This window comes from Drosophila rhopaloa, unplaced genomic scaffold (genome assembly GCF_018152115.1).
Source record: "Drosophila rhopaloa isolate 14029-0021.01 unplaced genomic scaffold, ASM1815211v1 contig_2, whole genome shotgun sequence".
Taxonomy (NCBI): domain Eukaryota; kingdom Metazoa; phylum Arthropoda; class Insecta; order Diptera; family Drosophilidae; genus Drosophila; species Drosophila rhopaloa.
This window is the reverse complement of record NW_025335083.1, coordinates 10,975,968-11,095,759: the sequence shown is the minus strand read 5'-3', so window position 1 is coordinate 11,095,759 and position 119,792 is coordinate 10,975,968. Positions and strand designations below refer to the sequence as shown.

General features: G+C 38.2%; 13 protein-coding genes and 1 long non-coding RNA gene across 15 annotated transcripts; 6 read left to right on the top strand and 8 right to left on the bottom strand.

The window, feature by feature from the left end:
• The first annotated feature begins 621 nt into the window (after positions 1-621).
• On the top strand, positions 622-2,907 carry LOC108040462 (glutathione S-transferase C-terminal domain-containing protein homolog). Its single transcript, XM_017117944.2, has 4 exons — positions 622-840; positions 900-1,069; positions 1,321-1,786; positions 1,899-2,907. The coding sequence occupies exons 1-4, from the start codon at positions 697-699 to the stop codon at positions 2,874-2,876; spliced, it is 1,758 nt and encodes a 585-aa protein (XP_016973433.2). The 5' UTR covers positions 622-696; the 3' UTR covers positions 2,877-2,907.
• Positions 2,908-3,103: 196 nt separating this feature from the next.
• LOC108040463 (NEDD8) lies at positions 3,104-3,843 on the bottom strand. Its single transcript, XM_017117945.2, has 3 exons — positions 3,687-3,843; positions 3,394-3,524; positions 3,104-3,333 (listed from the first exon to the last, which is right to left on the bottom strand). Exons 1-3 carry the CDS (start codon positions 3,702-3,704, stop codon positions 3,228-3,230), a joined length of 255 nt encoding a protein of 84 aa, XP_016973434.1. The 5' UTR covers positions 3,705-3,843; the 3' UTR covers positions 3,104-3,227.
• A 471-nt stretch (positions 3,844-4,314) lies between these two features.
• LOC108040464 (homocysteine S-methyltransferase) lies at positions 4,315-7,298 on the bottom strand. Its single transcript, XM_017117946.2, has 4 exons — positions 7,138-7,298; positions 5,949-6,124; positions 5,703-5,882; positions 4,315-5,115 (listed from the first exon to the last, which is right to left on the bottom strand). Exons 2-4 carry the CDS (start codon positions 6,103-6,105, stop codon positions 4,457-4,459), a joined length of 996 nt encoding a protein of 331 aa, XP_016973435.2. The 5' UTR covers positions 6,106-6,124; positions 7,138-7,298; the 3' UTR covers positions 4,315-4,456.
• A 1,089-nt stretch (positions 7,299-8,387) lies between these two features.
• On the bottom strand, positions 8,388-10,388 carry LOC108040459 (selenocysteine methyltransferase). Its single transcript, XM_044460117.1, has 2 exons — positions 9,581-10,388; positions 8,388-9,344 (listed from the first exon to the last, which is right to left on the bottom strand). The coding sequence occupies exons 1-2, from the start codon at positions 10,187-10,189 to the stop codon at positions 8,964-8,966; spliced, it is 990 nt and encodes a 329-aa protein (XP_044316052.1). The 5' UTR covers positions 10,190-10,388; the 3' UTR covers positions 8,388-8,963.
• Positions 10,389-11,035: 647 nt separating this feature from the next.
• Positions 11,036-22,608, bottom strand: LOC108037314 (AP2-associated protein kinase 1). Of its 2 annotated transcripts, none has more exons than XM_044459633.1 (8): positions 22,129-22,608; positions 19,152-19,285; positions 18,955-19,088; positions 18,325-18,877; positions 17,682-18,253; positions 16,792-17,087; positions 16,436-16,678; positions 11,036-13,973 (listed from the first exon to the last, which is right to left on the bottom strand). In XM_044459633.1, exons 1-8 carry the CDS (start codon positions 22,289-22,291, stop codon positions 11,602-11,604), a joined length of 4,467 nt encoding a protein of 1,488 aa, XP_044315568.1. In that variant the 5' UTR covers positions 22,292-22,608; the 3' UTR covers positions 11,036-11,601. The 2 variants fall into 2 exon arrangements, with proteins under 2 accessions (XP_044315568.1, XP_044315569.1); XM_044459634.1 differs by lacking the exon at positions 11,036-13,973 and adding an exon at positions 15,813-16,342.
• A 294-nt stretch (positions 22,609-22,902) lies between these two features.
• On the top strand, positions 22,903-25,854 carry LOC108041921 (transport and Golgi organization protein 6). The gene is made up of 3 exons (XM_017119984.2): positions 22,903-23,012; positions 23,071-25,272; positions 25,332-25,854. Exons 1-3 carry the CDS (start codon positions 22,952-22,954, stop codon positions 25,832-25,834), a joined length of 2,766 nt encoding a protein of 921 aa, XP_016975473.2. The 5' UTR covers positions 22,903-22,951; the 3' UTR covers positions 25,835-25,854.
• Positions 25,850-28,203, bottom strand: LOC108041922 (L-2-hydroxyglutarate dehydrogenase, mitochondrial). Its single transcript, XM_017119985.2, has 3 exons — positions 27,823-28,203; positions 26,483-27,340; positions 25,850-26,415 (listed from the first exon to the last, which is right to left on the bottom strand). Exons 1-3 carry the CDS (start codon positions 27,945-27,947, stop codon positions 26,028-26,030), a joined length of 1,371 nt encoding a protein of 456 aa, XP_016975474.1. The 5' UTR covers positions 27,948-28,203; the 3' UTR covers positions 25,850-26,027.
• Positions 28,204-28,529: 326 nt separating this feature from the next.
• On the top strand, positions 28,530-31,368 carry LOC108041919. Its single transcript, XM_017119982.2, has 3 exons — positions 28,530-28,660; positions 28,716-31,012; positions 31,178-31,368. Exons 1-2 carry the CDS (start codon positions 28,590-28,592, stop codon positions 30,931-30,933), a joined length of 2,289 nt encoding a protein of 762 aa, XP_016975471.2. The 5' UTR covers positions 28,530-28,589; the 3' UTR covers positions 30,934-31,012; positions 31,178-31,368.
• A 67-nt stretch (positions 31,369-31,435) lies between these two features.
• LOC108041920 (EF-hand domain-containing protein D2 homolog) lies at positions 31,436-42,742 on the bottom strand. Its single transcript, XM_017119983.2, has 2 exons — positions 42,162-42,742; positions 31,436-32,734 (listed from the first exon to the last, which is right to left on the bottom strand). The coding sequence occupies exons 1-2, from the start codon at positions 42,398-42,400 to the stop codon at positions 32,320-32,322; spliced, it is 654 nt and encodes a 217-aa protein (XP_016975472.1). The 5' UTR covers positions 42,401-42,742; the 3' UTR covers positions 31,436-32,319.
• Positions 42,743-44,461: 1,719 nt separating this feature from the next.
• Positions 44,462-45,994, bottom strand: LOC108041918 (fibrinogen-like protein 1). Its single transcript, XM_017119979.2, has 2 exons — positions 44,805-45,994; positions 44,462-44,742 (listed from the first exon to the last, which is right to left on the bottom strand). The coding sequence occupies exons 1-2, from the start codon at positions 45,977-45,979 to the stop codon at positions 44,601-44,603; spliced, it is 1,317 nt and encodes a 438-aa protein (XP_016975468.2). The 5' UTR covers positions 45,980-45,994; the 3' UTR covers positions 44,462-44,600.
• A 5,553-nt stretch (positions 45,995-51,547) lies between these two features.
• Positions 51,548-52,250, top strand: LOC108044292 (protein Turandot E-like). The gene is made up of 2 exons (XM_017123255.2): positions 51,548-51,634; positions 51,700-52,250. Exons 1-2 carry the CDS (start codon positions 51,612-51,614, stop codon positions 52,154-52,156), a joined length of 480 nt encoding a protein of 159 aa, XP_016978744.1. The 5' UTR covers positions 51,548-51,611; the 3' UTR covers positions 52,157-52,250.
• A 3,927-nt stretch (positions 52,251-56,177) lies between these two features.
• LOC108049994 lies at positions 56,178-62,772 on the top strand. The gene is made up of 6 exons (XM_044460075.1): positions 56,178-56,239; positions 56,299-56,742; positions 59,415-59,430; positions 62,177-62,332; positions 62,395-62,562; positions 62,617-62,772. Exons 1-6 carry the CDS (start codon positions 56,217-56,219, stop codon positions 62,770-62,772), a joined length of 963 nt encoding a protein of 320 aa, XP_044316010.1. The 5' UTR covers positions 56,178-56,216.
• A 10,219-nt stretch (positions 62,773-72,991) lies between these two features.
• Positions 72,992-74,384, bottom strand: LOC108038684 (venom allergen 5.01). The gene is made up of 3 exons (XM_017115514.2): positions 74,255-74,384; positions 73,807-74,198; positions 72,992-73,752 (listed from the first exon to the last, which is right to left on the bottom strand). The coding sequence occupies exons 1-3, from the start codon at positions 74,366-74,368 to the stop codon at positions 73,134-73,136; spliced, it is 1,125 nt and encodes a 374-aa protein (XP_016971003.2). The 5' UTR covers positions 74,369-74,384; the 3' UTR covers positions 72,992-73,133.
• A 34,474-nt stretch (positions 74,385-108,858) lies between these two features.
• LOC108038344 lies at positions 108,859-109,520 on the top strand. The gene is made up of 2 exons (XR_001768930.1): positions 108,859-108,908; positions 109,259-109,520. It is a non-coding gene; the product is annotated as an uncharacterized LOC108038344 (long non-coding RNA).
• The last annotated feature ends 10,272 nt before the right edge of the window (positions 109,521-119,792 follow it).

Below are 119,792 nucleotides of genomic sequence, written 5' to 3'. Positions count from 1 at the left end.
CATTTGCAAAGGAAGTGTATGGCAAGAATTATGTTGCCCTTTTTGCTGAGCCAGAAGAACGGCGGCAACAAGAACTTCTTTATTTTTAGCCACCAGCCATGAAGACAAGGCAAAAGGGGGGAGTTGGGTAGAACAAGAGTGGAAATGGCAGAAACCAAAAAAAGGGGACGGTCAAAAAGGCGGACCAGAACGAGTCTTTGGTACCTCGAAAAGGATTGCAGAAACCACGATAGGGATTTTAAAATATGTATATAAAGTTTATATTATAAACACTTTGGTTCTTATTTTGGAACAAAATTTGTTTTAAAATTGCTTCCCCTTGTATACAAGCATTGATAAAACATTAACGTTTACGATACTTAATTTTAAGCCATTTGAGTTTAATAAAGGACATTTTTTGATTGTTCCCTATTATTCTGAAATTGTTGATTTGATTTTTTAAAATTCATATATTTTTGAGCATTCTTTACATTTTCTAGAGCATGCAGTTGTTAATCAACATTTTAAATTCAAATAGCGCGCACATCTGCACATGTGCTGCTTAACAATCGATAACATAAATGACTATCGCACTGTATCGCAGACAGGTGAATGCCAAACCCCCTTCTTTCTTTTGTTTGGCCCCCAGCTGGTTATTATTTCCTCGCTCGTTTATTTTATTTTTGGTTTTTGTTTAGTTCCCAATTTGTTAATGAAATGGATCAGTTGTACCTGGAGATCGAAATAAGTACTCAAAAGGAGACCACCATCTACACAAGTGTATCATCGTTTTTGGCCTTGTTTACTTATCAATTCCTAGACGATCCAAAAAATGTGCGGGTGAACTTCGTTTCTACCAAGGTTTGATTTATACAATAAATAGAAGAATGCTTATTAACCCATACCAATTTACCACCAAGATTGAGGGCGGTAAAATAGCTTTAAGGAGCTCCCAGCTGCGAAAGGAGCTCACGGATCAGCACATAACGTGCAGGGAGGCCGCATCCCTGCCCGCTATTCGGGATTTGAAACTTCCCATCTACGAAAAGGATGGAAATACCTATATAGCAGGATCTTGTGCTGTTTGCAGGTTAGTTAATATGTTACAAATTGTTTAATCCAAAAATTATGATTTTATTTACAGACAATTTTACTCACAGAAAGCTTTCAAGATTTGAATCTAATGTCCTGTTAACTTGATCAACTATTTGTTTATATATTTTATAGGTAGTTCCATTACCTGTCTTCTAATTATAAACATGTATAGTTTAATTAGTTTACAAGCAGTAATTTAAAAAAAAAATTTCAAATCGAGAATACATCATTAATCTTTGATTTCAGAGAGCTAATTGCCAGGCAACCGAATGAGGAACTAAAGAAACTGTTGGGCTTCAAGGGCAGCTGCCTCCTGGCTCCATCAGAAGCTTCGATTTGGACTAGGTTCTGTGAGGTGGATGTGGTTGACGTTGTGAGTAATATTCACAACGGTCAAATTCTTGACTCGGTGCCCCCAGAAGTAGTAAGATTCGAGCAACATATGAATGAACCGGTGAGAATGCACAACATCTACAAGCAGGCCAGAGAACAGGCCAATCAGACAGAGAATGGCGGCAAAGTCAAGAGAAAAGAGCGAGTACAGATTAAGTGTACTACGCCCAAGGAGGATCTGCTTATAGAGCACCGATTCGCCGAGGGAATTAGCTTCACCATTGCCGATCTCATCTTGTATCCCCTGTTAAGGATCGTCTTCCAACATTGCGGGCAGATGCTGCCCCATTTTCCACTCACCAGTACTTGGTTTAGTGAGGTTAGTAAATAAACCAATAAAGTACGTTTTCTACAAACGTTAAAATTTCCTATATTTACCTTTAAATACCCGACTACCTGCACCGTGATACCAAAAAAGTTACCCATTTCAGATTGATGCCTTCGATGGCAAGTGTGCGAGGATACTGAAGGAGCTATATGTGCCACAGGCAGTGAGGACCCCGCCCGGCGACCTTGGAATTCCCGACTGCGAGGCAACTAGTCTTTACAAGGCTGATCCCAAGCGATACAAACCGCGAAATCGCATCTACACTAGTCAGTTAGAGGTGGATGCGGCCCTGGGAAAACTGGCCTCGTTACAGCTGCAATTCAACTCGGACTCGGAGCACACTTACGGACAGCAGCTCATCGACTGGGAACAAATTGAGCCCACACATGCAGAGAGTTCAGCACTGCCAAAGGAGCGACTCGAACGCAAGCGACAGCAGCTGGAGAACATGGCCAATGCGGTTGTGTCCTTGGCTCAACCTGGCGATCGCATAGTAGACTTCTGCAGCGGCACAGGCCACTTGGCCATCCTCCTGGCCCTCAAACTGCCAAAGTGCACCATTATTGTGATGGAAAACAAAGCTTTTTCCCTGCTCCAAGCTCAAAAGAGGACTGTCGAATTGGGCTTAAACAACTGTGTCTTCTACCAATGCAATATCGATTACTTTGTGGGAGGATTCGAAATCGGTGCCTCTCTGCACGCCTGTGGAACTGCAACGGATATTGTTTTACAGCAGTGTCGCAGAGCAAAGGCACACTTTGTTTGCTGTCCCTGCTGCTATGGATCCCTGCAACCTATGCCGCACATTTCGTATCCGCTGAGTAAAGCATTTCAAGGGGTATTGGAAACAAAGGACTACCTGTACATTGCCCATTCGGCGGATCAGGCGCACGAGATGGGCACCACCAACTGCAAGCCGGAGACCACGCTTCAGGGACTCCACTGCATGGCCGTGGTAGACACCGACCGCCAGCTGCAGGCGGAGGAGGCGGGCTACCAAGTGATCCTCACGCGCCTGAAGCCCGAGCAGTGCACGCCAAAGAATCACCTGCTAGTCGGACGTTTTGTTAAACAGAACTGAACATACAAACTGCCACTGATACAAAATAAATGCATTTTTATATACTTTACGAAACATGAATCATCATTGCCGTGCGTAATCTTTAAATCTGTCTGCATTTCGTTTTAAATTTTGAATATTATTTCAAAAGTGATTCATTGAAGCCTTTCGTTTTACTTTTGTTTAATTTAAATCGCTTATCCGAATCTGATTTGTTCACTTTTGCCTTACTTTTCTCTAAGCGAATATAGCTTTAATAGTTTTATGTATTATACTTTAATCCGATGCTTCTCAAGCTTAATATATTTGAATGCATTTTAAATGAGTGTTCTCCAATTTAAAACAGTCTGTTTAAATAAGTTCCGGCATTAGTTATAGACAATTTATCAGGATGGAATCACCTCCTCGCAGAGCCAGGACCAAATGGAGTACAGACCCACCTTGCACCTTGTAGTCGGCCGCGGTTTTGTCATCGTTCCTAAAGAGGATTACATTTGAAATTAGTTGAAATTCAAGGTTAAGTCCCTGAAAAACTCACATTTGCTTGCCGGAGAAAATAAGACGCTGTTGTTGCGGCGGAATGCCCTCCTTTTCCTCTACGCGCTCCTTGATACGATCCACCTTGTCCGTAGGCTCAATGTCGATTTCTATTTCCTTGCCGGTCAGGGTCTTTTGGAAATATAATACATATTAACATTAATATTATTTTGGGGCCATAAAATATACACTTTAATATTCCTCGCTTTTGTTGTTGTTTAAAGTGACGCTTGGCCCGGGCGCCGCAATTCGTCATCATGCTACTTGTTGCGAATATAACCTGACGCCACTCACCTTTACTTTGATCAACATTGTGTGTCTGTTAAAGTAGCCTGTTCGGTTAAATTACTAAATTATCTATAACTTTTTGCTAATTTTCACAGCTGGCTGTTTTTTTTTGGCTGTCACTCGTTCGGCGTTGATTCGATTTCAGGCAAACTAGAGCTGTCAATGCATCGATAACACTATCGATAATACCCAAAGGCCCTGTTAAATGAAGCCTCTATCGATGTTTAAACTGTCTCCTTCGTTGTGACTGGCAACTTGCAGCGATATCGATTGTTCGCTTTATTGCTGGCGCTAGAAATCGATATTTTTCGAATTAAATAACGTATTTATTCATCGATCATAAACATAAAAACCGTATCCAACTTTCAAGTTTAAATACTAAGCTAAAAACAAACTGCAAAAGAAAATAACAAGAGTTTGCAAAATATTTAACATTTAAAAGTTGTTAAAATATCAAGAACAAAATACCAACTCTTAACTAAAAAAAACTAGCAAACTAGGTAATCTTTTTCACATTTAATGTTTTAACTTTACAGATAGTTTTCAATTTGTTAAAGTTACTTTCAGACTGCTTCAATCATAAATTACCACATGAAAGTAACTTTAACAAGTTGGAAGTAAGTAATAAGCTAAGAAGAGCGATATTTTTTTAAACATGTCTTTATTTAATTAAGTTTTAAGTCTTAATAACTAATTACGCATATTTACAAGACAAATTCGAAATGAATTTTGTTCAGTTTGAAGTTACTGAGATACCCAGTTCTTTTTGCTAACACTTAGGAGAGCTTCTTCAGTTTGTTCCAGTTGCGAATGGCTTCTCCAATGTGGCGGATATCCCGCGCATAGGTTCGACAGCACCCGCCGATGACCTTGGCCCCCAGTTGCGCCCACTCTGGGACGTAATTGGCGAGGGGAACACAGTGCTCCCTTCCCTGCCAGCCGTTGACCACGTCGTAGACTTCACCACTGTTTGGGTACACGACCAGGGGAATCTGCTCATCCACTTCGCGCTCTCCATTCAAACTCTTGAACAGCGGAGTCACGAATTTGGGATGCACACAGTTAACACCGATGGCCAGACATTTATCCTGGGCATTTCGCTCCGCCAACAAGTCCCAAATGGCATTCGCCGCATCCGCAAAGGTCTCGCCATGCGCCAATGTGTTCTCGTCCTTGCACTGGAAGGCCACCCAGAACTTAACGTCCGGATAATCATCGCACAGCATCTCCACCAGAGCCTCCGCCTCCATTTGGCAGGGAATCGTCTCGATGGCCAGTGCATCCACGCCGGCCTCCAAGCAGGCTTCAATCCGCACGCGATGCCAATCCGTAATCTCCTTGGCGGGCACATAGTCGGCATAGCTGCCGGTGTATTCGGATCCATCGTGCAGATGGGCGCCATACGGTCCAATAGACGCGATGACCAATGGGTAACCTGGAAATAAAATATAATTTTAGTCTTACATTTTTCTCAATTACATAAAAAATTATTTGAAGAAAAAAAAAATGTAAATAATAATAATAATATTCATGCGATCTGTATTCATTTGCTGAAGAGTTAAAGTTAAAAAAATTCATTAATATTTTATTTGTATATAACATAATCGAACCAGAACTTGTTGATATCTAAATATATTATAAGAAGTATTACCACTATACAAAAAAAGGTATAGTAACTTTAAATAAATTAAAATAAACTAAGGCATTTGAACAACATGATGGAGAATATATTTTAAAAATGACTTCTTTGGGTTTTTGAAAAATAAGCAAAATAGAGTGCTAGCCATACACCAATAAAAGATCAAAAACGGAAATAAAGAAAAAATATTGTTTAAAATAGTAAAAAAAACAATAGCAAGTAAAATAAAAATATTATTCCTACATTAATTAAAATATTTTTGGCAAATGAACCACCAAAGTCTTAACAACCTTACTGCTACCATTATGCTACTAAAATATCAATTAATCCAGCACGTGCCAAAAGATAATGGATATGGTAGATCCAGCAGGATCTGCACTTACCTTCCGGAACCGCCAGCTGGGCCTGATAGCACTCGGTGAGATAGCGCTCCTTGGCAATGTGTGCCAAACGGACCGTGTTCCTTATCAGCTCGATGCTCTGCTCCTCGTCCAGCTCCAGATACTCCATGTAACCCTCGACACTGGACTGATAGGTGTTGGTCAGGATAATATCGGCTCCATCTGTTGTTGTCAGGGGGAAAATTCAGTTAGTCTGCTGCTAATTGCTCCTAGCAACCAGGTGCTCACTCTGCAGAAAATCCAGATGGGTGCTGATAATGGCCGCCGGATTGGTGGCATTGAACCGGGCACTCCACAGCGGATCCCCATCCACGGAGTTGCCCACATGGACGGTCATCTGGGTGCCGAAGCCGCCATCCTTCACCAGCACGCGCGTCAGTCCCATGATTACAATTACAAGGTTACTGAAAGGGGAGCGACCAAACCAAATTATTTATTAGTTACATTTTCCTACGTCAGCGGAATAGGAGATAATTAAAATGCACATATTTGTTATATGAGCGCCGACATCTGGCAGATTGCCCATTAAATGCGGATTGATCGGCAGCAGCAACAATGTTGCATCGAGTGCTGGCTTTGGCACAGTTGTTTACTGCGAGTAATTGGTTCATCCAAACTTATCGCCCACTTTCTAGTTCAACGAACTTGGCACAACGGAAACCAAGTGCACTGACAACTCAAGAAGTTCTTTCTAGAAAGTAGGACTAAATACGATAAGCCAAGTTCGAAATACTCTAGTTTATGTATTAGTCATATTTGGATACACATTTTTTATCAGATAAGCTTTTAATATATTTTTGCATTATAATTTTAAAGAAATAAAAAAAAAGTATTAAAATAGTACAAAATATACATTTTGAAAGTAAGAATATTAGTCAATTTGTATAAATTGCATTCGATTTTCAATATTTAAACATAAAAATGTAGGTTTTCTCTTGAAAGAACTGCACAGATAAAAAATTTCAAGTTAGAAGAAAATATTTTAAACTCAAGTTTATATTAATATTTTTAAATTGTTTACATCATTACATCTGAAATACACTTTTTATATATTTTTAAATTAAGAATATCAATCAATTTGAACAAAAGCAATATATTTTCAAAGACAACTGATATGATTTTGATTTAAATTATTTTTTCTCTGACACAACTAAATTTAACCATTTAAACTTAAGTTTATATAGTTTTCATATAGTTTTCATCTATTTAAGTAAAGTAATAACAACATATTTAAGGTATTGAAAATTACATAAATTGTAATTTTTATTTACATCGATTCTTTTATTGTTTTATGGGTTTTAAAATATTAAAGGATTCTGATCATAAAATTAGGACTCTTTCACGAATTTAAACACTCTTTGTTAGGGAATCTGGCACGTAGACAGCCAACAAACACACGACATTTTCCCGCACTCACCTTGGAAGCTTATTTATAGATCTTGTAAATCGCTAAACTCAATAACAATTTTATTAGACGTTGGCTGGTTATCAAGCTTTTTGTTTTTTTTTGTAGATCTCTCAGACTTTTAGATATGATCTGTCGCACTGGGTGCTCGTCGAACGTTTAAGTGTTTTACAACGCGTCGAGGGGCTTTTATACCTTCTGGCTAGCCACTCAGCTGTGCGGCTTATCAGGGCGAAATTAATAAATAAAATTTATAACAAAACAAAACGGCAAACACAAACACGAGAGTGCCCCCACCAAGTGTTACTTTGTGGGTGATAAGGCGGGTACACAGCTGCCAGACGCTGGCCAGCCAGATTGGATTGTCCGGGTTGTCAGCGCCTCCTCCACAAGGCTGATGAAATCGTCAGATCGTTGGATCGTCGGAGTGCGTGGTCCAGGTCTCCGAACGATGGTACTCGGCATACATATGCTGCTCGGCAGCTGGGCTACATCGGCGTCGATAACCCCTAGAAGCCCACTTGGACCACCACTCGCAGATGTACTTGGTTGTTGACTCTGTCTTCCTCAGAGGGTAACACCGAGTGCTTCCAATAGCAGAAGATTATAAATAAATTAAATAATTGAATAAACAAAAACAGTTAAGGATCACTTTAGGTAAGCAAACAAAAACACATTTGGCCGATTTCTCAATGCCATGTTAAGTCTTTTACGTTGGTTTAAATTTCTGTTTCGGAAAAAGTTTTCATTGTTATTTTACTGAAAACTCTTAACTAATGGCAATGTTCTAGTTAAAATGTTTAACCTTATCTTCTTTTTAAGGTTTGGCACTCCGAAATCGCATTGAAAAAGCGTATTGTGCTACCAAACTATTTGAGTTTATGTACATATGTAAGCTTTCTCAGCCAGATTGCAAACTAGAATCTTAACATGAAATTGAGAAATCGGTCAAGGAAATATTAGGAAAACTCAGCAGTTTTAAATTACGGTATGGTACAAAATATATTGTTTACCTGAATTAAAACGACATTCTACAGTTTTTAAGATAAGGGGTATACAAAGTAGGTTATGTATCTGAGGAAACCGATTAAATTACTGCTTTTGAAAATATATTAAGCTATGTTTTAAGAATATCTAAAAACAACTGACCAAACTTATGTTATTTTATCAAACAAATATGTTTTATAATTATTAAATTGTTCGACCGATTTTCAATTGTTGTTGTACTAGCAAAATCAATAAATAAATTGGGGACGAGAAAGTGACATTATTGAAAATGTTGTAATTTATTTCTTACTTACAAAAATACATAAATTCTTTCAAATATTTAAGACTTATTTATTAAACATTTAGAGCTTATGTGCAAAAGGTTATTATATATATCATTTTTAACAAGATTTATTGATTCAAATTCTATGTCGGCGATAAAATATAAAGATTAAGTACAAAATCAATTTTATTTCAAAAAGGAAAATGCACTTTGCTATGTAAAAGTTGAATCAGAGATTTTGCAGATTTGGATTTCGACTTAAATTGAGCTAGGTTTGCGAAAACGGTCGCTGGGTGACGGTCACCGCCAGACCCAGTTCCCAGTTCCCTGTCCCCTGCACCCAGCCCACTTGTTTACCTTTGGTCCGCCCGTTTAATCTGTTTTTGTCTCCCAGCCGTCCACGCTTTTTTCCACTCTCTGCTGATTAGGCAGCCCATCTGATCTGGGTACGTTTAGTACACAAATATTTGTATGTATTTAGCAAACTAAATAGGTCTAGGTCTAGTCCAACAAAACCGCTTTCGCATTAACGACAAGGCAGCTATCAGTGCTCGGAGTGCTCAACCGATTACGGCTTTATGTTGAGGCTATCGATGTACTTGCGGATCGCCAACACATCCGTCGGATAGACCCGGCAACAGCCGCCAATGATGCGCGCTCCCAGTTCGATCCACTCGGGCACAAATCTGACCACTTCCTCGCCGCTCCCGGTCCACTCTTCTTGATCCGCATCATAGATCTCTCCACGGTTGCTGTAGACCACCAGGGGTATACGATCCGATCCTGCGGCCTTGGTGAGTGATAACAGCAACTGGGTCACAAATAGTGGGTTCACACAATTGACCCCAATCCCAAAGAGCCTGCTCTCCGCCTTGCGGCTCTGCACCAACCGCCACACGGAGAGTGCCGCCTCCGCAAAGGATTCACCACTCGCCAGGTGCTTTTCATCCTGAAATTACAAAATATACTATTTTATTGGATCTTGTTTTACGGAGAATAGTAAGTATCCATTAAAAACTAACTCTAAATTTGTTACTAAATTTATATATTTGTTTCAATAAAATATATAAATTTAAAAACTAAATTTAATAACAATTGAAATTGTTATTCTTTTATTTTTATATTTCTTGTTTCCAAATAAAATATTTTATATCTCTGATTTTGTTTTGGAATACAATTACTAACCTTGCACTGAAAGGATACCCAAAATTTGGTATTTGCGCAGTTGTCCAGTACGAATTCGGTGACTGCCTCCGCTTCCAACTGGCAGGGCAATGTTTCCAGGGCCAGTCCATCGACTCCGGCTGCCAAACATATATTGATTCTGGTCCTGTGCCACGCCTTCAGCTGCTCCTTGGTCATCTTGTCTGCGTAGCTGCCGGAATACTCGGATCCGTCGTGGAGATATGCGCCATAGGGACCAATTGAGCCCAAAATCAGTGGCAGAGGCGAGTCCGGTCCTGATCCGGTTTCAGCTAGGTACTGTTCCTTGGCCTCCTTGGCCAGCTGGACACTCTTTTGGATCAGTTCTATACCGCGATCTTCGGTAACACCCAGGTACTTGACGAAACCCTCCACACTGGACTGATACGTGTTGGTTAAAATGATATCCGCTCCATTGCGCAGAAAGTCCAGATGAGTTTGAATTACAGCCTCCGGATTGGTGGCATCAAATCGAGATCCCCACAATGGATCTCCATCCACTTTTTCGGTGACATTCCTAGCCAATTGCGATGAGAATCCTCCGCACTTGACCAGAATTCCCTCGGTGCTCCGGTTGTGGTTCTCCTCCATGGCTTCTCTGGTCTACGTGATTCGCTCTACTGCAAAATTTTCCCAACGATACGACTTTGTTGTGTATCTGACAGATACGTGAGATTATGAGTTTTGTCGACTTGGAATTTTATTATTTTTGTCGGACTTTTTTGCTTGGGTTGGCAACTTTTTCCGCTTATCTTGTATGAGTTTTCACAATACAAAACTCACTTACACTTCCACACAGCTCAGCTGTTCCTTGTTTACACAAGCTAGCTGTCTACAGTGAACACTCGATGGAAATAATTTTTTTAGAAATATTTTAAAGATTTTGGAAGAAAATCTCAGCTTTATACAATACCTCTGGACCATGGAACTGCAGAATTTGCAATAAGGAATTCAAATATACATTTACAATTGAATTGAAACTAAACTTTATCACAAAATCCAATTGAAATACCAATGAAAAAAATTTTAAAACAAAGTTCTTCTAAACAAATAGTAAAACAATGAGAATGTTTAGGTAACAATTGATTTATGTTGAGTTCATACTGTATGTGTGTAAAAATTCAATGACATTATTGTCACAAAATTACTAAAATAGCAACAACCGGTTGGCGAGGAGAAATGGAGGAATGTATAAGGTACTTAACCGCAAAAGTATATGTATTTTTGAATAAGCAACAGATGTCTTCTCGTTATCTTTCGACAAGAAACAATCCTACAGCTGACACACTGCCCGCTAACAGTCGTGGCTATAAAACTGTACATTAATAATTTAAAAAATATATATAGATTTTTCAAAAAATGTTTAAAAAAAATGTAATTAACTTTAATATCTAAACCTTCTTGTTGTATCCCAAGAATACCAATGAAAACACTGGATTAAAATATAAATACAATAGGCATATTTTATATAATCAAGATAATACATATGCAAAACAAATGGTGTACTAACATAGACTTGTATGTTAATCGATACAAATAGAATAATTAATCCTTAAATACCTTGGTGTTAGTGAATGCAATTGGTTTAAGTAATAAATTGTTTCGGGGTTAATATTGGGTATATAATCACATATTTTTGTATAAATAAATAATTCGGGGAATATTTCAAGCTGAAAAATGCCACAACATAAATGTAACTTTGGTAGGCTTACGCATTGTATAAATTCTAAAACATTTTTCGCTTCTAAATCTAGTTTACAGTTTTGCACTAAATAACAGTTATAGGTATTGTTCTTGTTGTGTGTATAATATGTGTAGTAGTGTAATATTAACCACTTTTAAACATTGCTACACGCGAATAAATACTAGGCTCAAAAAATACAGATTTTTGATATTGGAACGACACAAAAGTCGGAACGGAGAAAAGCATAAACGAAATGCCAAAATAATTTGAAACACTCAGTCTCAGGTCTCCATGATAGTTTTTTTTCCCTACTTTTCATTTACGAGAACAGATTGTTGCGCCTTTTGAGGGAGCCGAACTTCTTCTCCGCCTCGATTAACATTTTTTCGTTTCTAACCACTTCGAAAGGAATGGTTCTGGACAGACGATCCATTTCCTGGTCCGAGGGAAAGTCCTCAAAGCTCATGTTGCTGAAGCCGGTTTTGGCCGAATTCTGAATGGTGTTCGATTGGAAATTGCGACTGCCACCTGCTCCTCGATTCTCATCCTGATCCGGTTCGTCGTCGTCATCGTCGTGGGATTGGTACTGCAATCGCTGGTGCTTCTGCTTGCTGCCAGAACTGAGGGAAGTGGTGGATCCCAGGGCGGCAGCGGTTACTTTTTTGTACGAGTGTCCCTTCACCTTTTGGGTGAGCTTACCGGGCAGAACCCTCACAGCCAGATGGGACTTCTCCTTCTTGACCTTCCCAGGGGCTGGTATACTGATTCCGTCTGCCACCACATCGGCATCACGCAGCACCACGGGCTCCTCCTCGTCGTCCGGTGTGAAGTCGGAGCAGCGATCTTGGGAGATTTGCACATAAGCATTATCGGCAATGGGCAGCAATGGTCGAAGATGGGTGGCGGCAGCTGGAATTGGAGCTGGAACTGTTACGGAAACGGGGGCAGGAACTGGAACAGGTGCCGGAGTTGGAATTACTGCTGCTGGTGAGGATTGTGGCTGGTTAATGGAGCAGGAGCTGGTGCTAATGCTGGAGTAAGACGGCACATTCACATAGACACTGCTGGTGCCACTCGACTTGACCATCTGGTTATTATTATTATTATAGTTCATCGGTGGCTCCGGCGTTTTGTTGATAATAATCGAGTGATTTATGGTCACCAGTTGTGGGGCAGACACATTGACAGAAACGGACACGGGAACGGAGGCAGGAAGAGAGACAGACACGGAGGCGGGCACTTTGATCACATTGTTATTGTTGTTGTTGTGGCTGGGAAAGTGGTGGATCTGGTGGTGCTGCGGGTTCTGTTCGATGGTTCGAATTACCTGGGGAAACGGCTCCAAGCCGAACAGATCGCATTGATTATTTTCCACCTGTTCCGGCTGCTGTGAGTTCCCCTGGAAGGGATTGAAAATTGGTTCATTGAACTCATCTAGCTGCGGGGAATTTCCCGTTTGATTTGTAGGCGTCAGCTGGGCTGGAAAGTTGGCAAAGTTAGTTGCGGGATCTCCAGCTCCTGCAGCCTTAACTGGTGTAGAAGTCCACATTTCGGGTTCCGAGGGTTTCGGCTTAGCCTTGGGTTTACTCTTCCTTTTGGGAGGGATTCCCACGGGTAACTTAAATGGAGCCAGGGCAAACACATCTTCCTCTGACTCGAGGGTCTCTGTATTAGTTGGTAGTGGTGCCGCCAGTGGAGATTCAGTACTGCTCTTGCTTTCTCCAGAACCATAGTCCAATTCATCATCCAGCAGCAGCGGACGATCGCCAAACTTGTGCAGAAGATCGCTGGAGGTGGGACTTAGCTCCTCGGATGGGACACTTGGATCTCCATTACTGGCCACGAGACTCCTGTCCTTCTTCCTCATCCGCACTTTAACCACCACCCTACTCCGCACATCATCTTCATGGGTGGTCACGCTTTCACATTCAGCATGATAAGCAGAACTGCTGCAGGTCTTCACCGACTCGCTAATTCCATCCATTTCCGTTGGCAAAGGACGACGTAGCTTGGCCTGCGTCTGGCGTGGATTCTCGTCGAACAGGTCATCGTCCTCTGCTCGCAGATCACTGGCAGATCCTATGGAATCCCCGTCCGATTCTGCCGCCTTGGCAGCTTCTTCAGCCTGGGCAGCCACTGCGGCAGCCATGAGATTCAGCTGTTGGGCCGCCTGATGGGCAGCTGTTGTGGGTTTCTTAGTCTTGTCGCGAAGTTTTTTCACAATTGGAAGATGTGCTGTCTTATCCACCTTGTGATATGCCACCTGTTGGATCTTATGAATGGTTTCCGGCAAATTGCTGGTCACCAGCTGCATCTGCTTGAAGATGCCGCCACCTCCTTCATCACTATCTTGTTGAAAGAACTCGGAACCTTCGGAATCGGAGTCATCGGAAGTGGGCTGATCCTTGCTGCGCAGCTTCTCGTACTTGTTCCGGTCGTCTAGTGGGAGCTTAACATAGCCAGAGACACCTTCCCCAGATCCGCCAACACCTCCTGGAATGCCACCTTCTGAATCGGTTTTCAGTTTGCTGATAAGCGAGGTCTTCTCCTCGCTGGAAACCTCCAAAGTAGGAGAGAGGAGCCACTTGGATGAGTTGGATGAGGTGGCGGTGTTGGCTCCTCCTGTTACCAAGCCGATGGGCGTGGACACGCTACCTCCTGATCCACCAGAGGAAACGCCGATGAATTTCGCTGTGGACGAGAGCGAAGGACTTTTATGCAGTAAGGTAATGAGATTACGGGTTTACGGGTTAGCGGCAGTTTGTTCTACAACTAATTATGAATGGAATGTGTGAGAGCATGTGGATGATCCCCTGGAATATAATGAGTTACTGAGTGATTTATGTATGCTTTATGCTCAACGTGACGTATACGTAATAATTTCGTTAGTTCAATGACGAAGGCGACGATAAAAGCTGGAATACATTATAATGTTGATCCAAAAGTTAGTTCGTGGAATTATGTGTAGATTTTAAGGAATGCACAGTTCAATTGAAATTTGTATATATTTTTTTTTATTAAATGTTGATCTGAGCATTTTAAATTAAAATGTTTTAAATTTTTGGTACTCAACGTTTTGGGCTTTCATTTAGACCACAGATAAAAAATTAAGAAAAAAACTAGAAAAAAATACGGTAATTTTAGAAATATTATTATACCGATAGATTTTAATAAATTTAAAGATTAACTTTATTTAATTGGGGCTGTGCATGCCTGGAAATCCAATTATTTATTAAATATATTACCCACACATTTAGTTAGTTTGATTTACATTTTGTGAATTTTCAGTTTGGTTTTGAAACATAATATAGAGTTTATTGCAGTTTTGCTTCAGTTTTTGTTTAAATCTCATACAATTCTTGTGGCTGAACTTAAGCTAACGCCCTTTCTTAACTGGTTTGTATAAATATATAGTGCTTTATGTATATATAGATATAATCTGTATTTGTTGTCATCTGATAATTTGCTTGTATGTGTCTTGGTTACCTGACTTTTGTTGCTTTCATTGCGCTTTATCTGTTGCTCATCTTGGGTACTCTAAATACTAAATTTTAGCTCTTTGGTTTAACGCCTCAAGGTGTCCACTCCCATCGATTTAACTTATGTACAGTATTAACAAGAGCAGTAGTTATAGCTAATTGAACATTTCAATTGGTGTGTCTGTGTGTGAGAGAGAACAATTTGGACAATTTGGAAAACATTCTTAGACTATGTATCTCGGACTTTACGTGTATTGTCTTGCTTTGATTGGACTCTCGTGGTGTCTATTAACAATTGATTGGGTTACTTTTGTTTGTTCGACTGCTGCCACATCCGCAGAGATCGCAGCTTGATACGAACTTTATCGAAAGCGTAAAATATAAAACAATTAGAAGATAAGAACCTTAATCGAGTTTGCTGTCATTTTAAGCGGTAATGGAATCTACAGATCCATAATAATCTCATTAGCATAAATCTTTAGAATTGCACGTTTTTAACACATGAATAGTAAGTAATAACTTTGATATGCAAATTATTGCCAAAAATGTATACGCTAGTTAGAATTTAATTGCTTCACACTCTACGCCAACAACATGAATAAATAGTTCTAGGTTTTCTCTTAGTTAGCTAAATTTACAATTACACACAGAGTAGATACATTTGCAAATAAACCAATGAATTGTACAATAAAAATAATTGAAATTTTGTTCTTTTGATTGGTTAGTTATCGAACCACAACCGCTAATTTATTACTGTTAGGGACTAAATTTACATAAAAGCTAGATGTTTTTATAATTTTATTTTTGTTTTTTTTTTATTTGTTTCTAGCGTAGTACCAGCACCAAGAAGAATTATTTTGTTAGAAGCGCTTAGACTGGAGTTTGTTAAAGGGAAAGGGGAGAGGGTGGTGCGAACGGGTAATATGTATAATTAATTTCCATTAAAGATAAAAAACATAAAAAATTTGTATAAAACACACAAAAACCTTTTAAAAATATAGACTATGGAAAAAATATTCTCAAATTTGACTTTATATAATAATTGTTTAAAAAAAGTTGATTGACAATGTCTAACATTTTAAATATTTATAATTTGTATATAATATTATTTTTGAAAGTAAGCTCATAAAGCTTCCATTGAATAGTGTTTTATTAAATAATTTTTTATCTTTTTGTTGGTTTAATAGGTTGCTTATAATTCTGACTTGTAAAATTGTCGAAATTTAACTCGGTGAAAAAAAATATAAGAAAGAAAGACAGTTTCTTTGGATTATTTTTGGGTTGATTAGTGGGTGCTTTGGGGTATTTACAAATTGATTGATTGCACTTAAGAAGGCTACGTCGCGGGATCTTCCACCCAGTTATGTATATGGCACGCTTAATCTTTCGATTGAGCAGGGGCTAGTATACGGATAATCTATAGCTGGAACTGATCGGATTTTTCGGCGTCTGCCGATGCTGTCTGGAAGCGGCTCCTTAGATGGAGGAGATCGCCTTGCCGGCTTTCTGCTGAGTTGAGCTGAGCGTTACTAGGAAGTTTTTAGACTACGTCTACGTCTACGTTCAAATCACTTTCACTTTCTGCATCGAGATTGAGAGCGAACAAAAGCAACAATCGGAAAACTAAACGTATTCTGGCATTGCAAACGGTTAAGGTAGAATTTCATGCTTTACCTCCGGTTTTGCGCAGCGAGCTCGCCTTCTCGCGCAGTCCGGGTGGCAAACTGAATGGCGCCGATCCGAATGGATCCTCCGAAACGTGCGGAGGATGCGGTGACACAGCGGCGGTAATCGGAGGATGAGGCACTGCACCTGGACCCACAGGAGGAGCAGCTGAAATGGGTGCCACAGCCGCCGAGGGATTCTGCTCCGTGGGCGTTAGCGTGGAAGTTGTGGAAGCCGATTTGGCTGTGATACCTGCAAAAGTAATCATGAATTAAAAAAACTGGACTAGAAAAAAATAAATCCTACTTTCCCAAAAGCTTTAAAATTATTACTTTTTAAATTAAATAGCCCATTTCTCAACTTACTTCCTTGACTGCCTCTTTGGCGAATCTTGTCGAACTCTGCCTCGAAGATGTGATCCTCGGTCATCTGGCTGAAAGGCTGCTCCTCTTCAAACGGGTTCCAGGCCTCCACTCGCTTCTCCACCGCCGTTTGTGCCGGTTTCATTAATTCACTTATGGATACGGCAGAATTGGCCGTTGCAGATGCATATATCCCAGGATTTGAGGCAGCACTGGCCAAAGTCTGAGGTCCATCTCCCATTGCAGACAAGTTATTGTTAAATGGGGCCAGAAACTGACTTGTCTCATTGGCAAAAGTTCTGGAGCGCAAGAAAATAAAAGGATGAGTAGATGATCAGTGAATGAAGGGAAAATTAAAATTAAAAGGGAAAAGAGCATGCAAAGCAAGGAAAGTAAAGTCGGGAAAGGTTACAGATCTTAAGGCTACAAAGTTTCTATTGACTCCGCGGCTCATCGGCCTCATCCTGGTCACTTGTAGCTCTTAATGATGTGGAACACACAGAAAGAGAAAAGCAGAGAGTGAGTGAAAGAGCAAGAAAAGAACAAAACACATAACACATACAGGTCGTGCCGGATTATGCCATTAAAATAAGTCTAAAATCAAGAATATTTCTTTAGTTAATTAAGCTTTAAATTGTTCAATAAAATTGTGAGTCCTAAAAGCCATATTGTATTGTGCTATTTAAAGATTTAATAAAACTGTTTAGACCTTAATCAGTTATTGTAAAATGTCTTGATTTAAATTAACCTTTTTTTAAAAAAAAATCATTCACTTTTTATAGAAACGTACTATTTCAATTCAAGAATATGCAAAAACATTTAAGAACTTAAATTACTCAAAAAAAATGTGTATTCTTGATTTTAGGTGATATTTTTTCCTTTATTTCACTTACTTATTGAAGGCCGAGGTGTCGCTAACATTTCGTCTATGACCACCACCACCGCTGGGCTTCGGAGGCGTCAGCATATTCTTTGTTGGCGTGCCACCAGCAACTGTCAAATCCTGTGGCAGCTCCTCCTTATTGGGCTCTTCTGCTGCTGGTATGAATTCAGCTGGAATTACGGCCGAGTCTGGCTCATTGAAGGGATCTGGATAGCCACTTGTCTCGAAGAGATTACTAGCAGCGGGAGCTGCTGGAGTAACGGCCAGAGAAGAGGGGGGAACTGCTGGTGGCATAGTTGGGAAGTTGGCCTGGAACTGCTCCACCACAGGTTGAGGTTGAGGCTGCGGAGAGGTAATATTCTGCCTTGGAGAGGGGCTGGGGGGCAAACCAAGACCCAAGGGATTTCCTCCATGTACCGAAGAGGAGCCTTTGGGCCGCGACCGAGGAGCTACGCTGGTCCCCGCCTCCACAACCGACACATTTTGGGCTTTAGCTGCTTTTGAAGCAGCAGCACTGATCCTCTTAGCCTCCGATTCAAAAGGGGGCACCAACAGAAGGTCGAAGTTTGGAATGGGAGTTTTCTGTATTAAAATAAAATATATATATTAACCGTTTTTAAGTATTAATTGGCCCTGCATTTAGCCACACTTACATGAAGATTCTGAACAGGATTATCCTTGCCGGCCAACCGAAAGGCCACCTCACAGACCTGCCAAATGTTCGGCCTCCGCTCCAGATCCGTATCCAACATATATTTTATCAGTTGGTGCATGCCCTTCGAATACTTCGAGGTGTCTGGAATGGAGAACTGCCCGTTCTGGATGGCAAGTGTGCTCTCCCCAAAAGGCAACGAAAAGAAACACAGCTTATAAAGCATACAACCAAGTGCCCAGATGTCTGCCTTGGTGGTGATGCTCTTTCCTCCATACAGATCGATCATCTCAGGGGCCCGGTAAGATAATGTGGTGTACTTTTGGATCTCCTCCTGCACCGCGGTGACTCCGTGCTGCTGAGGATTCAGCGTCTTGGCCGTCGACGATCCAAAGTCGCAGAGAACAAAGTTGCCAGAGTCCGTCTGCAGGATGTTCTCCACCTTCAGGTCGCGGTGAATAATCGGGGTCTGACAGTAGTGCAATCGGGAGACCGCCTCGGCAATATCACAGAAGATGTTGAGCACCTCGGGCTCCGTGAAGCCAACGTGTAATCTGTGAGAGAATATTATTACATTATATTTGACTTTCAGGACTATTTTAACTTTTTTTTATTGATTTATTTTGTTTACCTTGCATTCATCATGGCCAGCATGTGATGCTTGCAGTAGGGCATCAGGAGGAGCACTTCGCACACCCCGTTCCCGGTAGGCGTGATGCTCGAGTCCACGTAACCAATGATGTTCTTGTGCCCACTCAGGTTGCTCTGGGGGAGTGAAAGTGATTGTTCTATTAGATTAGGTTTGTTTGTCCTGATTTATTTACTCACCGCAATCTGTATTTCGCGCTTGGCTACATTCAGATCGTGCTCATTGTTGACGTACATTCGCTTCAGGGCGTACTTGGTCGCCGAGGAACTGCCTCCACCGTTTCCCCTGGCCAAAAAAACCATGGCGAAGCCACCTGCGTGAGTGTCGGGGGAATGGGTGAAGAGAAAAACAGAGCATTAGTGGGGGTAAGTTGACGGACTAGACATCCATAACAGCTGTCAGCTGTAAAGCAGCAAAGCTCAAATGAATGAGGGGAATAAAATGGAGGAGAACACAAACCGATGAATACCCTGTAGTTACTATTAATACCAGTAAAAAATTAAAAATTTCTTAAATTTTGTTTAGCTGGGAATTAAGACTAAAAATTAAACCTTTATAAAATGCTGTAAATCTGATCTTAATCGAAGGGACACAGTTTGGTGTTTGAAAGACCATTTTCCATTCGAAATTTTAAAATATTTTTCTGTATATAAGTTTGCGATAAATACGTGATCTGAATCCAATTCATTCTTTTACATAATCCACATTCTCATGCGGAGTGTAAACATGCACTTAGAGGAACTCAAACTACAGGGTATCTTAATTCGAGCGATAGCAGTTACTGTCTGGCCATGGAACGTTTTACAAATGTTTTGCCTAACAGGCGATTTGCATGAGGTTTATTTCATTTTATTGCAAATAGAATTCAAGTAGAACAGCCCACATTCAGACCCTCTCCACCTGTCGCTTTGCGCCACTTCAAAATGTACGATAAAAAGGCAACGCAATATAAAATAAACTATTGAAGGTCACGTACAGAAATAACAACAATAACATGCGACAATAACAATACTCAACGGGGGAAGATCAAGGGGGTGGGAGAAAGAGATAGGGAGCATGGGCACTGAGAAAAAGTATCAACTAAATTGTGGATTAACAACATATTTTTCCTAATTCATTTGTAAATTTACAGAAAAATATTTATAACATAAAAAAATTATTTTTCTAATACATCATTTGAACTAAAATGTACAACAATATGCCATAAATAAGATAAATTATTGGCTGTGTACAAACTAGAGAGAAATGTATAGCAGACAAACGAATGCAACCATTTTTGCTCGAGTTTGTGAAATTATGGCGTCAAATGTTAATCAATGCTGAAGGTTGCCAGCCAACAGCAACAAATCAACTTTGGCAAAAAGTAAACGACGACATCTAGTAATAATAGTATGAAAATTACAATGCACAATTGTAGCGAAGCGAGAAAACTTGAGAAGGCAATTTGAAACGCAATCGAGGGTAGAAAAAGTGGAGCCAAGTGCAATGTGGGCACTAAGGGGTTAAGGTGGGGTGCAGGGGAAAGCTCCATTCGTTAACCGTTTGACGCTTAGTCATTTGCAATAGTTGTTGTTACTGTCGCTGTCTTGTTGGGTGCTCAAAAGTTAAGCCAAAGAAAGCAGGTAAATTTAAGGTGATTAAGCTCTGTTTAACTGTAGAAATACCCAGCAATTTAAGCAGTAGGTATTCATTTGGTTGGAATTTAAAACAAGCGTAATCACTAACAACATTTTAATTAATTTAAAGTCCACAGCCACAAAAGAGCTTTTAATAAAAGAACCTCACATAAATAATTTAACGATATTATTAAAACCAAGTTTCAACTACCTTTTTAATATATTAAATATATTAAATTAAAAAGATTTTATCCAGATAGTTTTTTAACTAAGAAATTTGGATTATAAAATCAAATTAAATATATTTTTTCCTCGTCAGACATTTTTTATTGCCTTTTGAAAAATTTAGATTTATTATTACTTGAATTTACATTTATTGTTTTTCCGAGGAAAAGGTACATACTTTTCACATTCAAGGCCCCCTAAAATTATTAAGAAGACTTCAAGAAAATGAGGAACAGTTCGGTACGCTCTTTGCCCAGCGCAACTCCAGGGTATACCTGACAACAGCTGACTGTCTGACAGCGGCGCCAGCGCAGCGCAAAATAACATTACGAATCGAGTCCGCTTGCCAAAAGTACGAGTATAAAAAGTAAAAAAAAAAAAGGAAGGTAGCAAATGGAATGGAAGGCATTGTGTGAGCAATCGTGTGATGATCAAATGTTAGATGGCGGGTGTTTGTGCCAAGCCAAGGAGGAGGCACTTGCACTGCAGGATATTGCGCACTCCACATTTCAAGGACAAGGACAAAGCCCGGCCAATTTCCTCCTTAGGGGCGAACTTTGCCATTTAGCTCGGCGAAAGGTGGAAAACGGAAAACTGGGAGACAGTCGGCAGATGAAGGCGGTTGAGTGTTGGTCTTGCCGCTTCATTGGCTAAATTAACATAATTGATTCAATTGATTTGTGGCCATGTGTAGTAGCTACGGGAATTCTATGGGTATTCAATGGAAAAACCAACCAGAACTGTGACTCTGTTTGTACAGTCGGGATTCTTTAACTCAAACCAACATGTGTACCATACATAATTCTAAGTTGTAGGCGTTTTGGTTTAGTTAAAAACGTTTTAGAGTGTTTGTCTCATTTAAATATATTGTGTTACTTTTGTAATGATAATTGAAACCCTTTTTTGATTTTGTTAAGGGAATCCTACAGATAAGAGAACATTTAATCTTAATTAGCTTTAAGTTATGAACTCAAAAAATTACTGAGATTTGCAAATAATACATATATTTTGAAAGTTCTTGTTTTTTGCAGATATTGGGGGTGTATGAGTTAGGTAATTTCCACCGTAAGTGTAATCAGAAATGCGACAAGTGGCGCCCCAATTAAGGGGATACGCAGCTGATTTTAATGATCTTCAGCGGTTTGTGTACGCCCCCATTTGTAAATAACCGGGTTTTTTATCTAATCTGGCAAGGGGAGAAACGAAAGAGGGCATGTAGGCAACTGCCCACCTGTAAATCAGCCCGGTGATAAGCATAATCGCCGAGCAACGTGTTGGGAGATAGGGGAAATAGATAGGAGTCTAAATGGTATACCTTCTGCCAGGACATCCTCCACGGTGACCGTGACGCGTCCCACTGTAAAGACCTTGCCCACAAAGCTGTTCTTTTCGTTCGAGGATGACGAGCTGCTGCTGTTGGGCGGGTTCTCCAGTCGCGAGTTCTCATTGCGCTCGAACTTGGACAGGATTTTCTTCATTTTCCCCGGATTTTCACCAGAAAATGTTTACTGCCCAGCAGCACTACACACACACACACTCGCGGGCACACGCACACACAACCAATTACACGGTCTTAATTGCCTGCGCGTAGGTGTTTTTGGCAATTTTTTTGCGGGGGCGACTGGCGGTGATTGGGGCGTCGGTGCCGCTGGCCAATTAATCCACGTTCGAGTCGAATCGATTAGCTGATTTAAGCTATTTTGCGCACTTTGTATTTTTGCATCCACACACACACTGCAGGGGAAAAAGAAAGTTGTTCGATTTTCCTGCTGCTCTTGTTAAGTTGTTCGTAGGGCCAGTGTGACCAGAGTGGTGAGCTGCAGTCAGATGCGCAATCCGCCGCCAGTCCAGCCAACTATCGATTGGCAAAAAATAGCTAAAATTCTGGGATAAATAGCTATAAGTTATATCATATTAAAAAGAAGGATTAAAAATGGAAGATTAGGTTTAGATTTAATCTTCATTATTCAATTTGCTAAATTGCAAATGATATCTGTATTTCATTCGAAAAACTTTGTTTTGAAACCAACACCTTATCAGCATTCTGTTTATGTTATCGATGGCAATTGCATCGCTGTAAACACTCATCTCTAGAAATAGTCGCGAATTTAGAAAAACTTAAATTTTCTGCGATAACAATGATAAATACGGCTAAATACTTTGCGCTTTTAGAGAATTTGAAGTTCAATAAGGCCCTAGGTAATTGGTTTGACATGTTTTAATATATGCAATTATTTTTATAATGCTATCATTGCAGCAAATAAGGTAAATAACTCTGAGATCCCTGATGCCTTGGTGAACAACTTGCTTATTCTAGAAAAATATGCTAAACTGGAGTTGGATAAGCAATTACATGAATTATGTTTGGAATATCAATTAACAGCCGATCAAGAATCTAGTATAGATCCGGGGACAGATCCCACCGTATCTTATATACTCAGACTGCAACATGTGCTTCATTCGATCACGAGGAATATTAATTTTCATAGCGACGCAAAGGAGGATCTTATATCGGTGGCGCACCTTAAACTTTGCATTCAGGCTATCCAGGAGTTGTCATACTATTCACTTCGATGTCAGCTTCATGAGGATTTCTACAAGTCGCCAATATTTCTTGAGGCACAAGGCAAAGTAAAGGCAAATCCTTCTCTGCTACTGCTTAACGTTCAGTTCTTTGTAAATCTACTGCCCATCCGTCAGTTTCACATAGCCAACTCCATGGAGCTGGTGCAAAGGGATCTCTTGGCCGCCATTATGAGTCTACGAGTTCAGGAAGAATCTGAGCATCTGGATAAGGCCATTTCATACCTCTGGGAACAGGAATCCAAAGCGGATTTCTTCCGCCACATTTTGCTCTTGAAAGCCACTCCTCTTTGCACACCTTTGGCAAAATTGTTGCATCATCAACTTCTGGGAAAGCTAAATTCACCCCAAGGATTTGGCAGCTTTGTAGATGCGCTGCAACAAACTCCCAACGTGAATCCTACAAGAAATGCCGAAATAGTAGCTAGCATTGTAGCTCGAAAAGGATTTTCTCAACTGGCCCAACAGAAGATGATTCTCCAGGTATTGGAGTTTTGTAAGTTTAACCTCCAAGATGCAGACAAAATATGTGCCGGCGTCCTTACCCTTAGAAGGCTCCACGATTTAAGTGTTACAAACCAGAAAAAGATAGAGGAGATATTATCGAAACACTGGGAAACCCTTATTGACCCAGAAGATGTTATCAATGGCCTTATATTAATGGATCACCAGGAGCTCTGCAATAACATACTCTTGTGGCAGCAACTTTTCTGCTCCTCCAGCGTGGCTTGCTTACCCAGTAACTTATTAATACCTTACCTTCCCCTGCTACTTCAACTATACGACAGCTTACCTTTGGAACTACCAGCAACATCACAACTTTCTGGAATCATCTTACGTTGTCTGGACAACAGGGACAGGGAAAAGGAATTGCCTGAAATACTTAAAAGACTGTTTAAGTGGAAGGTTAAAGAAAAACCTGCTTGGAAGTGCCTTCACCCGCGCATTCTCATTCTGCCTCCAACGAACTCCAATCAAATTCAGGTTAAAGTAGCCCACAAGGAACACGAAGTGGATCATGATATGGGCAGGATATTGCCTGGACTGCTCGTATCCAGCTCTCATCATTCCCTCACCTGCAATGTTTTCCTGGCACTTTTGGGTTTTATGGGCAACCAGTTAAAGGAGAAGACTTCAGCCAGTGTAGATTTAATTTCATCGGAAACGGAACTCAAGGACTTTCTGCACTCCAAGTATCAACTTAAGCTAGATTTGCTTATTGCACTTAACCAAATGGTGGCCCACCAACCATTAAGAGCTCAGTTAGCTATGCAAACCAAGTCGTTTTTGCTTATATTACAAGATTTGTTACTGCAACGATCTGGAGAACAGGAGACTACGGACCATATTCTACTCCTCGTCCTAAACCTTTTACAAGAACTTTTTGAAGGCAGTGAGGATCTTCGACTCTCAGATGGCAGTAAAGAACTGAAGGATCAACTGCGTCAGTTGGGATGCCAGTCCTCCAACCCTCTCATCCAGCAATCTGTACAATCCCTGCTTACTTTAATCAACGGGGCATGGCGCCCAAGCGAAGCTGTAAAAATCCAACCCTTCCAAAAAGCTCGCTCACTGATAGAAGACAAGCAATCTCACCTGCAGGTTTATGGCATTCAGATGATGATGGATTTGCTGAAAAAAAGAGATCCCGCAACCATGTCGCAGGGTCATCTTATAATAGCTTTGGCTCTGACCACTCTCAAGGATAAGGAGTCCTACACCTTCCTTAATTGTGTTCGGCTCTTTGTGTCGTTGGTTCACGTTATGGAGTCTGAAGTACTGGACAGACTGAGTGACGAATACCTTTCAGAGACGGCTGAGCTTGACTATCGATTGGTTGTGGGTGAAACTATCCTAAAAGTCGCTCAGGAGTTAGGTGAGTAACTTCGGCACATTTAATGTTTGAACTCAGACTTTCATTCTAATACTTCTTAGGTCCTCTTTCCTATCGATATAAGGGCTTACTCCTTAATTGCTTTATGCATGGATCCCGCTCCCCTGTTCACGAATTTCGTATGTCAGCGTTTGCCAATCTCGCCCAGCTTTGTCGCCTCTTGGCCTATCAGGTGCAGAACTTTTTTCAGGAGCTACTGCAACTGGTTAACAGCGAATTAACCACAGGATGCTATGTGCCCGCTAAGCGGGCAGCAGTCTTGGTTTTAGCTGAACTATTAAATGGCATGGAGAATCTGCTGGACTACCAAGACATGCTTCTCCCCATTTATCGGCTCTTGAGGGCCATCGAAGCGGAGGAGTCCTGCGACCCTCAAATGCGTCAGCATGCAGCAAATGGCCTGAAAATATTGAACGAAAAGTGCCGACAACTGATTAAATCAAGCTTGGAGGAGAATTCTTTACAAAAACAAATCAAGGTACTGGGCATCAAAGACGAGGTTTCTCCTCAAAGAAAAAACCGACACATCCTCGAACTTAATTAATAATTAGTCTATAAATCAAAAAACTTCTTACATTTTTAATTTTAATACGAAATATATATAAAATTTACTAAACAAAATGCAAGATAGGCAGAGCAGCACGTGACTGACACTCCATAAAAGCATAACTTTGGACATAATGTGATTTGCAGACGAGTTTGGACTATTGCTTGGATTTTTGTTAAGATATTCGGTATCACTTGCCGATAGAGAACTCAGTCTCGATCTTGTCGGCGATCATCTTGGCGATAGCCAAACTGCTGGTCGCACCTGGCGATGGTGCATTCCTGCAGTGGAGAACCCGCTTGGCCAGCGCTCCTGATCCCTCTCCTCGATCAAAGACAAAGTCGTCCACTAGGTTGCCCTGCAGATCCATAGCCTGGGCACGCACTCCCGCGGGTCCGCGCTGGATGTCGTACTCCGTAATGTCCGGGATATACTTTTGCAACGCCTTGATCTGCAGGTTGATGAACCACGACTTGGACATCTCGCTTAGCCCGAAGCCGATGTATTTACTGGCCATCTTAACAAAGCCCGGATAGCGCAGAGCGTCGAATAGTTCGAAAATATTAATGTCACCCCAGCTGGAAAGAGGAGAAAATGGAAAAGGGTCATTGGAATCTTATCGAAAATTTCGAGAACAAGACTTACGTGTAACCCTCTCGTTTAAGCGCCAGTACGGCATTTGGCCCCAGCCAGATGGATCCGTCCATGCGCGGTGTAAAATGAACTCCCAGGAAGGGGAAGCGTGGGTCTGGCACTGGATAAATGTTACCCTTGACCATATGCTGTTTCTCCTTGGTCAGCAGCAAGTATTCCCCGCGGAACGGCACAATCCGGGGATCTCTTGGGCATCCTGTCTTCTCAGCCAGCAGATCGGATTGCAATCCACCGCAGGTCAGGACGTTCTTAGTGCGAACCGTCTGTCCGGGCTTAGCTCCATGTATGGTCACCGGGTAATCGGTGCCCTCCTTGGTTTCGCTGAACTTGCTGACATTGAAATCCAGGAAGATATCACCACCGGACCGTTTGAAATCCTGGCCATAATGCTCCGTAACCAATCCCCAGTCAACTATTCCGGTGTGAGGACTGTGGAGGGCCTTTAGTCCCTGGCAATAAGGTTCGATATCCTGAATCTCACTACCTTCGATCATTTTTAGGTCCGGAACGTTGTTGGCAATGCCACGCTTCTCCAGGTCCTCCAGCAACTTCACCTCTTTCTCATCTGTGGCCACAATCAGTTTGCCGGTCTTCTTGTATGGGATCTTATGCTCATCCAAATAAGCGTAAGCCAAATGCATGCCCTCCACACAAAGGCGTGCTTTTAGGGTTCCAGGCTTATAATAAATGCCAGCATGGATGACTCCGGAGTTGTGTCCACTCTGGTGCTTTGCCAGCTTTGACTCCTTCTCCAACACAGCCACTTTCAGGGAAGGATGACGCAGGAGAATTTCTCGGGCAGAGGCAGCGCCCACAATACCACCACCAACCACAACCAGATCATAATCTCTAAGGGGAAGAAATGTAGAAACTTGAAAATTACCACACCATAACCGATTGTGTTCCGGATTTTAATTTCTCAGAGATAATATACATATACATATGTATTTACATTTTTAAACTCTTGACAACTCTTCATTCTATTAAGTTATATATTTTTTGAGATAAAACAGTTCGTTGTCTTGTATGATGTTGAATTTAGGATTATAATATATTTTTAAGTTCTTAAAATTTAATTTCTAAATAGTATTAGTGATATAATCTTTGAATAAATTTACAAGTCCTCATCTTGTACTGGAAATATATGCAAGCAGTGAAAATATCTGAATCTGTGGTCAGTAAAAAGTATCTGAATCTGCGAACAGTGAAGATTATCTGAGCGTGCAAACACCAAAAAGTATCTAAATCTGCAAACAGCTTAAAGTATCTGAAGACCGGAACACACCCGAAATTGAGAGAATCTTATCGAATCGAAATCTAAAGAGACTTACCCGCGGGTCGTCGAGCTGTTTCGTTTTTGGGTCGCCACCTGGGCGGCAGATTCGTGGGGCGTGGCTACGCCCACATTGAGTAGTCCCCGCCGAACTCCCTGTACCAGCAGTCGCACCTGAGCCATTTCTCTTGCTTTCTCCTTTCACCACCCTCACACACGAGTACAATTTGGATTATTCGTAGGCCGAAAGAAAGACCTTGCTTGACCTTGCCGTTTCCTCCGCCAAATTGTGCGTACAGACCGCCTCCGAGCGAATCGACAGACTGAAGCCCGTGGAAGTTTTCCGTGTGGCGAGAGAAAATAAATATGTTCACGGGACGAGCATCTAGGGGGTTTTCGGGGCCGGGGGACCGCCATAAACGCGCTAATTGATAAGTGTGACGGATTATTGGTGAAGGGGGCGGTAGGGGAGGCCGGTGGATGTCAGCTGTTTATTTGTTGATAAGATTCAATGTGGCCAGCTGACTATTTTGCAAATTTGTCGTTAGTCAACACTCAAACTAGTTAAAAATAGCCAATAGTACTATCTCAAATAAGTCATGAATATAAATCCTTTGGAATTAGAATAACATAAAGAAGGTTAGTCGAAAACACACTGCAACCAAAAATATATATTTACATTATTTTATATATTATCAACAAATAATATGTAACACTTTCCAGCACTGCACATCCCAGAAGCAATACAAAAACAGCTGATTGGCAATCATTTTGTCAACAACAGAATTTAACAAATAATTTACCTGGACAATTAAATCACAAGAGATGCCGGCTCACTGCGCTGTGGTAAATTGCAGCCATAAATATGTGCACGCCGGCAGCATATCCTTCCACAGGTGAGTGAACAGTAGTTTTCTAACTGTATTTTAGCCAGCTCATTTTCTCTCAAAGATTCCCCTTTAAACGAAAAGATCTCCTCCAGAAGTGGAAGGACTTCACCCAGAGGAGTGGTCAGTGGATGCCATCCAAATGGAGTGCGTTGTGCAGTCGTCACTTTGTCGATGAGGACTTCAATTGCAGTAACAACAGGAAAACACTTAAAAAGAGTGCTGTGCCCTCGGTTAGAGTTCAAGAAGAGGACTCCCTTAATGTCCATATGGAAAGGGTGTCCCCTAGTGCTAGGCTAACCCACAAACAAACCCTCGCCAGTGCCGCTGAGCCACCGGCAACAGGTGTTAAAGCTACATGTCGCTTTTGTGGCTCCTCCTCAAACAATTGTTCCTCGTTCGACAAGAGTTTTGAGCTTTTTGGGATGATCCAGAAGTGCTTTCCCACGCTCCAGATCCTGCAGGACGACACCTTGCCCAAGGATATATGCAAGGAGTGCTGCCTTCTGCTGGAGCGCTTTTCCCAATTCATTGATGTGGTGATGATGGCCCAAAGTGAATTGCAGAGGAACTATCGCCGCCAGTTAAAGATCAAACAGGAACCTCTTGTCCGTGTCAAACAGGAGGCTTGCGAGAATCTGGACAACCTGTTTCCCGACGAAATGGACATGGGCTTGGAGCAGGACGAGGGTTGCGATCAGGAGGAAACGGAGCAAAAGTTTCAGTTCTGCGATTTTCCCATGCTTAATTCCCAAGACATTATCAACAATTGTGATATCATGGAGATCATTAATCTGGATGATCCCTTCATAAACATTCCGGACGATACGGATGTTGGGCAGTCGGAGAGAACCCAACCCGGAAGGACGGCTAATGAAATGCTGCAAAATGAACTCTTGACCGAGGAGCACAATTATGCCAAAGAGGAATGGCAACTGCCGCCGCTTCAGTACAAAACTGAGAAGGTGGAGGGAGCGGAGACTGCTTCAGATATAGCTCCTCCACCTGCTGATCCTCCACTGCTTCACGAGCGTATACCTCCTCTAACCGCTCCCGAACCCCGATCCTGCAAACCCATTGTGACCAACGTGAGCCAGATACCAAATCCTTTGCTCTGCGAACTGCTGCCACCGCCTGCTCCTCCCACTTCGGTCAAACCGAACATTGTGGTACTAAACGATAGTGTGGTCGAATCCTCAGCGGCCTTTCGGCTGCACAACTGCACCTTGTGCACTGCTAAATTTATAACAATAGATAGTTTAAATCAACATTATACCCACAGCCACAGTAATATTACTCCTATGGTAAGTCTTCCTCCAATGAATATTAGCTTGCCCAGCTTGCCAATGAATCCTCCCATGAAAATGGAAGGCTGTAGGGGATTTGTGGCAACTGAACAATTGGATTACTGGCAGCCAGGATGGCAAAATAGTCCTATTTCCACGCAGCCCAGGAAAAAGATTGATATACTGGACATGCAGAGCAGTTTCATGCATCATAAGGATCTCATCTGCACAACTACTCAACTGACAGCACCTGTTCCTGATCCTCAGCTTGATGTAGCGACGGCTAACTACGCTAAACTGGCTGCTAGATATCGCAAATTGCAATTGAAATGCCAAAAGATGAAAATTCCTAGGAAAAAGCATAGAAAATACTACAGTTGTCGGATGTGCAGGAAGAAATTTTCCAGTTTAAGAAAGTTATACCACCATCGTCGAACAGAAGCACACTTCGTCAAGTTAATACCTAATTTTTCCGCTCGTTGTTGTGGTTGCTTGAAATTATTTCGATCCCGCTTGGGACTTCGGCAGCATATGCGTTACATTTGTCAATCCTTGCCACTGAGAAATCATCGTCGAATTCAGAGCTTCAAGTGCCGCCACTGTCAGGCCATCGCCTTTGCCCACTGGCGCCTGTATCGCCGTCATGAGAACAATTGCAGACCCAGAAAGTCCAAAATGAAGGTCCAGATGTCATCGAATTTAAAAAAGAAAGTAGCGCCCGCTCAGATTTTTGTATGCAATATTTGTAAAAAGTCATTTGGATCGCTGAATGGACTCCGCCAGCATAATATCACCCACTCGACGGAGAGGCAACACAAGTGCGGCATCTGCGAGCGGGTATTCAAGCGACGCAACGGACTATCCCAACACATTAAGGGCTACCACCTGCAGCTCAAGCCGCACGAGTGTCCTGTTTGCCAGCATCGCTATGCCCTGAAATGTGATATGCTGAGATGCAGACATTCCCTTCGAAAAGGGCCGACCGCCGGAGAGTAGGGGGAAGACTAGGACAAATGGGCAAAGAAAAGGCATCCCTAGTAGCAAAAATGTTTGCTCAACTGCTGTGGTCTTTAAAGTAAGTTAATATATCTCGAATTCTAAAAGATGTATTTGGTTTAATACTTTTGTCAATACAAATGTTAACAATTCTTTTTATTTATTTTTTATTTATGTGTGATAAAACCCCTCTCAAAATTCTAATCCTCAGATGCTCTATTAACAAATTAACTTTTTTTCTTAGCTCTGGATCTTCATGTCAGCACAAGCATAAGGTCTCCATGGGGTACTTACTTGGAGGTCTCCCACTATAGCCCCAAAGGTGATAACGAGTTCACAGCGGGAAGAACACCGGGGCTTACCAAGGGCACTGATGATTAAGTTAATCCGTGTATTAACACATCGGAATAGCGCTTGACTAATCAGGAACAAGGTTTCACTACGCTAAAGGTTTACGATTTTATAAAATGATAAACGAAAATAAATATGAAAGCCTTCAAAATAATTTTGTATTATATACATTTATTTATTTAAATTGCAGTATAAGTTTGTGTTAAACGCTCTCTAAAAGTACGTGTATTTTCTTGTGCATTCGTATTTAATGCATTAGTATTGCTTTAGTTGCTAACATTAAATATGAAATACTGTAATCGAAACTTAATTGCATATTCCACATATGTATACCAACTTGATACAACTGAAACTAAGATTGACTGCCAACGTAGGATTTGTATATACAAAGTAGGTTGAATTTCACAAATTGATTTGCTTAACGTAACTATCGATTTCCGTTTTTATTAATAAACTTAAATCGAAGAAAATAAAAATGGCACTACAAGTACAAAATCAAAAAAGTAAAAAAACATAAATTTTGGGCAACCGTCAAGGGTAAACATAGTTCAACAAGGATATTTTGCGCAACACCAAACAATAAAATAGATCTTAAGGTAAAACATTTTTCACTTAACTAAAGGTTAACTATAAATACGCTTTTGGTATGATCGTTATCTATGTACGCATGTATGCTTATGTGAGGGCTAGAGTGGCTCGATTCGTTTGGATTATAAAAAATATATATAAGGAATTTAACGTTATTTTTGGATAATTGTAAAGTAAAGTTATGGTAGTTTCGTATCCGAAATACAATGATGAAAACAATTATTACTTCATTTTTTCCAAAGATAACATTTAACTCCCATGCTGTTTTAGCCAGCAAATCGAGTGTATATATGGGACGATTAGTATGGATATTATTACTGTATGTGATGCTTGAAAAATGCCTTCTGCTTGTACGAAGCGTATCCTCTTCTCCCGGGATTAGTTCCACATTCGATTAACCTACGCCAGATAATTACGCGCTAGACTACGGGGGAGTAAATGGATCCTCTACTGGAAGACCGCCGCACGCTGCTGGAACTGCTGGCGCCGCTGGGCCCGCTCATCCTCCTCGCGCCGGCGATCCTCCTGCTCCGCCCGGATCTCGTCGTGGAACTTGTTCGTCCGCAGCTGCTGCTCGATTTTCGCCTCGAAGAAGTTCTTCGCTCCACTCACGCCCACCTGCTCGACATCGATCTCGGTGAGGCGTGCCAGCTGATTCAGTCCGGAATCCGAGTCCAGTTCCCCGGCCTGAGCCTTCCTGAAGATCAGCAGGAACTCCCGGAACGAGATCTTGCCATCGTTATCCTCGTCCACCTCGGCAATCATCTGCTTGAGACCCAGATGGGTCTGCGGTGCACCCAGCTTTTCCATCATGAACTTGAGCTCCTGCAGATCCAAGAAACCATCACGAGCCGTATCGTACCTGGAAAAAGCAATAGATAAAACATGGTAATCAATTAGTCAGCACTCAGAGAATCGAGAAAGTAGAAGGCTAGGGTGAGAGAATAATTAGAAATTTAACTGGTCATTGACCAACCGCGAGACACGAGACTGCCGGAGACCGCCAATGTCGGGGATTAGCAATCGATAATGCAAACGTGGGTGCACTGGCGTCAGAGGTCGCGTGGCCCGATGTTTGCGAAAATTGTGGGAGGTTGGGGTTTTTCAGAGGGCTCTGCCGTTGGCAAGCAACCCAATTTCATGCAAAAATTGCGAGCAACACCTGCGGATGAAACAATAGCACCTAGGAGGCGAACCATAAATTATATGAAATCATATGTAATCTGCAAGCCAAATCAGGTGTCTTTAGTTGTTTGGTAAAGGTGCTCGGATAATATAGAGATATTAACATAGGTAAGTTATAAAAGAAATATTTTATTTCATATGCTAATTCTTTTGTTTAATATAACAAAGTTATTATACATTTTTATTACAGTGATTATTTTTTATTTGTTTTTATTTTTCATCAAAATCAACAAAGATATTATGAAGACATTATAAATCCGGAAGCATAAATGCAATACCATATTTTTATGAATTTTTGTAAGCCATATTTTGTTTGTTTGGGAAACCATAATCATTGTTATGATGTATATCGTTTTATTAAGATTTATTTTAAGTGTGATTATATTAAGTTGATCTAGACATCTGCATAAAGTGATGTGGATACATAAACTGGCAGCCTGATATGCTCCCATCTACCCTTTAAGTCATATTTTAGGAGAATTTCCCTCACGATTCCCGTTTATTTATCGCAAGTTCGACGACCGAAATCAGCGAGTCAAAAGTTCAAACTTCCGTCAATGTGCGGGCAGGAAATCGCGATGGAAATGTAAATAAAACCCATTTACTATCTAATTGTGTAATATATTAAAAGAGAAAACGCAAGAAGCGCGCTGTCGTCTGAATAAATCGCGTGTTGCTGCGGGCGGCAGATGAGCAAACCATGTTGCGGAAACTAGTTGCACAGGCTCCAAATCAGCGACCTTGCGAGTTAGGCGAAGGATGCTGATGATCATCATGAAAACTAGTTAAACTAGTTGGGGCTCTAGCTAAAAATACGCAGCAAAGGAAGCAGCAACCTCACAGCCACTCATATGACAATAAATACCCATTACCCGCCAACGGATACACACAGAGATGAACGTACACCTTGTCGTTACCCAATAGTCGCAACTTTCAGTTTCGATTTCTCGCTCGCCTAGAAGCCGCCTCGTAATGACGAAATAGTATCTATTAGATTACACCGTGCAATTGAAGTTTCGCTTTCGTTTCATAAATAATTGAATCCATATCGACAAATTGCGTGTTTTTTTTGTGGGGGAAAAAAAAGAGAGTGAAAGTAATTAGCCGAGATGGAATGAAAATGGTATCATCTCAGGCGTGTCTGGCAATGATGGCTTGGTGTCACCACCACTGCGCGTTTCGGCCAACATCCAAGATGGGCAATTAACGGTGGCCAGTGTTACGCTATCGCCTCTTTAATTAACTCCAATTGCACTATTTTCTTCAGCTTCGAGTTGCGTCAATGTGACAATTGGTGGCACTTTTGCTTTGCTTTTCGCCTCCCGGTCTCTTGTTGTTTTCTATCGAATTAATCAAGGTGTTGTTGTCTGGCTTTCGTTTCAATTGCCGGTGGCTCACTATAGACGCCAAACGCCAACTACTTCAGCTGTTAATCAAGCCACCGCTTGTGTTTATTAAATCATATCATATGAATTTAGCACCAGCAGGGGGTATTAACGTGGGTGGGGCGCATTTGTATCCTTCCTTACAGATAAAAAAAATTAAAGTGGTATACCTACAATTTTAGTATTAGGATTAGATTAGATCAAATTACAAATAAATTTTTATTTATTTAAAAATGTTTTTTTGACTACTAACGATTTCAAGTATTTTTTATAATCTTTAATAATACCGATTGATTTAATCTTTTTTATAACTAGGACTACTCCAAAAAATTTTAGTTTATTTCTAAAATATAATTTGGATTAAAACATATTTCATCTGTAAAAAAGAAATACCTTAATATAAATTAAAAAATATTTTCCCTGTGTACATATGCAAAACACCTGCTGTGGCGGTGTGGCAACACCTCACCCCAACCTCCCACAGCCTCCCCCTCACGGATTTAGCCTAATTTTTATTGATTGTTTTTATGTATCGAACAACTTCACACTCCGAGGTTTTTGGGGGTGTCGTACATCTTTCTGCCCCATTGCATGTTGGTCGATGTTTTTGTTGTTGTGGCAGGGCCATATGCTATATGCTATATATGCATGCGATTTTCATTTTCTTTATCGTTTTTTCGTGTACAGTTCAACAAATAACGGGGTCAGCTGGCCATTGTTATTGGTGTTGCCGTTTATGCCTGCCGCAATTTGCATCGTAAATTTATCTATGCATGTGCCTTGTTTAGTACTTTGTAAACAGCTGCGGTTAAAATAATAGCACTGGCTAATCAGAACACATCCCCTCGACATCGTTTTGTCGGTTTAAATGGAATTATTTACTTTCCAATTACATGGTCAAACATTTCAAAACGGCTGAGCATGTGGTTTACAAAATGTTAATGTAAAATTATTAAAATAATCTAATGATATGATTAGCTTTCTATTTCATGTTATTAATTATCAGGAAATATTTTAGGATTTAAATATTTTGTAAATATTTTTAAATATTTTTACCCAGAAATTTAAGGGCTCCTCTATTTTTTTGATTTGATATTAGTAGTGCTAATATTTTACCTTTTGCCGTTACTACTGCTTCTGGTCTGAGACTTGCATGGTGCAATTACTATATTGAACACAGTTTTCCTTTATTAACAGCCTAATGCATCGCAATTGCAGCTTCTATTGTGAATGGAGTTTTTGTGCCCCCGATGTTCAAGCGGGTTAATGCCAAAGGCAGGCCGATTTCGATTCAAACTCTAACGCTTTTGCAGTTAGAAACGCGTCAAGTTCTTGAACTTTATGGTAACGGTTAAGCGACTGCTGCAAACGCTTAAAATGCACCGCATGTCTTCATAGGGCGGGTTTCATCATTAAAGCGATGCGGTGTACTACAGAGTACCCACACTGGGGGCCTTGTCTCTCATCTATTGTAGCCGAATCGAAACGAAAAATGTTCAAAAGCGATGTCTTGCATACACAATCGCTTGTTTATTTCGACCGATGTCGGCTGGTTCGTCTGGATCGTCTCACTCACCTGACTTTTTTCTGTTTCGAAACCAAACATGCACCTGTGCACATTGCCTGCGCAAACAGCGGTATGTAAAATTGTAAATCAATAAATAAAAGACATGACTGGTAGAATGAGGAGCTTGTATTTAACGGCCGCCATAAAGGTCTGCGGTATTTAGCCAGGGGTTAATTGGATGAGTAATCGGGTCCGCATGTTTGAATAAGCACCTATGCAGTTCTAAGCAACCATGAATCTTTATTAAAATCAAATCGACAGAATTTGTCTATCTTTTTTGGACTTAAGGCTTTTTTGTATTTTTGTTTACTGTTTTACTGTTTTTAAAAAATAATTTAATTTCAATCCTATTCAGTTATTTAACCAGCTGACTTTTTGAATTACAAAAATAAACCCTAATTTTATTATTATGCCTTTAAGCTAAAATGATAATCTGTTAATAGTTCCCAATTTAAAATTCAACTTTTTTCAACAACTCGAAAAACAACAGAGAATTAAACTAAATAATGACTGTACATTTTTTTATTATTATTATTAAGTATATAAAAGAGCATTAAAAAAGTTAATCAAAGTTATTGAACTTTTACATGTTTACAAAGGTTGTATTCTTCATTTATGTTTCTTTTCATACAGACTTTGATGATGACTTCTACTTCTAATGGGGGTCTTTCCCATCCTTTCCCAATTGCACATGAAATGTGTATGAGAATCCCAAAATAAACTCATATTTTGACATTTCGAAATTGGAGCAACCAGAGGCAATGTGAAGCGGGCAAAGAAGCATTGCGTGGGTCGCATCTTTGATTATTTTTAGTTGCTGCAGGAAACGAGAAGCAGCAACTTCGAGTTCTTCTTATCGCCATAGAAGTACGCCAATCAAATAAACTGGACAATGAGTAAATGCAGTGACTAATTGCAGCAAGTTGGGGACACAATGACTGGATGAGTGATGATGATGCGTCGCTTGCTCGCACATAATTTGATATTTCCTCAATTGAGTGGACATCACTCGACACTAAATCAGTAGCCACTACATTTGCGCATATGTAAACACAATTGTGATCAATTTAATAGCAACACCATGCCATAATCAGGCTAGAGATAGTTGGAGAGTTAGTCAGTCAGTCATATAATATTTAATGCAATAAAATTCATGTTTGAGTAATAGATTGTGAGTAAGTTTTTCAGTTTGTTAAAAAATTAATATGATTTAAGTCATGGAGTTTGCTTTAAAATTGATATCATTTGTGATTGCCATTTGGTTTCCAGGCTTATGAAACGGAGATTAAAATATAACGCTTGAAAGCTTGATATTTAAACTATCAAACGGCTTAAAATGGTTCAAAGCAACGTTTAAGCTGAAATTTTAAAGAATTATAGTGCACCGTAAAACTTTACCACTAGAAATAATAATCTACAGGGGGTAATATCGCTCTGTTCTTTGAAGCTTTTCTTATTTTCTTCATATTTTTTCACTTTGAAAAACGTATATGCTAATATTTTGCCCCATCATGTGCCTGTCATCCCGCAACCGCAGAGCGCGCAAAATGTAATCACAATGCGCACAATGAAGCGTCGATGGAAAGGAAGCGGGGGTCCACTGTCAGCCCGTCGTTGGCTTTCCTTTGTCAGCTAGTTTACTGTATGTCATTTTATTTTACTTTAGCATGTTTTTTTTGTGGACATGCCAGACTGCCCGTCGCCTGCTGAATGCAATTCCACATCTGCGCCTCGCCGGTTGCGAATTTTGGCCAAATGCAAAAAGGTCGTGCACATGTGCGCGGAAATAATTACAAGCGGAGGCTGGAGCCGGAAATGAGCGGGGTGTACGATAGATAATGCATCGCTATCGATTGCCCAAAAACCCGCTTTCCAACGGTAGAGATTACCGAACCCCACAAAAGTTGCATGCAAACAACATTTCGGTAAACAACAAAATTAGTGTCAATGAACCTAGACAAAGTGCGGCGAATGCAAATGCATTTGTGCGCAGAGAAAGCACTTTAAGAACTCACATGCAATTGTCCTGAAAAGCAACCCTCGGAATATATAATATAATTCGCATAAGTGCAGAGGGGGCTGTAAAGGGGTTATGCCCGAGTGATAATGGGTGGTGGCAATGGCAACTTAATTAAAAGTTCTCCTCACCACGGTAGCCGCAATAAAAGCCCACACAGAAACGGATTCCTCCCCCATTGTAAAGTGCGTACAAGTACGTTGCTTTTTGTCCATGAACTCGAATTGTAAACTGTAACCAGAGCGACGACAGCCAACGATACGAGTAGCATTGGCATCGATAGCACCCTTAACGGAAAAGGGGGAACAACAAGCTCTACGCCCACAGTGGTCACTCCCTATTTGGAAGCTCTTTTTCGCCGGGCTCTTTCTATTTGCCATCTTATTGAACCTCTGAATTCAGCCAATTAAGCAAGGTAAGTGGGTGTATTAAATAATTACACGATTTCTATTGAATTACATATATATTCAATAAACTTTTAGCGTTGTTTCAAAATTAATTGATATTTTTATATAATGCGGTTTATCACTTGAAAAAGTGGAAATGTTTCTAAAATGTATTGTACATTGTATATGTATAAAGTCAGAATATTAAGTAAATAATATCCATTTGAGCTCTAAGTGCAAGATTTATACTGAGTATTTGCTAAAGAAAATGAAATGTATCGAAGAAATATTAATTGAGTAATCACTGTGTATAATAAAAAGCTTGATGCAGAATTGAATCAAATGTTGGTGGTTGGTTTCCTCCAAGTTTGAAAAGGGATTTATTCTTATCAACTCCTCAAACAGACGATTTACGCAGACGACAGACCTCCCCCATTATGATTTACTATATTTCGACAGACTTAAGGCGCCATAAAGTGCATAATCGATATAATTCTGCAGTTTATCGCCTCCCGGAAGTTAATGGGGCTATATATCTCTGAAATTCAGCAGACATCCGTGCGGAAAATGGCGTAGTATTACAAGGAGAAAAACATTCAGGAAACTAAACCAAAGCCCAAGACGCTATAAAAGCGCAATATATGTACATTGCGTGAGGAGTAATAAGGTTAGGCGTGGAACGTAATTGTATAAAAATACGCTTTAATTGCACTAGGGCTTGGCCAGTAAAATGCTGGACTTATCGTTTTGGGAAGTTCGAGACGAAACTGCCTTGCTCTGAAATCATGACGTCTTGGGACGAGTTTGTTTACATTTGCATTTTTTGATTATCGGAAAACATGTTCGCAGAAACTCGCTCGCTTTGCTGAATCAGTTGCGAATTGTTTATACAAATTGCTTTGTAAAACAAATTCAATGCGTGACTCAGGCGGCGTTTTGCTTTCGATTCTCGATTGTATCGCATGTTTAAATTAACCGTTCAGGTTTGAGCGCTTTAAATTTGCCAGTTTAGCACATCAATTTAAGTCGCCGGACGACCCAACGTGACTGGAAATGCCAAAAGCCACAAGGCGCTATTTTAGCCGGTTTTTTGTTTTGTTATTATTATTTAAAAGTTCCAACCGCAAGCCAGCCGAACGAAGAAGATGGAGCCATCTGACATTTGTTCGGGTAGAAAAAAGAGCACAAAAGTCTAGGAAGGTAATTTAATAAACTACGTGAGTAAATCGCAGAGTGAATCCTCATAAAAATTGTTTATGTCTTATGACCTAGTCATGTTCGCTAAGACAATATGTACATATGTAAACATATTTTTTTTGATTAGAAGAACTTTTATCTGGTGTACTGAAATGTCGCATAAGCATTCACAAAACTTTAAAGAATTGCTTTTATAAAATTTCAAATACATGTATTTTATTTGATATTAAGTTCAACGGAAGTTCTAATCTCAAATAAATTTATATTTAACAAAATATTCAAATTTCAATGATAAATATGTCGCATTAACATTTTCAAGTCAACTCTAAGGAATTGATTTACAAAGTTACAAGTACATATTTATTATGTTATCAACATTCAAAGGAAGCATCTTATTTCACATGAATATTTAATGATTTTAATTAAACATTTTCCAAAAAATGAAATTTTCATCTAATAATTTGGAATATATATATTCCTTTTTATTTGGTAGCTTGTCATGACCAATTTAGGTATTTCCTATACTTACACATAATAAAAAAGATTGTATAATTCTTTCTGTCCATATCCAATCTTATTACCCATATATATGTGCAAACAACATTAGCTAATCGCAGACCAAAAGTCTCTTGTCTGTCTGCCATTTGTGGCTTATGAAGCCAGTATTTCCCAGACTGCCTGGAGTTGTGTTTTTCTCTGTCTGCTTCTGTCTTTTTGCTGCTGGTGCATTACATTACAATTGCAGAACACGTTCGCATTGCCATAATGCAGGCTGTTTTCTTTTTGACAACTTGCCAATGCCCCAGGCTCTGACCCAGATCCATAGGAACAGATTTTAGGGGAGGAATAACACAAAAGCTAATAAGAGGCCGAAAAACCCGGTCTCAATAGAAGTAATTGTCCAATTGGCTGGCCAATGCTAATGATAAACAAAATCAGTATCCATTCAATGCCTTCTAATTGGCATTCTCATTCTTAACTAATTGTCAGGTGACTCAGCCTCACCTCGGGTGAGTAAAGAGTTGAATCAGTAAGCAGAAGTGACAGGTGCTTGGCGAATTTCAGTTAATCAGCATGAAAAAGAGATAATTCGGATGAGCCTTAGATAACTTATCAGCCCACACGACCCTACGTGCCAAGTACTTGAATTTAAATAACAATTCTAGAGATTTAATCTATCAAAAAAGCCATTGCGCAACACTGCTGCGGTTGATTTGATTGAGTGAAACCCGAGCCGGGCTATCACTAAAACGATCCACCACAAGACTAGGAAACTGGGCAAGCGAAACCTCGGAAAACATTTCGTTTGCAAGGTGTCAGTCGACGGCTGACGTTGTCGGATGGTAATGCAAAACCGCACACAAGTACGGCATAAATACACCATAACCTCTACCGCTTATTCTATATTAAATATTATTGAAGAAAATTGCATATCAATCCAATTTTATACGGTTTCTGTCCAATGAACTCGAAATAACGCTGTGGTTAGGATTGAATTTAGTGTTCGAACAAAAGAAATTTCCCTCTTTAGTTCAAAGACTTTGTAATGTATTATTACAATTATTTTGTATAACGCTTTATGGATAGAATATTAAAAAAAAGGTTAAGAAACTTAAATTGGTTAGTTAAAGTTACATCCATTAGTAAAATTGAATTTGCGTGCAGGGAATTCCACTTAGGGGAGCTCGCCTGTAGTGTAATAATTGAATCCGTCTCAAAGTGTTGGGGCAGAAAACCACTTTTGACTCATGATCCGCGCGGCGGGAGCACGACTTGGGAATAAGCCAGTGAGTGTGACAATATTTCTGCCCAAGTACTTGTGAGTCATGCCCCATTGCACATGGGACCAGCGTGGAGGGGGAGAGGGGGAGGCACCAAGGAGGGGCTGCAGTAAATGCAATTTAAATGCCCATTAGGCGCATGAGTTTTATGTTGCCAACTAATGAAATGCGATTACGGTGAGATGCCTGGGAAAGTGGCAGTCGCAGGTGAAAGGAGTGCGAAGGTTGCTACTGTGGACCTTCTACACAACCAACACTTTTACAACAGTTTTCAAATTTACAAGTTCTGCAGTAAGTACTATTATTTAATATATAAATCTAAAAAAATACCCAGCACTTTTAATATAATTACAAAAAAACAAAAACTTTTAGAAAGTTCTTCAATTCTATTTCCTAAATTGCATTAGAAAAGTAATTAGTATTTGGTTGAGCTTATATTTTAAAATTCAGAATTAATGATAAAAAGAATGTTGTCCAACAAAAAATAAAAGAATTATTTTTTTTAATAGATTTTTAAGTAATAAATTGAATAAAATATTTTGTAACTAAATAAAAAATGTTATTTATAAAAACAAATATTATATTCACTTTTATTAAGGCTAATATAGTAATAATACATATTCCCTTTATTATTTTATAAAAATAATATATATTCCCTTTATTATTTTAGCAAATTTTAAGTTCATATTAAATTGAAATATGAAAAAGTTGTTAAAGGGGACCTAAGTTTACATACAAATTAAATTTGCAAATCGAAGGACAGTGACTTACGTGTTGAAGGTCTTTTGGTAGTCCTTGATCTGCTTCCTGGAGAACTCGTGGAACTCGGTGTAGACGTTGACCACCTTGAAGGTGCGTGGAATCTCAATGCCAGCCTCCTGGGAGTCCATGATCTCCTGCCGCCGGTTGAGGATGTGCGTCAGCTCGGAACTGTCCGTGTTGGTGGTGCTACTGGGGCTGTCCACGCTGTCCTTGTTGGAGGCAGAAGAGGCGTTCGAGGAAACTGACATTTTGTCGGCCTTTATTGACTTGCTTTGATGCGCTGGAATTTCACTTGTTTTCCTTCTCTTTCTACTTTTTGGCACTCCCACGCAAAAAGGACAGCAAAAGAGACGTCGGGATACACACACGAATGCAGCGAAACGACGGATGCGCCAGAAAAACACACACACACACTATAAGGTTTGAGGGGGGCGTGGCCTTAAGTCCTTTTCAGCTTTGAAAAAAAGAGTGGCAAAGTGCGCTTTAAAAGCCGGGTTTATACTGCAGATTGCTTTATCTTATTGGACACTGGTTTTCCGCTTAAATTGCGCGCAGACTTCCGAACCCTCCGAATGTTGAAAAACGAATAGTGAGGCCGTAACCGGAACGTTCGAATATACATGCAAGCGCGGTATGCGCGTCGAATTAGAGTCGGTGACTTACCGGCGATTTAGGAACGGTGGAATTTGAGTCATTAGGGCGGTTTTTATTTTTTGATTGTCGCACTATGTATTTAAAAAATCGAGTAATTGCTCTGCCCCTTCTAATGAGGCATCGTGGGTGTTGACACTATCCCTGTGAGAGTTGTATTAATTATTAAAAAAGGTAGCGTCGAAAATGCCCTTGTTTCCATTGGGTTGGTGTCATGGATAGGCATTGTGTATCATGTCTTGGTAACGAGGTGGTTCTGGTTCCGGAGTGAACTGTTACTCGATTTTCTCGAAAACTGTCTGCTTAATTTTTATGAATCTTTCTGACAAGAATCTTTAATTAACGCTTAATAGCCTGGTTTAATTAGTAAAATATTAAAAAAGATATAAAAGTGCCGCCCACTCCATTACTTGAACCAATTCGTCAGCCATGGCATGAACCAACTTATACCAATCGACGTTAACTTTTAAAATTCCTACGCTCCTCACAGCTCTGCCAAGACAAGAAATATTTTAAAAAATAGCTAAGCAATCGAACTAACTTTGAGGAAAGTTTTAATCAATTCCTATCCTCAGTCACTTAGAATTAAAATTCGTTGCACACGTCAGCATTTCCAAGACACTTACCATAGAGAATTATCGATAGTTATTCGATATTTAAACAATTGGCGCCTAACAGCTTGAAAATAGTTTCTAAACAAGAGAGAACGCTATAGTCGGGTGCCCCGAATATCAGATACCCGTTACTCAGGTAAAGGGAGTGCGAGGGAGATGGAGATAGAAACTTTGATCACGCATAACTTTTTAACGAATGGTCCGATTTGAAAAATTTCTTCTACATTTCGATAGGTATTAATAAACACAATAAAACTGCATTTTTACTTTTCCGAAATATTTAAATTTTTAAAATCGTATATAAGCGATTGTGGGCGTTAAAGGGGGCGTGGCACCTTTTTGAAACAAACTTGCGCTGCGTAGGAACTCCTAGAATCTGCATGCAAAATGCCAATCTTCTAGCTTTTATAATTTCCGAGATCTCAGCGTTCATACGGACAGACAGACAGACAGACGGACAGACAGACGGACAGACGGACAGACGGACAGACGGACATGGCTATATCGACTCGGCTAGTGACCCTGATCAAGAATATATATACTTTATAGGGTCGGAAACGCTTCCTTCTAGCTGTTACATACTTTTGCACGAATACAATATACCCTTTTACTCTACGAGTAACGGGTATAAATATAACCTTCCTAATATTTATCCCAGTACCACCCTTCCCTTGCTGATTATTTTAGTGTACGTATTATCAAATATCGAACCAATTTTCATAAACATTCTATAATATTTATATATACCACAGGATGGCAGGCGATTTGGAAAAAACACCATCAAGTTTGTGAAACATTTTAACGACAAGGACAGTGGCCTGATCCAGCCGGAAGCTATCCTAACTCCTGTTCAAGACCTCTTTAAGATGCCGGTGGTGTCCTCCAGTGACGAGGACAGCACCTTGCTGGTAATTGATGGCGACTATACCATGTCGCAACCGGTCTTATCATATCATATGCATATTAACAATTAACCCTGCTTTCCCTTTAACTAGCAGCAACTTGATAAATAAATATTAAATAGGCGGTAACCGAAGAATTGGATCAAGTGGTTTGATGAATTTCTGTAATATCATTTATTCTTTTGCTGATTTAGAAAGGGTTTATTTATAATTTGTATGTTCTTTTGTCCTGGCTTCATCTTGTAAAAAGTCTCTGCTTCAGTATAATGAAAATTTTTAACTCAAATGTTTTTAGGCCGTATCATCATTTCGATATAGGTAAGAGAGATTGTGTAGTCGTATTCTTTCCAAGTACCCCAAAAAATTCCGTATTTTCCTTGGGCTTCTTTCTTACCGTTTTTATAATATTTCCCATTGAGTGAACTGCAAAATTAAATGTTTATATTAAACAAATTCTACAAATAATTTTTAATTTATGTATATACCTGTGAGCACATGACTTATACCACCAACCACCATTATTCAACCTAGCGCAGTTTTCACGGTGAGAGTCATTATCCCGATCATGTGTGCTGAACTTTGATTTCTCATGGTATTTTAGGGAGTCTCCAGCTGTACCAGAATAATTCCCTATCGTTGTCAGTTCATATCCCTCCATCTCACTCCCAACTTTGAAATTATCGTACTTTGCGTAGCGGCTGGTTCCATTTATATCCCGAAGGTGGATGTAAAGTTCATATGGTTGTGCCTCCGTCATTTGATGCAACTTTTCGAGCCCGATAAAGAACTCTCGTTTAACGTCTCCAAATCCGTTTTTGTAATCAACCCAGTTTCGATTGAAATCCTTTGATCCGTCCATACGCCTCTGAATTATCATCCAACCACTAGAACTGCAGGGAACTTCAAAGGCATTTATTCCGCCCATTTTTATGTTGTAAATGCCAGTTGGACCTTCTCTTGGACAATCCATTCGGCTGCCTTTTAAAAGCAGTTCAGTTTTCTCAGTTAGCTTTTCCGAAAGGGACTTTACTTGGTTCGTTAGCTCATCGATTTGTTTCATATTGTCGGCACTTTGGTCATTGATTTGAGTAATTTTAATGTTTATATTTTCATCTTTTTCCTTTATTTGTTGTTCCTTTAGTTGTATACGTTTTTCTTTGTTTTTAATCTGTTCACTTTTGTCTTTTAGTTGATCTTCGTTTATGTGAATTAGATTATTTTTATTTTCGATTTGTATTTTAGCGATTGCAAGCTCTCTCTGCAAGTTCGAAATTGTTTCTTCTTTATTCCTGAGCAGATCTAATTGGTTTTTAATCTTATCATCTTTGTCTTTAAGTAGTTTACTTGTCTCCTCAATTCGTTCATCTTTAAAATTAATAATCCTGTCTAGACCTTCGGCATTTGATAACTGGATGTGCAAGTCCTTGTTAGAGAGTACCAACGTATTTATTTTTTCTTTTAGTTCATCGCTGGTATTGGCTGCTTGTTTTAACTCAACTAAATGGTCGAGAAAAGGCTTGAAAGTTAAATAACAATATGAATTGCACTGATCTTCGCTGTCTTGATTTTCAGTTTCTTGTTGAAAATCCCTAGCAACTGAAAAAGTTGACTCCTCCAAAAGGCAATATGACAAAAACAGAATTAAAACACTCGACTTCATTCTGCACAAGTTAAATGTTTCACAATCTACTCAAGACTAAACTGAAAATTAGAAATGTTTGCAATTTATAAATGATTGCGCAAGTGGCTTATCGTTTGGGGAAATACTGTGTATTTGTTTATAGTGAGCCAAAATCTCCAAAGTAGGCACTGTCATTTCCGGAGGTCAGAATGGTCACTGGAACGTGGTTTGCCCAAAATTGAAATAATTTAAATTTGCCTTATGACAACATGCAATTGGTCGTCAAGGTATTTGTAGCTTATCTCTTGTTTTGGTTGTACAGAAGTCAGAGGTAATTCCGGGAAAGTCATATAGTGATAATTTAAAATAAAATATTTATATGCTTATATTATAGCAATTTAATGGATTCAACGGTCATTGCTTATAAAAATGCAATCGTAAAAAGCGTTAGAGCAATCTTTTGAAAGCTTTTTTTTTGAGTTTTTATTAAAATAATAATAGATTTTTATGAACCTTATTTAAACATTAACTCCTTTTCAAACAATTCTTTGCTCGCTAAATTACTTGTGTGTCAAAAATTACTTACAAATCTAATTTTATGACGCCTACGTAGACGACGGGCAGTATGCCACGCAGAAATTTCGGCAAGACAATCCCTGGCTGCTGATCGCGAAGTTATAAATCTGAACCGAGGCACTTGGCCCCCTTTAAAAGGCGCTCGACGGTGTGGAATAGGTGAACTGGAGGGATGCCGCGTAGTGAAGCAATTCTGAAAAAGGTTCCCGGGACGCACGGATTCTACGCTCCCGGAACGGACTCACCGAGTTTGAACCTTCTTGGTGTCGGTTGCTGGTACCCGTGGCTGACAGGTTACAATGAGGCTTGGACTCCAGCTTTTCTCCAACGCCGTGTATAAAAACGAAGCCGGTGCCCTACGTAATAGGGTCCCCGGTGGACCTAAAAATAATTTGGGCATTCAGCCCCGATCTCCGCTTGAATTTATTCGAGCACTTTTAGTTTTATTCCAAGTTATAAGAACCGCGAAAATATAAAAATATGGTAATCCCTACTCGGTACGACAATTTCTACTCGGCTTCCACGTTTTTTGCAGCTTCGACGGATGTAAGTTGGGAAGGCTGATGGCTAGGCTCTGGGCAAAAAGAGGACGGAAACGATCTTAAACAATACAATTAAATATAATACATGTGTTTTAGGTATTTGGGGCTACTTACCACTTCGGTGTAAACGACCTGCTTCACGGATCCGTCATCTATGTTTTTCTATGAATTTAAACTAATTCTTTGTTCGTTCAGTTATATGGCGGCTATAGGATATAGTCGGCCGATCCTTATGATTGGTCGGATTGATTGGCCTTTTATTTACTAAAAACAATACAATTTATATTTAAAAATTTATATTAAACATTTTTTTTATTTGTTATTTTTTTATTATGACTAAATTTTTAATTGTGGAATTTAATGTGAAATTAAATTGAGACGCATCTGAAAAGTGGACATTGTGTGTCCCATACATATTGTGACGACCCAGCGTCACAAATAATCGCGCACTTTCAAAACGCACGCGCAAAACGATAAACTGGCCACACTAACTCCACCGATACTTCGATAATCGACTACCATCGATATATTTGTGAACTGATAACGAGTTATCGATATCGGGATTCTCGACATCGATCGCTCTGGGCACACTCAACGAGGCCTATATAAGCAGAGGCAAGACCCCAGATGAGGGATTTGCGTTCCGTCGATCATCGAGGAAACATCAGCAACAAGGAGAAATATCTGGGGAGAAATATATGGGTGGTGGATCCGTAAGAACTCGGGTTTTAAATCGGTTCTGCGACCTGGTGAGGATCACTGGCGTCCCGGTTTGGTTTCCTAAAAATCAGTCCAGACCCAGTCGTGATCACTGAGGCGGCCCGGTTTACGTAATACTGGCCCACCTCAGTGAGTTCCCCCAGACGTCACGTTTCCGGCTCCCGACCCGGAAACGAAACGGATGTAGAACGGCAGTTCGAACCTAACGATGCCCGGCAGACCGAAACTAACGATGCCCTACATTCCCGAATCTCAATAGAAATCCAAGTAGATCTCTCCCAACGACCCAGAACACTCTGGGCCATAATTGGAGAAAGGGAGGTAAATCGATCTATAGAGAAAAAATATAAATATCTGTCACAAACCCTAGCCACGGCGAGCTATACCGTCTCCCAAAACAGGATCGTTACAATATATAGCCATTTTGCTCAATCTGCCGCATTCCCCATAAGCTAATAAAAGCACAGTGAGAGCGACAAGTGCAGCCGCAAATATTCGGTGTTATTGTTGTTTTATTATATAAAATTAATTTATTATATATTATAATGCTACCCGGTGCTTTCGCCCGTAACTTTCACCATGAGGTTGCTCCCAAGTCCGCAGGATCGCCGGTGGCCAGCCATCTGCGAAGGCAACACCGTTAGGCGGCCGCATCCGCACTCGTGGTTGTACTTCTCAAAGAAACACCCCAGTCGGTGCTCATAAAGAGCCACAGACGAGCTGCACTTTTCGAGGCTGCATTGGAAAGAGCTCATCTTAGTCCGCTTGGTCGGCGTCTCCTCCTCGAATAGATTCACCCTAGCTGGATGTTTGCCTTCTGCTTCGTGCCGTCTGACACGACACTATAGGCTTCATCGGTGGTCAGGAAGTTCAGGTCTTCTTCCGGGTCGCCAGCTCGGTCCCCTCCCAGGATGGAGTCCACAAGTGCCTCCGGCTCGCTCCCTTTAAACCTGCAGATCTTCGTTGCAACCAGATCATAAGCCTGTTGCTACAGCGAAAATACGGCGGCGACTTCCTTGCTGGAAGAGTTCCTCTCCACTTTCACTTCCTTTTCAAATTGGTTGTACAATTTTTTTAGAGCTGCCTGGCCAGCCCTGGCAGCCACTTTCTCCAATCTTGGCTTATTTCTCAAATGCGAAAATGGGATTCAACTAGTTCTTTAAATATTTGGAGGAGGCGATAGCAACGTTGATGCAGGGTGGACATTTTGCTGGCCAGTGGCAGTCAAAAAGCTTGCAGCCACTGAAATGCATTCAATGCGTCGCTTACAGTGGTCCTTATTGCAATATATTTGGCCTACCAAATTGTCCTTTAAAGTGTTAACACTTCAAATTGCAAATTGCAAAAATCAATGTTAATATGCCAATTAGGCCCATAGTGCAGGAAAAATGTTAGCTGCAATGTGCGATGTATTGTATTCTCGAGCCAGAGCGAGATGACAATAGCATCTAATCTTCATAACTGTAAAGCATGGTTCAGGTCTGCCACCACCGTATAGCCACTGTGGACTTGAAGCAAGGCGTTGATGGGGCAATCGTCCACTATAATAGCAATTAAATGCTTTTCCAACTCCACTGATGCGATGGCCTCCCGCACCTGCTCAAACACCGCCATGATCTGCATGGCCGTAAATGTATTTTTCTATTATATAGAGCATACATAAATATATTTAAATACATATGCATGAGTTTTAGGTATTTGAGGCTACTTACCACTTCGGTGTAAACGACCTGCTTAAAATATTTATAAGACTAGGAACCCACCTCAGTCAGGTGTATGACGTCTACCATCAAGTAGAAACACCTGCCGTGATCCTTTAACCGTTTTAGGCCGTCCAGGTTTCTTAAGATCCCGGCCAGCGCGGATCATCCACCTGTGGGAGGTGCTTGTCCACCTGCGCGCGCAGGTGCGGCATGGCAAAGAATTTAAGCCTGAAAAGGTCCATAATATAAAAAACACAAGTATGATAACTTAAGAACGTTGAACAACGGCGCCAAAACTGTATGACCACCTGGGAGAAAAAGCAAAAAGTCCCGTAACGCCATGCGAAAGTGGCCAGAAAGCGCCTATATTTGCGTTAAACCCAAAGGTGGTCACACTGCCTGGACCTGAAATCTGTGTGTCGCGAAATTCTCCGTTCCGCCGCATTTTCCGCGAAAAAAAGTGATGTCGAGGGGAGCCGGGGGTGGGGGGCAGGTCGCCGTGATCAGTTTTCCGTGGAAAGTGATCGAATACACCTGTTTTCCCGTCGCGTGTGTTAACCATGTGCAAAATACAGTGCTGCCAGACCGTCAAACTGAACTTTACCGGTTTTGCCCCAATTTCTCGATTTTCCTAACTCGGCCCCCAGCGTGAGAACCCCCGAAAGTTGCGCCCTGCTCCCCCACATCCGCCACGACCCTGGGACACCCTCAGCGCAGGAAACGCTCCCAAGTCTCACGACCGAAATCATACCCTCAAGACGTCCAGCGTTGCCTTACTCAAGACCCTCCCCGTACCCAATTAATAGTTGGCTCCACCTAGAGCAAATTTATAAACAGTTCGCTCCACCTAGAGGTAGATTGACATTTCGTTGTCTCCGTCTAGGTGGAGCCACATAAATTGTCATTTTACTACTAGGTGGTGCCACCTGACCTTCGATTTACCGCCAGGGGGAGAAATCGCAAATAGAGGGCGGAATTGAAACTGAAATGGCACTACTGATTATTTGTATTTATAGCTATGCTCTTGTTTTCTTGTACAGAAGTCAGAGGTAATTCTGGGAAAATCATATACTGATAATTTAAACGCTTATATTATAACAATTAATGGGTTCGATGGTCATTGCTTATAAAAGTGCAATCGTAAAAAGCTGTTGAATAATCTTTTGAAAGCTATTTTTTTGGGCTTAGTCATACGACTAGGTCTATAATTTCAGTTAGGGATGTAACAAGATAATGCCAAACGTACTCGACTTTTTCTAACTAGTACATACCATTTTGCCTGCCTTTCGGTATTGAACAAATTGTTTTTATTGTGATCTTGTTGCTTAACTTATTGCTAATAAATAGCTTTGAGCTATTTGATTCCTGCTGACAAATGGGTTTCATCTTAAAATATCTCTTCATTCCTTCGACCCATATTTTTTTTTTAATAAAATAAACTATCGAAATTAAAGAATACTAAAGGTCTTGTAAATAAACATTGGTCGTTTTCAGTCCTTAATGCAAGTTTGCATTAAGACAAAATATTAGTAGCAATGACCTTTTAAATAAATTCAGTTATCAGTAACTGAACCCAGAATCACCTTTGACTTCCCTATAATCAAAAGATGATATAGAAGCTGCATGAGCAAGCTATAATTACAAAGGCGATAATGGGGTACTTTTGAAATGCAATCGAACCTTGTAAGCCAATAAAGAAAAGAGGACAGGACCCATAGTAATGCCGAATTCACAGCTTGGGCTCGTGAAATGCTCGCAGTGTACGGTAATCCCTCAGCCGACCAAAATGACCCTTTATTCGATTAATTTGTTTTTTTTTTAAGTTGTAAAAACTCTAACTAAACGGAAAAACTTTAAATAAAAACTTAAATTTGTTTGTTATACACATATATGTACGTCTTAAAGACTTAAATTCCGAGAAAATAAGCATTGATAATGGTTGACTTGACTATAAAATAAAGGCAGTTTATAGTATGTAAAATTATCAGTAACTGATTTCCCAGAATCACCTTTGACTTCCCTATAAGCAAAAGAAATGATAGAAGCTGCTTGAGCAAGCTATAAATACAAAGGCGATGTTGGGGTACTTTTCAGTTGCAATCGAACCTCGTAAGGCAATAAAGAAAAGATATGAGTTCCATAATTCAAGTGGGGTAAGCTTTCCCAAAAGAAAATATACCAGCCCTGACATTTACGAATTATGTATATATATTTTCAGATGCTTTCTGATTGTTCTTGGATGCATTTTGGGGACAGGACTCGCCCAGAGTGATGCCGAATTCACAGCTAAGGCCCGTGAAATGCTCGCAGTGTACGGTAATCCCGCAGTCGACCAAAATACTCAGTACCGAAATCTTCCCCAATTGGTTGAATTCTATGAGAAGTACTACGACCGCATTCATCTTACTGATCAGGAACGGCAGCGTGCCAACGAGCTGCTGACGCGGTATAGGACGGAAAAAGCCAATCAAGTCTATGTGGATGGTGTGCCGGCACAGGGAGGATTCCGCAGAACCGTGTTAACGGAAATAGCTGTGGGCCTGGCTGTATCGGCCGCCGGAGAAGTCTTAAAGAGAGCGTCGTCTTCCGGAAGCACCATCCAAATAAGTCGAGAAATGGGAATCCTTGGGATTATTTTCTTAATCGCCATTTACAAACTTAGGTCAAAGTTCTAATAGACGTTACAGTTTATAATGTTTTATTTTCTAATTTTTGCAAATTGAAGGTAATGGACCATTTCATAATAAACTGACAAAAAGATTTAGCACATTTCTTTTCGTAAACTCTGTTGAAAGCAATTTTTTGGGGTTTTTGGTCGCAGGATCTAGAGTCTAGACAAAAGATAATGCAAAGCACACTCGACAATAAAGTGCAAAATGTGTTGGGCAAATCCGCATTTCCCCCAAAGGTAAGTGCCTCAATGGGTATGTACATTTATTATAACAATAATAGATTCTTATGAACCTTATTTAAACATTATCTCCTTTTCAAACAATTCTTTGCAGGCCAGGAAAAACTGCTACACGGGCCTGGACTGCAGCAGCTAGAAGGCAGTTTTAAAGTCGGGAAATTTGGCCTCGGAGAAATGCTAAAAATGTATAAAAAATATGATAATCCCGTCTACTCGGCTTCCACGTTTTTTGCAGCTTTGCAGATGGCTAAGCTCTGGGCGAAAAGAGGACGGAAACGATCCTGGTTCTTAAACAATTCAGCGCACTGCAGCAATACAATTTATATTTAACAATTTATATTAAAAATTTTTTTTATTTAGTATTTTTTTATTATGACTAAATTTTTAATTGTGGAATTTAATGTGAAATTAAATTGAGACGCATCTGAAAAATGGACATTGTGTGTCCCATACATATATAACCATTTCGCTCAATCTGCCGCATTCCCCATAAGCTAATAAAGCACAGTGAGAGCGACAAGTGCAGCCGCAAATATTCGGTGTTATTGTTGTTTTATTATATAAAATAAATTTATTATATATTATAATGCTACCCGGTGCTTTCGCCCGTAACTTTCACCATGAGGTTGCTCCCAAGTCCGCAGGATCGCCGGTGGCCAGCCATCTGCGAAGGCAACACCGTTAGGCGGCCGCATCCGCACTCGTGGTTGTACTTCTCAAAGAAACACCCCAGTCGGTGCTCATAAAGAGCCACAGACGAGCTGCACTTTTCGAGGCAAAGGCTGCATTAGAAAGAGCTCATCTTAGTCCGCTTGGTCGGCGTCTCCTCCTCGAATAGATTCACCCTAGCTGGATGTTTGCCTTCTGCTTCGTGCCGTCTGACACGACACTATAGGCTTCATCGGTGGGCAGGAAGTTCAGGTCTTCTTCCGGGTCGCCAGCTCGGTCCCCTCCCAGGATGGAGTCCACAAGTGCCTCCGGCTCGCTCCCTTTAAACCTGCAGATCTTCGTTGCAACCAGGTCATAAGCCTGTTGCTACAGCGAAAATACGGCGGCGACTTCCTTGCTGGAAGAGTTCCTCTCCACTTTCACTTCCTTTTCAAATTGGTTGTACAATTTTTTTTAGAGCTGCCTGGCCAGCCCTGGCAGCCACTTTCTCCAATCTTGGCTTATTTCTCAAATGCGAAAATGGGATTCAACTAGTTCTTTAAATATTTGGAGGAGGCGATAGCAACGTTGCTGCAGGGTGGACATTTTGCTGGCCAGTGGCAGTCAAAAAGCTTGCAGCCACTGAAATGCATTCAATGCGTCGCTTACAGTGGTCCTTATTGCAATATATTTGGCCTACCAAATTGTCCTTTAAAGTGTTAACACTTCAAATTGCAAATTGCAAAAATCAATGTTAATATGCCAATTAGGCCCATTGTGCAGGAAAAATGCTAGCTGCAATGTGCGATGTATTGTATTCTCGAGCCAGAGCGAGATGACAATAGCATCTAATCTTCATAACTGTAAAGCATAAAAACACATTCATACATACATACATATAGATTTTTAAGTACTACATATTATTACTACATATACATATGTATATATTAATTACCCCGTGGAGTCGAAATCCAAATCCTCCAGCAGGCAGAGAAGGCAGATGATCTCTTCATGAGCTTGTGCGCCTCTAGCTCGCTGAGATTTGGCTCCAGCGTAAATGCCTTGACCATTAATTCGAACGGCCTCTTTGGCGGTGGTCTCCAGGACTCCGTTGTTCGCCTCCCTCAGGTCGAACGGCGTCGAGCATATAGCAAACCGGCGGCTCCCAACGTCCCGGAGCACGCGGATCTCGCCGCGCACGCTCCTTTTGGCACTGCCAGGAAAGTGGCTCGTCCCGCGCCAGGCCAGCTCCAGCTTCTGGTGAGAATTGTGCTCCCGGAAAACTATATTGGGCAGGAGCTGCAGCACGTGTTTCATGTCCGCGGCGACGATATTGGTCTGCCACCACCGTATAGCCACTGTGGACTTGAAGCAAGGGGTTGTTGGCCTTCCAGGTTTTTAAAGATCCCGCTTGGCCGGCGCGGATTATCCACCTATGGAAGGTGCTTGTCCACCTGGGCGCACAGGTGCGACATGGCAAAGAATTTAAGCATAAAAAGGTCCATTATATAAAAAACACAAGTATGTATGGTAACTTAAGAACTTTGAGCAACGGCGCCAAAACTGTATGACCACCTTGGAAAAAAAGGTAAATGTCCCGTAACGCCATGCGAAAGTGGCCAGAAAGCGCCTATATTTGCGTTAAACCCAAAGGTGGTCACACTGCCTGGACCTGAAATCTGTGTGTCGCGAAATTCTCCGTTCCGCCGCATTTTCTGCGAGAAAAAAGTGATGTCCAGTGGGGCCAGGGGTGGGGGCAGGTCGCAGCGATCAGTTTTCCGTGGAAAGTGATCGAATACACCTGTTTTCCCGTCGCGTGTGTTACCCATGTGCAAAATACAGTGTTGCCAGACCGTCAAACTGAACTTTACCGGTTTGCCCCAATTTCTCGATTTTCCTAACTCGGCCCCCAGCGTGAGAACCCCCGAAAGTTGCGCCCTGCTCCCCCACATCCGCCACGACCCTGGGACACCCTCAGCGCAGGAAACGCTCCCAAGTCTCACGACCGAAATCATACCCTCAAGACGTCCAGCGTTGCCTTACTCAAGACCCTCCCCGTACCCAATTAATAGTTGGCTCCACCTAGAGCAAATTTATAAACAGTTCTATCCACCTAGAGGTAGATTGACATTTCGTTGTCTCCGTCTAGGTGGAGCCACATAAATTGTCATTTTACTACTAGGTGGTGCCACCTGACCTTCGATTTACCGCCAGGGGGAGAAATCTCAAATAGAGGGCGGAATTAAAGCTGAAATGGCACTACTGATTATTTGTATTTATAGCTATGCTCTTGTTTTGCTTGTACATAAGTAAGAGGTAATTCTGGGAAAATCATATACTGATAATTTAAACGCTTATATTATAACAATTAATGGGTTCGATGGTCATTGCTTATAAAAGTGCAATCGTAAATATGGTATTTACATTTTTTTTTGCCCTTTTTTAAAATTTTTTTTCTGAATGCACAACATTTGAAGACATTTCTGACTAAAACTTCCGAAGTTATGGCAGTTGCACATAATTTATGTACCTAAATCCGCAGGTAATAACGTCGATTTTTTTTTTTTGCTGATTATTTTTAGTTTTATAATAACAAATTTATCAAACTTTTTAAGTGTTACCAAAAATCGAAAAATTTAATAAAAAAAACTCAACGTAGTTACCTCTAGAAACATATTAACTAATAAACAATTTTTTTTTTTATTTTTTCTGATGATCCAGTAACGAGTTATGCTGTTCACCGCAAAACCTTTTTTCTTGGAGGCGCCTACGGTGTTTTGCTGCGAACGGCTCATTTATTTTTTTTTTATGAAAAATTATAAAAACGTAATTTAAATGTTGTACTTTAATATGCTTATAAAATAATTGATCTGACATTAACCGTATCGCGTGAAAAAATTCATGAAAATAGGCCTTTTTTTGGCCGAATGAACCACATATAAGTCTCAAAGACTTAAATTCCGTGAAAATAAGAATTGATAATGGTTGACTTGACTATAAAATAAAGGCAGTTTATAGTATGTAAAATTATCAGTAACTGATTTCCCAGAATCACCTTTGACTTCCCTATAAGCAAAAAAAAAGATAGAAGCTGCTTGAGCAAGCTTTAAATACAAAGGCGATGTTGGGGTACTTTTCAGTTGCAATCGAACCTTGTAAGGCAATAAAGAAAAGAGATGAGTTCCATAATCCAAGTGGGGTAAGCTTTCCCAAAGGAAAATATGCCAGCCCCGACACTTACGATTTATATATTTCCAGATGCTTTCTGATTGTTCTTGGATGCATTTTGGGGACAGGACTCGCCCAGAGTGATGCCGAATTCACGGCTAAGGCCCGTGAAATGCTCGCAGTGTACGGGAATCCCGCAGTCGACAAAAATACTCAGTACCGAAATATTCCCCAATTGGTTGAATTCTATGAGAAGTACTACGACCGCATTCATCTTACTGATCAGGAACGGCAGCGTGCTAACGAACTGCTGACGCGGTATAGGACGGAGAAAGCCAATCAAGTCTATGTGGATGGTGTGCCGCAACAGGGAGGATTCTTCAAATCCGTGTTCAAGGAGTTGGTTGTGGGCCTGGCTGTAGAGGCCTCCATTGAAGGCATAAAACGAGCGACTTCTTCCGGATGCACCATCCAAATAAGTCGAGAAATGGGAATCTGTGGGATTATTTTCCTAATCGCCATTTACAAACTTAGGTCAAAGTTCTAATAGACGTTACAGTTTATTATGTTTTATTTTCTAATTTTTGCAAATTAAAAGTAGTGGCCCTTTTCATAATAAACTCACAAAAAGATTTAGTAATTTTCTGGTATTTGGGTTGTTGATCTGAGTACGAAGTGTTAGCCAGTTATCGACTGGTTGTCGATCTGAGTACCATGATAAAAAATGTAATCTTTTGAAGTGTCCCTTCAAGTTGCCACAATGAACTTTAAATAACCAAACATTTATAAAAATTAAAATATATATTTATATATATAATATCCCTTAAGGACCCTTTCCTGTTTATGTTTTTTCGATTTTTTTAACGTTTCCCAACAGACACAGCTCATTAACAGTAAGACCGTAGCACTCTCAGTTTTTTCTCTGGAGAAGTTCTTTTTCGATCTAAGTCCTAGGCTATATGGTTAACGAATTTCACGAACGGCGCTCATGAACGCACTTGAGAGGAAAAAGAGTTGAAGTTTTGCGGTTTCTCAGATCCAGAAAACGAAAGGATCTACTGTTCTCCCTCGTAAACGATCATAACAATACAAATCAGTTTTTCAGCAACCTTATCGGGCGAGTGTACAATAGGTAGTTTAATGATCATTTGTGATACATTTGTGATAATCAAATTCTTGAGTTTGGTGACTAATATTTTAGTTTTTGCTGGTGAAGCGAGCACCTGTGGGAGGTGCTTGTCCACCCGTAACGAAATGCGAAAGTGGCCAGAAAGCGCCTATATTTGCGTTAAACGCAAAGGTGGTCACACTGCGTGGACCGGAATCTGTGTGTCGCGAAATTCTCCGTCCCGCCGCATTTTCCACGAGAAAAAAGTGTTGTCGAGGGGAGCCCGGGGTGGGGGGCAGGTCGCCGCGCTCAGTTTTCCGTGGAAAGTGATCGAATACACCTGTTTTCCCGCCGCGTGTCTGACTACAACAAAACATGTGGACGAAACATTTGCTTAATGTTGCTGGTGAAGCGAGCAACTTTGCAGGGAATGCCATGCAACATGTATACAAAATTAGATAGCAACAAAATATGTGGCAGAAACATTTATTCGATGTTGCGGTGAAGCGAACAACTTTGCAGGGGAAACTACCTTTAACATTTCACCTCCATCCCCTGCAACTTGTTCATTGATGCAACATGTTGTCATCTATTTTCACTCAAACCTGAAGGGGGCAACATGGCAGCAAAGATGCAGCAACATATTGCTGTGTTGGCATGTTGTTAACCGGCGTTTAAAGCGCATGTGAAAACAAACCGAGTCCATCGGGTTTTCGAATTCAACTCCAATTGGACGGAACAGTCGTCCTGTGCTTTGTCTGTCGTCAGGTTAATTTTATATCATGGTTGAGGATTTCGTTTGAATAGGCTCTAAAGGACTGACTGATGACGTGTCAGAAAGGAGCAGAAATGTTAATTAGCCGCATTTGTTTGCTCCTCTTTCTCGCTCCTTAATTAGTTATTCATTTTGAATTTCACTCTACGAACCAAATTTAAACTTGATCTGGCAATTACATTTTGGGAAGAATAAGATTGGGCAAGATATGTTACATCAATGCAGAAGACATAATTATTCTTTATTTAGATATCCTTGAATTTATAACTATACAACAAATTGTATAAATTATTTATTATGAAAAAGAAGTATTTTATTTTCTAAGTATTTCCTAAATGCATACATTGATTTTAATTTGTATATAACATCCTCATATAAACTTATTCTTTTTATTGCAAGTTTTTGAAATTCTGAATATTGTGTCGGAAAAAAAATGTATTAGTTAATTTATGTCATATAATTTGTCATTCATTATGAATGATTGAAACAGGGTTGTTGTAAAAGTGTAATTTTGAATTTAATTTCAATATTTCTTTTCCACAAATCTTTATATTTTACAATTCGGTATATTTATTTATTTTTTGGACCAACCAAATCTTTGTAAAACATTCTTGTCTTTGTTACAAAACTAATGTCAACTAAGTTTTCATCTCAAATCTGCATCCCTGGAGCCATCACTTTCGCTTCTTGTGTCACGTTCGACTCGGATCCTGTCCCATCTTAACGTGGCCTTCAATGTTGGAAATTATCATTTCAGCCTTCTCCCGCACCTCAACTTATATACTTTCTTCGCAGCTTCGGTTGGCGCCATTTATCTGGCGGGTCTGGATGGAAATAAGAAAAAAAACTCAGAAAACCAGAGAGAAAAAATGGGTTATGCCTTCGTTCAAGAAAAGTAAAATTAGCATAAAGTTCTTTCTTTCTTCTTCACTTTTGTGTACTTTTTTATTTGCTGTTGCCGCTTCTGCTGGGTTAACTTTTTGCAACGTTGTTTTTCTGTCTTTTTGCATTTTGTTTGTAATATCTTGGGTGTCGTTCTGCCCGTGGTTGTTGGTGTTTCTGGCCAATCAACTGGATGGCAACCGCTTAGGGCTTTAGTCGTTTTTGTTAAGTTTTTGGGACGCATTGTCTAATTTTGCATTAGAATATGTAAATATTTATGAGAAAGGTGGCAGTGAAAGTGGTATTAAAAGGGTAATTTATAAGAAAATTTTAGCTTTAATGAATAAATTTGTTTATGGCTTGACCTTTGAGTTTTGTTACTAATTACATCAATTTACAGCAGGCTAAAGTAGGAGCTAAAGCAACTCTTTCGGAAAAAAGCCCCTCCATAATAAAAGTTCTGGTTTTTAATATCGAATAAAGACGGTAAAGATATCTGTAACTTTAATGCTTTTTTAAGGGGTTTCCTTTTCATGTTAACAACTATCAGTATTATTATTACTATTTTTAAAAATATATAGTAAAAGCGGGCTGAGATTTTTTTGTTTGCCTGTTTAGAATGTTAAAAATATGATTAATATTTAAATTTCAAAAAGATAATATGTATATTTTGTCATTAAAATTAGTTTATTTTTTTTATTATAATTATTATATTTTGTAGTTTAATTCTTTAAAAAATATATTTTTTTATAATTCAACATAGCTTTAATTTATTTAGTAATTATAATCCATAGCCCGAAAGCTTCAAGCTGACAATACCACCAATTACCCACACAAGGATATATAACAAAGTTGGGCTTGCAAAATGTAAATTCAATGGGAATTGTTAATGGCAAACATACTGGCACACAATTAAAATTATTGCATGTAATTTATTAATGCCGTGCTCTGCACAATTCGTTTCAAGAAGCACGTAAAATGCATTTAGCGCCCTTATAAGGCTTTAAAATTCAAGAAGTGAGGAAATGATAAAGGCAATGATTGACTTTAATTAATCTCAAATCGCCAAAAACACGTTTTTGCTGGCTAAACTTGTGCCTTATTGTGTTATTAATTCAAACGTAGCATACATGTCCAATTTTTAATTCTTTGATATGTTAAAATGAGCAGGAACAAAGAAAATATTAAATACACGACTCAAATAGAATAATGGATCTAAAATAATAAATTAAAGATAATCAAAGTTAACTTTTTACATTTATTTAACAAAACATTGATGTAACATTTTTATAGATGGTTACAATATAATTGTCTTTATTTCTGGTAAAAATATTTCAAAAAATGATTCTAGCATTAATCACAGCCATGCTATCAATTAAGTGGTAGTATTATTACGTGTTTGTTTACATTCAAGGAATGTATTTTGAAATGCACGGGCTGGTCATCAATCAGCCCTAATTGAAACAAGGCACTTTGATATGCCACTCACGTTCAGTATCAATTAATGCCACGATGAACCTATCAATTTTTAATTGCCCACACACAACAGATTGGCAAACAAACATTTCGATGAAATGGTAAATGAATTAATTATTAATTGCTAATTTTTGTTGTCCCTTATTTTGACTGTTATACAATTCTTGAGCTCCACTCCAAGCTCATGTCGAAATGGATTCTTTGCCAACTTCCTTTTGGACAAGGGGCAGTTGAAGGACTCAGGGCAATTGCCAAGTTAAATTCTAAACAAATTTAATTGAAAAACTTTTCCGTTCCTTCCACTGGCAACGGTCAGATTTTTGCCCAGGACAAGAGGTTCACTGGGATCCTGGAGCACTACGAAAAGGATACAAGTCCATATGCAATTGTTGGTCCTTGCAGTTGCAATTGCAGTTTCTGTTATTATTATTATTCCTCTTTTTGCATTTTGGCTTGCTTGTCGCGATTCACTTGAGACCCGTTTAGCATTTAGCTCTGGCTTCTCGAGCTGTTGGCTCTCCTGGCGACTTTTTTCTTATTTAATTATTTGCTTGCTGTTTTGGCCAAAAGTCACCAACGGGCTGCGAAAAGTTTCTGGGTTGTTGCCGAAATTGAAATTATAACTTTTTACTATTTTCTGTTGCTTTGTGGCTCACACTGGACTGCAGTTGGAGTTTTGGTTTTAGTTTCTCTGGAGTAGGAAGTGCTTTGGGGCACACCATTGGGTCCAGCTTTTAAAATGGTAGTTTAAGCATGTACTCTTGAAATTGCGCTTGAAATTAAATGTCAAGCGGATAAAACATTTTAATTTACTGTATGTACTGCCAAGATTTGAAGAAAACCAAAATCAAATATCAATATAAAATTTAAATCAAGATTTATTAAATATATCAGCACGAAATTTACAAACTTCCTAACTTTACAAACACCAAAGTTATGGCATTTTCGATCAATCAGTTATATGGCAGCTATAAGATATAGTCGGCCGATCCTTATGAAATTTGGTAAGTCGGATTGATTGGCCAAATATAAAACCCATAGAAAATTCCAACTTCCTAACTTTACAAACACCAAAGTTATGGTATTTCCGATCAATCAGTTATATGGCAGCTATAGGATATAGTCGGCCGATCCCGGCCGTTCCGACATATATACTGCGTGCAAAGGAAAGAAGGGTGTGTGCAAAGTTTCAATTCGATAGCTTTAAAACTGAGAGACTAGTTTGCGTAGAAACAGACAGACGGACAGACAGACGGACAGACGGACATGGCTATATCAACTCAGGAGGTGATCCTGATCAAGAATATATATACTTTATAGGGTCGGGGATGTCTCCTTCACTGCGTTGCACACTTTTGACCAAAATTATAATACACTCTGCAAGGGTATAATTAATGCCATGTTAAAAAACCAAAAAAGTAACCGACAAAGATCATAGTGAAATGAATTGAAGCATATAACAAGCACGGTCATTTAGTTTTGGTAAATAAATTTCAATATTTTTAAGCTAATTTTAATTACTATTGATTTCTATCGCCAACATTTTATTGTTTATGGTACAAAGATTTTATTACTCATTGACATCGAAACTGTGCATCGTTCTTGTCGAAAATGGGTTCACGGATTCGTTTTGTTGAACTTTTAATTCTGATATATTCCATTAAACAAGTAAGAGCAACTGTTAAATAATCGAAAAATACTTACAACTAACTCAAGCGACGTTCTAGATTGCATCAAAAGTTGAGTTTACCAACGTGAAGTGCATTCCGTTGGACCCTGAGTTCGCCACCTTTGACTATTGCTTTCTCAAATCAGTTAATCGTACATATAAATACCTTTCCCTAAGAGTGAAGTTGCTACAAAGGCCCGTTACCAAGATTAAGGTTTGTTTATAGGTAAAACCAAATTAATTATACTTATTTCCACTAAACTGTTGTCGTTTTAGGTTAACGTATCATTTCTGAGGCGATATAGTGGCTACAAACCCTTCATGTATAACGTTACGGTTGATGCCTGCAGATTTATTGAAAACCCCAAAGCTAATCCAATTGCTTATTATATTTATAACTTTTTCGCACACCACTCCAATATGAATCATTCCTGTCCCATTGATGTGAGTAGGAATTCTTACACCTTTAAACCGGATACAGTTCTGATTTGCTTGCAGGAAGATGTTGTTGTGGAAAAACTTCCTACCACTGCCATCAATAAGCAGGTAACTGATGTCTTGCCAGTTCCTCGAGGTGACTACCTTTTTCAGTCAAACTGGCTTGCCTACGATATTAACCGTGCTACTGTGAGCGTTTATGTAACAATATCTTAAATGGTTCAAATATATGTACATATTTATTGAAATATATATATTTTTGTTTAAAAATTTAAAATTTATGTTTTAGGTTCGTTTTCCATTTCTAATTGACAAACGGTTAACACAAAAATTTCAACGAGAAATGAAGCAAAATACCATATAGTTTTAATTAGAGTTTTTAGTTTTTATAGTTTTTATTTTGAGCTGGTATTCAGTATTCTTGTATTCTGAATATCTCCAATAAATAAACTATGAGTTATTAACTAATTTATTAAACCAATTTAAAAGTTATTTGAATACCTATACAAACCCAACTAAATATATCTGACGTAGATAAATATTATTTTATAATAATGATTCTGTTGAAACATCGGTAAAAAATGAAGATATAAATAAAATATAGTTTGTAGTTTGAACTCAATTTGACATTAAATTATTTACATACGACTGAACTTAAACGTCGTATTATTTAACGTTGGGATATTATTATTTTTAAATACTCTAACAGAGGTATAGTAATTTCAGTCAACAGTTTTTAAAGCTTACATATTATTAGAATTATGGTTTAATAAAAATCGCACATCTATATCATATTGCTGCCATGCAAACGATCGGCAAATGTATATTAAAACCTTGGAAAATGTGTTTTTCTTTAAAGAAACTTATAAGCCTGTTGTCATTTTGAAAAACAAAGTTACTGTGTTATTCAATCATTAAGAAATGGAAAGGAGTGTAAACAATTTTCAAGCTTCTTTCCTTCTTGATATATATAATTTAAATTTAAGTTTTAATGCTGCCTTTCAGTAGTACATAGCTTCCATTCCGCCTTTCTATATGTGAATAATTTTTTAAAATCTGTACTGCTACAATCAATGCAAGTTAAATAATTTTCTTACCCTTCAGGTTTATTCGCCTTTTCCTTTAGTAACTTTTCCACACAGTTATTTTCAATCAAAAGACACTTGCAGTCAGACAGATAGTTCGGATATGGAAGTGGAGATGAATCGTGGCTATTCAGCTATGAAATGCCCTTAAGTTGCCTCGGCTGTCTAAGTGTGCAGCAGTGCTTAAGATATATCTGCATTACCCGTATGAATGTATGTATTTCTCGGTCTTAAGCTGCTATAGATTTATATGAGAACTCAAGGATCGACTGGCATGAGATGCTGCTTCCTCTTACAACTTGCACACCCAAATGTCCCTGTGTGCGTGTGTATCTGTGTGAGCATGACATTCGGCTGCAAGTGGCTTCTTCTGTGGAGAAACGAGCCAACTTGCATACGCATTGCACACAAGCTGCCGACGACCAAGTTATGTCCTTGCTGAAGTACATTCGCATTGAAAATCACAGAGGATCCTGGACGTAAGCAGAATTCATGAAATTACTTTCTTACTATATTTTAAATAGGTCTATTTATAAAAATTATTTTGATTAATATTAACAATTGTGTAAAAATAAGTTGTTTAAAATCCATTAACAATTGTCTTGCCTAAAAAACGTGATTTTAATAATTGGGTTTTTTGCTTAAAAATATCTTATATTTTTAATAATAAGGTCTTAAATTTTTTTTGTGTTAATAAATAAGATAGAAATCTTTTCAATTTCAAGTCAAAATATTTATTAACAAAAAACCTTTTTTATATGATTATTAGTTAATTGATTATATGGCTAACATTAACTTAATAAGCGACGAATCCGTTATAAGTGAAGTTGACTGGTAATTCATATTCACTTATAAACGTATGTGCGCATTTTGTTGCTCTGACAGAGAGTATTTTATAGTTAGTAGTTGACTACGCCTATAAATTATATATATTCTTACTTACGTTCATCAGCCAATTCACATGGCTGCCATAGAAAAGATTGCAAAATTAATGGGATAGTTATAGATAGATATAATACAAATTGAGAAATATAGAGGTATTTTAGAATCATATATTATTGTTGCTACAAGGGTATTTCAAATTCGGCTGCCGAAGTTGGGACCTTTCATGTTTGGATTTATTTTAATTTCCCCTTGTGAGTGTTGACTTGAATTTCTGCCATCCTGCTGTCAGCAAACACACAGACAGAAGGACGAAGGACCTGCTGATATGTAGTGTGTTTCATGGGTCTCAGTTTCCAAAGAGTGTGGAAAATGCACATCGGTTTCGGTTTCTGTCTGCATCTGCCTCGTTTTTCCTCTTCCTTTCATTTTCGCATCCTTTGGTTTTTTATTGGACCTGTGCCCCACTTTGTCTTCGACTTGCAACTTTTTTGTTTTTCCTGAAGATTCGTCTTTTGCTCGATGCAGCAGCTCCTGGTGTCCTTTTTACATTTTGTCGCATTGAGCGGAAGTGTGCGTCACTTCAGAACTACTTTTACTTTTGTGTATACGCAATACTGTAGGCTGCAGCTGAGTTTTTCTTTAAGCTGGCATTCTTCTCATTTGGTAGAACCTTGAGAACATGTTTTGTCTATCATCAATATATTTTACTAAGCATGTCCTTGCCACTCGGATGTTTATGGTTTCTATTCACATGTATGAATTGCATTCCAGAGGAATTCACATTTTTTTTCACAGATGACGACAAGTTCATAAACATTTTGTTGTTCAAAGTCAATTTTGCATAAGTTTCTGAAATGGAAAATGTAAGAAAACCTTACAAAAGATAATGGTATGGTATGTCGAAAGTTTTTCTTTTCCTTTTTCTAGCTTAAAAAGGCTTAGAACTTTTAATTATGATACTTTTCTTGATTATTTTCATGAAAAAAAGGAAATATACACCGAAGCACTCTAGTTTCAAAAGCCCTCTACTCCAAATATTAATTAATTGGGTAAAAGATAAATATAAATAAGAAACAGTAATATTTTATAAATTCATTGGAAATATTTTTGTTACAAAAGTATAAATGAATTGAATTAATTGGATATGCGTTTACTTATATATCAAGAAAATGTCAAAGGGCAAACTTGTCGTTAAGTAAAAGGAAGGTAGAAGACAATTCAGGTGTGTCCCTGGCGCGACATTACTAACACGTGACTGCAAAATTTTAATTGCCCATTTCTAATTGGACCAGGCAGTTCTCAAACGTCTAATGGCTTGGGCTTGCCTCAGTCATGATGCCCATAATAATAGCACAAATGATGATGCCCCCATAACAATAAAGTTGTCGAGACAGAAATATTTATATTCTACAAAGTACAAAAAAGTTGACTGAAATCCAAAGGGAAGTCATAAAAAGTTTAACACCGCGCAAACGCCATGTTGCCTATTCTTTATTTTCGAAATTTTCTTTTATGCATGAAGCTTTTCTCTCTTTTTGCTTGTTGGTTCTTTGTGAAGTCCATAATAAAGTTGTAAAAGCCAACTATTTATTGCACGAAATGTTTATCAAAGTGAAGTGAATATTTTGTTTGTGATTTGGTTTAATGGCTGGTTTCCATGATTATTTATCTTTTTATTCATTTTGTTTTGGCTTTTTTAAAAAGTTGTGATTAATATTAATTTTACTTAACAGAGGTAGATACCACAAGAAATGGCCTTTCCATCTTTTTTCTAAAGTGGATAGCCACGGATCTGGGCTATAAATCGAACTAATAGTGCAAAAGTTTCTATCTTTTTGCTTTGGTTAGTAATTTTATACCTGAACGTAAGTAGAACATTGTGGAGGTGAAAGTGAGTTTTAACATAAACCACTCTTAATGGGCCAAAAGCACAAAATGCAACTGGTAAGTGAAAGAAGTGACCACTCGTAAAAATCGCGTGACGAATGCCTCTGGTTTTAGGTCCCCTGGCATAGATTTTAATGCCGGAAAAGTCAAATGACCCACCACGATAGTCAACATACTACAGGCGACCGACAAAACACTTTACTTAACCCGTTCCAAAGTTGCCACCAGACACGGATTTAATCTGCCAAGGTTTAAGTGCTCAATAAAAAAAGGTGGTGGTTTAACAGGGAAAAAAGACAAATTTAGTGTTCGTTAGTGGGCTGTTATCTTGTAGGCTTTTTATCTTGTAATACATATTTGTTTAAAGTGCTTTTATAAGGAGGTGTAAATATTAAATTCTATTAAGAAAATTATGTTGATTCAGGAAAAGAAGAAACACTTCTCCACACACTTTAAATTTGAATTTATAATTCTAACAATTGGTATTGGCCGTTAAAAATATATATCTAAATTTGTATACTTATTGATTTATTTATGTAGAAAAAAATTGTTGCACTAAAATATTATATTTGCGACCTTCTGACCTCAAACCAACTGGTCAACGAATGTTTTGTACTTTTGATTTCCCCTTGCCCTCTTCCTTGACCTTTATGGCATAGATTGTTAACTAGTTAACAATGGTGACCCATGTGGAACCCCAAAACACCAAACAAAACCGAAACTATGTTGGCCTCTTTGCCAGCCTCATGGTTTTTAATTAAATTACTTGCTCCCTTTTTGGTTGTGCCACTTTGGGCCTGGCCTAGCTTGGACTTTGTGGTAAAATTTACTATGTAATTTCCGCACAGGAGACACGGCGAAGATGTGCTGCAGCGCACTTGAATTTTAATAGAAACTGCTGCAGCAGCCGGGATATTTTTGGATTGAAAGGGGCGACAGGCGAAGACGCCAAATTATGTGTGTTGCCATTATGTCATAACTCACGGCTGCGCCTGCAGGTATGCAACGCTGTGCAGTTTTCCGCCTTGAAAAAATAATAAGCCAAAAGATTGGGCAAATAAAAGAGCTTGGTATATATTAACACCCAATACCCAATACCAAGCATGAATAAAAAAAGCCAAAATATTAAATAAATAATTAAAATTCACTTTAATATACAATATAATGTAATATATATACAATATAATATATATACAATATGAATACATCAGCATTTAAATTTACAGGGCTTGCAATAAATATTTATCTTAGCAATCGCAACTAAGCACCTTCAATTTTAAATTCTGTACCATCAGTTATTTAATTTTAAAAGCAAAATACATTAAAAAACATTATAATTTACAGGAATTTCAATAAATATTTATCTTAGCAAGCACAATGGAACCAAGCACTTCCTATTTTAAATTATTTACCAGCATTAATTTAATATGAAATGGAAAACATACAAATTATTGACATTTAACATCATTTCACAACCACATTGATATGCCCTGGGGTTAAAGGAAGGATATTATTTCAACAAGTTACAAATTTTCGGAGTACGTGCCAACTTCGGTTCGGTCCAGGCCACATTGTTATGTTTGTCGCGTAGATCTGATCAATGACCTGCGAGCCAATCCACCCACCCCATCATCGTCCTCTAAAGTCACGGAGCTGTGTGTCCCATTAGATTTCAATAGGTTCTGGCTTTGGGGGCTTTTTCTGCGTTCTCGTTTTGCGAGCTCTGCCGGAAATTGTGACAAATTGATTGAACTAAATGGTAAAAATATCAGGCATCAAATTGCCTGTGACAATCAGAGAGCTTGGCCATCGAAACGGACTGAAAATCGGGTGGGTTAGGTGGGTTCGTGGATGGCTGATTCCAGTGCAAACAATTTGCTGGCAGAAACAGAAACTCACGCACTTCGAGCTAGACATGTTTTATATGTCAGTCTCAAGTGTCTTCGCCAGACGACAACAAAAACATCCAGACCAGGCTACAATACCTCATTCATTCCGCCTTCTTGTTTTTGTGCTAGATGGCATATTAAAGCAGGCATTCAAATGAGAGCCAAAGAAACTCATAAAGAATATAAATGTTTAAGGTTCAAGGATGCAGAACGAAATTCAATTTAATTCAATTCATCGAGCATTAGGTAACATGCTTTTACTTATATTCAAAGTCAACAAAGAGAAAATTGAATTTTCGGCATTTTAGGTCATTTTATAGTGTGAAATTTAAGAATGATATATAATCATTCAAATTTTTTGTTTAATTTTTGCATTTTAAGGATATTTTAATGTAGAAGCCAGTTTTATTTATGACATTGTAAATATAAGTATAATAATCCTTACATATCCTTTTACAACGCCAAATCACGTCTTGAAGTCAACCCTTTTCAACTTTTTCCGCCCAATCCTAGACCCAACTAGATCCTGCCACTGACAATTATGGCCAACCTTTTGCTTTGGCCAAAAAAACGACCAAGTCAGTGTCAAAAGCAAAAGCGAGGAAACTTTTTGGAACGAAGATTGATTTTACTTTGCGACAGCTTTGTCCACTCTTGAAATGCATTTTTATACAGGAGTCCCAGCTTAAGCAATTAATCAAAGTACCAAATAGGTTTGTTTCTGTTGTATGCAAGCTGATTGATTAATTGGTTTTCATTGCCAATGCAATTAGAGGTTTATAAATTAGTTTCGAATAACTTTTTACCAGTCAAGTGGTGAGTGTTTCGTGATTAAAAAGGAATGGAAGGTGGTTAGTTACACAGATTACAGGTTAATTAGGGATATTTTGGAACGTTGATTTGTATTGAAAAGCAAATAGATTCAATCATCTTGAAATTTTAAATTCGGTGACATTGTAAAATTAAATATTTAATACTTTATATTTATTTAACCATTTTTTATCAATTTTTTTAGTAAGATTATAGATATTTTGAATTCCAAACAAAGGATTTGGTCGAACAAATAAATTCAATGTACTTTTTTAAAGAAAATAGTTTAGTTGATAAAATGGGACACCATAAACCCCAAATCATTTGGCCCACCTTGTCGAACTTTGGCCATAATTCAGTTGTGGTCCCACTGCTTAGACTTGGATTCCTTCCAGTTGATGGGTTCTTCCTTCTTTTTAAGGTTCTTACCGTTTGGTTATTGTGTTTGATTCAGTTTTTTTTTTTTGGGTTTTCCTCGAGTGGATTTATTGTTTCGAGTGGCAAATACAAATATCCGTAGCCATCACCCACATCAATCTTGGCCGCACGTTGTCGACTCCTGTCAGGCACAATATTCTCCTAGTTAACAATAGTCGTCAATGTGGCCAGGATCCGAGGACTTGGGCTACCCAATACAGGATGTATCTGAATGAATGGGTCTGGCTGGCAAGACGCTGCCGCCGCACACTTTGTCACTTCAGTTTCGATAGGTCGAGATATTTCTTATTGTTGTTAATGTTTCTGCTGACATGGCCATATATGTGAATCGAGGACTCGAACTGTCCCAGTTGCTCCATCTCCATTTCATTCTTTCTGTGCAGTTTTGTGGTCCGCCTGGAGACAATATGTGGCAAAAACCATTGTCTTTAACTTGGTCGCTTTTTGCCGCTTTCTGTTTTGATTTTTGGTTTGTTCGGTTTTGTGCTTTATTGTTGTGCCATGATTGGACTCAGGACCAAGTTCTATGAACGACAGGCGGCTTTGTTTGCGGATTTCCGTGAGATTGCATTGCCTTTAAATCTTACGCTTTATTGTAAAGACTAGATTCGGTTAATTTTGGATAGCACTTGTCGACAGGAGAAATTATTTTTTAAGCTGAACACTTGAAAATATATCACATTTTAATGATATTTTATAGTGCTTCAAAAGTAGGGCAAAATTTAAGAATTATAAAGCTGCTTAAACCATATCTGAATTACCAAATAAGTCTAATAGCATTATAAGACGTCTATTAGATTTTAAACCTTTTTAGTTTTTTCCAGAAAGCTATCTTCAGTTTTGTGTTAAGTTAAGTGCGCTTTTAACATAAAGATTATATATTCCTTCGGATTTGTTTTCTTTTATCTATTCGGAAAGTAGGACGCACTAAAACGCAACACAAAGCCATAAAATAAATAATATAAATCTTCAATGCCCATTACCCTCTATTTCTTTCTGTACTTATACACTCATTTTTTATCTGAAAGTTTGCCTAGAAAAAGTTAAACATCTTAAGAATTTCATAATTTGTCTTGTCATTAAACCAGCTTCTCCTTTTTCCATTTCCAACCAACTGCAATGCAGCAGGACGGTCATTTGTGTCACTCGTAAATTTTCAATGCCGGCAACAAGCCGCCAGCATTCTCATTCGCATTCACATTTTATACTTTATTTCCCTTTCCTCAATTTTTCTTTTTCAGTTTTTCTTTGCTTCCAATTCCCAATGCTGCCAAGTGCCAGTCATTGGATAGTGCTTAAAAATTTGCAGATTTACTGCTAGCAGAACTAGAGTTCCAAAAACCGCACGCGCCATAGAATTTATGTGAGTGCCGAAACTTGACATTTTTCTGGCGCCACAACCAAGGACAAAGAGACCAGTGTCGTCATTTTTATAGTGACTATGCATAATGAGGAGTAATGCCTACAGCATGGAAATAGCTTCTTATTTTCTTTAATTTGAATGCTCCGGGAAAACATACGCCTAGGTATAAATGCTAAGTTGGACCTTTCCCAATGAGAAACTACCAATAAAAGTTATTGAATGAGCATTTTAAATTGTTTGTGCTCTAGTCCCATTTGATATGATCTTTACCAAAATATGGAAAAATAATATTCCACACATATAGTTAACCATTTTCAATTAACCGCCCAATCCAATTAAAGCCCATTTATGCAAATTTCTTATTAAGTGAGCCAAGAAGCAAACGGAGCATTGTGTTGATTTATGCGCCCACTGCGCTCATAATTTAACAGGCAAGGCCAAAAAGGCTTTTATGGTCTTGGCCAAGCTTTAAATGCCGAGATGAACTGAGCGCCACATTTTCCGAGTGACGCTTAAATTATGCAAGTTAATTTGCAGCCGCCTGAAAATGATGACAAGAAATACCGCACACACACACACAGTGCACAACAGGGCAGGACTTCTTGCTCCTGGCAGCCTAACAAGAGTTATTTCCCACAGACCGGAAGTGAAGTCGACATAAATTGCGGTTAGAGCCAGTCTGCACCCGCCGCTGTTAGCCACGTTGGCCTTTTAATACATTGCGACAGCATTTCAGGGGGGAGGGGGGAAAAGGTTAGGGGCAAGACACCACCCACTTCTTTGTAGTGAAACTTTTCAGTAGAAGTTCAAATTGAAAGTCAGATTGGTTGAGCAGGTTAACTTGTCATTAAAATGCAGGGCATTTTTAAAACTTAATTAATTATTTCACTTATAACATTTTACCCTTCAAATAATGTATAATTACAATAAATGTACACTTTCCTTGTTTTGTAAATTGTGTTCTCTCTTCAAACTTTTAATTAAATTTAAAAACATTGACATAAAAGTAAATGATTTTCCAAGTCCAATAAAAATTCTAAAAGTTGGCACTTACATCTTTTTTAAGGCAATTTTATATTATATTTACTATTTATTTATATTTATTTTTTGACATATTTTCCAGTCCATTGTAAAACTTCAAGCAAGTTTTATTGATGCATAAATTCCATTCAGCATTCGTACCTTTTCATATTCAAAAACTCATAAGGAATTACTGAAAACATTCCTGAAGACATTCCTCTGAGTTTTTTTTTTTTAAAATTGATTCATTTTGGTTTTCAATTTACAATCCCAATCGAACTGGAAATACAAGGCGGAAAATTCGATAGCCTTTGAAATTTAGCTCCTTTTGGAGTCTTCTCTCTTGATATCTTTCCGGACTTTAGTCGACTGTCAAATGCAACTATTTTCATGGCAAAAACGTCTAAGCACAGCAAAAAAGGAGGAAAACCCAACTTGTTTTCATATTTTCTTATGTGTCTGTGGTCGTTTTCATTTCATTTACAGTTGCAGTTGAAGTGGCGGAATGAGGCCTGCATGAGAGTCCTGGTTGCTTGATTTCCCCAGGTGCCACATACGGCGGCTACAGGATCCCCCTTAACCGAAACCACTCTCATATGAGAGCCTGAATTTCGTATATTTTCATATTTTTGTCTGACCCTTTGGTCTTTGTTTCCCCCTACAAAACTTCATTTCCCACAGATAACACACAACTATGGCAAAAGGAAAAGTGGTGTTGAAATCGTCCCATGTTTACAAATCGTATATGAATCTGATTTGTTTACGGTTTTGCGCTTATCTTTTCGTTCCCAGATTTTGTAGACCTTCACTTATTGCCTTCTGATTTTAACATTTAAAATTCAAAAAACTAATAAACACTTTGGTAGCACAAATTGATTGACTATAATTATTTTGTGACGTATTTGCTTTATTATTTACTGAATTTCTACAATTCTATACACTTTATTAGTCTACTAGCAATTCAATTGCAATGCGAATATTTTGCCTAGAAATATATTGTATAGTATTATTGTACAGCTGGGATTCTAGTTTTACTATGATTTTAAACAGCATTTACATTAAGTTTTTTTTAATAAAATTTATTATTTTATTTCCGTTCTTATCTGGATTCTACAACATGGTTGTCTGGTATTATTGGATATTAGAAATTATGATCTATGCTGGAAGTTTAGTTGATTTTAGTTGATTTTGTTCAATCTCTTAAGTTTTTAAATTTTGTTTTGCTTTAGAGAGTTTGGATCTTGATTTTATAAGATGGTTGCCTGCTATCGATGAAAGCGTTGAATTTTTTTCAATTTTGTGTTTTTGTTTTGCCTTGTAGGGGTTGGATCTAAAATCTATAGAAGGGTTATCTGGTATTTCTGGCAAAGAAAAATCTCTGAGATATGCCAGACTATCAGATTTCTTATTATTGTCATATGGCATGGATTTATATTCTATAGGAGGGTTGTCTGGGATTGGTGGCAATGAGAAACCTATTATATATTCCGGAAGTGGATATTTAGTAGGCTTTGGTTCATAGTCGTCATCATTTCCATGGACGACAAAGAGATGTCCGCCATCGCAGTTTTTGACAAGTTCATCCTTGTGACAAAGGTTTTTATAATTCATATTTGAGCCACGTTTACACTCTCCAGTCGCCTCGTTATCAGTTTGCTCGTAGACAGGATTATTGTTGTCCTCGCAGAGACTCACACCACAGTTGTAAACGCACTTGAGTAATTGGTGGACTAAGCTTGGCTTAATAAATTCAACTATCGCACAGCCCACACGATTGGTTCGATCTCGGATAACCTGAAAGTAGTTTTTCGAAAACTCCCTGGAGAATATCAATTATTAATGTTGGCATCATCAGTATTTGTGCTGGACTTACTGCTCCTGTTCCTTCAGAGATAAAAATAATTTTTTCGCGTCTTCCTTACTGTTTGGATCAAACCATAACTCAAGTTGTTTTATCAGCGCGTTCTTTTTCGTTGTCATGCAGAAGTACTTTTCCAGAGAGTAACTGACTTCGGTGTGTGGATATTTTTTAGTCCTGCTGCACTGATCTCTGATGGGCTGACATTGGCGCACCAGAGCATCGGCAACTGTGGCCAGTCTCGAATCCCACTGCATGGTAGTCATTCTCGCTGCCCTCGCATGATTACCTATACCCCCGGCAAACTTATTGCGGAAATCGTTGTGTTTGTCAACGATTATGTTAATCATATCCTGGCTCATTTTCACGGTGGCTGTGGCATCCCTGGGGCAAGTGGATTGAAATTTCTGGAAGAAAAGTTAAGCAGGTTTCTTTCCTCTCAGGGCTCCAATGAAGTACTAACCCCATTATCCTTGCAAAGGACGTGCTGGCCATTGCAGAGGTCTTGTTGGCACCATTTACTTGTGGATTCATGAATCACCAAGATAATGCATAGCAGCCGAAACCACTTTATCATGGTATTAAATATAGTATTGTCTCCGCTCCGCATGCAAGTTATTAAATGTGAATATCGAAGCGCTATTATAATCAAATTTAATGGTTAATTTACTAATTAACCTAATCCGTAGCTAATTTAAAGCTTTTCCACTTATTTAAAAATAATATTAAAAAATCTGAGAACGATAAAAACTAACTAGTGACAAAAAGCTAACCAAAAATAATATTGAATAATACATTTTATTTAATTTCGTTTTTTAATTGATAAAATCTTTTGTGTTAAAAACCTTTATACAAATTGGAAACAACTCTTAAAATTAAATTCGAATTTGGATTTTGTTTTTAATAATCAAAATATTTTCTAAGCTGGTTTTATCATTTTAAATTGTCATTAGGCTAATTTATTTTCTTTAATACAGCACCGAAGTTGAATAATTCAAAGTTGTTTTCTATCAATTATATTTTGTTTAACTGAAGTTGAAAATTTGCATATGCATACAAAGAAGAATTGACAAACCAATTGATTCAGGAAGTGGCTTAAGTGGCTGTCTGATTATAGCATTTAGTCTTTTAATGAGTGAATAAAAAAAGGCAAACTCTTGTCTGCAGTTCTCCTTTTATACTGTACTTAAAACTCTCGTGAACTTTCAGCACAGCGTTCTATATTAAACCGTACTGGGACCGACTTCTTTGTTTAGTTGCCGTGAAATAATAAATCCAATAATACACGCATTAGCCGCACCACATTTGCCGCTTAACGGGGGCTTAAGTAAAAGAAAGACAGATTCTTCAGTCAATTCAGTTTCTTCCCTTTTTTTGTCTATTTACCGCGCTGAGTTTTTCTTTTTCTGCCGTTCTATAAGCCACTCAACTAAGAGAGTAATCCACTTATTGGTAGTTGGATGGAAGTACATGGCATACGGCAATAGGGTAGAAGGTGGATTTTAAGTAAAACTGACGAACAATGAGCAACGTAAATTGTTTAACAACTTGGCTTAAACTTAACTCAAATCAATTTAAATTTCAAAGTGTTGAGTGAAAAATCACAGAGAGAGACACAGTTGCGTTTGGTTTTGTCGAAATTATTACACACTTCCTCGAAAAAAAGAGTAACATGGGATTTCCCTTTGGTTGCTTGGTAAAAGTTTTTTCAATTTTTTTAATATTTTTTTGTTGGTAACAAAGAGATGGCACCATGAAGTCAAATTAATTAAACTAATTGACTTTGAAAGGCAACGAACCGAATGTGCGTTGTGACACACATTCAGGGGACCAAAAATAAAAACAGAGTTTGAAAATGTGTAGAAGTCGTCCATACATTTTCCACGCCATATTCTCTTTGAAAGGCAAAAAATGAGTTACCAGGTTGCGTCCAAATGAAATGGTTATCAGAGATGGAATTTTTCGGTATGTAAAAAAAAATAAAGGAAGTAAATAGTTCTCATTGAATTGGAAATTTTGTTTGTCAATTTTACCCATAGCTATATAGTTTTTGATTAAATGTAAAATTAACGTTTAAAGTGGAGTAAAATGAGAGTACGAAGGTCTAATATATAATCTTATATTTTGGGTTCGATTTTAATATCTATTTTTGTTGGCTCATATATGCAAATTTTCTATTAAAAATATCTGTATAAAAATTGATGGATATACTCCACCCACATTAAAATTAAATTAAAATGTTTGCCAAATTAATAGGATTTCAAGTTTTTGCAATGCTGTTTAGTTTTACTTTTTAGAATAATAAATATATGTTTTCAATGGCGGTAATTAAAACATAATATTTACCATACAAATAGAAAGTGCACAACATGTTTCCGCCTCTCCAGAGATTTTACCTTCCAATTAGTTGCTGAAAATGGATGCACCAAATTGTCATATCGATTGCCATATTCACATATTTGTTGGCTGATGACTCGCATATTCCCATACCCCCTTCGCTGGAATCCGCATTAATTACCAGCCCCCTCGATTGCCAATGGGGAAATCAGCAACGCAAATTGTCGCAGGCAAAAAGTAATGAAAACCATGAAAGAAAGGAAACCGAAATTCAATTTCGGGTTCCCATCCCGCAAAAATGCTTTTAATGCGAACAGAATGCGTTGAAGTATACGGCCAAAGGAAAATGAGTTGTCGGGCGAATATCATAATTAATGTTAATTGCCTGATTGAACGGTAGGCCGTATATGCCAACGACAATCCCCACTTTCAGCACCATTGAAACTCCACTCTCCTGTCATTATTTCTCTTTCGTTTTAATATTAAGTCGTCAGGCTGACAACTTCCTTTCCAGCGTATTTCAGGTGTCCTTGTACAGGATGCATTGACGGGATTTTCATCGAAACATATTGCCCATGGCTGAACAACAACCATATTGTTTTTCACTGCATTCTGATAAAACTTTAACTTACTGAAATTCAGGTAAGTTGTTTTAATTAGTATCGTTATTTGAAAATATTAAATTAATTATTGATTCAATTATTTCTAATTTAACATTAGTTAACAAGATGTTTGAATTGAGAAATATAGTTTATTTAAAATATATAAAATTATATTATATATTTTTTATGTTTTATTATTATCATATCTTTTATAACTTACACGTATTTGTAACAAGGAAGGACCAAAAAAGATTATGACAACAATTTGAAAAAAACCTTATACTTTTTGGCTTTCTTATGAAAACTTAAAAGAAAAGCGGCTTTTTAAGTCCAAGTTCCAAAAGCGAAGCTATGCATTCTAAATGATCAAGGAAAGTTCACATAAAGGCGTGTTAAGCTAGCAAAAACTTGATGGGTTGTTTCTCTACCATGTTTGCGTTTCAGTTGTCAATTATTTTTTGTTCAGAGCCTCGAAGGTCGCTGCTCCTCAACTATGGCGAAAACCGAAACCGTGGAGAAAGGATGCAATGTTTGGCACGTATGAAAGATAGGACTACAGCATCATTATGCAAGAACAAAGGTCCTGAAAACTAAATTGCGCTTCACGGAGGCCATTAAATGCGGTGTGCGATGGTGTGGCAGGATGTTTATGTGGCCCAGGATAACATCAGTGTGTGTGTGTTTGTGTGTGTGCGATGCAATGTTTGACGAGTCAGTGCACTATGAGCTAATTACTTATTTATAAAGCTCGAATTACACGACACAACTCGGCAGTGCAAACTCACTGCATACTTTGCGGCGGCCCAGCGGCAAAATGTACTTCACATCACAAGGAGGCAGGATTTCGAGGCTTGATTTGAGAGAAAGGGGTTGAGCGTTGAGCCAAGTTAAAGGGGCTTACTTTGTACCTGCTCTGCAGACAGCAATCAATCTGGTCGAGCTGCACTCGTATTCACCTCAGTGGCTCAGACCCAATCAGTTCCCAATTGGCCGTGTAATGTGGGGCTTTTTATTTTTGTTAGTTTCCCTCAAGTTTTTACCTCTTTTGCGGTGGCTACGTGAGCATTTTACCCAAGTGCCTTTGAGTGTTTAAACAAATTTTCCGGAAGAGTTTGTCTGTGCTGAATCTACCTGGGATATTTACTCAATTTTCTGGCTTTCAAGCAGATACATAAGAAACTTTACGAACGGTTAGCTCTTGTTATGTGATTTAATTCCAGAGAAGTTAGAACAGTGACAGCTAAGTGAAAAACAGTTTATCCACAATGAGGCCGAGAATTCTTTGACGCTTTCGGATAAACCAACTGTCTGTCTAGTTAAGCTCCACCTGCCACTTGCAAAACATTCAGGTGTGAAAATGCAACCCCCCTTTCAACTTTGCCTTGTTCTGTTCTCTGTTTCTGTCACTTTCAGTGTCTGGCATATCAAGTACCGCAGGCAAGTTTTGTGGACTCTGGTGTAGTACCAATGAAATTAAAAAACAATTCACTTAACTAATGCAACTGACAGCCGCCATTTTTGTATTGTTCGCTGAATTTGTTTTTAATTTTAATTGACTAATGGCTCTTCAATAAGCATACAATGGGCATATTTTTACGTTGGGCTTCGTTGTTATTTTAAAAGTACAAAAGATGTAGGTATAGTTATATTATATAGTATATTGATAAATGCAGAGATTTATATATTTTTAGAGACTTTTATGACTATTTAAAGCAAATATTAATATTAAACAGGAGTGAGATTTTTTTAAACCAATTTAACTAAATCTATAGCTGGCTTTGAGCACATTAAAGCGTTCGTTTGCCCAGCAATTACCACATATTTCAACCGACCACTCTGCAAATCAACCTAAGCCATTCCACACTTTTACATACCTTTTCACCTTGGCTGGCCATGTGAAATATTTGCCCAGGTGTTGAATCCTCGTCCATGCATTTGGGCGTTTCTCAGGTCCCAGGAATTTCACTTTCACAGCAGACGTCGTACTCCGGTAATCCCAGCACCGAGTGCAATGAATTCTCCGGATTTTTTTGGCGTGGGTGTGGGTGCCACGTTAGGGCGAAATTGCATTGCACAACAGGCCCACGATGGGGCAGAGAAAACAGCACTGAGGCAAGAACCAAGACCCGGAAATTTATTGCCACCGCTGCCAATGTGAAACATAAAACGACGTCATTAAGTTATGTCGACGCTCAGGACCTAGTCGCAAAAAAATGGAGTTCGAAGTTGAGGGAAAAGGGCTTAGAGCATGCCGAAATCATGCTGTTGTTTTTGCTAAATTTCCACCTCAGTCTTCCTATTTCTTTCAATTTCTACTCACTTTTTTATGTGGTGTCAAGGGAAATGCAACGAAATGCAACGCCGTTTGATGCGTTGATATTACTAAAATGGGTTAAATTTGGAGTATAAATTATGCCGATAAATTTACTTAAGGTTGAGAGGAAAAAGATTGAATAAGTAGAGATTTTTCATTGTGTTTGGAGAGTTATGGTATTCAATTGGTGAATAAAAATCATCCCAAGCAATCTTTAGATATATTGTGTGAAGTAGGGATTAGTATTAGTTCTTCTGCTAAATAATAATATGTTATTCAAACCTGCAAAAGTAAACTTTACTCTTAATACTTAGCTTTTTAGAGAATAGGTTTGAAGAATTTAAAAAGTTTTTATTTTTGAACCTGAGAAATTTATATTTTTTTTACCATCCCCACACTTTTAGCAAGAAAAATAACTATTGTCCGTAGTTGTTTTTAATCTTACTTAGAAAACCATAAGCCGATGATAAATACACAATAAGTTCTATACAATAGCACATTTATATTTATTTTTGTATGCATATTTTGCGACATAGTTTTTATTGCGAGTGTCGCGAACGCTTTGTATAGTGAAAATAATTTGCATATTAAATAAAAAGCCAAACTTTTCACAGAGAGAATTGCAATTTTGCAAACAATTAAAGCAGGTAAGCAGAAAGTCAGAAATGCAGAAATGCAATCGATAGTTGCTCCAGGGAAGTTGCCCCTCTGAATTTTGGATGGGGCTAAGTGAGTGGGATTGCTACTCTGCTCTTGTTTAATGCCATTAAAAATGCAGTTGTTAAAAAAGAGCTGCCAGCCAGGTTCGCTGTACTGTTGGTCCGGTTTTGGCCTGATTGTGTCAATGTGGCAAAATTTTGGATTGAAACTTGAAAGTTCTCCACATTCCCCATTCCGCCGTGGGCAGCTGCGGTCATTTTAAAAGTCAAATGTCGAGTGCAGTTCCATTGGGGTAAAGTTGTATGCCAATCAGGAAACACCAGCAGAAAATAAAGGAAAAAATAATTGCCATTCTAAAAGCCCCGAAATTGTCCGGATTCTGTTTTAAATTTCCTAGGGGACCGAATTGTTTCGCGTATCGTTGTGGAAATAATGAATGATTCGGAATTGTTTTTATCTCAATTTCCATAGAAGCGTTGCACTCAATTGCCCAAAAATCAGCAACGTGATTTTGTGACAGTTTACCATCAGTTTTTTCCTTTTTTTCCATTTGATTTATTTTTCAAACTCTGGTTGTGAGAGTGTTAATTGTAATGACTATAACATTTATATGCACTTGCCAACAGATGCTTTTGTTACTAATGCAATAACTGCAACAAATTCGATTTACTTATATACTATTAATGTATGGATTGATATACACTTGTGGGTCAATTATTTTGTATTTGACTTTTATATATTTATTGAAATAAAATGAAATTTTTTGCGGCTTCGATGGTTTTATTAATCTTTCGTTTTATCAATTTCGTTTGGTGAAATATTTAATATATCAATCATTTTACTGGCCGAATTTATGGCGCCCCCTTTAAAAATTCAAACCTCCATCGCTATTTTATTGAAAAGTTATTTTTTTTTTAAGTTTATTTTCAAACAACTTCAGTTTTGTCATTGAAATTTATATGAAAAAAACTCTTAAATTGTTTTCTTTAGTTTTGTTATTGTGTGTATGCCACCCAATATATTTCATTGCTCGTATGTGAAGTGATAAATGCCATTGCATTTAACGAGATTATTAAAGATATGAAATGAAAAAAGCAAAAAAATGCATTTCAACCACATATATGTTTGTGACATGTTCAGTAATTGTGGGGAAACTGGATACTTATTAAATATTAAAGCTAACTTTAATTCCACAGACACCATTACCTGTTATAATATTTAACATGATAATCTATAAGCAGACCAATATCCTCCAATTTTCCTAACCGCTTTTCGACTTTACCTTTTCCAAGCCACCGCAAAAATAAAGGAATTGTTAGTTTCCTCTTGGCCACATTTCGTAGCCAGTGAGCTTATGTTATGGAATTTATGATTAAACAAGTTGTCAATTTGCTGGGGCCAACTATTATCCGAGCAATTTTCGGGAAGCCCGAGGTAAAGATGGAGATACAGAGATAAACGGCTAAGCGGTCTTGTGGAAATCGATTTCTGGGGGTTAAGGCCCATTTACGCGCGCGACAACTTTCTAAGCCAGAAATTATGTGAGTTGGCCCGAAGGGATGTGGCCAAATGGGAAGAAGAACTTTGGCGACATCTTCCCCAGTTTCAGTTGTGTGTGTGTTTGGCCGAAAATTGCATTTCTATGCAAATGCCATACAGTCAATGACTTTGTCACGACTTTGTAAGTAGTTTGGCTGTTGGAACCCAAAAAAAAAAAAAAAAAAAAAAAAGCGGTGAAAAAGATTTGTGAGTGCTCGACAAACTTGGCTGGTGATCAACAGTTAGGCCAAAGTTGCCACCGTTAAGTTGGCTCTGCACTCCGGTTCCCTTGTAAAGCATAAAGCCAATCACCATTAGTGTAATCGCCTTTGGTATTATGTATTATCGAGTCCCAGACCGACTCCCTCTGTCCAATTCCATCTAAGCCACTTTGTGTTCCATCTCCGTTGTCGCCGGTTTGGCCCGCATAAATAAAATAGGGTCAGAAGAGGCTCCCGATGTGGTTGTTGTTTGAACCCACGATAGGTTCCCCCTTTGATTAAGCCCTAGATTGTGTTGTTGTCGGTCAGGAAGGGCGTCAAGTTGTGGTTCTGATTCGGTTTCTGTTTATTGACCATGCTAATCACTACAGACTGCCGAGTTGGTCTCAGTTTTATTGGTCTGTGTTTGCGGATGTGGCTGCCATTGAGTTGGTTCAATGCCTGCCGCTTGGCTTGTTTCGCACAATTTAGTGAGTGTGCTTCTGGTTTGTTGAGTATTCTTAGAGGAAAGTCATTAATAAATACTTGGATGCATCTGCAATATGTATATGTTTTAAAATTGATTTAACCACTAAATTGCTGCGAAAGGGAAACAATCAATTCAACACTTTAGTATTGATTATTCAAATTTTTGGTACCAATCATAATTAAATTCATATTCTTAGGCAATGGTAAACTAAAAGTAACTTTAAGGTTGAAAAACCTGTAACATTTTTCACTTACTATGTATATTGCACCTTTGGTAATTTCTGATTTATTTCTACATAAGTTTAAACCATTTTTAAATGCCCACAATAAGTTAATACTATCTATACAGATAGGGTTAAATAAATATGTAGTGACTTTGAGTTTTATAAATAGCTGTCTGCAATCTTATGAAAAGCGTTTCCAAAATGCATTCGATCCATATAAGTATGGAATTGAAACTCATCCAATTCCATTTGCAACCATGTCGCCGCAGATCTGTGTTCAAATTCCTTTACAAGCTAGTTCAACGGTTGAGTCGAGTCTCTACCCTTACTGGCATTCCGCAAAGTTTGTTTGCATTGCCAATTTCACTGCCATGGATGCAATTTGCGTTTTGCATTTTAATGATGTCATGTGGGCTGCCGAACCCATCCCATCCACTCCGACTATTCTAACACACTCCCGCCCTGCTCAGAAAGTTTCGAATGGCATTCACCTCAACCAAACCACGCTCCAGTTACGATGTCTGCATCGAGTGACATTTGTCAATTTAAATGCAAGTTACTGACAGCAGAAAAATCGACAGACCATGCCACTGTCAGTTTTGCATTTGTGGAAAAGTAAGTTGAGATTGAATTTTCAAACTGATTTTCTCGCTAAGTAGGGTCAATTTGGCCATCGAATTGGTTGGCAAATGGTTTATTTAATACATAAATCTAATTGAAAAACTTTTCAATTGCTTTGATTGACCTAAGCATGACCACAATCAAATAGACAAACACAAATGCCCAAAAGACAAAATCCTTTGATGTGTTTTCCATTTCCTTGTGTGCGTTTGTTGCAAAAGTCAACAGGAAATGTTTTTAGTGCAAAGTTGGCCATGGTTTTAGTTTGGTTGGATTTCCGATTCTCGAGCTTTTCACAGTTTTCCCAATCGCCCTTGGTCATTTTCCAAGCGTTATGTTGTTTTTACTCCTTCATGGAAAACCCAAAAAATGAAAGAGTGAGTGGACGGAATGTGAATTTATTTAGCTTCCAGATTTGTTTGCCTATTTGTTTGATTGGCTTGTGTTGGTTTGATAAAAGCATTTCGCATTGGGGATTCAATTTCTATAAAGCCGGCCGCCGGGCATTTTGATAAAAATTGCATTTGTATATACGCATAGTTTGCCCACACAAAGACAATATATTTCACGCAGTTTGCATTTGAACTTTTTCTATAAGGCTAGAGTTGCATAAAACATATGAATTTTGTATGGGGCCTGGAATACTGCAGCAGGCAGGGATGCTCACAGAATACCACTTCAACTAATTGATTACTTAATGGCAATAAATAAAATATTTTTAATTTACATTTTAGTGCACTCTTAAAAGTAAAAGTTTCTAATTGAACTAGTTTATATATATATATATATATATAATATTTATATACTTACATAATTTTAAGGACTTTGTAATTGAAAATTTTGAAACAATTAATTTTAAAAAATTTTAGTTGTGCTTAAAAGGGGCTTTAGAGCCAAAAAGTCTTTAGGCCCCGCACCATGTTTATTTCGTCTAATTCAAGTAAGAGTTTCTATGGCAGGTGCTCTTTTTTGTTGCCCGAAATTTGATTAGCCTGGCTGGTACACAAAAAAGGAAGTCGGAAACTGAACTGTCTGTCATGTTCAAGGCAAAAAGGAGAGAAGGAGGCTGACAGATATTTAAGAAGAGTGCAATGTACTCACCGTCAGTGATTTCGGCGTTTTCTTTGGCTGTCGCGAAGCTTTCAGGATCCAACAAAGCAGGGAACATTCCACACAGTCTTCGATGCCATCACGCATTCAATTAGGCAAAGTGCAGTGCAAAACGCTTGCCAAAAGTATTTTTGCTGTACCGATTTGTATACTCTTGCAAAGGATATGTTAATTTTACTATATCATACAGCTCGTAACTCGTAACTTCAAAACATAGACGGACGTAGCCCATAATAAATATATTTATTTCTTCGAGTTTATAAAAATAAGACGACCTCCATAGGAGATCATAAAATTAATAGGTAAATAGTAAAATCATTGAGAAATCTTCTTTGTTCGTCAAAATATACTCATACAAATTTTAAAGGTTACAAAAATATAATATTAATTCTATCAATATTAAAAGAATTTTACATACCTACCGAAGAAACGGTCGAAAAATGTATCGGATAAACGACGTACCTTTATTGTTTTTCAACATATAAAAATCAATATTTTGGCTTGTGTTTAGTAATACATTTTTAATACAGCAGCGAGGGTAAATAAACTCTCGTTTGCCGAAAATGACTTCCTTTCTTGTTAAAGCAAAAAGGAAGCAACACTTTAAACGGACGCAGTCGCAAAAAAGTTGTCAGCTAGAAATTAGGCACGAATTGTGGGCAATTTGTCGTGGCCTAAACGTGGTCCAAACCCCCCTCCCCATCATGTGTGGGCAAATATTTCAACATAGCCGGATTGTTTGGGGTCATATGGGGGTACGGGCTTTTGCTAATTGTGGCAGCGCTCGCGGCCTTTTTTTCTCTGCGGTTCTGTTTGCACCTCTTGGTTCTACCTCCTGGTTTCAGCCATTTTCCAACTGTCAGTGCGACTTTATTTTCCACTTTTTTTTTGGTTTGTTTGCCTAGGTACTGAGTCGGCTCCCCCCACTTGGATTTTTTGCCTTGGTCCTTTTTTTAATTGCCTGGACTTCTGCATTTCTCCGTTTTCTGCTTGAAGTTAGCTTGCAGCTGGCATTAGTTTTTCTCCCCTGCATTTGAATGCGGCTGAAATGCTTTCCGACTTGTTGGCAAACTTGCGAAATCCTTAACCGCCTCTTTCTTCTGTCAGCATAAATGCCTCCCACGGTCTGGGTAATCGACTTCTAATTACTTAAGCCAGTTCTGTGTTTAACTATGCAGCATAATGGCCGCAACGTGGCGGTCAATGTTGTTGCAATTATTGAGATCCGAAAACTAACAGAATTCATATTGTAAAAGACGCTTAAGAGGATGAAGACAATCAGGCAGTGGAAAGGCTTTTAGATGTAGTTAAAGTAAGTAAATATGGTAATTTGAACACATTTATAATAAAACACAGTACATTCGGTTACGTCTTTACATATTATCATTTACGTCTAAGCTTGTTTTAATTTTGACCTAGATGATGTTATAAAATAATATATATTTTGAAACCCGAAATTAATAAAAGTTCGAATTCTCTGCCGACAGAACCGATTACAATGTGCTAGAGCGCAAATGAGTTTTTAATTTATTTTATATATTATTGGTAATTATAATATCCGATAGATTTTATAATGACTCTCATTTTGCATACCAAATATATATTGTATATACTTTAAGCAAATAATGAAATACAACAAACACCTGCATATCTTTTTGCCTTGTATCACAATAAATAAATAATTTTAAAAAATCCGCCTATTTAGCGTTAAATACTTTTAGTCTGTTACTATTTTACGATATTAGATAGATTTTATAATGACTCTTTTTTTTTCATACCTTATTTGGGATATTTAATAAAATAAATGAATAGAATATAATACAACAATCTCCTGCAGAACTCTTAATCTTGCATAAAAGTAAACAAACTTGATTTTTACTATTAAATACTTGTACAACATCTCAGTCTCGTAAAGTACATTGGCTAAATGCCAAACGGTGGATTTCCACTCCCTTTTTACCTGCAACAAGCCTACTCAACTGACAACATTATTGGGGCCAGGGGATGAAAGGAATTCCTGCCGTTCTTGCTAATAAACCGTAATAAACTGATGTCCTTTGGGCGGTTTATGCCACCCAACACCGTATATCATACCACGTGGTGTTATCCTTCCATTTTTGCTAATCCCCAGCACCACTCCGCTCTTCTTTTACCAAAAGAATACGACAAACATTTAATCTGCACACAGACACGCGCTTAAACTTAACGGCAAAGGCAACAGCAGCGTATCCTTATTTTTCAGGCTGCAGCCAAGAAAAGGGAAATAAAAAAAGCAGGAAATATGGCAGAATTAAGGAACAGAGGATTGCGGATGCGGGGAGTCCTGTATAAAAATTACGCGCCTTGTTTGGCATTTTGGCATCGCTGCCAAGCAAAATACACACGGCAGATGATTATGAGATCACTTTGTGTGTGACGTGCTGGGAAAGCAGATCCTTTTTCCGCCCCTCTCTCCTCTCTCCTAACCACCTGCCATGTCCTGGCTTTAATATAAATAAATGTTACTTGTAATAATTTCTTGCACGTCTCTTGCAATTTTCTCATCGTTCTTCTTATTCCGTTTCCTCATTCTTTCCCTTTTTTCTTTGTTTTATTCTAACCGGTACTCGTCGTGTATTAGGGTATACTACTTATATTATTTCCAGTTAATTTCGCAGTATTTATTAATAACTCTGAGCTATAATATAGCTGTTCTTAAGAAGAAATAAGGTAGTTGCAAGTTTTGTATTGTTGACAGCCACCTTTACCACCTTAATGATAGTTATTATATGTATATTTAAATTTGTTATCATAAATAAATATTAATTTAAATAAGTTTAATAGTATACCTCTAATTATTTCAGCCTCACTGGAAAATTAAAACGATTTTTTTCTGTAAATCAACACTTATCTGAGTTTTTCACAGTCTCAGAACTTTATCCCAAAATATGTCCATTAAATAACAGAGAGCATATAATACTTTCCAACTAGAAAAAAAGGGGAGACGATTTAACAACTATCAAATATTTTAGTGATGCACTTCTGCACCAAAACACTTCTGAAAACTGTGTGTTTTTTTAGTACCAGGTACTTCACAGTCGTAGCACTCGACTAAAGCGTTGCTTTTTGTTGCCTTTATATTTAACATGTGTTTATCTTCGCTTTACTTACGCTTTGAAGGCTCCGCTTAGAGGGGATGAACAGGTGTCCTGTGGGTGGGAGGTGGGGAAAGTCCCACCCCATTTTCCGCGCCATTCAGCACTTGTCTGTCGCTTACTTCCTGTCTGCCCCATTGTGCTGATGAGACGTCTGCCTCCTTTTTTAAAACATAGGGAACGTGGACTCCTCGGCGCTCTTCCGAGTCCTTTGTGGAAAAAGGAAGAGTGCATAAAATATTAATAATTACACGCGCGGTGGTAATGAAAGTACATACACCAACATAATGCATACATTTTGGGTTAATAATGTTCAGGGATGGTGGGGGGTTAATCTGACATAATGATGGTGTTTATATTTTATGGCGAATTTCGTGTCGCTTATTATGATTGAATGGCAATCAAGAGAAGTCAAGTGGTGACAATGACCTTGAGTTTCGAGATAAATTTATCTTTTGTAGAGGAGGTAAAACTTGTATGTTTCTTGTCACCATTTACTGTTTTGCAATGTTATAATCTGTAAAGAATAATGTAAATTATTTAATCAAGGATAAAACCAAAAACACGAAAGTTAAGAGCGCAGAAAATCATAAGGATGTTTGTCAGTGGAAAAATCTAAAAACAAGACCTTATCATTACTGTTAAGCCAATAAAATTAAATCCAAATTAGTAATAAAGAAAAACCTCGTTAGCTCGTCAACGAAAATAGCAAGTCCCCTGAGACAAATCCAAGTTACACCCACATACACCCACATGCCAATTGACAAGGTTTGTTGTACATCAATGCTCTAATAAAAATAAAATGAAACAAGGCTAGACATCAGAGCACCGACAGACTTGGCTGGGATTTTATTTTAAAGTCTGGAGCTGAAAGCGTGTTAGCCCTGTCAACTGTCGTTACCAACAAAATAACAACGACAACAAGGTAATTGAAGGAGAGACTGTGACGTAGATGGTGAAGCAAACTGCAGAATAACTGCGGCCTTTATTATTCTTCCCGGGTGATATCGGGTTTTAGTCGAAAATCCTGGCTAAAAAGTTTTCAGTAATTGACACTTATTGGATGGAACGTTGCCATTAATCAAATCGGAACGAGAAACCTTAAAAAACGTGCCCTAATTAATGTTGGCCATTGACCTATGAATATTGGCCAATTATTGGGCTCAAAGTACCGTCACAAAACTTGGACCCTTCAACCCCTTTTTGACCTGGCCTTGAACTTTCTGTCGCCATTGCGTCGCCCATAAGCGTCAACAGAAAGAACAACAACAAGCCGGAACTTTTCCACCGTTGTCAGTTTCACTTTTCGGGTTCCCATGATTTTACCCCCAACTTTTACTACTTACTTCGCCATTTTCCCCCTGGTTTTTACTTGTTTTTGAAGTTTATATATGCTTTTTATGTTTTTTCAATTCAAATTAAAGTGCGCTGATGCTTTTGGGTCGCAATTGCTACAACTGCAGCGGCAGTCGAAAGTTTTAACTTCCCCCTTTTTTGTTTTCGTTTATTTTGGAGTTTTCTCTTGTGGATTTTCATTGCACCCTTGGGCAGTTGCAGTTTTATCCACTTTTATTGGTGCTCCACGGAGTTCTAATTTAATTGTTGACTTTTGTCAGCTTTTTTAATAGTCCAAAGGATTAGAATGCAGAATTCTAGGAAAACAACTATATTAATGAAATAGCATTTAAGAGCCAAGAGCAATGCTAATATGCTTATATTCCCTTTTAAAGAGTATTAAAAGCTCAGAAAAGCTGTAGGAAATGTTTAAGCATCGGCTAAAAGATTTTCCAAGCGTTTTTTGGTAGATAACTTAAACAAAGCTTTTAGAACATGATGGTGGTAAACAATATATTAAGTTCCTACATTTACAATGGTATGCTTTTCTGTTGGTAAATATATAATATTTTGACTAATTATTTTTATCTTATTCTGACATTTACAATTTCAATTGAAATTCATCGTAAAGGCTATATATATTACTTAGTAAAAATATAATTTTGATTAATATATTGTCATATTATATACAAAATTAATAAAAACAATAATACAAATGTATATAAAAGCAAAATACCCATAAATTATGATTAATTAGCTGAATATTCAAAAAAATATCATATATGTCAAGGAGAATAGGTACCTAGAATTGGTACAAACGATTTTGAATATATAATTGAAGTCCATTTAAGTACATATTCCATTTAATATTGCTGTTATGGAACTCTTGAAAACTTTTTCTAGCCCGCCAGCAACTAAAACGAATATTAACAAGTTGAATCTGATATTATGCTTACAAATTGTTTAACCAATGGACCAATTACATTATGAGTGCTCTCAATCGAGGATTAAAGCCATAAGCTTCTGCTCCGTTGAGGTCAGTTCGAGCGACCTAGTAACTTAATACCTTTTGCATGCTATCAATTAATCCTTCAAGTGTGCAAAAGCACACATGCGAAAGCTGGCTGTGTAACAGTTTGATATATTTATAAATGCATATTCATGCAGGATTTGCTCACTGATGCAGAAATATTAAATTAATGCATGCACAAGTTTATGATCCATATAAAAACACGCCTTGTTTGAGGGGTGGTTCTGGAAAACCAAATAAATTTTAAAATGAAATTCCAAAGACTTAAGTTTTTAAATATATTTCTGTGCATTCCCTTTTTAAATTTATTTTCCCAATTAACCATTATTATTGAGCTGGTAAAATGTTTTGAATTTAATTAAATAAATTAATAATATAAATCTCAACATTTTTTTTTACCTTAACTCTATTTTGCCTTTATGGGAACCTAGTGCATTGGCTGCCACAAGTCCTCCAAAGGCATTTATGCACACTTGCGTGCACTTTGTTGTTCCAGTTGCAAGCGTAAAATAAAATCGCGGCACATTAACTCTGGCTGAATCACAACTAGGCAGAGGAAAACGGTTAACTTTTCGCTGGCATAACCTAAATAGTGACAAAGACACGCACCCCCACCAACAATTTGCACGCCGAGCTAGTAAATGACATTACATTTAATAACTTCAACTAGAATTTAAGAAAAAAGCTGGGAAAAAGGTATGACGACGGATATTGCCACGGAAGTGAAATCAGGGCAAATGTCGCCGACAAGGACATTGAGTGCATGCACAAACAAACCACCCTTCTTTCGAAGAGCCAGCGGTGCAATTCGCCTGTTGTTGGCACTTCCGTCGGCTGCTGGGGGTTAATCTGCTTCAATTAAGTTCATTTATTTGAATTTAATTGCTTTCCTGGCTCCCTCGATGGTTGGTTAAAAATCCCCATAAAGCGCAGCTTTAGCTTTCTGAGTCTCGAGCTGAGGGATTTCCTTTCGTTCAGGCCATGTCATCCACTTTGCTACCATTTGGCTGCCAGGACCTGATTCTAGACCAACTTCTTCAAAGCTAACTCCCTCCCAAGATTTTACGATTTTAATGTGGCGGGACACAGTCTGAGTGTTTAGGTACGAAGTACTATGAGCTAATGAGAACTTCATTTAAATGCCAATTTTTGTAAAGACCAATTTTATAGGAGCTTAAAACAGGATAAGAATTTTTCAACTGAACATATGACAAAATCTATTTTCGTATTAAATGGGAATCTTCGAGGGTTGGTCTTGGTAATTGTTTGTAACTAAAATAAAAATTGTCCACTTAACGGTGTTATGAATTTAAAAAAAAGAAATTGGCTAACTATTTGAAAATCGGTTAAGAGGATATAAAAATAGAGATGAATAAATCTTACACAGCTTTATTTTTACTGCTCTTTATAGAATACAATGAAAATAGAAATTTGGCATAATAAAATATAGATATTCATTATAATTGTTATTTAAAATATTTATTTTTTAAGTAGACCAAGTTTCTGGAATATTTTTTCGCAAATCTAGACAGGATTCGTCCAAAAACCCGTGCCCCGAAAAAGGCTTTTCCAGCTCATTCTCTTTCAGACAACCACCTACCCCGAACTATCCTGAGCTAAATGCCAGACCGCCCATCATGTCCTTTTTTCCTACAGTTCCTATGTGATTTTCCGAGCGCTTAAATCTCGGCGTGTGTCTGTAAATGTGCGGCACGTGCAGGTTCGCTGGTGTGTGTGTGTGCTTTTCCAACCAGCTTAGTGGGTGTATGTGAGTGTGTGCAGCTCGTTCATTTGTTTGCAGGACATTCTTTTTTGCCCCTGCTCCTTGCTTGTTCCGGTCTGCATAATTACAGGGACGTGAGAGCTTTAAACTTCATGTGCGTTCTAAAAAAGAACTCTTTCACTATCACTTTCAGGCACGACATCGGGTGGGCGGGGTGAACAAAGTGTTTATGGCGGTCCTGGTTCATTAGGAACTGGGGGAAAATGTATACCCTCCCATCCTCGCAATGCGTTCCATGCAAATGTATTTCGGGCTCTACATTAGCTTGTCCAGACGGCAGTCAGCTGGTGTAACTTCGCTCCCGTTTTCGGTTTCATTGTTTGAAATTACGCTGCGTATACGTGATGTGAGTACAGTGAACACGAATAGTTTTTGTTCATTTTGGGTCAGCATGTTGTGTTCTAAGTTTAGCCAAGGCTTTAAACTCACTCTCGACCCACTGTGACATCGTTTTGTTCTCGCCACTGTTTATGTTAAATTGCAAAACGCTTCCTTTTCAGGCGGATGGCCATTTAAGTCGTCGTTTGTGGTTTTACGCCGGCAGCTAAATAAACTATTACGCGTAATTAGCCTGACTTTTGTGGCTGGGATTAGTTTTATTGTGGTTGTCGTGACGAAGGGATTAGCGCAAATTGAATGGAATAATTTGCCCCCGGTATTTTCATCAAGGTAAGTCTTTGTTTTCATTTGTGGTTTTAAACAGCTCGAGTTTTGATTCATTTTGACGGGTGCTTAAGAAATGTTTTTTCCTCTATCTGCATATCTGTTTGCGATTACTATTCTCTTTGCCTTCGTTCGTAATCCTTTAACCCAAAAACCCCGAACTGCATGCAACCGACTGAAACTGAAGCTTGAGCTGAAATGTAATTATATTCGCATCTTCTTGCTAGAATTTTCCTAAAGGTGGTTATAATCCCACAGACACTCCAAAAAGCATTTTAAGCAGGGACTTATACAAAATGCATGAAGCCAACTTACGCACACAACTGGGGAAGTGCAACTCGGGGCAGGATATGAAGATAATCACAGTGGCATACATGTGTACTTGCTGAGAACGAACTACAAATTAAGATTTTGTATGCTATTAAACATTCATTCCGACTTTAACTCATTTCTCTGTTCCCTTTGATAGTTAACGTTGTTGGACGGTGTTAATTATCATGGTGGTCCAGTAGAAACTTACATTTTCTTTAAAACCCTTGAAAATATTTAATCAACGGCAGTGAAGCTGGAAGTATAGGCACATCCGTGTCACTAGACGTAGCACACTTTGTAGCGCTCGCATTTATGTGCATGTCTATGTATGTAACATATAGACGCATGGCATTCTGTTCCGATGTGCGCGAAAGTGAGTGAACATTACACGCAAGTCAAATAAAATTTTGCGCTACACAATCTCACAAACACACACACACACACACACACACACAGGCAGTGGCACTCGGTTCTGTGAATTCGCTGCTGGCACTCAGGCCCGCAAAAAGGCGCGCATAAAAAGCGTCTTTAAAATGCGCTCGGAAATTGTTGCATGTGACATTTTGTTATACCACGTAATCGAGTCCTAATACTTTTTAAGCTAGTTAGCAATATTTTACAACATTTTATTTTCAAAGGTGAAAGTTAGATATAAACCATGAACACCTTACATAGACTTTAACCTTGGAAAAAATATAAGCTTTAGTTATCTACATATTTTTATAACAATACATTTTGGGTGTATCCCCTTAAAATGACAAAGAATATATATTTGTTTTTGCATTTCAAAGATGCTAATAATTATTTATTTTGGCTTGTGCTTATACTGAAAGAATTTATCTCGATTATAAAACATAAGCAAAAATCAATTGAGAAAATCCAGGTTTCAAAAGTAGGACGTAAGTTTAAATCCACAAAAAAATAAAATAATTTAACGAACTTGTTATGCAATACAATTATTTTATATAAAATAAATATCTATATAATATTGATTTTTAGTATTAGTGAAATACCTACAATGTATTTATGTTGAAAAATATTTCAATATCCTGAAGTGCATTTGAAGATCAATTTTATGGGGACCTGATTTTATAACCTTCCCATTTTATTTGTAGCTGCAGCTTAGGTTTTGGCATTTGCCTTTGTAGAATAAGTAGAAGTGAGCCTGTGTGAGAGTGTGTGTTCACGTGCGGTTTTTGCAGTTGACACACTAACACAAACACACGCTGGCACACACATGCTCACAACTGCCGACTTTAGCAGCGGCACGCAAAACACATTTCATTTACGTTGAGTTTTCCACAGTTCACCACGCCCCCTTTTCTTTTCTGGCCTGCCCGCCCCCGGTCCAAGAACGCAAAAGAACCGGGGGGTGACTGTTTATAAACTGTTTTCCTGCGGCTTTCCAAATACCTTGCATCAATGTTGTAGAGTGTGCAAAAAAGAAACTGATTTCTTTACATTGTTTTTGCCTGATGTTGTTGCTGCTGCCTTTATTCGCGGTCTGTTCGTTTAAGCGTAAAATTTCGTTTAGTTCTCAACCAGCCGCCAATGCACATAAAAATGAAATAAAAAATACATAAACAACACTACCAAATCTGGTAAAAGCAGCGCAGCATGGCCAAAAACATGTGAAAAGTGTCACGTAAATGTGCATGCCAAATTCGTGTGTTGCAAATTATTTTATTGTAAATTGGGCTTATACAATAAGCTTAGATAAATTGGGTACATATATACAAAATTCTAAACATTTTTTATTTAAGTATTGCTGACTGTATTGAATATTTTAAACTTAGTAGGGTTTAAATATTGTAGGTTTTGTTCTGAAGTGAATATAAATGTTATCTTTAAAAGTTTAAACATATAACACTACCCTGCCACTGAAGCCTTTTTTCTATGTCCTGGAAAAGCATCAGTTGGCAGGATTGGTGAAAATTTAAACACAAAATTGAAGCCTTTTTTGTGGCGCACTTTTTTTATTTTCCCTTGCTGGATTTTCCTCTTTCAATATTTTTGTTGTGCATTTTTTGAACGTTTTTTGGGCCTATTTGAAAAACTTTTTTCCGCCAGCTTTGGCATTTTTATAGCCGCAATTTCTGTTTATATGTATAGTAGTATATCTATACCTATTTGTTTTTTATTTTTTCCTGTTGTTTCTGCTGCACCGGGGCTTATTTGTCTGTGCTCAATTGATTGAGCTTTATTTGTGTTTGTGTGCGCTGGGAAAGGCAAAGAAGTTTTTTTAATTAAATTTGAGCGGATTTTAAAAGTCATATGATTGTGTGATGCTCTTTGGGGGACAGACTCTTTGTTTTTCCTATTTCCGCAATTGTAAAGCTTTGATTTAATTAAATTATGCCAAAACAAAAACGAGGTCGCTTTTTATTTGCATTTATTTAACAGTTTATAAAGTGGTATGATTTTGTTTAACACATTTTTACGGACTATGTAAATTGAAATTCAAAAGTATGCATTTATGATATTATGGATGTTTATATGATTAAATTATCTGTATATATACGGTAATTGTCCCTATGGGCAAAATGAAACAATAAATTAGAAATTAAAGTGGAGCAAAAAAATATAAATACGAAATTACACTCTTAGTAGTTTCATTTGCCTGCACGCTAATGAATTAATGAGACTTTAATTTTCTTCCAATTAATAAGCAATTAGTATCGGCAACGGTAAGTTTTCAATGAATTCCAATGCTGGCATACACCATTGCATTTCGACATATTTGAGCATATTTGGGCATATTTAATAAAGATATTGGGGTACAGAGCGAACTGCGAATGTTGCTTAATATGATCAGTTTAAGAAACAATTATTATTCAATTAATTGTATGCTTTCACTTATGAAATTAAAAATATAAATTGTTAAATTTATATTTTCTACAAAAATTACATTATCATTTTATTATAATTTGTTATTAAATAATTTGTATGTTACTCGTATGCAATATTTAAATAATAATCGGAAATTTCGAGTACTTTTTATTTAAACTAAATTAGAAACATAAAAATTAATTAAAATTTTACTTACATTTAAAGAACACATACATACATTTACATTACATATAATTTAACAGTAATACAGTTTGTATTTTGTAAAACTGTAACAGAAACGTGGAAAACTACCATAACTTCGAAAAGAAAAATATTTGATTGCTAAAGTTGATTGTAAAGCTCTTATAACAGCGAAATTTAAGTGTAGAGTTCTAAAGGTTTCAAAGCTTGTATTATACAAGACAATACTTTTAAGCTTGAATTCAAGCTTAGCGTTATGCTTTTATTTATATTTTTTCCATATACCAAATACACCCAGCTTACGGGGTGTTATAACTGAAAATAACTGCGTGAACATTGTAAGGGGATGAAATCCAGCTTAAGGATATGCGTTGGCTTTCCTCAATCTGGTATACCTAAAGCAAAACTGTTATAACTGATAGTCACTGTATGAAACATTTTAGGGGATGAAGTAAAAAGGATATCCATGCTTAAAGGATATGCCTTAGTTTGCCATAATCTGTTATGTCTAAAAGAAATAAAAACTCTGTGAAAAATTATGCATATATTTTTAATGGGAAACGTTAAGAATGACCAAGATTTTTTAGCAAAAAAAATAGAAACGAGAGTTTTAAAAGTTTCGAAGCTAGTATTACACATAATACTTTAAAGCTTGAATGCCAATTAAAGCTTAGTGTTATGCTTTTGTTTTCCTCAAACACATTATATCCATATAACAAATACACCCAACATATCCTTTAGCTTGGATATGATAATTTTTTCATCCCCTAAAGTTATTCACACAGTTATCTTCACTTATAACAGTTATAACTGACGATAACTGTGTGAATAACTTTAGGGGATGAAAAAATTATCATATCCATGCTAAAAGATATGCGTTTATTTGTATTACACTTATTACTTTTAAGCTTTATGGTATTATACATCTCCATGCCATAATATACATAACCTTAGTTGATGTTATACTGTTTGAAATAAATATAGGCGTTCTATCGCCATAAACTGTTATACTCATAGCAAATCCACCCTTACGTGAAAAACGATTCATTTTTCCTTGAAGGGGAAAAGTGAAAACTGTTCATTTTTGTGGAGGGGAAAAGTTAAAACGATTTATTTTTTTTTTAAGGAAACCAGTGAGTGACTTTTTCAACTAACTGATTTGTGCTATTCATTTTTGGTTTGTCTTTTTTTCGTTGTTTGTCATTGAAGTACGAGGATTTCGTGGAATTTAATTTAGTCGACTTTCATTTGCAGTAGAACGCAGAAAAAGAATGACAAGATAATAAATAGTTTGATTTGAATTGCTTTAGCTTCGTTTCAAGTTTTTCAAGTTTTTCTCCGTTTACTATTAGTGTTTTCTAAATAATGGCTCTGTGCCTCAGCTAAAAGATAAAAAAAGTGCTGAGACAATAAAATACCAATTTATTATTGAGAATCACTAGACATATCTCCACAAATATTATATTGGCTTTTAGCTAGCGAACGATTTCCAAATTTTAATACAAATAAAATCATTTTAGTCTACAGGTTTATGTTCTTTAAATAATAAAATCTTTAAGTTAGAAACCAGTTTGGTACCCATGAGTATGTTGATGCTGATCAAGAAAGTAGATTCATAATAACTCACGAAAAGTTATAAAAATATGGATATAAATGTGTTGAAATATGTTTAATATAATAAACTTTTAAGCCAAACCAAGCTCATAAATTTAATTGCTATTCGAGATGCACCTGAAACAATGAAAATTTTGCAAAACCAACCATATCACTCATATATCATGTTAAAAAAATAAATTGCTCTGACTGTCTGTTCTGTGGCTTGCCAAAATGACCACAGCCAACATCAGATGAAAGGTCAAAAAAAGTGTATATCAACGAGGAGGCACTGTTGATTGGAAAAACTTAACAAGCACATTAACAGGGAATGAAAAATACAGATTTTGCCAGTGAAGCGGCAAATTAATGAAATAAAACTTAACCTCAAATTTCATAATAAATGCCAAACCATTTTCTCTCTATGGAGAGTGTGAGGGGGTGATTGGCAAAGTTTGGCATATAACTTCCTGCTGGGCGCACACACAAACACTTTACACTTGCGGTTTTGCCTGGCTCTGTTCGCTTCTTTTTTTTCCTTTTTTTTTATCGCCCACCTAGACCAGAGTCAACTTTATTAAAAATCACTTAAAAATAACCGAAAATAGCTGGCAGAGTAACAGCAACGGCCGCAAATGATGACAATGATGGTGTGAAGGTAGCTGTGGCTTTCGATGGGTGGCTAATGATGAAGTTTTTGGCGAGAAACGGGGGGGTAGAAACGGTCCATGATGATGTTGTTTGTTTGAGTCCCCTTTTTGGCGGCTGTGGGGGCGTAAATTTAGCATAATTCAGGCAACAGCTGTTGCCACAAACGATAAAGGCCATGAATGGGAATACAGCAATCTCGCTGCCAGGACGATGATGGCCAGAAGCTTACCCAGCCAGCGGCCAGGAAAAGCACCATCCCTTTGGCATTCCTTTGCGCCACCCCCATCGCATCATCAACTGCTGTGGGAAAAGTATATGGCAAATAAAGCTATTGGAATGTTTATAAACACACAAAAATTTTAGCACGACTTCATTTTTCAAATTCCAAGTTTACCACCCAACCAACCAAGCAGCCAACCAACCCAAACAAACTGGAGAAAGATGGCCAGAAGGAAGGAAAAAGGGAAAAATTTGCCGTTGAGAAGTCAGAAGCAGAGCCAAGTCGTCGCTGGCAGGTGTTGCATTGAATTAATGGTGCAAATGGCATTTCTATTGCCTGCGAAATTGAGTTGCAATAAATATTTATGCAGTAAAGTGAAAAATTGGCAAAGCAGGAGACAGCCGAAGGGAGCAAAGAAGGGCGATGCATGCGTGTGTCTAAGTATGAAATCAACGTTGGCCCCCGTCCGTCCAGGCGTTGGATAAAATGAATATTCCCCATTATTTAACTTCATTTTTCAATCGCCTTTCGCCCAGTCTGGACGGATTGGGTGGTCCATCCCCTCGGACGCATCATTTCCAATGCGATGCATATGGCCCGAAGAGTCTATTAATATTCATATATCGGCTCCCTGCCAAAAGTCGACCAATCAAATGCAGCAGGCGCCAAATGCAAACAAAGTCCTTGTTGGTGGCAGGCAAACAAATGTGGGATTGGTAATAAATGGGAGATTTGGCCTCCAAGAGGGAATAGAAGTTTACATTACCTTTTTATTTGCAAAGCAAACAAAAGCAAGTTTCTTTGGACAACAACAGAGTTTCTCTTGAAACAATGTTTTGGCGACATTTATTGTTTTATATTAAAATTTATTAATTAAGATATACAAACTCAAGTACCTTCCCTGAAATTACAATGTTTTTATTGACGTAGCTAATATAAATAGACATGTAAAAAAGTACTACGAATTTTTGAGGATTTTCTAAAAATATATTTCATAGCTAGTAATTAATATAACATTTTTCTTTAATTTAATATTTTATCCCAGCATTTTTTTGAATCCGATAATTATTTACTTTTTCAACAATGTATTTGTAATAACATTATGTTATTTTGAACTTCTCTATTGTTAGACTAACCCAATGTATGCTTAAATCCTTACAAATTTTAGTAAAGTGAATAAAGCCATAGCGATTTCCCATATTCTGCCTTTACTTTGCATATGATTGGCGGGAAAGGATCTGGATATGAAACCCCGTTTCCCTTTCTGCGAAGGATTGGTCAAGTTGGATTCGCTCTTACTGCCGACAGCCAGGGCAACGATGTCGTTACCATTTCGTCTGCCATTACGTTGGAAAAAATCTGTCAATTACAAGTAAAGGAAGCGAAAAAGCGTGTCTATCACACAGTTCACTCCGGCTCGGTTCGGTTCGGTTTGGCTCAGAGGAGAGTCGTCTAGCTTGAAGGGCCGGGCGAAGTAGTAGGAAAAATCAGGCAAACAAACAAACAAATGCCTGCGAGTGGGCCTGAAGAATAGGCCAAGTGTTGTGAAGGTAGTTAGGTTCGGAACTAAAGAAGGGGCTTTTCCGAGGAGTGGAATGGAAAGACAAGGATAAAAACAAGACTGTGGACTGACCGCGACGGGTTGCATGTCTGATGATTCTGATTCTACTGCCTTCCCCAATCTACTATCACTTATTCGATTTTACTGATTTCATTTTACCAGGGATTCAGAGATGTTTAAGCTAGAGTTTTTCCTTGTTTTGTCAAATCCTTTAAGCGAGTACAAAGTCTAATAAAATTAAAAATTGTTTCCAACCTCCCTTTAAAATAATTAATACACAATGTAAGTTTGATTAAAAATTATATAGATTTTTTCCTAAAGGTATTATAGACTTTTTTATAAGAAATATTTTTTGTTGAAAAATTCTTAGACCAATTTTCCGTGCCCCTCGGAATGTTACCCCTGAATTGTAACAGCGCGTAGTAATGGCCACGAGAACGACAATGAAAGCAAAAGGAAAAAGGGACAAAAAATAGGAAAGAGTAGACAAAATAAAGCAATGAGCATGTCGACATTATTTTCTTCTAGGGGGAGAACACATACAAACGCTGAACGGAATTGTGCACTATTTTACACTTCTTTTCATTGGCGGAGGAACGAGAACTTGGCAGGCTCGGTTTGTTTTCCAGCAAAAGTCTGACAAACCTGTCACGTGATTGCTCAACTGAAGCTTGCCCCAACTGGACTCCAAAGTTAGCGGTCAGGGGTGGAGATAAACACTTTTGTGAGGGGATTTATTTGATAAAGACACATTTTACTTTAACTTACTTACTAAATTACGTGCGGCCCTTCAAACATGTAGATTGCATAATAAAGATTTTTAAAAACAGCAAACATACTCCAAATTTTATGAAAACATCCTTATTCATCTATACCTATGATATATATACTAATTAATTAAATATAGCTTAAGTTTACAACTTTGGTCTGCAGTGTACAATTAATAAATAAATAATAATTTATACCATACTGAACTTTCCAAGTAAATTTCCAGACTCTTTAAAATGTACAACATCAGTGGGTTCTTTCAATTTTTTCTTATCTAAAAGTAAAAGTAAAGTAAACCGTAAAGAACATTGCAAATAAATAATTTTTTTGACTTGAAAGAAGTTTAACCAAGTACCAGACTAATAACATAATTTATATCAGGAGCCCCTGGTATCATTTTCTGAGCACCGTGCTGTTAGGACGGCGTTTGCTGGCAACAAGGACATCCCTCCTCAGTCACTTGGGCTGCGCTTAGTCACTGGCTCCGCCGTTGGCGGGGAAAACAAAAATGGAAAGCCAGAGAGAATCCTTTTCGTTCATCCTCCTACGCAATCCATAGGACGAGCCGAGCCTGCTGTTCCTATGTCATAGTCATAGCCATGGCGACGATATTTTTCTAGTGGCTGAAGCTTTTAATTGAATTTTCCGCTATTTACGGGCTGAAAGCGACGCTTAAAAAGGGTAAAAAAGAAACGGTGCGAATGGCTGAAAGAAAATTGAAAGGTGGAGGCACTGACAGACCGTTGGCTAAAAACATGGCTCTAAAAAGTTGAAGAAAAGCAAGAGTTGCCTTGCAAAGAAATATTTTTTCATATATATATATATATATATATTTTCCGATTTTTCTTTTAAAACCCCACTTAAATTGCAAGGCCTGTCCAGGGATTTTCCTTTCTCACCATTTAAACAAAACAAAAAATGGTGTGAAAAACATTTTAAATAAAACTGGGGAAGGGGAGTGTCTTATTAGGCAAGACGATCATTTCAACTCGCTCTTGTTGCTGAGTAATTATGGTAAAATGTTTAATTTCCCTAGAACTTGGATGCATTCATTGGGGAAAAACCGGCTATCGAGGGAATACAATGGGATACTTATTCACAGAACCGTGAAAAACAATTTATATTTTTTTGATTTTCGTATCAGCAAGGCAGGTACTTGCCTAATTATTGCTCAGAATAAAAATAACATTGGTTAGATATCAAGAGACATGTTTATTTTTACCTAAAAATACAGTGTGTAATCTTAAACAACAAAACATATAAAGGGAATATGTATCATTGCTTTTGATGAATAGCAAATCGACTAGAGTCCTCGAAACTTCCAAAGCTGACAAATGTCTACTACATGTTCAATTGTTCACCACTAAACCGAATTAGGACCAAACTAAGTCAGTTTCCCTCTATCAAAATCTTTTATAAGCCAATATTTTTCAATATCCAGGTAACAACTTGGCAATGTTGTCTTCATTCTTGACCAACGCACAAAGGCAAAGCTATGTACATATATATCACTTAATAATAATCAAATGCACTCGATGAGCATATATCTTAATTTCTGGCAATTTGAGTTAGACCACAAAAGCCCAGCTATGGAAAACTCAAGCACTTTGATTTGCCTTTGGTTCAAGTAATTTTTTGAATACTCTTTTTTTTATAAATTTTATTTATTTCTAAGAATGTAAATTGACACATAAGAAGATGTAAGTAAAATTTCATAACTCAAAAAATTAAGTCAAAAAGGTATATTTATAAAATCTCTGGAAATTAAATTATGATTTTCGAAATCTGTCAACAGTTTTCTTTTCTCTTGAAACTCCATACGCACTCAAATTGAAAAACTTTCAAGGGAAATCATTTCAAAACCAAAGCATTCTCACAACTCTGCCCTAACCGATTCGGAAGCTTCGTTTACTTGTTTTACATTTATTATTATTTTTGTGGGCAGAGGGTGGTGCAGACAGTTATTTTTGGGCGAGTCCTGAACATTTCGTTGTCATCCCGACTGTCGTCTCATTTGTTTGGTATTGTGCAAGTGCTTGCACTTTGTTTATCAGTCTTGGTAGCCCATTCGCAGTCCCTGTTCCTGAAGTGCTGCAGGATCTCCAGGAGTTGCGTCCTCGTCCTGCTTTGCCTTGCTTGTTGGTACAAAAGTACACGTAATTGGGCTAATGGATATTTCGGTACTAACACAATTTTGCTAATAAAGTTCGCAAACACACACATAGATAGGGGGAAGGGGAGACAGGCGTCTGCGGCAGTCTCCTCGAAAGTGTGGCGGCATAAGCAAGGCAATGCAAAAGGACGACGGACGACGGTCAACAAGGACTTTTTCGGACCACCATACCAGTTCTATAGGACAACAGCTGTAGCAGGTTGCCTGCGATTTTTCGACCGTTCTCCTACAGCTGCAACAGCCCATCAGCTACATTTTTGCCTATATTGGGCATTAAGTGCGTCTCTATGTTTTTGTTGACAACTCCTTACTGGCCGCACAAACACAGGCATTTCCACACACAAAGGACCAAATACCAACACTGCCGGGGAGCCGCACTCTGATTTACATAGCCAGGGATGTATAGGATGTAGGATGCAGGATGCAGGATGCAGGATGCCGGATGTTGGAAGCCATGGATTTAGTTTTGCAGTCGGACCACACAGGCTGGATGAAAAGTAATGGGGCAGCCTGGTCAAGGTGGTTCGAGATGCCATAAATAATTCCCCATCGATGTCTTCATATATTTTCGATTTAATATATTTAATTTAAACAATGTTTATTGAACAACTGCTGCTTAGGAATAAATTCTCAGAACTTCTCAACTAAAAAAGATTAAATTGAAAATGTCTATTTCACATAATAATAGCTCAAGGCATTAGCCAATGTATTTTAATAAATTTGATTAGGAACGGTAAATTTAAGATAAATAACTCTACAATTTTTAGCAAATTGATTGCAATAAATAATAATTGTATTTATTTTCAAATATTGAAGCTCAGGTTGTTGAAAATTTGACACTTTCTGTTAAAGTACTTGCGTGCGAGTATCAGAGAAATCGATTTGTTTCTATCCAAATCACTTGGTCCTGTGACAATTTGCCCCTTTCTAATTGCACTTGCCAATTGTGGATTGCAGTTTGAGTCACAGTAAATCAGATGGCAGTTGGAAAAGCGAAACATATCGAATTTTAGTGAATTATACATAAAATGCACCCAAATCCCCCGTCAGGGGCAACAAGACTTGCAGCCTTCTTGATGGCATCTGCCGTTTACTTTTCACCACAGACTGTGGCTGGTTACCGCAAAAGGAGGTAACATGCCAGTTCCTGCCCCGGCCCCTCATCCTCATCCTCATCCTGATCCTGCGATATGGGTAGATGGTGCGTGAGCAGTTTGCACTATGCCCAAGTTTGTTTTGCAGATGAGCGTTGGGTGTGTGTGCGTGTTTGGCTGGAAACGGGGGTGGGGTGAGGGGGGAATAACCATCCCACAGTATCTTCAGAGGATATTTCCAAAAATTTCGATGCCACATACTCTGTGGAAAACGGGGGGAGTTTGGGGGATTGCAGGGGCTGACTGGATAGGTGGATGCATGTCCTTCAGTTGGCTTTGACTCTCGGCTGGCTGGGCTCCTTCAACCACAAACAAAACCCATCCAAGCAGCTAAACTCACACCCCCAGCTCACCATCACTCCCTCCCGATTCCATTTCCCATTTTGCAGTAGTTAAACTCAATTATTATGCAAAGTCAACAATGTCTATTTGTGCCACCAAAAAGGTGAAGTCGACAGCCAGGAGAGGAAATGGGATCTGAAAGGGATGGGATGGAGGCAGGGTATATGGGAAACTGAAGCTGTATACCCATCACGACCAAATGCATTTAAATACATTTTGATTTGCAGTTAAAGTGAAAACTTGAAACGTGTTCAGAGCTACGTGGTGCGGTTATCTACCGTTTCCTGTTCTTACACCCTGGCAAGTGGATTTCCGAAAGGAGGCTTCTGGCTTCTTCTCCCAGCTCACTCCCACTGAGACGCTCGCAGATGACAAATAATTTGTGCAGTTTTATTGAAAATGTTTGACTTTCTTTGCCGCTTTTCGCAATTTGCCCAAAAAACTTGTCGCGATCCGCTTGACTTCTCTAGAATATTGTTTGAGAAAGGGGGAAGATGGTTATTATGCTTTTAAAATGGTTATAATCAGGGGTGCCAAAGAAATCGCTAGGGATTTCAAATAACTTGAAAAGTTGTCTAAGAGCTGTTGAATTTTGAATTTTACCCTAAGCATAAAATAGGCTTTAATATTCCTTATAAAAGATATTTGACGACAAAAAATTAATTTTAATCTATTGTATTAATTAAATTATTTTAAGAAATCGTTTTGAATCCCTTGATTTATATACAGAATTTTATATAACTCTAAAATTTATATTAAAAATGTGATAAAGTCGTTTAAAAAAATAGTATTTGCATTTTTGTTAACAATTTTTTTATAGTATTGCTACTATCTTTTTTTGTAAGAGAAATCACCATTCGTTGGAGAAATCTTTATCCGTAGAGCATCCTCTCGCTCACTTCATAGTTTTGTCTAGTCCTGCCGTTTGCTGTACTTTTGCTAACAATAAGTTTTTAAGTAGTTTGACATTTGAACTTGCATATACTTTTTGAGCGCAATAAAAATGCGCAGCTATCCGGAAATAAGAGACGCAACAAAACAAATAAGCAAAAGGCACAAAATGGTGCCCGTTCATCCGCCTGCGCCGCTTTCTCCCACACTTTCTCCGTGCTCCTCTCCTTTCGACCTTTTCTCCGTCTTGATGGTGGAAAGGGCCAAACTTTGTCAGCGAAAAATTGCGGCGCAGTTTATTGCAAAAGTTCATTACAGTGCAAATGTTGCCAGTCTTGGTTAACAGGGACAAAGAGAGGGGGAGGGAGTAGATTGGGGGACAGCTGGAAAAGGACGAAATGCAAGGACCCTGCAACGCCTTTAAGTCTTCTTTGTCTTTTGAGTTGTTTAATTATAAAGTGCGAAAAATGTTTGCATACTTTTCGGCTGTCTGTGACACTGATGAAGAGCAGAGGACCAGAAGACCAGAAAAGCAGGTGATGCAGCTGAAGATGCCCTTTTTTCACTTTTTAGCTATTTACTCCATGAGTAGCGAGCGGGCTGTGGCAAAGTTGGCAACTAATTTGCATTTTCTCATCAACGCAGCCCCGCCTGCATAACTAATATGAGGCAAAGAGATTGATGCGGTGGGGTAAGCTTGCAGGGCTAGGGCTTAAAATATTATAAATAGTTTGGCTGCGATTTTGCATAGTTATGCAGAAAGCAGAGAGACACCGGAGATGGAGATCGGGGGACCAGGACATAAGCTGAGGCTGGGCATTAGTGCACACGTCAATCATACGACATGTGGTCCGCCCAGTGCGGGGCAATTTATCATTTAATGTGTTCGAGAGGCTCGGTAGATTCTGCACACTTGATAAATGAACTTCTCACTGCGGTTCTACGGATTTCCTTTCTCTTCTTTTTTTTTTGGCTTTCGCTTTTTTCCGATTTTGGTTACGGTTTTGTTTTATGGTCGCTTTATGCAAATGAGCTGGAGGAATTTTCCATTTGTAGTTTTGGACGTTGTTTTCGTTTTCTGCCTTGACTAATAGAATGTCAACTTCGCCGGGGAATGGGATAAAGGTGTTTCACAAGCCGCAAAAAGGTGTTGATTAATGACAAAATAAGCTGGCCAACTGAATGTCAATCCGGTAGTGATTGAAATACCTCTGAAAAAAATAAGCTGGGTTGATTAGAGCGTGAAAGTGATTGAAACTCAGTTCATTTTAGGAAAGGAAAAGGTATGCATATAATATGCTTTTTTTCTAATTACTATAAAGAATTTATTTCAGTTCTTCAGCTACGAAAACATACAACAAAAGCTGTTATTGCAGTTAACCTCACTATTTTCAACCTCCTTTATATATTTTTCATTCAGCTTTCAACAATAGTTTATTACATGGGCATATCTATCAATGCGAATAAAAATATTCATTTACCCCATCAATTCAATCCATTCGCAGTCGACTTAAATCTTTATTAAATGTGTATTTTTATACAAATTGTTAAATCCACTTCGTGATTGTCACAAAAACAAACTTTTTGCTTTAAAAGCAATTTTCCGCTAACAACTGGTCAAACCTTTTTCCTTTTTTAATTGATATCCCACTTTTTGTCGGCCGACACATTTCGGTTTACTTTGTTTCGATGAAATAAAATATTCATTTCGCTCAGACCGATTTCAATTTAACGGTTCACGTTTATAAACTCATAACTTTTATGGACTAATTTGTGATGGCTGCGCTTTCCCGCCACCTAAGTGGTCCAAACCTGCCAAAGTAAATAAATGCGACCCTAAAAAGTTTACGATTTATACGCGACTTTTGTCGTCTTCTGACTGCCAATAACTTTTACCAACAGTATTTTAACGCTAATTAAATTTCCAAAACCAAATCATTGTCGGCGGCCATAAGTCATGCATACCAAATGAATTGAGTTTGGCGGATCTCACGAATTTTCCTCGCCCCAATTCTGAATTGGTTTTGTTTTTATTAATAATTTCCAAGCATCTACCAATTGTTTTTATTTAATTTATTTCGCTACGCGCTCGATTGGCCTCGCCTTTTTCCAACGGCCAGAAGCAAAGTCGGAAAGAAGCAAAAAAGGTCCTGCAACAACAGGTGTCCCGGGCACAAAGTTCTGAGGCAGGCAATCAAAATGCCATGGCATACACTAATCAGCTTGAGGACATGCGGCAAATGTTCTAAGTAAGCAGCTGTACCTTTTTACTCAAGGGTTACACCAAGGGATTCTCAGTAATAGGGAATAGGTAGGATTAATTACTTCAGGTATATTATTTATATTAAGAAATAATTATTATATTATTTATATTAAGAAATAATTACTGGCCAGCAAAAGGTGAAATTATAAATTCAATCTTACACCACTTCTATGAAAGTATATGCTATTTTTGCCATACTTTTTTTAATCTTATAAATATATAATTAGATATAGGGGCTGCATGCCCATTTTTAAACCACAATAAATGAATCGCAGCACACCTACTTAAAACTTCTTATAAGTGTTCTTGAGCTGCGACCCTATTCTAATCAAACCAGGTCAGATTATTGCCAGATAGATTCACCGTGGAACTTTTCCGAGGGAGCCGCTCCTATCTAAGTATCCCATCATATCCATCATACCCCGCGCTAAAACACACATTGAGGATGGGATGGCAAGTGTAACAATGAAGTGGAGTAGGCACTTGAGGCGAGCACTTGCAGAGAGCGAGAACATTGGCATAAGTACCGCTCAAGGCGGTTACAAGTAAGGTGGAACCTCACCCACCGCCCCCAAACCAACCACGCCCACCTTGTCCCCTTTGGCCATATCTTTCACACGCTGTTTATATTTGCATACATTTAACCTGCGGCCTGGCTCGGTGTATAAATGTTTTCCCTTGCTTTTGTTGTTAGTGCGGATAGGCAGAGATTTGTTTTTACAACTTTGTTGTTTCTATCCATTATGTATATATACTCGTACTTGCAGAATCTATGCGCACATTATTTATTCGTTTTTTTTTGTGAAGCACTTTTCCTATTCAAGTAATATGAATATCACATTTTGTGCCTAATTAAAAATGACCAAGGTAGATGAATAAAGGGCACAAAAGAAGGCTCACATAATATAATGCGAAAAGGTCAAAAAACAAATGGTTTTAATCCCTTCATATTCGGTTAACAACTTCTTGTTCACTTAATATTCTTACCTATTGTTCAAAAGAAATACTATTAAATAAAAGCCAATATATGTGAAGATATGTGAAATACTTTTTCCATTGTGACTATGACAACGGGTAAAACACATACATATTTAAATCTTTATACGACAAGAGTACGTATATATTTTTAAAATGATTTATTCAATTTTAAATATTTTTTTTTTAAGAATTAATAAATATATGTTTATTAATAAAAGATAGTTTAAATATTTCAATTAATGACCAATAAAATATACTGTTCTTATGACCTTTGAACTGAACGGATTTGCGTAATTTTTATTGAATTTTGTTGATTTATACTCTAGATTTTACCTTGGCTTAAAAAAGCAATATATTTTGTTTTTTGCTTTGGAGAGTTGGAGTTACCTTTTTATCTGTTGCACTCTGGTATAAAACAGCCACACGTACATACAGGACGCAGAACTGGATTGGGATCAGGACATTTATCACAACCCGTCAGAACATCAAAAAGCAGGCGGAGCCACTTTCCCGCTTTCTCATATCGGCAGGTCGAATTGGGTCGCGAAACAGTTGCCTTGCCACTTGGCATTCTCTTTTTGGCCTCTGCGGTAAAGGAAAATATTTACACAATCAATTGAATTTTATTGTAAAATTTATTTTTATGAATTATTAATGACTTTTACTTGGCATCGGTGCCGTGATGGCAGAGAATATGCGTCTTATCTGAATCCATTTATCTGAATATCTGCCATAGCAGCCAACCGCATTTATTTCAAGAATTTGTGGCATTTTCCGGCATTTCGGCCGACAAGAAATCGATAGCCAAAGGGTGACTTAAATATGTTGGATATGTGTGTAAATATTTTAGCAATTTGCGGTCTCCAAGTTTAGTCAATTTGTATATAAGTTGCCACACCTGAGCTCTCGTTTAAATTGTAAGTGTTGTTTTTATTCATCAAGCTCTAAAAATTAAGTCCAATTCATTTACACGACAATTTTCTGGGTAGCAGCTGCTCGTAAAAGTCTGTATTGCCTCAAGGGGCTACGATTTTTATAAATATACCACTTTGTGCACAATACGACCTTAGTCTTAGTTTGAGTCTTTTGTGAAATTAATGCTCCGAGCAAAACTTGTGTGACATAGAATCCACATTTTCGGTAAATGTAAATTGATTTGATTACATCAATCCAGTCAATAACAAGGAAATAAATTGGTTACAAAATATTTTCCTTACTTCATCTTTCGAAACTATCTTCTGCAGGTTCATAAAAAAGTTTCTGTGTTTTAGGATCAATATTTAAAATTAATGAAAATGGTTTTCAATTCTTCATTCGAAATTAATTTTTATACAAAATATTTTGTCTCATATTTCCCAAAAAACATTAAAGATATGAGGTTGCTGAAATTATTATATTCAAAAGAAAACTTTATAAAAATTTCCAAAAATTCTATTTTGTTTTTGGTTTTTATTAAAAACATTTTAATCTCAATACAATGCCTATTTCAGCTCTATAATACTCGCCATGAGAGGGCCAAATCAATCGTTCAAGGCTGGAACGGCAAATCAGATTTTGGCCAACAAGCTAACCGAATTTCTGCAGGTCATTTGCGATGATGTTCAATTGATGCATGTTTTGTTTAGATGGTTTCTGTTTGAATTCCAAAAGCTTATAGCCCTGAAGTATTGAACCTACATCTCTTAATAGAGCTCATACACATCTGCGATGTGTTTGCGTTGTTCAACAAATAAATTGTTTTGCATTACCATTCGTTTATGGGCTTTATTGATGTTTGGAAAACTTATTGAATTAATATTTCGAGTCTTATTTGATATATCTTAAATGATATAATATTTATTTTTTCTTTTAGCTCATGCTTGTAGATTGATTTTAACTCTAGATTTAACAGAAATCTTAACAGAAACTTATTCAATTTGAAAAAAAATTCTCTTTGAGTTGCAAACTTAACATTTTTTTACGCCTTTTACTCACTCAAAAAATCTCTTAAAAATAATTGGCTAACTCAAACGGTTTGAGTGTTCTTTTGAGACTTAAGCTAGTTTTTAAAATAGCTCAATAAGGTGTAAGAGATAAAATGCTAAAATACAGACTCATAAACACCAAATCTCTTTGAACTGAAATGTTCTCAATTTTTACGAAGTCCTTGTTGAGCTATTTCTCAATTACCAATGCATTCTCCTGGACACGAGTCCTTATAGATCTCTTAGCCAATCTTGCCGAAGTTAAAAACTCACCACTTAAGAGAGTGTCCGTTTGATGCCTTCTCTTAGCTCTCTTCAAAGCTCACTCAATGGGTCATCGTCGGGAAGCTTTGAGTCACTCGGATTTAGCAGCTGAACTTCAAAAATTTGGCACACTTTTTAGTACACAACGTGTGGGGCACGTGAAATTTTATTTATTTATTGGGTTTATTTTTCCATCTATTTTCTGACGATGTGTAGAAAGCTTGAAGTTTACTTTTCTACTTTTAAAATTCCGATGCTGCCTGGTTTTTGTTTTTTTTTGTTTAGTTTTATTTTGTTTAATTTACCTAACACTCCATTCATTTTACAAAAGTAGAAAACTATCTAGTATTAAAGGCCGTGCCTGTAAATTCCTTTTCCAACCTGGCTTAGACATGTTAATTTCGACTTAATGCTGTTTAAGTAAAGCCTCAATATTTGCGCCTAATACGCATACATGTGTAATGAATGTAGGCGCTTAGTCACACACACACACACACACACTGGTGCGCTCAAATATGAGTGACTTACATGTGTAAGTCGGTAACACGACGAAAACAGATGCTATCTTGCATACATTTAGGCGCACAGGACAGTGGGTGTTTGGCCAAAATAAGGACGGGATTTGGAACTGGAACCAAGGCGTCAGTCACGTGCCCGTAGAGGGGGGAGTGAAGCGGGGGCGGGGGCAGGGGAAGAGCCCATTCGGGTCAGTGACGTAGCCTGTGGAGCGATAAGCAAACATTGTCCATCAAAAACACACCAATGCCACCTAAACGCACCCACACTCACACACCCACCCAAACCGCATTGTATTGAGCATGACATATTTGTCGATTTGCAAATTTATGTCGGGCTGCCAGTTGACCATGCCCCTCTGTTCCACGAACGGCCAGGATTCCCAGGACATTGGCTTAGAGGCGGCGCTCGAGCCAAACATGACCAGGACAAACTGGCCATAAAACAAGGACTCCGAAATTAAATTAAACAATTTATGAATTATATATCCGGCTGGCTGGGGGAATCATTTAAAACGAAGCCCTGCCTCAAACTAGGAGTACTTCAAAATTTTAAACACATATTAAATATTTAAATTGGTTCTTACATGTGTATTATTGCTTTAAGTGGTTGTATTTTACTTGATGATGCTTCAATTTAAATTTTATTAAATAAATTGTAAGCTTAAATTGTCATATATTACCTAAAATGCTGCAATCAAAGCTTGACATATACAACTGTGATCAAAATAATAGTTATATTTCCTTTTCAAATCATTATAAAAACTAAAGAATTTATTATATTTTTATCAATATTACAAAATTTTTTAACAATGAATTTTAGTTATAATGTATCAATTTTTCACAACGTCAAAAATTGTATCCAAAAACTGCGTAAAAGTGAAAACATCCTATTTGTTTTTGGCAAGTTTAATCCATAATCAAATGCAAATTTATGTATTAAATTTGTTATGGTACAAGCATTGTATTCTACTTTTTTTTTTTAAGCTAATTAAATTTCTAATTAATGGTTCAAATTATTTTAGCGTGAAATAAGTTAGCCCAAAAACAGGATTCCAAAATTAAATGTGTATTTAAAATTGTCGCTTAGGGAAAAATATTTCTTGCACACTTTAAAATTTTATAGTTTTTCGATAGCATCAGTTTAATAGCCGCCAACAATAGAATCCTGTGGGGGCAACCCACACACTTGTGCACAAAAACCCACACTCTTGTGGAGCCAATGACTTTTACAAGCGCTTTGCATAAAATTATTCAATTACATTTTAATGTTGCATACTTTGGGCTGATTTGTGCACACTAACACACACACACACACACCCACAAAGCAAACACTTACTTGGGCACGTTCGTACGAGTGGGCGTGGCTACACACACACACTGCCCACTTCATTAAAAATCCTGTCAATACTTATTAAACTCAAAAATCAAATCAATTTTGCGCTATAATTACAAAAATATCTGCCGCCGGTCGTAAAGTGCTCGCCAACACAAAGACATTGTACATACATCATATACATATACGTATAGATATATGCATGTATATATGCGGCAGGATGTGCATGAGAACCAACACATAAACAAACAAATGTCAATTAAAAAGTAAAAATTGCTAGAAAATGGCGTTCGACCTGACTAAAACAAAAGAACTAAAACCAGCCAGGACAGACATGAGCGATGGTCGAGGGGAGGGGGGGAGGGGGAGGGGGTTGAGGGATCCTGTGAGGCTGCCAGGACGACTGGCTTTGAGTCCTGCATTCGACAAGCAGAAGCTTTTGGCATTTGTCGTGCATTTTGTGTGCGCACAAAACTTTTTCGGCAAATGCCGAACATTTTTCAACGCCACCGCCATCGCTGCCAGTTTTCCGAGGCCTTTTCCCCATCTGCTTTTCCCGATTTTGGCCAGCCCGTTGTTGCTCTTTTCGCCACTGCACAATTGGTACACGTTGCTCTGCTTTTGGGCCAGGTTTTTGGTTAAGTTCGCGGAGGTGGAGCCCCAGATTGGGACTTAGTTAGTTACAGTGAAAAGCGACTAAGTGGCAGCGGAAGAGTTAAATTAGTGACAAAATTGGTGAGTGGATGGCGCTGGAAAAATGGGGCCATGGGGCTGACAGCCACCGGGGAAACCGGGCAGGTGGTCTATCCAGATCAAAGACCACACCGACTGCCCCTCGTCGCATGGTGATGGTCCTGTCCTGATTAGAACAAGGACAAAAGCCGATGGCCGATGGCCGATGGCCGAGAGTGGGGCAAATCACAAATGGTTCACGGAGCTCTGACTAAATCAATTTACAATGGAAAACTCTTAGCTTAACATGTCAGAATAAATGGAACATTTTTCTATACTGAGAATTAATGAACTCATTAGTTAATTTTACACGTTAGTTACATTTTTGGGACATCACTTATATCTTCGTGCACATTGCTTTAGTTTCTGTATATTGTAATATTTTGTAATATTTATCCTTATAGTATTTAACTATAAATAAATTCCCACCAAAATTGTTTTTAAAATAATCGATAACAAATTATTTAGAATTATTTCCAAAATGGAATTGTGAAAGTACAAGTTTTTTTTTAAATAATGTGGAAACATTTGACCGCTGAACAATGCTAAACTCAATGGTTTTTGAGTTATGGAAGCTCGACTTCATTTCGTAAGCGTAGCATTTTTAAAGTCATAATTTTTTTGTTGTTAATTTAAATGACTTAATGTAACCTATATTGAGAAACCCATATTATATTACCAAATATTGTTTTTGAGAGCCTGAAAGAAAGATTTCAGGTAAATCATCGTATTTTTTTTGTTAGTTTTTGTATTTTTCGATTTCAGGTACATTATCGTATTTTTTTGTGAGTTTTTGTATCTTTTCGATTCAAGTTCATTCCGTTTTGAACTGCACAATACAAGCCTCACTGTTCGCGGACTGCACAAGTGCAATGGCAGAGTGGAAGGACAGCACGGAGTGCTTGACACGCTGGCCAAGTTGCCATTTGCCACTTGAATCCTTGAAGGAGAGTGCACGAAACGGAGGGGACAAGGACTCGGCCTAGACAGACAGAAAATGTCTGACTTCGCGTGCTGCTCGCTATAAATATATACGTAATACGTATACAGATATAATAAACGTATATATACCTACTAGATAAATAAGTATAAAAACAGGAGAATGGAAAACCGAGAGGAGCGGAGCACTCGCGACTGAAATCAACAAGCAACAATTACAGAGACAGATGAGGCAGGCGGCAGGACGAAACAACAACAACAACAACAGCGGCAGCGTGATTGAGCTTCACTTGCCACACCCCCCTCTCCGCTCCTTCCGCCCACTTCTTATCCTTCGGCTGACAAAAATCGAAGACGTTGACAATGGGCGAGGGCTTCAGCAGCGATAAGTGCATTGCTCGATAATCGAAAATGAAGCAATAAAAACAAAAGCTCAAACAGGAAGGAAAAGTCAAGCGCTGAGAATGACAGAGGGGCGTGGCAGGGGGCAGGGGGCAGGGGGCGGCCAAGTAGGCAGCAACAATTATTATCCTTGCAGTGATTGGTAGGCGGGGAAACTTCAGTCCTCCCCCCATCCGTTTAAATTTACACTGTTGTGGAAAATGCCTTCTCTTTGCCCCCCCTCCTTTCTTCTCAACTTCTCATGCATAAATAATATCGATGTGAGCAATGCGTCTGGTTATCTGAAATATTTGTGGGTCTTTACTGTTGGCAGCAGGTGCAGAAATTATAAGGTTGAAACAGCGTTAATGTCTAAGCAGGTGGCAAAAAAGGAAGGCTCACACACAAACTCTAGGTGGAAGTGGAATAAAAAGACCCTTTTCCAGTGAAGAAAAAAACTTTTGCTCTTCTAAGTCAAAGTAAATTTTCGAAATATTTTCTAAGCCGTTGGAAAACTTACTTGAAAGTTAAATAATAAATAAATGACGTTAAATAATACATATTAAACTTATAGGTAAATAATACTTTAAAGAAAACAAATATTTTAAAAAGTACAGGTAATTTACAATTAAAGGCATATCAGTGGACTTAATTTTCATTAATAAAAAATTATTACAAAGTATACTTGCCATAGTACCGCACAACCAGTCGTCCTTTTTCACATATAGTTTCGCTTTTAAACCAGCACTTACCTTTTGTTTGGTTAAATTTTTGTGGCAAAATGCTGGGGAAACAACATAAAATATTTACTAATTGGCGAAATGAGACATCGGTCAGCTTAAAAAGCACAAAGGATTTTTTGTACATTTTATTTCTGTAAAACAAAATAATAACAAAAAACAAAAAGAGGAATTTTGCTTAATTTAATTAGTTGTTTTAACTGATGTTTTATTTTAATTCGCAACCAGAAAGTTTTCAGTTACTGTCTTTAAGCCAGACAAAGGGAAATTTCTTGTTTTATGCTTTCCTTATTCGTGGCACTTTATAAATTATGATTTCGCCCCGATAGCTAGCGAAAGCTCAAGTGTTGCCAACAAGTTGCCAGCAACAACAATCAGCTTATATCCTTATCGTTGTTGTAGACGCCTCATTTGGTTTATAAATGGGTGTAAGAGGCGCACAGCACAAAAAAAAAAAAAACACTAATGCGAGAGGGAAAAGAAAGGCAGAGTTGTCGTATCTTGCGAAAATATCAATTACAATTAAATAGATTAAACCTTATCATGCAACAACTGTCGCACAAGTTTCCCGAACAAGGACGAGAATGTCGCCAAGGACGAAGAGGAGTGGAGAGGAAGGAAACAAGCGGCACAACAGGCAAACAAACCCACTTCGGGAGAAGGGGGGAAGATGAGGGGAAAGGGGGGTGGAAAGGACATGCCAAGCTGAAACAAGCACAAACCAATATAAACATACACATACACAGCGCAACAGTGAAAACGCTTCACAAGATTAATGAACGTACAAAAGTTTAGAGACAATGACGACGCCGGCGACAACAGACAAAAACAACGACAACAAGTCCAACGAAAACCGGCAACACCATGACATGCCCAGAACAACAACAACAACAACAATAGCAACCGGAAAAGCGTCGGAAAAAATGAGAGAGGAAAAATATATGGCATACACTTAGGCGCGCCAAGTCGGTAAGTCGTGCAAATTTATTTTGGCGTAAATTTCATTTCACTAATCGAATCGATTCTTATGCGTTTCATTTCATTTTCAGCTTACTGACTTTTCGCCTATCTTGTTCGCTTGATTTCCCCCCGCCATTTCATTCATCATTGCTCTGATAAAGTGTATTGGGCTAGGTCAGCCGATGGAAATGTGGATCTTGGGGCGCCACTTTATTGTTCGTCCAGCAGACAGTGAAGGATGCTCGAATTTGGCCCTGGGCGGATTCCAATGGGCTTCGTCGGCTGGGTGACCCATTCAAATGCCAATCCAATCAGTATTGGATTCATATTTTAATTAGCATGACCTTTTTCTTGTCTGGAAATAAATTTCTAATTAATTGTGATTTGTTTATTCTTTTATGCCATATAAACAAGTTAAACACCTACAAATATAACCTATTCAACGATCTATTCAAGAACTAAACATAATAAATACTGTCATGACAAAGTTTAGTGTTTATAAATTGGGTGGTAAAAAGGTAAAGCAAAATAAATTTAAAGGAATAAGAAAAATACCATTCGGATAAAGAATAATACTTTCTTATATGTGTCAATCCTATTGTGGTAGTTAAAACTTTAGCCAGCTTTAAAAATAAACTGAATTTGAACACAAAAGATAAAAGTGCTAACTATTTTGTCAAATACTTAATGTTTTTTATTGCCTTAGCATACTTTTCCTTTTGATAAATATTATAAACCCATTGAAAAAAAACAGAAAAACAGCTTCCGGCACAGATTATTTTTTTTACCATGAGTCCTTAAAACAATCGTTTTTAAGCAATCGTAGCTGTGGAAATCCTTAAAGCCTGTTTATATATAATGTGTATTTTCTTTTATTTAAAGTGATTAAAACTAGGAGAAGAGTAAATAAAGCATAAATTCAGGACTCCACCTGCTTTAAGGGGAAACTTTTTGAGTGCCATGCACTTCGTGATGTTTATGTCTTTTTTCAAGCGACCCACTTAATGGCTTGAGTGAAACTCATCAGCATTGTTCCGGCTTCTAGTTTTTTTTCTTATGCTCCCCGCTCATCACATAATTTAAATGTCGGCAAAGTGTCTCCTGGAATTTGTTTGAAATAGCATAAATATCCCCTCGCTACAAATTTTCCTGTATCCCCTGCCCCATTTCCCTGTCATTGTTTTTGTTCATGAAGCTTCCGCTTGAGTTTCCGCTACAAAACGCACATACCCTCGGCCGTATTTTCCATTTTCCAGACAGCTCCGTCAACATCGCTTTTGCTTTCTTTTTCGACGGGCTGCGACTATCTTCTCCTTGCCTTTTCTTGTTTAGTCGTTTTGGCTTATTAAACATTTATTGTGTTTGCTGAGCTTCCGCTACAATTTGTTCTTTGGCTTTCTCCAAAGATTTTAGCCCTGTAAATGGTTTTCTGTTTTTTTTTTTTGGCAATTGTCCCTTAGATTTGTTTGCATAGCGCCTTCTTATTTTAAATCCGTCACCGCTTCTAAGTCAACATCTTGGCACTCTCATTCATCCCCAGTCCCCGAAATCGCAAGTATCCCAAGAGGGAAGGTTTGGCACCGTTGAATGCGACATTTCCATCATATCCATTTACAAAGTGCCATCAACCTGCGAATTTTCACAATGGAACCTCTGAGTTTTGGGACCAGAGGGAAAGCTTTAAGGTTGAGAAAACGAAAGGTGTGTTCACTCTCCTTAAAATGCTCTCCACTAAACTATTTAGCTTAGAGCCTTTTTAAGCCATCATAAAAGTATAAAACTTTAGGGGAAAAAAAAAAATCAGTATTAATCCTGCAACTATGATAAAACAAAATTAAGCAGAAATTGAATATCAGAAAGTTATTTCTAGCCTTAAAGTAAATTATGAAGATTTCTGCAGATCAATTTAAACTTCAGAGAAAAATAGAAAATAACTAAGAACTCATCGCAGATTAAAAAAAATGTTTGACCTAAATACCCATTTGCACACATGTGAAATAAGCCAAATGAACGCACAGCATAGGAAAAATAACCAAAAAACAAAAAAAAAAGGAAAAATAAACTTTTTGTATAAGCCGCTCCTAATAGTCAACTCAATACAGACATACAAAAATAATAGCGCAATTTGTGTGAGCAACAAGAAAATATATGGCCATGCATTTTTTATGATTTTTTTCCGGGAAAAAGACGAAACAAAAAAAATGGGAGCGTCAAAACAGGAAAACGGCAATGGGGGACGCGGCAGCAAAGCGAAAACAATTTAAGTGTCCTTCGGTTGCCACGCTAAACGCCTTCAATTTAACGCCAGACACACGCCACGGGGGCAGACTGAATAGGGGGTAAACCAAGGAGGGGGGTGGGGGATGAGGTCCTGCGAGTCCTGAGAGTGTGTGCGAACTGATGCCGCAATGCGTGTTGACCGCCAACGCCGCTTTTGCCGCCACTTTAAAAATCTGAACGCATGTGAATGGCATCCGAAAGAATGCTACAGCGAAAATCACTTAAGCGTTGAAAATTTGTACTGCACAAAAAGAAAAAAAGAAGAGAACATTGGGAAAAACCCCCATACTAAAGTGAAACTTTCCCAAAATGTTGATGAGGTGTGGGAAGCAGCAACAACAACTTTAATGTCTAGCGAGAAGGTAACAAAAGTTTCAGTCAAGAAAAACATAAAACTTTCGCCCCACTGCCGAGGCTTTCACTCTTTACCACCACCCCCCTCCCCCCTCCCCCTCCCCCTCACCCATCCCCCCTGCTTACAACAACCAACTCTTATTCATTTATAGTATGGAGATGTTGAGTAGCTTCCTCAAGTATGCAAGTATGGGTGCTGCTGGTGGGAACTCCTTATGCATATGTATGAACACTGAGGAAAACCATATTTATTTTTTTTATAAACTTAGCAATCTAATAAAAAACATTTTGGAGCCCGATAATCATTTTTAGCTAGGAGAAATGGTAAGAAACGATTAGCATTTTACTTAGTCAAATTTATTACCTGGTAGCCACAAAAAAAATTGAATTATAGAGAATGATTTTGTTATGACAGATAACTTTTTAAGCGATAAATATTAAAAACTTTTTAAGGCAAAAAAAAAATACAATGGGTAATCATATTTATTTAATACTTAGTTTTAAAGACAGATATTCATGACTAAAAAAATAAGGCTAAGGCTAATTTTAGCAGAAATAACTAACCAACATCAAAATACTTTTCCTATTTTGAAAGAAATAATTTAACTTATATTGCAAAACGTCTAAATAAAATGATAAACGTTTTAAAAGCTTTTCTTACTGTGTATGCGTTAGGACGGCTGCAAGTGCACTCTGCAATTATGATAACATGTGCGCCCTTGCCGCATCTGTCCCCTGGCTCGGCGCTTTGGGCCACTGCCTGCTGCCAACAAAACAAGTTAATAGTTTTTACGCAAAATTTTCTCAACAGGCAGCTGCCTTGTTTCAGGTTTTTGCGGCATGTTGAGCTCTGCTCGGAGCAGTTTCCCCTGGTGAAAGTGCATTTGCTGTTCTGGTTTGCCGTTGAGTCCTTTTAAAGCCCTTTTGGTTATTGCCCTTATGAAATAGCATATTATTCTTGAAACAAAATGGGCATGAGACCTTAAATCATTTCCATTGTTTTATTTCTTAGCCAAACCTCCTTGTAAACACGTTTCGCAAGGTAAAGATACTAAAAGCATGTTTAATACTTTGAGCTAAATCCGGTTTAAGGCTTATATCGATTGGGAATCATAAAACTAAAATAATTTGGCCATTTTAAAATTTCTTTTGTTTTTTTCCATGATTATCAATTAAAATATTAAGGGTAAGGAAGTCGAAATTGATGTAAGCTTGTGAAGGGAAAAATTGGCCAAAGCTTTGGCTGACTCACGAACCATTGACCCCAATCATTCCCTACACTTGTTCACTTCACCGCCTTGCGACCCCCGGAAAAATGTCGTTCCCTCTTTGGAAAATACCAAAAAGTTGTTACAAAAATAAAAAAAAAACGGGCAAACAATATGAGAGAAAACTTCTGTGGAAACATTTCCCATTCAACTTCATTCGTTTGAAACCGAACAATTCCAAGGCCTTTTACAGCCACTTGTTGTGGCTCTGTGTGGATGAAATGGCGGTTTGACGTCGAATCCGGGGGGCTGGGGCTCTAGCCAAAAACACATGTAGACCACGCCCACTTT

Coding starts and splice junctions, on each gene's coding strand:
- LOC108041918 (XM_017119979.2), bottom strand. CDS start 45,979: ATGAAGTCGAGTGTTTTAATTCTGTTTTTGTCATATTGCCTTTTGGAG. Junction 44,743..44,804: donor TATAAGTCATGTGCTCACAG/GTATATACATAA, acceptor TTAATTTTGCAG/TTCACTCAATGGGAAATATT.
- LOC108040463 (XM_017117945.2), bottom strand. Junction 3,334..3,393: donor ATTTTCTCCGGCAAGCAAAT/GTGAGTTTTTCA, acceptor AATCCTCTTTAG/GAACGATGACAAAACCGCGG.
- LOC108044292 (XM_017123255.2), top strand. CDS start 51,612: ATGAGTTCCATAATTCAAGTGGG. Junction 51,635..51,699: donor AGTTCCATAATTCAAGTGGG/GTAAGCTTTCCC, acceptor ATATATTTTCAG/ATGCTTTCTGATTGTTCTTG.
- LOC108041922 (XM_017119985.2), bottom strand. CDS start 27,947: ATGGCTCAGGTGCGACTGCTGGTACAGGGAGTTCGGCGGGGACTACTC. Junction 27,341..27,822: donor AACAGCTCGACGACCCGCGG/GTAAGTCTCTTT, acceptor TCTTCCCCTTAG/AGATTATGATCTGGTTGTGG. Junction 26,416..26,482: donor CTTAAACGAGAGGGTTACAC/GTAAGTCTTGTT, acceptor TCCTCTTTCCAG/CTGGGGTGACATTAATATTT.
- LOC108041921 (XM_017119984.2), top strand. CDS start 22,952: ATGATAAATACGGCTAAATACTTTGCGCTTTTAGAGAATTTGAAGTTC. Junction 23,013..23,070: donor GAAGTTCAATAAGGCCCTAG/GTAATTGGTTTG, acceptor CTATCATTGCAG/CAAATAAGGTAAATAACTCT. Junction 25,273..25,331: donor AAAAGTCGCTCAGGAGTTAG/GTGAGTAACTTC, acceptor AATACTTCTTAG/GTCCTCTTTCCTATCGATAT.
- LOC108037314 (XM_044459633.1), bottom strand. CDS start 22,291: ATGAAGAAAATCCTGTCCAAGTTCGAGCGCAATGAGAACTCGCGACTG. Junction 17,088..17,681: donor GACACCTCGGCCTTCAATAA/GTAAGTGAAATA, acceptor CTTGCGCTCCAG/AACTTTTGCCAATGAGACAA. Junction 13,974..16,435: donor CTCGCTGCGCAAAACCGGAG/GTAAAGCATGAA, acceptor TCTCGTCCACAG/CGAAATTCATCGGCGTTTCC.
- LOC108041920 (XM_017119983.2), bottom strand. CDS start 42,400: ATGTCAGTTTCCTCGAACGCCTCTTCTGCCTCCAACAAGGACAGCGTG. Junction 32,735..42,161: donor TACCAAAAGACCTTCAACAC/GTAAGTCACTGT, acceptor TGCTTTTTCCAG/GTACGATACGGCTCGTGATG.
- LOC108040462 (XM_017117944.2), top strand. CDS start 697: ATGGATCAGTTGTACCTGGAGATCGAAATAAGTACTCAAAAGGAGACC. Junction 841..899: donor TGAACTTCGTTTCTACCAAG/GTTTGATTTATA, acceptor TTTACCACCAAG/ATTGAGGGCGGTAAAATAGC. Junction 1,070..1,320: donor GGATCTTGTGCTGTTTGCAG/GTTAGTTAATAT, acceptor CTTTGATTTCAG/AGAGCTAATTGCCAGGCAAC.
- LOC108040459 (XM_044460117.1), bottom strand. CDS start 10,189: ATGGAGGAGAACCACAACCGGAGCACCGAGGGAATTCTGGTCAAGTGC. Junction 9,345..9,580: donor GGGTATCCTTTCAGTGCAAG/GTTAGTAATTGT, acceptor TTGTAATTTCAG/GATGAAAAGCACCTGGCGAG.
- LOC108038684 (XM_017115514.2), bottom strand. CDS start 74,368: ATGATAAAGTGGTTTCGGCTGCTATGCATTATCTTGGTGATTCATGAA. Junction 74,199..74,254: donor TCCTTTGCAAGGATAATGGG/GTTAGTACTTCA, acceptor CTTTTCTTCCAG/AAATTTCAATCCACTTGCCC. Junction 73,753..73,806: donor TCTCTGAAGGAACAGGAGCA/GTAAGTCCAGCA, acceptor GATATTCTCCAG/GGAGTTTTCGAAAAACTACT.
- LOC108041919 (XM_017119982.2), top strand. CDS start 28,590: ATGCCGGCTCACTGCGCTGTGGTAAATTGCAGCCATAAATATGTGCAC. Junction 28,661..28,715: donor GGCAGCATATCCTTCCACAG/GTGAGTGAACAG, acceptor TTTCTCTCAAAG/ATTCCCCTTTAAACGAAAAG.
- LOC108040464 (XM_017117946.2), bottom strand. CDS start 6,105: ATGGGACTGACGCGCGTGCTGGTGAAGGATGGCGGCTTCGGCACCCAG. Junction 5,883..5,948: donor CCATCTGGATTTTCTGCAGA/GTGAGCACCTGG, acceptor TGACAACAACAG/ATGGAGCCGATATTATCCTG. Junction 5,116..5,702: donor CCAGCTGGCGGTTCCGGAAG/GTAAGTGCAGAT, acceptor TTTTATTTCCAG/GTTACCCATTGGTCATCGCG.
- LOC108049994 (XM_044460075.1), top strand. CDS start 56,217: ATGAGTTCCATAATCCAAGTGGG. Junction 62,333..62,394: donor GGCCCGTTACCAAGATTAAG/GTTTGTTTATAG, acceptor TTGTCGTTTTAG/GTTAACGTATCATTTCTGAG. Junction 62,563..62,616: donor ATCATTCCTGTCCCATTGAT/GTGAGTAGGAAT, acceptor ATTTGCTTGCAG/GAAGATGTTGTTGTGGAAAA.